Source organism: Carcharodon carcharias, chromosome 25 (genome assembly GCF_017639515.1).
Source record: "Carcharodon carcharias isolate sCarCar2 chromosome 25, sCarCar2.pri, whole genome shotgun sequence".
NCBI classification, from domain to species: domain Eukaryota; kingdom Metazoa; phylum Chordata; class Chondrichthyes; order Lamniformes; family Lamnidae; genus Carcharodon; species Carcharodon carcharias.
The window spans coordinates 34,431,329-34,575,507 of NC_054491.1; the positions used below are offsets into that span (position 1 = coordinate 34,431,329).

General features: G+C 43.9%; 2 protein-coding genes across 4 annotated transcripts in view; both read right to left on the bottom strand.

The window, feature by feature from the left end:
- Positions 1 to 880: 880 nt before the first annotated feature.
- Positions 881 to 87,306, bottom strand: LOC121269669 (high affinity cGMP-specific 3',5'-cyclic phosphodiesterase 9A). Its single transcript, XM_041174462.1, has 18 exons — positions 87,238 to 87,306; positions 78,110 to 78,180; positions 77,401 to 77,478; positions 68,596 to 68,639; positions 60,717 to 60,771; positions 59,986 to 60,056; positions 53,492 to 53,573; positions 52,650 to 52,731; positions 28,474 to 28,548; positions 27,033 to 27,119; positions 23,013 to 23,117; positions 21,287 to 21,369; positions 17,156 to 17,312; positions 13,802 to 13,915; positions 13,146 to 13,250; positions 9,685 to 9,813; positions 6,702 to 6,797; positions 881 to 950 (listed from the first exon to the last, which is right to left on the bottom strand). The coding sequence occupies exons 2-18, from the start codon at positions 78,175 to 78,177 to the stop codon at positions 903 to 905; spliced, it is 1,479 nt and encodes a 492-aa protein (XP_041030396.1). The 5' UTR covers positions 78,178 to 78,180; positions 87,238 to 87,306; the 3' UTR covers positions 881 to 902.
- A 36,345-nt stretch (positions 87,307 to 123,651) lies between these two features.
- The window catches only part of slc37a2 (solute carrier family 37 member 2), a 272,775-nt gene continuing 252,247 nt past the window's right edge, over positions 123,652 to 144,179 (bottom strand). For 2 of the 3 annotated variants that reach the window (XM_041174633.1, XM_041174632.1), the window contains 7 exons: positions 142,105 to 142,190; positions 139,806 to 139,854; positions 138,310 to 138,383; positions 138,013 to 138,091; positions 133,944 to 134,035; positions 127,190 to 127,254; positions 123,652 to 124,015 (listed from right to left, as the gene is read on the bottom strand). In XM_041174633.1, the coding sequence (XP_041030567.1) occupies positions 124,000 to 124,015; positions 127,190 to 127,254; positions 133,944 to 134,035; positions 138,013 to 138,091; positions 138,310 to 138,383; positions 139,806 to 139,854; positions 142,105 to 142,190 (461 nt within the window). In that variant the 3' untranslated portion in view covers positions 123,652 to 123,999. The remainder of the gene's footprint in view (positions 124,016 to 127,189; positions 127,255 to 133,943; positions 134,036 to 138,012; positions 138,092 to 138,309; positions 138,384 to 139,805; positions 139,855 to 142,104; positions 142,191 to 144,179) is intronic. The other variant, XM_041174634.1, reaches the window with a different exon arrangement.

Here is a 144,179-nt window from a genome sequence, read left to right on the forward strand (position 1 = left end):
AATCAAACAGGCTGCTTTGTCCTGGATGGTGTTAAGCTTCTGGAGTGTTGTCGGAGCTGCACTCATCCAGGCAAGTGGAGAATATTCCATCACACTCCTGACTTGTGCCTTGTAGATGATGGACAGTCTTTGGAGAGTCAAGACATGAGTTACTCACCTAAGAATTCCTAGCCTCTAACCTGTTCTTATAGCCAGAGTATTCATATGGCTAGGCCAGTTCAGTTTCTGGTCAATGGTAACCCCCAGAATGTCGATAGTGGGGGATTCAGCACTGGTAATGCCATTGAATTCAGCATACTTTATACTTGAAAAGGAAAATTTGTAGGGTTATGAGGAAGAAGCGGGGGAGTGGGATGAATTGGATAGTTCTTTCACAAAATATTTACACAAACTGTGTGATGCAATATGTTGCACATTGTCCTTTCACATCTATGATTCAGATATATTTTCCTTTAGCATCACTTTCAGCTCTCTTACTACATATGTTCAACTTCAGCTGATGTTGACAGCAATTTCTAGTCATTATTCTGTCACTATCATCATTAATAATCCCCATTGGTGCTATTTCTCCTTTTGATGTTACCTCCACCTTGCCGATAGTTGTTATGTCACTCCTTCTCATTTACTGCTGCTTTCAGCCAACTTAACGGGCCAACCTCTGTTGACCATTCTTAGCTCAACCTCTTGTCTATCTTTCAATGTTCCCATAATATCAATGTTGATTATATTCTCATTGGCTATCTAATAATTCTAGTTGAAAAGCAATTTCAAATGCTTTAAGATAGAAACATTTAAAATCCTTTAATATTTTCTCATCCATATTTGGTTTCTGGTTGTTTTGTATCACAACTCCAAGACTGTTGAAAGAGTGAGAGTTCTTCAAAACCTACTTACTCAGAAAATTATTTCTTCTTCCATCCAAGGGGGATATTTTCTGTTTTCTTCCTCAACTTGTAAAGTTAAAAAAAAAAATTATTGTGGACAATGTGGTGTTGCAATGCTTCTTGAACACTGGAGTTTAAAATTAATTAAAAGATCAAATTTTTTATTATAGCCCTCATCTTAAAGAGTATCTATAGTGGGCTGGAAAATGCCCCACAATAATGAACTCCGGGTCAGAATCCCTGGGACCCCTTCTGCCGCTCTAAGCATGGGAATCTTGATGTGACACTGGCCTCTGCGCCATCAGAGAATCTAAGCTTTAGGTGGAGTCAGCTAGTGGTAACATTTCTGCCAGGCAGCCAGCCCCACCAGAATGGGCACATCTTAGATGACTACTTGATGGGTGAGGAGGGGTCAGAGGAGGATGTTTCACATCTGCTTGGGTTTGGCAAATTGGCATGACTGGCTTTTTGTTGGAAGCTTGACCTCTTGATAAGAGCCCAATTTCTACTCCACTCAGTTTAATGCTTGTCTTTATTTTATTAGACAAAGTTACAGTAAAACCTCATCCCTTCAGAAAGAGAGAACAATAGAAAACATGAGTGAGGCCAACGCAGAATGTCATGGATGGAGGGAGTGAGCTTGAAGAGGCAACCCACAGAGTTTTTCATCCTAGACTCAATTCAAGTGGTGGTGACAAGTGGGGAAAATGGACTTTCACATATGCAAAGGGTGGAATAGAAGGAGAAAGAAAAATGGATAGCAAGATCTCTCTGGGGGTTCCCAGTAGTCAGTCAATTGTGTTATTGATAGAAGTTTAGGAAAAGATCCGCCAAAGTTTCCCGTAGCCTCATGAGACCATACAGGAGAAAAGAGTTTACCAGGAGAGGACATTGAATTATAAAGGGATTTGTCAATCTTCATTAATACATGATGGACACACTATTAATAGTGTGATTTTAGAGGTTAAAAACTGAGGAACAAACTGACATAGAGACGACAGATTAGGGGATGTTGGGATATAAATAAGGCATAATTTATGTTTTTAGGAAAGTGCTGATGGATGGTTGCTATAGGAACAAAGCACTTCCAGGTGCACAGTGTGTACATTCCATTCATTGATGCAATAACAGAGCTATTTGATGAACTAACAATGAGGATTGAAGTCCGTGGTTCTGATTTCTCAAAGGAGTTTAGTGAAGTGTAGTATAAGGTGTGTATGGGGTGGTCAGATAGAGGTAGTATCATTGTATTTTTAGTCAGCTGCATCCTACTTGTAGGATGGACTGGAATCACTGGTCTTCATCTACACCCAACTCTCACTGCTGGCTCCAAGCACCACATCCTGGCACACCATCTCAGCTGATGGGCAAAATGTAGTGAGGGGAGAACTAGTGAACATGATATCACCCGGGCAGACGTTGTTCTTGACAAAGGGCGGAAGGATTCCATGCGGCTCAAATGACCATCATGTCCTGCACCATATTATGTGGACTATGGTTGTTGGTATACCAGCAACGGATAAAATAGCAAGGGGAGGAGGGTCCCTTCAAGCCTTGGTTAGCAACCCTCCTAGGAGGGGGAAACTCTGAATCCAAACCGACAGTTTGGAAACCTCACTGCCGCTGCCTTAGACTGCTGGGCCATGATAGATGAGCTCCAGGCTTAAAGGGTAGGGCCAGTCAATGCAAACTATTCCCCACCTTAAAGCTCCACTGCATAGCCAGGAAGGAAAAAATAAGTCCACCCCGACTGCAACTCAGCAAGAAAGTTCTGTAGTGATGGGAAAGGGGTGAAAACTGCCAGTGCAAGATGACACTGGCAGCTGCAGTTCCAATCCTGCATACAGGTGGCTCAGAATACTGTACATTTTGATGATGACCTAGAGGTGAAATCATCACCTGGTTGTACCCTGAGTGACCAAGCAGCCTTTTTGATAGGCAACACTGCTTGCTCCTGAATTGGAGAGGGGCTTAGAAAAGCTGGCCTAGACAAATGCTCAACTCTCAACCATCCAGTTGGCTTGCCACAGTCAACAGGCATCTCTTAATGCAGCCAAACTGCAACAGAGAAGAAACTGCAAATTCCTAACCTCACTTCAAAAGGTGAGAAAAGAAAAAAAGCATGCAGCACCCTTCAACGTAAACTGAGGAACATCCATAACGACTGGTGGATCGTACTTGTGGGAAAAAGTCAACTACACGCTGATACTGAAGCTTTTATGAAGCACTAAAATGAAGAGCGTCGATGGCAAGTCACCACTTACTGACAAGGAACCAGTCCTGGATCGCTGGTCGAAGCATTTTGAAACACTCCTCAGCATCAAGTGCACAGTGTATGATACTGCCATCAACCATCAAAGAAGAACTGGATGACAGCCCAACTCTAGAAGACACATGACCACCATAAATTAGATGGAGAGCAACAAAGTCCCCGGAGTTGATGGAATTCCACCTGAAGCCTTGAACCATGGTGGCCTATATACTAAGCTCCATGAGCTTTTCATGGCCTGCTGGGATCAAGGCAGGATTCCACAGGTTCTTCCAGATGCCATTATAATCACCTTGTACAAAAACAAAAGAGAAAAGTCAGACTGCTCCAACTACTGTGGGATCATCCTCCTTTCTGTTGCTGGGAAGATCCTGGCTTGAATACTTATGAACAGGCTTGTGCCTACCATCATGGAAGAAAACCTTCCAGAGAGCCAGTGTGGTTTCAGAGCAAACAGGGGCACCACAAACAAATACAAGAAAAGTATCGTGAGCAAAGCAAAAGGCTTGTGTGTCACTTTTGTAGACCTCACCAAGGCATTCAACACCGTGAGTAGAGATGGACTTTGGAAAATCCTTGAAAAGCTTGGATGCCCACCCAAGTTCCTGGCCATGGTGAAACAGTTTTACGAAAATCAATATGGACAAGTCAAACAACCTCTCGAGTCCCTTCCAAATCTCCACTGGTGTGAAGCAGTGTGGATGTGTGCTGGTCCTAACCTTATCCACCACCTTCTTCAGCATGATGCTGCAGCAAGCAATAGAAGACTTTGAGAAGGGAGTTTACATACACTTCGAGGCAGATGGAGGTCTTTTCAACCTCAAGCATCTTCAGGCTCACACACAGACACAAGAAAAATTCATCCATTGACTTCTTTTTGCTGATGACTGCGCTCTCCTGACCTACAGTCAGTTAGGCCTGCAACGTATAACAACACATTTTTCCGAGGTGGCACAACTCTTCAGATTAAAAATCAGTCTTAAGAAAACTGAAGTCTTGCACCAGCCTTCACCCCAAGAAGAATATAGACCACCAAGCACTGTCATCGAGGGAACTGAGCTGAATGTCATCAAGCAATTTACCAATTTGGGGATTTTGTTTGATGCCGCCATGGACAAGGAAGTGGACAAAAGACTTTCAAAAACAAACAGCACATTAAACAGACTCTACAAACAAGTGTGGAGTAACCACAGCCTCAGAGCACAGACCAGACTCAAAGTGTACAAAGGCATAATCCTCACCACTCTTCTGTGTGACGCTGAGTCTTGGGTCCTATACTACCGTCTTGTACACCTTCTATCATCAGTGCTACCTCCGCAGCATCTTCAAGATCTGCTGGCAGGACCACATCACAAACATTGAAGTCCTAGAAACAGCCAACATCACCAGCATCAAGGCCATCCTTCTACAAAGTCAAGTGCGTTGGGCGTCTCACATTGCCCAGATGGTCGCCTGCCCAAGACTGTGTTGTACAGAGGGCTGACCATTGGTAAATGGAACAGAGGATCCTCGTGCAAACATTTCCACAGCTCCCTGAAGTCCTTCTCTGTATGCTACATTGACCATCACAAATGGGAAGCACAGGCCATTGATCATGATGCCCAAAGATGCCACATTGGGAGTGCTACAGATGCTTTGGGACTGAGTGAAGAGCTAGTATGAAAGAGTAAAGGAGAAGAAGGATAGATCCAATTGCCCCCAGCAGTGATTACACCTTCACTTGCTCTTGCTGTGGGAGAATCTGCCAGTCATGGATAGGGCTGACTAGCCACCAGTGGGCCTGCAACCAATGAGAAGAAAAACACACCTTCCAAAAAATCTTCATCTGTGAAGAAATGCCAAGAGCATAAGGGTTTGGCACATATAGGGTTAATGTGGAACTGAGTATGGTACCACCCACACAGTGATGTAAGAGAGCACATGGCCCACACCCAGGGTCAGTCTACTGTTGGACAGAGCTGTGTGTACCAGCAAGCAAGGAGACAGCTCCTAGCTTGAACCCTTAGTCAATAAAGACTTACAGTTAACCTACAAATGACTGCAATGATTTCTTCAGACCTACCAAACTGTAACCAACACCCTACAACATAAATATCACAAAATAGACTTGTTAGCAAAATTAAAACCTATTGGATTAAAGGGGCAGTGGCTATATGAATATGAAATTGGCTAAGTGGTAGAAAGCAGTGGTGAACAGTTGTTTTTCAGACAGGAGGCTCGTGAACAGTGGTGTTCCCCAGAGGTTAGAGTTGGGACCACTGCTCTCTTCAAAATATGTATATTATATATGGCATAATTTCAAAGTATGCAGAAATCAGAAATCCAGGAAACAGTGAGGAGAATAGTAACAGGTTTCAGGAGGATGTAGACAGACAGATAACATGGAAAACACATGGCAAATGCAATTGGACACACACATGGTAAATGCAACTGAACACAAAGAAATGATTCAATTCAGTTGAAGGAATAAGGAAAGACAAATTAAATGATACAATGTTAAAGGGAGGGCAGAAACAGCAAGACCTGGGGGGGTGTACGCACACAAGAAGATAGCAGGACAAGTTAAAAAGGCTGTTAAAAAGGTATGTGGGATCCATGGCTTTATAAATTGAGGTATAGAGTACAAAAGCAAGGAAGTTATGCTAATTAGGCATGAGGTGGAGTAGTGTGTCCAATCCTGGGCACCACTGTTAAGAGAGGATGTCAAGGTCTTGGGGAGGGTGCAGAGGAGACTCCCTGAAGACCCTTTCTGTGTGCCACATTGACCATCACCAGTAGGAAATGCAGGTCGTGGAATTGTACTAGGGATGATAGGCTTTAGTTACATGGAAAAACTAGAGAAACTGAGATTGTTCTCCAAAGAGCAAAGAAAGTTAATTGGCGATTTAAATGTTCAAAATCATGAAGGATTTCGATAGAGTAAATAAGGAAAAACTGCTTCTAGCGGCAGAAATGCCAATACCCAAAGGATACAGATTTAAGGTAATTGGCAAAAAAGAAGAGGCAACTTGGGAAAAAAACAATTATACTCAGTGAGTCCTTATGATCTGGAATGCACTGTCTGAAGGAATAGTAGAAGCAGCTTAGGTAGTAACTTTGAAAAGGAAATTGGATGAATGCTTGAAGGGGAGAAATCTGCAAGATCTGCAAGGCTATGGAGAAAAAACAGGGATGTAATTGTATAGCTCATTCAAAAGCCATAACAGGCACAATGGGCCAAATGGCACCCTTCTCTGCTGTATCATTCAAAGATTCCATGTTTGACAGTATCTGGTGACACTTCAAAAGTAGTTAATTGGCTTTCACATTCTGAGATGCCCTGAGGATGTAAAACAGGCTATATAATTGGAAGTCTTTCTTTTATGGAAAAAGCACTTTAGTTGGTCAGTGTCACCAATGCAATTTACAAGGGGGATTATTTCCCAGTTCCAAAGTGAAATTAAAACTATTATTTACATATGACGGCTGAGACAGGGCAACAAGCCATTTGAAGAGCTCAGATTGTAGGAAATTGCAATAACTACAGATTACTGACTGGATGCATTTACCTCATTCATTGCATCATCAATCTGTTTCAGCTCTTCGTAACGATCCCTAGAATCTCGCAGAGGCTGTACCATAGCTTCTTCAATCTGTGGGAATAACTAACAGCAAATATGTAATGATCATACAACTCCATTTTCAGTACAAGAGTGGCATGGTGGTCCTGTAATAATAATATGGTCAGGCACAAATTTCATGTGATGTATTATCCGCAGGGCAAACATTTAAGGTAATGAGTTTTAGGGAAATGTTTGTTTCTTGCATTCCCCCCACATTATATAGTCAGACATAGCAAACGTGAGATGGAGGATAAGACTTCCTTTACATTGCCTCCAAAATATGCCTTAGATCGAATATTAAAGGAGCACAACTTATTGTATCATTTCCCCTCCATCCCACATGACAAGAAAAAAAACTTTTGTGACCTCAGAATGTTTCAAAGTGCTTTCTGCCCATTGAAGTACTTTGTAATGCTCAGTGGCATCCCTAACTTTAATTGCCCCATCATTGGTGGCTGTACCTAGGCCATTAGCTCTGAAATTCCATCCCTAAAGCATTCCAACTCTCTTTCTTCCCCTTTAAAGTCTTTGGACATCTTCCCTAAGATCACCTTACGTGGTTTGAAGCCTATTTTTGCTTTACGATGCTCTTGTGAAGCACATTGGACATTCTATTATGTTAAAGGTACTTATATTATTGTTGTAGACTAACAGATCAATCAAATTATACATAGCAAGGGCCAATAATTGACTAAATAATTGTTTTAGTGCTGTTAGTAGGGGAATAAATGTTGGGCAGAGCATCAGGGGAATTTCCCTGCTTTTCTTCAAATCGTGCCATTGGATCTTTAATGTCCGCTCATTGGATACAGCCTTTGCTTAACATCTCAACTGAAAGCAACTCCGCGGTGCAGCTCTCCCTCAGCACTCTGCGGTGCAGCTCTCCCTCAGCACTCCACTGAAATCAGATCAGGTTTTGTGCTCAAATATCCAGGACTTGAACCACAATCGTATGATTAAAAAGTCAAGTGTACTATTGAACCAACCATAATACTTTTGATGTCTCTGAGTGGGGAGTCAAACTAATTGGTAATTTTGTGCAGTGAAACCCCAAGATTTAGGTTACAATCACCCAGTCTCTTTCACCTACAGCCCTTACATCCAGCAGCGGCAGGGTAGCAACTAAAGATGGTGATGACACATCCACCACGCTATCCAGCCTGCTAAGAGCAGAACTGTGACTATTTCTGAATCAAGGGAGCTTCTCTTGATCTCCTACCATAACTTCAGCAGAAAATTGACCTTATCTTCAAGGCTCTTTCTAGTCTTATGGTGAGAATTTGAGAGATCTCTCGTGGAAAAGTCTAGTTGTATACATAAAAGAAAGTGGCAGAGTGGGATAACAATCAGATTTGCCCAGGTTTGATTTATTGCTTGGCTTCTTGGATGTTTTGAGGGAAATAGGGGTGGTAGATTTTCTTCTGATGCTGAGTGGACTTCTGACATCAGCTACTTTGTTCATTTCAACATGAAAAATTCATAAACTAATTCAACCAATAGGCTTGAACATGTGTGTTTGGAATTAATGCAGGGGTGTCTTGATTTAGTGCTGTAATTTAACTGAAGATTGGCAAAATTCCCCCTGTGACACAAATGACTAAAAGCAGCCAGGCAGCTTCACCATGGATGTTACTAAATCCTATGGGAGATGGAAGCCTTTTAAAAATTCTACCCTGGAGTAATCTTTGATTTGATCAACCTTAGAGCAGGAGTGCAGTTCCCTGTGGATGTGGAACCTGGGCTCAAATTCAGCTCAGACTGATCGGACATCCTAAGTGATTTCAGTCCAGTTTCTGGTAGGCATGAGCCCACAACTAAAGCTAACTCTGATAAAGTGGCAATCTTAGTAGAGGCCACAGAATGAGTCATCTGAGAAACATACAAACTGGTACAGCTCTACCTTGCCCCAAAATACTTAGTAGCCAAAATAAATAGTCATCCAGTTCCCAGCCCTAACACTCCTCACCTTCACCTGATGAAAAGGATGAACACAAAAGCCATTAAACATAAAAACATTGGAACTGGAGTCAGCCATAAGGCCCCTTGAGCCTCCCCGCCAGTCAATAAGATCATGACTGATCTTTGACCTCAATTTCACCTTCCTGCTCAATCACAATATCCCTTATACAATAGCAAAATTCTGCGAATGCTGGTAATCGGAAATATAAACATAAAATGCTGGAAATGCTCAGCAGGTCAGGTAGCATCTGCAGCAAGAGAAACAGAGCTAGCATTTCAGGGTTCTGATGAAAGACCAGAAATGTTAACTTTGTTTCTCTCTCTACAGATGTTGCCAGACCTATTGAATATTTTCAGCATTTTGTGTTATTACTCCATAACCCCTGATTATCCTAGGGTTAAAAAATCTATGTTAGCCTTGAAAATACTCATTGATTGACCATCCATAGCCCCAGGGGTAGAGAATTCCAAAGACTCACATCCCTGACTGAAGAAATTCTTCCTCTCCTTATCCTGAGACTATGCCCCATAGTTCTAAAATCTCCAGACAGGGGAAACAACCTCTCAGCATTTACTCTGTCAAGCCCCCTCAGAATCTTAAATGTTACAATAAGATTACCTCTCATTCTTACAAACTCCATGACCGTAGACCCATTTTACTCAACCGCTCATCACAAGACAGCCCTTTCGCCTCAGGAATCAATCCGGTGAACCTTTGCTGCACCTCTCCAAGGCAAGTAATAAAGATAAAGAGACCTAAACTGTGCACAGTACTCCAGCTGTGATTTCACCAAAGCTCTATACAATTGTAGCAAGACCTCCTTACTCTTGCACTCCAGCCCCCTTACAAAAAAGCCCAAAATGCCATTTGCTTTCTGTGCCTGCATTGAAGAAAGGAAGAGATCTCTGATTTAGTTCTAAGATCAAAAGAGGAATTTTATTAATGGTACTGTATTAATTCTTAACTTACTTTCATCAGTGTTTCAAATGTTGGTATCAGAACAAACTTGATGAATCCAATCTGAGCTGTGGGCTTAGTAACTTTATCTCGATCCATGAATGGGGCTACTGGAAGGCCTTCAGATTTCTCCCTGTCACTCTGCAATTAAACACAGGTTAACCTTTGTTAAAGACGTATGTCTAGAACGAAAAGTATTTTTATTACTCTGTTTATAAAGAGGGGGGCATTTTAAGGATGAGCCTCAAGTCAACCCAAAGCCAACTAAATTCAACCCTAAAACCAACCAAACTCTAACCCAATGTGACCGGTAACCAAATCAATCTGAACTCATATCTCAATTTGAACCGCAGAATCACAGTAACTTTACAGTGCAGAAGGAGGTCATTCGGCCTACTGAGTCTGAACTGGCTCTCTGAAAGAGCATTCTACCTAGTCCCACTCCCCAGCCTTATCCCCGTAACCTTGTATATTCTTTCTTTTCAGATAGATTCTCTTTTGAATATCTCGATTGAACCTGCCTTCACCACCCTCTTAGGAAGTTCATTCCAGACTCCAACCACCCTCTGGGTGAAAAAAATTCTTCCTTATATCACCTTTTGCCAATTATTTTGAATCTCTGTCCTCTAGCTCTTGATGTCCTCTTGAGTCGGAACAGTTTGTCACTATTTAGCCTCAGGATCTTGAATACCTCTATCAAACCTCCTTTCAGCCTTGTTTTCTCTGAGGAAAACAGTCCCAACCTCTCCAATCTATCCTCATAGCTACAGTTCTTTATCCCTGGGATCATTCTTCTGAATCTCCTCTGTACTCTCTCCAATATCTTCACATCCTTTCTCAAATATGGCACCAGAACTGGACACAGTACTCCAGATGAGGCCTAATTAATATTGTAATCAAATTCAACATGACCTCCTTACTCTTGTACTTAATGCCCCCTTTTTATAAAACCTAAGATACTATATGCTTTATTAACTGCTTTCTCAATATGCCCTACCATCTTCAATGACTTATATTCATATACACCAACCTCTGTCTGTTCCTGTACCTACTTTAGCATTTCTCCTTTTATTTTATACGGTCCATATTCTTCCTGCCAAAATGAATCACCTCACACTTCTCTGCATTGAACCTCATCTGTCACTTGCTTGCCCAATCCATTAACTTGTCTATGTCCTTTAGAAATTCAAGACTACCCTCATCACAGTTGACAGTAGTCTCTAAACTTCGTATCATCTGCAAATTTTGAAATCATGCCGGCATACCACAATCTAGGTCATTAATATGACTCAGGAAGAGCAAGGATCCCAACACTGACCCCTGGGGAACTCCACTACAATCCTTCCTCCAATCTGAAAAACAACCATTTATCGCTACTCTCTGTTTCCTGTCACTCAGCCAATTCCTTCCCCAAGTGCCTCCTTTCCCTTTTATTCCATGAGCTAGAATTTTGTTCACAAGTCTATTGTGTGACACTGTACCAAGTTAATTTTTTGAAAATCCATATACACCACACTAGCAGCATTGCCCTTGTCAACCTTTTCTGTCACCCACTCAAAAAAACTCCAGCAAGTTGGTTAAACATAATTTTCCCTTAATGAATCCATGCTGGCTTTCCTTACTTATCCTGCACTTGCCTAAGTGACTATTGATTTTGTCCTGAACTATAGTTTCCAGAAGTTTCCCTGCCACGAAAGTCAAACTAGCTGGTCTATAGTTGTCGGCTTTATCCTTGCACCCATTTTTGAACAAAGATGTAACATTCCCAATTCTCCAGGTCTCTGGTACTGCCCCTGTGTCTAACTAAGACTGGAAGATTATCACTAGTGCCTCTGCAATTTCCACCCTCACTTCCCTCAGTACCCTTGGATGCATCTCATCCGGTTCTGGTACCTTATCTATTTTAAATAAAGATAGCCTTTCCAATGCCTACCTCCTCCTTCTTAATTGTAAATTGTTCAGGTGTACTAGTTACCTCCTATGACGACTTAAATCTTATCCCAAAACTTAGCTGAAACTCTAACGTAGACTCTAATATAAGCAAAACTGAAGCTCTTGTACAGACTTCATTTGGGCTCAGAGCCAAATCTGAACTTGAACTTGAAGTCAAAATATTAACTTCCCCTTGAACTCTAACCAAAGTTTCAAACCAATCTGAAAAACCAACTCAACTAGGTTTGGTCATTGTAAGGAGGTAGAGGTGCCAAAAACGGTCCAAATAAGGGGTAACAAGAATGTTTTCAAACAATGAGCTGGATTTTTAATTGTGCTGGGTTCCCCCACTCCCAGCAAAAAAAAAAGGCAGAGGTGATCTTGCCTCCACTCCAGTGGGTTGCCCTTTAGGGATCTATTGGCTGTCAGGCTGTTAATTGGCATAAAGCAGGACTTCTACCCGATCTCTGAGAGCTGCCAGAGAATCAAATGGCTGACGGCTGTCAGCTCTCTGGTCCCAGTCGTCCCAGCACATCCAGTCCACAACCATAAGGGGCCAGAGCTGGAGTTTAAGGTAAGTTGGGGGAATTCTCACTGGGGCCAGACCCTGATGAGGGGTGGTGAAGGGTATGGGGAGATCAGGGTAGACAGGCCAGAGGGATGGGAACCAGGGTGGGGAACACCTTGATGTTGGTGGGGGAGGGCGCACTCTGATAGGTCCAGAGGTCCTGTTAAGGAGGCAATCCCTCCCCCTTACCCACCCCCAACTCGCAGAGTGAAAACTGCTGGAAGAGACGCTTGGCGTGGGCCTTTCCTGCTGCTGGTAAAATTGTGGCAGGGTGAGCAAATAGGCAGCAGGCACAGTACTCATGGCATTTTTATGGGCCCTCCCCACCTGCCAACTGCCACCCAGGTGTGTGGGTGCATAAAATCCAGCCCAATGAAGCTTCAACACACAGTTAGAAATCATCTTACCAAAAGGAATTGTGGCAGACAGAGAGAAATAATTATTCAAATTTTAAAAGGATGTGGATTTAGGTTTAGATGAATTAGAATGTGAGGAAGTTCATACGAAGCATAAGCATCAGTATGAATCAGTTGTGTCAAATGGCTGGTTTCTGTTCTATAATTTCGGGTTAATTCTATGAAGACTAAATGTGGAGAAGCTGATTATGCTCATCCAATATAAGAGTCAGAGGATACGTACACATTAGGAATGTACTTTACAGAGTAGCCATTTTACATCAGTTTATGGAATGGGCTGACACTGAGTTTACTGAATATTGGCTTGATTGAAGTATTTGAAAAGACATTGATAGTTTACTTATTTAACACATAGTAGAGATCCTTGACACCAAGGCACCCCTGAAATGACTCAGCCAACATGGTAAGACCAGATGGATTTCAAAACAATTTTGTAACAGACATTTAAATGAATTATTTTATTTGAAGAATGTAAAGTGTTTAAAACAAAATGCCAGAGAGTGTAATAAAAACTACAGTTTTACTACCGTTTGCAACCATTACTTTGTGTCTTTCACCTGTGTAAAGTATTCTTCAAGCAAGCAGTCAACCCAAGGATCTGCCACTTCTGTTGGCCGCACTTCATTGGAAATATCACAGCATTTGATAAGAAGCATTTTCAGCTTGGAAAAAGAAGGAACAATGCTTTTTTAAGTGAGTTCATACATTTCTGCTTTGGCACAATCTGAGACCATTATTAGCCTTCAACAGTCTTTCCTTTCTGCCAACTTTCAGCTTTCCAAACTTGCCTTAGGTCTTGGCACCAGGAGCACAGTATTTTAAAGTTATACTCAATATACTCAATTTTTCCCTTTATAACAGGGCCAATATCAATAATTAAGCCATATTTTTACAAGCATCCAACTGTGGCCTACTTTTGCTGCTCAAGTATTGAGCATTGGGAAGGCCAATGATAAGGAAAATCGTAGCATAAAAATTTCCTCCACCAGCTCCAATATCACAGCCTCCAACATCAGAAAAGGAAGAGATTCCATTCCAAATAGACCCTGGCAGAAATTCATGACAGCATATTCTAGTGCTATCAATATTTCACCTAATCTGCAGCACTGACTGACTCTGGGACTATACTAAGGGAGGCTACACTTGTAGACAGTAACTCTTAACTTGCACTCAAAAATGGTCATTCATTAATCTGAATGTTTGTTTTACTTACACTTATTTTGTGTTCTTCATTCAAGAAGTCAAAGGTGGCTACTTTTGGTTTGAATGAATCCAGTATCTCTCCATGTCGAGCCATGTCTGTTGCTAGGATGAGTGTAATAATTCCCTTTTGGAAAGGCAGGAGAATGGTCAGAAAGTGTTAGAAAACATAAGTCTGGCCTTTCTCAACTGTGATCGTGTCATAATGAAGAGCCTCTGATGCAATAAGTTATTAATGGGCAGGAACATTTGTATATAAAACCAGGAGTAGGGCACTCAACCCTTCAAGCTTACTGTACCATTAATTAGACCACATCTGATCTGTGCCTCAACTCCATTTATATGTCTTTCATCCATCCTTCGGTAACCTTCTAGCAAAACTCTCTCCCAATCCTGACAGCTCCAACTAACACAGTTATTTCAGAACGAGTTCCCAGTTTCCACTATTCCTGTTTATGATATGCTTTCTGAATTAACTCCTAGATCACAGAATCATAGTGAAAAAGAGGCCCTTCGGCCCATCAAGTCTGCACCGACACGTGAGAAACACCTGACCTACCTACCTAATCCTATTTACCAGTACTTGGCCCATAGCCTTGAATGTTATGACGTGCCAAGTGCTCATCCAGGTACTTTTTAAAGGATGTGAGGCAACTCACCTCCACCACCCTCCCAAGCAGTGCATTCCAGACTGCCACCACCCTCTGGGTAAAAAAGTTTTTCCTCACATTCCCCCTAAACCTCCTGCCCCTCACCTTGAACTTATGCCCCCTTGTGACTGACCCTTCAACTAAGGTGAACAACTGCTCCCTATCCAACCTGTCCATGCCCCTCATAATCTTGTACACCTTGATCAGGTCGCCCGCTCAGTCTTCTCTGCTCCAACGAAAGCAATCCAAGTCTATCCAACCTCTCTTCATAACTTAAATGTTTCATCCCAGGCAACATCTTGGTGAATCTCCTCTGCACCCCCTCCAGTGCAATCACATCCTTCCTTTAATGTGGCGACCAGAACTGCACACAGTACTCCAGCTATGGCCTCACCAAGGTTCTATACAACTCCAACATGACCTCCCTACCTCTGTAATCTATGCCTTGATATGCCTTTTTCACCACCCCACTAACAGGCCCCTCCACCTTCAGAGATCTATGGACACACACACATCCCTTTGTTCCTCAGAACTTCCTAGTGTCATGCCGTTCATTGAATACTTCCTTGTCAAATTACTCCTTCCAAAGTGTATCATCTCACACTTTTCAGGGTTAAATTCCATATGCCACTTATCTGCCCATTTGACCATCCCGTCTATATCTTCCTGTAGCCCAAGACACTCAACCTCACTGTTAACCACCCGGCCAATCTTTGTGTCATCCACAAACTTACTAATTCTGCCCCCCACATAGTCATCTATGTCGTTTATATAAATGACATATAATAGGGGACCCACCACAGATCCCTGTGGCACACCACTGGGCACTGGCTTCCAGTCACTAAAGCATCCTTCTGTCACCACCCACTGCCTCCTACAACTAAGCCAATTTTGAATCCACCTTATCAAATTATCCTGTATCCCATGTGCATTTGCCTTCTTTAAAAGTCTCCCATGTGGGACCTTATCAAAGGCTTTGCTGAAATCCATATAAACTACACCAACGGCACTACCCTCATCTACACACCTGGTCACCTCCTCAAAAAGTTCAATCAAATTAGATGGTCTGGCTTTAACAGTAGGCCTAGGACTCTAGCTTGGTTTGGCTTGCCACGGTCTGAGTGTAACTGTGCAAATCAAAGCATATCTTAGACCAAGTTGAGCTTTGCTCAGATTGCTTGGTTCAGTAGTACAACACTTGGCTCTGAGTCTGAATGCCGTAGGTTCAAAATTTCAGGTGAAATGCTGAGGGAATGCTACATTGTTGTGCTGATGTCTTTCAGATGAAATGTTAAACTGAGGCCTGATTTGGCTATTTGTGTAGGTGCGAAGGATCCTGTTTCACTTTTGCAGAGAAGCACCAGGGGTTCTTTCAGAATTCTGGTCAGCGTTCCTCCCTCAATTAAAACCATCAAAAATTCATTCATCCCATTGTTGCTTGTGGAGAAATTAGGTGCCACACTTGCTTACAAAGTGGTAATAATCACACTTCAAAAGCAATTGATTAGCTGTAAAATGCTTGGAGTTATCCTGAGATTATCAAATTCAATGCAAGGCTTCTCTTTTCAAATTGACAGAAACAGGACACCAAAGTGCTCTGCAATATACTGATCGATACCAGGATAACACATTGTGCCAGACCACGTTATCACACAGAATCACAGGATCTTTACAGTGCAGAAGGCGGCCATTAGGACCTTCGAATCTGCACTGGCTCTATGAAAGAGCATTTTACCTAGTCCCACACCCCTGCCTCATTCTCATAACTTTGCACATTCTCTCTTTTCAGATAGCAATCCAATTCCCTTTTGAATACCTCAATACATCACCCTCTCAGACTTATCTAGAACAATTGTGCAGTATCCGCCTGATCTAGAACTAATCATTACATTATTTGGCATCGCACTTACCTAGAACATGGCAAAACCTAGCATACTGCATTACAGTATGCAGCATCACACAATATTTTAAACCAAACAATATTTAGACAATACATTATACAACATTCCATCCAATTACTTTTTAAAGTTGAGCAACTATGTAAAAAGGCCAAGGCCTAGAGTGTAGCAAATGAGCATATTTGAAAAAGGTAAACAAAGACAGGATAAACCAAACCAAAACAAAAACAGAATTACCTGGAAAAACTCAGCAGGTCTGGCAGCATCGGCGGAGAAGAAAAGAGTTGACGTTTCGAGTCCTCATGACCCTTCGTTCTGTCGAAGGGTCATGAGGACTCGAAACGTCAACTCTTTTCTTCTCCGCCGATGCTGCCAGACCTGCTGAGTTTTTCCAGGTAATTCTGTTTTTGTTTTGGATTTCCAGCATCCGCAGTTTTTTTGTTTTTTTAAACCAAACCAAACTTGGATTTGATAAAGAGTGAGAGTATGCTGCACCAGATCTCACTGAACTAGAGCATGTGTGTTATTTTACATAGTATCATAAACAACACAGGTATCGGGAACATTCATTTAAAAAGCAGTAATGAATTCAAGTAACCAATGAATGTTCAGCAACTAAATAATGAAAAAGTCATGAAGTAAATTACAGATGCGTGGAAACACATTGAATGAAACTAGATAAAATTATGTAAAGAAAAATAACTGGAAATGTGAGTTTGGTTAGAAGGACTTTCAAGAAGTGAGCTCATCTGTTGCCTTCAGATGTTGGTGGGGATGCAGTAAATTTCCAGTAGATCATTAAACGCTATGACCACTGACCTTTCTAATCTGTTTAAAGACCTCCGGATCCACATTAGCGAAGATATTGCATTCTGGCTGAGAGAGAATCTGGAAGGCGACGGCACAGTGATGATTCTCCAGAGGGGAAATGTCATTGTATCGGACAGCAAGCTCAGTGCGGGCATTAATTTGGTATCTGAACAACATTTGGAAAGCAGACACCTCACTCAAGGCTTCACAATCTGATCTAGGTTATGTCTCAAACATAGTCTAAACAATCCTAAATTCCAGAGTGAACATTTAAAATGCATCTGATTTGTATCTTTGATTTGGTATCCCCAAATATATTCACAATGTGGAACACAGTGTTCAATCCACACAATGCCTCTGCGTAATACACTGCACAATTCATGTAGCTCGCCATGTAGGTGTGAAGAGAAAAGCCAAGACTATAGAGCAGAGCAGCAATTTGTGTAAAAATCCAGCAGATTGTATCAGGTAGGGACAGAGAGTTTAACTATGATAATAGGACAATAAACAAAGGTCACAATGAAGAAAAATGGCAAAAAAAGTTAAAATTAAATGTGCAAAGCATTTGTAACTTTTTTAAAATATCCATTCATGGTATGTGGGCTTTGCTGGCTTGGCCAGCGTTTATTGCCCATCCCTAATTGAGAGTCACATGTGGGGCCAGACCAGGTAAGGATGGCAGATTTCCTTCCCTAAAGGACATTAGTAAACCAACTGGACTTTTATGACAATTGGCAATGGTTTCATGGTTATCATCAGACTTTTAATTACGGATTTTTAAAGTTGAATTCAAATTAAAATCAAACAATACACTATGCCACCGCCTCCCCCATAGATAGATAGATGAATACATAGATAGATGAATTAATGGCACAAATAGAGATAAGTGGGTTTGATCTAGTAGCCATTTCTGAGTTGTGGTTGCAAGGTGATCAAAGTTGGGAACTAAATAATCCAGGATAATTGACTTATAGAAAAGCTGGGCAGAACAGAAAAGGGGATGAGGTAGCTGTGATAATAAAGGATAACAAAGGGTGAAAGGATCTGAGCTCAGAAAATCAGTATGTAGAAGCAGTGTAGCTGGAGCTAAGAAATAAATAAGCATCCAAAACTCCGGTGGGATTAGTTTATATGCTCTCTAAAAGTAATCATAATGTTGGACAGACTGTAATTCAGGAAATTAGAGGAGCATGTAACAAGGGCAAGCAATAATCCTGGGGGGCATTAATCTTCATATAAATTGGGCAAACTAAATTAACAAAAGTGCTCAGAGAAAGAGTTCATGGCATGTATTTGAGACAATTTTCTAGAGAAAAATGTTCTAGAAAACAAGATATTTTAGATCTAAGATTGTGTAATGAAGGCAGGGTTAATACTGATATTATATTAAAGAATCCCCTGGAGAAGGATGATCATAATATGATAAGCTTTCATATTAAGATTGAGAGTAATGTGGTTAAGTCCAAAACTAGGGCCTTAAATTTAAACAATGTCAGTTATGAGCAGTCAATTGGCTGACGTAGATTAGGAAATTAGATTAAAAGCTATGACAGTAAATAAGCAATTAAATAATTTCAGTAAAATAATTCATCATTCTCAACAAATATATATTCCTTTCAGGAGTAAAAACTCCACTGGAAAAGTAGGACAGTGACAGCTGATTAGAGAAATTTAAAAAAGAGCATTACAATTTTGGCAAAGAGTGGGTTTTAAAATTAGCAAAGGAAAGCCAGGAAAGAGAAAATAGGATGATAGCAAATTAGCAAGAATATTAAAACAAATTTAAGGGCTTTTACAAGTATGAAAAAAGGAAGATATTAGTGAAGATAGCTGTAAACAAATATTTTGTATCTGTCTTCACAGCAAAAGACACAAAGAACACACCAGAATGTGTGGGGAAGCAAAATTCTAGTGAGAATAAGGAACTTAAAAATAATTAATATTACTAATGAAAAAGTACTGGAGAAATTAATGGGACTAAAAGCTTAAAAACCTACATTCTAGTGTTTTAAATGAGGTAACTGTAGAGAACATAGATGCAGTGGTTTAGATCTTCCAGAATTTGCTACATTCTGAAGAAAACAGAGAACTATATGCCAGTTAACCTGACATGAGTAATAGGGAAAATGCCAGAAACTATTATTAAGGACCTGGTAACCGGGCATTAAGAAAATCACAATATGATTAGGCAAATTCCAAATGGTTTTATGAAAAGGATATCATATTTCACAAATCTATTAGCGTTTTTTGAAGTTGTAATCAGTAGGGTAGATAAGGAGGAATCAGTAGATGTAATATATTTGGATTTTGAGAGGGAGTTGATAGGGAGACAAGATTAGGACTCATGGGATTGGGGTTAATATATTAGCATGGATTGAGGGTTAGTTAATGGACGGACACAGAATAAGAATTAACAGGATATTTTCAGGCTGGTAGGGAGTAACTCGTGGAATGCTGCAAGGATCAGTGCTTGGGCCTCATCTATTTATAATCTATGTCAACAACTTATCTGAGGCGGCCAAGTGCATTATATCTAAGTTTGCTGATGATACAAAGCTCAGTGGGAAAGTAAGCTATGAGAAGAATGCAAATAAGCTACATATGATTAAGCAAAAAAGAGTATAATGTGGAGAAATGTGAAATCATCCACTTTGGTAGGAAGAATGGAAAAACAGAAGATTTCTTAAAAGATAAGATGCTAGTTGGTATTCGTATGTAGATAATGTTGGTAAGCAAAGGGTTTTGGGTGTCCTTGTACACAAATCACAAAGTTAACATCCAGGTACAGCAAGCAATTAGGAAGGTAAATGGTATGTTAGCCTTTACTGCACGGGGGTTGGAGTATTAGAGTAAGGAAATCTTGCTGCAATTATGTCAGGCTTTTGAGAGGTCACACCAGAAGCAGTGTATAGTTTTGGTCTCCTTATCCAAGATTGATTCCTGGGATGAGTTGGCTATCCTATGAAGGGAGATTGAGTTTTGGAAGAATGAGAGATGATCTCACTTAAATATATAAAATTCTTAGAGTGCTTGACAGGGTAGATGCTGAGCAGCTGTTTCCCCTGGCTGGAGAGTCTAGGACTAGAGTTCATAGTCTCAGGATAAGGGCACGCCACTTTGGATTGAGATGAGGAGACATTTCTTCCCTTTAAAGGTTGTGAATCTTTGGAACTTCCTATCTCCAGAGGCTGTGGGTGCTCAGTTGTTCAGTATATTCAAGACTGGGATTGATAGATTTTTGGGCTCTAAAGAAATCAGAAGATATGGGGATACGGCGAGAAAGTGGAGTAGATGCAATGTTCAGCCATGACACTATTGAATAGCACTGCAGATTCGAGGACCCACTCCTGTTCATTTTTCTTACGCTCTTTTGATAACACTGTGCGGCACACACAGCGCCCTGCGTGACGCGGCGCGCGGCACACACAGCGCCCGGCGTGACGCGGCGCGCGGCACACACAGCGCCCGGCGTGACGCGGCGCGCGGCACACACAGCGCCCGGCGTGACGCGGCGCGCGGCACACACAGCGCCCGGCGTGACGCGGCGCGCGGCACACACAGCGCCCGGCGTGACGCGGCGCGCGGCACACACAGCGGCCGGCGTGACGCGGCGCGCGGCACACACAGCGGCCGGCGTGACGCGGCGCGCGGCACACACAGCGGCCGGCGTGACGCGGCGCGCGGCACACACAGCGGCCGGCGTGACGCGGCGCGCGGCACACACAGCGGCCGGCGTGACGCGGCGCGCGGCACACACAGCGGCCGGCGTGACGCGGCGCGCGGCACACACAGCGGCCGGCGTGACGCGGCGCGCGGCACACACAGCGCCCTGCGTGACGCGGCGCGCGGCACACACAGCGCCCGGCGTGACGCGGCGCGCGGCACACACAGCGGCCGGCGTGACGCGGCGCGCGGCACACACAGCGGCCGGCGTGACGCGGCGCGCGGCACACACAGCGGCCGGCGTGACGCGGCGCGCGGCACACACAGCGGCCGGCGTGACACACTGTGCAGTACACGGGGAGCTCCCTGCATAACACATTACTCGAGCTGTACAGTTTTCCTCATGTTAACAAGCAAATGCTAGACATCAATCTGCAGGCCAGTAGTTACAGATTGTTATTTTACAATCATACTCACGCATTGTTATATCCAGGGTGATCCAGGTCATGGCAGATAGCTCCAGTCATTAAGATCACCAAATCTGTCAGAGTGAGTTTCTCCTGTTCATGTACAACGAAAACAAGGTGATTCAGTTAATATTGAAAATTAGGAGCTCATTTTTTTCAACTCTGGAGGCTGGGTCCAATTCCAGCTCAGACACAGGGTTTGAAGGTTCCCTCTTTCTCAACATACTTAGAAGGGCATATACCATGAATTGATGTGGTGGTTTAAGTTGTTGGTACAATCAAAGCACAAGCCGCAACACTGGTACAAAAGAACATGCATCCATTGGACACATGCGCCATTCAACACATGCACCACTGATTATATGAGCCATTGGGCACACCTCCATTCAGCATGCATACAATTGGGGCACAGGCACCACTATGCACACAGGCAGACATGCACAGCTACTCAAAAGCTGTTTTTGTGACTGGCCGGGATTCTGCTGTCGGGGTTGCGGCGGGCCAGCCAAAGGTCCATTGATTTACAGCAGGATCCTGCAGACCGCTCTGATATTGGGAAAGGTCCATGTATGTCAACACAGGCAGATAAGCTAAGGGCCACCCATAGCTCGAATCTAGCTCGCCTGCGTGATTTGTTTCTGCCACATTTTAAAAGTAACTGAGTAAAAAGAAATGTAATTTCCTGACCACTAAATAATTCTGATCTCTAATCAGAAAGATGCAGCAATTATTCTTGGTGGCTTAAACAGCTACCTGTTGGTGTTTGTCACCAATGCCACCCTTGGAACACCACCTCATAATATATGACTTTATCTTCCGGTACAATCTTGCTTATATTAATATATTGCCTCCAGAAGCAGAACCATGACTATCTGGTTGTGTCCAACCCACTTCTGAGCAACATTGGAAATGGTCGCTAGGGCACCCACATTGCCAATCAAGGCCAGTCTGAAGTCTGATGCAGGTGCAACCCTCTGCTCTTCCTTTGTCTTCTATTATTCTAGGTGTTGCTTCTTTGAAGCTCAACAATAATGCACATTGTTAGACAGGATATAGAGTTTGTTGAACCAAAAATGCAGAGCTGCTTTGCTTCCAGCTGCTGAACACACTATATGCCAACGTCCATATCTGTTGGACCACAGTTAGTTTTATTTCTTGAGCCACTGCTCTCCACCTTATGTGGAGTTCAGACTGGAGCTTAACAAATTGAACTGTAGAAATGTCATAATAAAATTACTTAGGATTTACAGCACAGAAACAGGCCATTCAGCTCAAATGATCTGTGCTGGTGCTCATGCTGCACATGAGCCTCCCGCCAACTAACCCTGTCACCATGTCCCTCTATTCCTTTATCCTGCAGATATTTATCTATCTTCCCCTTAAATGCATTAACGTTATTTGCCTCCACCACTCCTTTTGGTAGCAAGTTCCATGTTCTTACCATTCTTTGGGTGAAGAAATTTCTCCTGAATTCCTTACTGTATTCATTGGTAACTATAAGCCAATAATTTGTTTGTCTTACTCAACCATGTCCACTACTTCACTTGAGCTTGGTAATGAAAAGGCTATTTCCCAAGTTAAGTTTAAAACTCCCATTACAAGTGCAAATATATACAAAGGGGGCCATATTCACCAAAGTTAGCCCTTACTCCTGAGCTTGTGACCAGGAGAGAGGGAATGCAATCACAGGGTGTAGTCATGATAGTATTCAATCTAGGCTTCAATTTTTCACCCACCTGAAGGTTGCACAGATGGATCATACCATACATCATCTGGGTCACACAGAAACAGTGTCGGAAATTGTGGAAAGGATTATTCCGGTAGTTCTCCTGAATGCTGAGCTGGAAGAACAACATTAAAAAGAGGTCCAATTACTACAAGTGGGAACAATTTTTGTCAATATTTCACCTGTCCTCTAAATCTAGATCTTTTGCTGGAGATATGGCTCCACAGGCATTGGTGCTCTGGCACCTCATCTAAATGGTCATCCTGCAGTCTAGACTTCTGAGTCTAGACTGTTAGCAAGGGTTTGTAAGAAAGGGAGGTAAAGGAGAAAGATAAAGAGAAAGAAAGAAAGAGGCGTTAGTGGTGATCTTTCAGGAATTACTGGAGTCAGGGAGGGTCCCAGAGGACCTGAAAATCGCTAATGTAACCCCACTGTTTAAGAAGGGAGTGAGGGAAAAGACGGGAAATTATAGGGCAATTAACCTGACCTCGGTTGTTGGTAAGATTTAGAGTCCATTATTAAGGATGAGATTTCAGAATACTTGGAAGTGCACGGTAAAATAGGGCAAAGTCAGCATGGTTTCATCAAGGGGAGGTCATGCCTGATAAATCTGTTAGAATTCTTTGAGGAGTTAACGAGTAGGTTAGACAAAGGAGAGCCAATGGATGTTATCTACTTGGACTTCCAGAAGGCCTTTGACAAGGTGCCGCACAGGAGGTACTCAGTAAGATAAGAGCCCAAGGTGTTAGAGGCAAGGTACTAACATGGATAGAAGATTGGCTGTCTGGCAGGAGGCAGAGAGTGGGGAAAAGGTGATCCTTCTCAGGATGGTGGCCGGTGACTAGTGGAGTTCTGCAGGGGTCAGTGTTGGGACCACAACTTTTCACTTTATACATTAATGATCTAGATGAAGGAACTGAGGGCATCCTGGCTAAGTTTGTAGATGATACAAAGATACGTGGAGGGACAGGTAGTATTGAGGAGGTGGGGAGGCGGCAGAAGGATTTAGACAGGTTAGGAGAATGGGCAAAGAAGTGGCAGATGGAATACAACGTGGGGAAGTGTGAGTTCATGCACTTTGGTAGGAAGAATTGAGGCATAGACTATTTTCTAAATGGGGAGAGAATTCAGAAATCTGGAGTGCAAAGGGACTTGGGAGTCCTAGTCCAGGATTCTCTTAAGGTTAACTTGCAGGTTGAGTTGGTAGTTAGGAAGGCAAATGCAATGTTGGCATTTATTTCGAGAGGACTAGAATATAAAAGCAGGGATGTGCTGTTGAGGCTTTATAAAGCTTTGGTCAGACCACATTTAGAATATTGTGAGCAATTTTGGGCCCTGTATTTCAGGAAGGATGTGCTGGAGAGGGTCCAGAGGAGGTTCACAAGAATGATCCCAGGAATGAAAGGCTTAACATATGAGGAACGTTTGAGGTCTCTGGGTCTATACTCGATGGAGTTTAGAAGGATGAGGGGGGCGGAATCTGATTGAAACTTACAGAATACTGAAAGACCTGGATAGAGTGGATGTGGGGAAGATGTTTCCATTAGTAGGAGAGACTAGGACCTGAGGGCACAGCTTCAGAGTAAAGGGAAGACCTTTTAGAACAGAGTTGAGGAGAAACTTCTTTAGCCAAAGAGTGGTGAATCTATGGAATTCATTGCCACAGAAGGCTGTGGAGGCCAGGTCATTGAGTGTATTTAAGACCGAGATAGATAGGTTCTTGATTGGTAAGGTTACAGGGAGAAGGCGGGAGAATGGGGTTGAGAAACTTATCAGCCATGATTGAATGGCAGAGCAGACTCGATGGGCCGAATGGCCTAATTTCTGCTGCTATGTCTTATGGTCTTATAAAGAATTTAGGGTGGGTTTGTTGGAGAGAGGCACTAATCATGGCCAACAAAGCAATTAAACAAAGAGAAAGGGATGCACAGCTACATATGGACACTACAAAGAATGTGTTGGGTGAAAAAGCCATGACCTAAAAAGAGATGCAGAGATAAGCAGATGAAGAGACAAACACATGAAAGAAACAGGTCAGTGGGAAACGTAGGCACAGCTTGTCTTACTGATCTGTCAGGAGCATCTGTCTGAAATACCTTCTCAGTTTAGTTCATCAAACATTGCGCGGTGAAGCCTGTTTATAATGGACATTTGCCATTGACTTCAACTATGCAGTTGACAGCCTGAATGATCCAGAACTGTCACTAGACGGTCAATACAGAGATGGGGCCTTCTGGTGTGGGTTGAGCTTTAAGACTAGTCAGCTTCCTTGACAGGTTAAATAGTAAATGCAATGCCCAGTGTGGTACTGAGAAAAATTCCCAACCCGCCCCTGGCAGGAAGGATATACTGACTTTCTAACAGAGGCTGGGATTTCTGTGAAAAGCAACAGGGAATTCAGGAATGTGCCAGACATGGAAAAGTGCAGCTTAGTGCCTCAAGCGAAGAACGATGCCTCTGACAATTCAGCTCTCCCTCAGTGTTGCACCAAATATCAGTCCAGATGGCAGCTTAGGTCCTAGGTTAGGCCTTGAACCCACACTGACTGACTCAGAGGTGAGAGCACTATTGACAGAGCAAAGCTGACCCCTGAAGGAGAAATGAAGCAACTAAAACCAGTTTTGTCTCCCTGAGATTCGATGCTAATTTGTTGTAAAATCCCAGAATGTGGCCAATGCTGGTTCTTTAACTAAAGAGAACTGTTATTTAAAAGTGGGATTGTTGGGATGCATGCAGCAAGCCTCGTCAGGCACTTATACATTCAAATATATCATAATGACCAAAGAACTGAGGGGTTCGGGGTTGGGGGTGGTGGGGTGTGTGGGCAGGGGGACGAGAAGCAATTCATTTATGCAGTCAGTTGTGGTGATCTGGAATGCACTGCCTGAAAGGGGTGATGAGAAAAGATTCAACAGTAAATTTCAAAATGGAATTGGAAATGTATTTGAAAAGGAAAGATTTTCAGGACTGTGGAGAAGGAGAAGACGAGTGGGACTAATTGAATAGTTCCATCAAAGAGCATGATGGACTGAATGGCTTCCTGTTGTGCTGTATCATTCTATAATTACCCCTATTTAAAATATTCAGTATTGAGGATGAGAATGTGAAAGTACAATCCAAGGAGAAGTTGTAGGTTAATTTTGCTTTAAACTGTACTACACTTGTAACGGAGTTAAGTGACACTCAGTGATGTATTCATGTATGGGGACCTTCTGGGTCAATGAATGTTAGAGCCGCTTGACTCTGTGGGCTCTGTGAAAAGCATCAGTGTTGGTTAGAAGATTATAAAAAATCTACAAGGGTATCTCCTTGAGAAATCTACAATATCTCTAAACAAACTTGGATAAACTGTTTCACCCCTTGGCAGCCTACATAACACAGATTGACCTTCAGTTTCACAGCGAATCTCCTGAAAGCCACTTCCTATAGCCTACAAAATGGTTTAGATGTTGATAAAGTTCCTTCTACTCTGAGTGGCTAATGATTCAAGTCTAGTGTGAAGGGAGCACCCCCTACTGTTCCAGTATGACATTTCTCCATTTCCTACATCAGTTGTATTGATGTGGCTGTCAGTTAGTTCCAAAATTCAAACACACCAGGGGCTGGTTTAAGATTTCATCTCATTTCACGTAGTCCCCCTCATAACCAACAGAACACCCGAAACATTAGCAATATGTTGGTCACGGAAATGAAAGACCAGCACATAGCCCAGTTTCCCTATTAGGAACATCATGAACTTCTCTAAACCACCCTATCAGCTTGTGTCTCATCAAAACATACTGAATGGAGTTTGAGTTCTGTGCACTGGTACGGATCTCTTCCAGCCCTTCAATCCTGTCAATGCAGGCGGGCAGCGTAACCATGTTCTCTGCTTACATTGTTCCATCGACGCAGAGTAATAATTAACTTTGTATGCAAGTTTTAATTATTGGAATGGGGAGACTTTTGTTAACTTTCATGAGTCTCTGGACCACCACCTGTTCCAAGCTGTGATATTGACCATCCTTTGCCTCAAGAGCAGCAAACTTACCAGCCAGCGTTTCAGTACGATGGGGTTCATGTTAAACTCTTCCACCAGTCCCAGATCATGGTACATGTACTCCAGACAGCTAAGCATCTGCCAGTGACGATAAAACAGTTACTCCAGGTTTGAACATGCTGTGTGCTAAATATGATGTGCTATCACTATTTATATTAAATTTTTCCACACCTGACATTTCAGTGGAGACATTCACCAATTTAAAGTTAAAACACCAATCAAAGGAATGACACACAAACACTTTTGTACGGCATACCCAGAAGTCGTCCTGCTGGTCAATCATTCTACCAATTTACCATATTAGGTTGTCTTCTGACAGTAATGGTCCTATTGGACATGGTCCTCTATTGCGCAGGTACTGAGGGGAGGGACACTAAAAGTATCCTTGGATTTCTCCTAGTTACCTTCGGCAGTACGGTGTAGAAACTGAGAGGAAAATAGCTTCCACCATCAGTAGGATTGCCAACTCTCCAGGATATAGAGACTAATCTCCAGGACCCTGCTGTGAACAACCCGGGAGAAAAATCACTGGGGCAATTGAGTAATAGAAGACTCTATTAGTTTCCCAATTGGCGTGCGAGGGTGGTGCGATGCGAGTATGGACATGTTGAGTGACCAATGGCAGAATTGCAGGCTTGTAGGCAGGTCATGTGATGACCTTTCCAGGAAAATGTCCAGAGTTGGTAACATTAACCATTAGGCATGTACAGCACGTCCACCACTGATCTCTCAGCCCAGCATTGTACTTTTTTCTCAAATTGTATCATACAGGCAACATTGTAATGTCCATGTAGGATTTACATGCCAGAGTTATGAGGAAAGATTGGAGAGACTTTAGTTCGAGTTGTTTCAGATGTGATCATTTGGGACTTAATAAGGTTGTAAATATGACAGAAAGGGTTAATTACTGCTTTACTTTAAAATAACAGTGGGAGCAGGACAAAGGGACGCTGGTTCAAGTGAAAGGTAACTTCAGACTGATAGCAAAAGGTTTTTCCTATACAGAGTGGACTCCAAGGGAGTAGTGGTGCTAAAAGCCATGGAATAATTCATGAAACAATGCAGAATTACAGGATTTTTCTGGGTGGATGTGTTACGATGGTCCGTATGGTCTTCATCATCCATAGGTATCTTGTGATAGGTGATCATTCCTATTACTGAAACTGCAATATAAAAATGAGGCCATTTTGGCACAACAGAAACTGACACAGTTACTGTTTCACAACATAAATATGAGCATTGGACAGAGGACCGAAAATCTCCTGAATGTGATAGTTTAGAGCTATTAATCTGCCCCTTCTTTTCTCTCCTTTAGGATGACAGAGTCTCTGTAATAAAGTGACTATCACTGAGCTTTTTCATTTTAACTCATTGATCTGTGCCCAGTACATCGGCGACCAGTAGTGCCCCAAAAAAGGCAGTTTCACAGTACCTCATTGTACTCCCAGTGCCAGACATCAAAGGTTGGCTTCTTCAGTGCTTCAATGGTCTCCTGGGATAGTGTGTACTGTCAAGACAGTGAACAGGTATCTCATTTAGAAAAGCAATAAGGATAAAACACGGCCAATAATCAATTTCTCCCACAAGGCCTAGGAACGTGGCAATGCCTGTCGGTGTTTTATTGTACATTCGCTCATCAAGGTGAAGGGAACACACATCTGGGAAATAGAATATTTGCCATATCGGGTCCAGCTTAAGGGGGATCACTATCTACATCGAAGAAAGCAAACTACATTCTAGCCTTTTGCACATTCCCCACTCCCTTCGCTCCACCATTGGTGGCCATATCCTTAGCCGACTAGTGTCCAAGCTCTGGAATTCCCTAGTCTGATTTTTTTTTTAAAAAACACATCTCCATCTCTCACTTTTATTTTAAAATGCTTCAGAAAACCTACTGCTTAACCAAATATCTCCTTATGTAGCCCAGTGCCAAATGTTAAATACTGTTTTGAAACACCATATTACTCTATATAAGTTCAAGTTGTGCTCTAGGAGGATTTTAGTACTGGAAGAAGCTACGGAGATAGGGACAGACAAAGCATGGAGGGATTTAAAAGCAAGGATGAACATTTTAAAATTGGGACATTGCTGAAATGGGAGCCAATGTAGATCCGAGTGCACAGAGCTGATGAGTGAATGGGACTTTGTGCAAATTAGTATACAGGCAGCAAAGTTTTTTATGAGCTTGGAATATGGGTGGGGGGGTGGTAGATTTGATTAGATTCATTTGTAAAATCTGTTGCTTCAGGTAAAAAGTTACTTTTCTGTGTTGTGTGTTGTACAGCTGAGCTCCCACAAGGTGGCACATCAATGTTGTGTTTCAACTTCCACATTGCAAATTCTGGGGTAGGATTCTCACCCCAATATGGGAGCTGAAACAAAGGTGGATGGGCATGTAATTTTGCACCATTGGCCAGCATGGCATTTCCCCCAGAGGCCAGATTGGGAGTGGAATGCTTCTTGCCTGCCAGTTATCAGAGGCTGATCACTTCCACCCACCCCACCCCCATCCCATACCTGGCTACAGCTACGTCCGTAGACTTCCCTGTGACCTGGCAGCTGGGGCCATTTATAATTTCGTATTTTTTTTTTTTAAAGTTGCTGAGAGGGCACATCAAGATGGAGGTGCCTTCTCTCTCTCTCTTACCTGCAACAGCAGCCCCTTCTGTGCTGGAGGGTCTTCTGTGAGGAATCCAGTTTAGAGAGCCTGTTCACTGTCATTGGATGGCAAGTGTGCCCTTTGGCCCCTATTAACCAATCAACCCAAAATCACTCTGGGGTGACTGCTCCCAAAAGTGTGGAGTTGGGGCCCACAATTGACTTTGGTGCTGACCCAAAATGCAAAAGCCTGTTCCTGGTCTTTGAAACAGACTTGCCACCTTTACACGTCCCACAAAAGTCAAGAAAAATAACATTGACTTTCTCATTCACCGAGACTTGGACAAAGAGACAGAGACATTAAAGATTCCAAATATAGGTGAGAGAAAGACCGAGGCTGCTTTCTTAAATTGAGACTGTAGTTATATTACTGGTATCATTTTAAACTGGTGGAAATTCATTTCATGTGGGATTCAGTGTTCCACCAGAGAATTATACATTTCATGTGGGATGGCACATTTCACGGGGGATACTATACGTGCAGAGAATTCAAGTTGGTCACTACAGAAGTGCAAAGTAATTGAGACATTGGAAACAAAAACAAAAATACCTGGAAAAACTCAGCAGGTCTGACAGCATCTACGGAGAGGAATACAGTTAACGTTTCGAGTCTGTATGACACTTCAACTGAACTAAGGAAAAACAGAAAAGAGGTGAAATATAAGCTGGTTTTAAGGGTGAGGGGGGGAGGGGTGGGTGGGGGGGACAGGCGGAGCTGGATAGAGGGCCAGTGATAGGTGTAGTTCCTCTGACATGTCTTCCTCCTTCCCTAACCGAGGTTTTCCACCCACGGTCGTTGACAGGGCCCTCAACCGTGTCCGGCCCATCTCCCGCGCATCCGCCCTGACACCTTCCTCTCCCTCCCAGAAACATGATAGGGTCCCCTTTGTCCTCACTTATCACCCCACCAGCCTCCGCATTCAAAGGATCATCCTCCGCCATTTCCGCCAACTCCAGCATGATGCCACCACCAAACACATCTTCCCTTCACCTCCTGGCAGCATTCTGCAGGGATCATTCTCTCCGGGACACCCTGGTCCACTCCTCCATCACCCGTACACCTCAACCCCCTCCCACGGCACCTTCCCATGCAGCCGCAGAAGGTGCAACACCTGCCCCTTTACTTCCCCCCTCCTCACCGTCCAAGGCCCCAAATACTCCCTTCAAGTGAAGCAGCATTTCACTTGTACTTCCCTCAAATTAGTCTACTGCATTCGCTGCTCCCAATGCGGTTTCCTCAACATTGGAGAGACCAAACGCAGACTGGGTGACCCCTTTGCATAACACACCCTTCGGTCTATCCGCAAGCATGACCCAGACCTCCCTGTCGCTTGCCATTTCAACACTCCACCCTGCTCTCATGCCCGTCCTTGGCCTGCTGCAATGTTCCAGTGAAGCTCAACACAAACTGGAGGAACAGCACCTCATCTTCCGACTAGGCACTTTACAGCCTTCCGGACTGAATATGGAGTTCAACAGCTTTAGATCATGAACTCTCTCCTCTATCCCCGCCCCTTTCTGATCCCCCCCTTTTCCAATAATTTATATATACATATTTCTTTTCCCACCTATTTCCATTATTTTGAAATGCATTTCCATCCATTGTTTTATCTCTACCTTTTAGCCCATTTCGATCCCTTCCCCCCACCCCACCCCCACTAGGGCTATCTGTACCTTGCTCATCCTGCTTTCTACCCTTAATGGATTTTGAATGAGTTAAAATCTCATCCATTATGCCATCAGCAGATGATGCCAATAGATGAAACACAAAACAACCCTGGTTTCCTCCAGTCCGTTATTCAATACATCATCAGTTTTGTAAATCCTTACAAGTGGCCAGGTTTAATCTGGTGAGAGGGTCGGAGTCCCAGTGAGAAAGGGAACATTGACTAATAAAATCCAGTAGATTTAGATTCATCTCACTGCCAGCTGCAGACAAGGCAGATTACAAAAGCCAGCTCCCCAACAGGGCAGCATACTAGTGATAATATAAGATTTGAGGGTTTTTTTGGAAAAAAAATGTTTATTCACACATCCCACTCGAGACTGGACCACATAGTCTAGGCTGACACTTCAATGCAGCACTTATGAAGTGCAAGAGTATTGAGGAATCGGAGCTGCTGTCTTTCCAAAGAGATATTCAACCGTGATCCTTTCTGCTCTCTCAAGAGAGATGCAAAAGTTTCTAAGGCTTTTTTTTTGAAGAAGAGTAGAGGAATTCTTCCAATGTCCTGGCCAACATTTGTTCCCCAACTAACACCCAAAACAAATTATCTGGTTATTTATTTCATTGCTGTTTGTGAGCTCCTACTGTGTACAAATTGACGTTACCTGCAAAGCAGCAGTGACTACACTTCAAAGGTACTTAATTTCCATTAAGTGCTTTGGGATATCCTGAGGCCACAAAAATAACGCAAGTAACAGAGAGGGTAGATAAGGGTAGAGCAGTTGTTGTGCATATGGATGTTCATGAGATATTTTACAAGGTATCAGTTAGTAGATTTGTTAGGAAAGTTGATGTCCATGAAATTAAAGGGACACAAAATTGGCTAAGGGATAAAAGGCAAAGTATAGTGAACAGTTATCAGACAGGAGAAAAGTGTGCAGTAGTGTTTCCCCAGGGTCAATGTTGAGACCACTGCCCCTTATGATATATAGCCATGACTTAGAATTGGGTGTGTAGGAGGCGGTGGTGTAGTGATATTGTCACTGGACTAGTAATCCAGAGATGCAGGGTAATGTTCTGGGACCTGGGTTGAATTGAATAAAAACCTAGAATTAAAAGTCTAATGATGACCATGAAACTATTGTCAAAAATGCCCCTTTAAGGAAGGAAATCTTCCGTCCTTACCTGGACTGGCCTACATATGACTCTAGACCCACATATAGTGTGGTTGATTCTTAAACGCCCTCAAATGGCCTAGCAAGCCACTCATAGCAAACTGCTAAAAAGTCTCAAAAGGAATGGCCCTAATAGGACTGTTGTGTGTATCTACACCACATGGATTGCAGCGGTTCAAGAAGGCAGCTCACCACCACCTTCTCAAGGGCAATTAGGCATGGGCAATAAATGCTGGCCTAGACCACATCCCTTGAATGAATTTTAAAAAAATTATGGGATGTGGGCATCGCTGGCTAGGCCAGCAGCTATTGAAGCAGCTGAAGATGTTTGGGCCTAGGATGCCACCCTAGATTCACCACCACCTTCTCAAGGGCAGTTAGAGATGGGGCAATAAATACTGGTCTAGCCAGCGATACCCACATCACATGAACGAATAGAAAAAAAATACAGGGCGTAATTTCAAAGCCCACAGATGAGACAAAATTCAGAAATATAATGAACAATGAGGATAGTCAGAGATGTTAGGAGGACACAGTGAGACTGGTGAAATGAGCAGAAACATGACAGATGAAATTTAATGCAGAGTTGTGGGAATTTTGGTAGGAAGAATGAGGAAGGGAAATATAAACTAAATTGTATAATTAATGGTTGCATGAACCGAGGCTATGGGAATCTTTGAAGGTGGCAGTACAAGCTAAGAAGGCTGTTAAAATACTAATTATTATGGCCTTATTAACAGGCACATGGGGTACAAAAGCAAGAAAGCTATGTTAAACCACAACTGAAGTAATGTGAATAATTCAGGGAACCACTTAACGGAAGATGTCAAGGCCTTAGACAGGGTGTAGAGGATATTTACTAGAATGGTACCAAGAATCAGGAACTTCAGTTATGTGGAAGGACATTTTTTAATTAGAAAAAGGGATTGTGAGGAATACTCTCCACTTGCCTACATCAGTGCACCTCCAACAAAACTGAAGAATCTCGACACCATCCAGGACAAAGCAGCCCGCTTGATTGGAACCACATCCACCATGTTCAATATTCACTCCCACCAACACACAGTGGCAGAAGTGTGTAGCATCTACAAGAGGCACTGCAGCAACTCATCAAGGCTCCTTCAATATCACCTTCCAAACCTGTGACCTCTAATGCCTCAAAGGACAAGGGCAGCAGATGCATGGGAACACCACCATTTGCAAGTTTCTCTCCAAGTCACACACCATCCTGACTTGGAAATAGATCGCTGTTCCTTCACTGTCCCTGGGTCAAAATCCTGGAACTCCCTACATCACATAGACTGCAATGATTCAAGAAGACAGGTCATTACCACCTTCAAGGGCAATTAGAGATGGGTAATAAATGCTGGCGTAGCCATTGACACTCACTTCCCATGAATGAATAATAAAATGAGTAGAGATGCTGTGGTTGTTCTCCTTAGAGCAGAGACATTTAAGGGGAGGTTTGATGTAAGTGATCAAAATCAAAGAAGGTTCTGATAGAACAGATAGGGAGAAAATGTTTCCATTAATAGAAGGGACGGTAACCAGAGGACACAGATTCAAGGCAATTGACAAAGGAACTAGAAAGCGACATGAAAATATTTTTTCATTTGTTCATGGGATAAGGGTGCTGTTGGCAAGGCCAGCAATTATTGCCTATCTCTTTATGTAGCAAATTGTAGTGATTTGGAATGCACTATCTGAAAGGAGAGAGAGAGGAAATTCAATAGTTACTTCCAAAAGTGAATTATGTAAGTAGGTGAAGGGAAAAATAAATTATAGGGTTATGGAGAAATAGTTGGGGAGTTGGAACTAATCTCCTTTCAGATAGTGCATTCCAAATCACTACAATTTGCTGCATAAAGAGATAGGCAATAATTGCTGGCCTTGCCAACAGCATCCTTATCCCATGAACAAATGAAAAAATATTTTCATGTCGCTTTCTAGTTCCTTTGTCAATTGCCTTGAATCTGTGTCCTCTGGTTACCGTCCCTTCTATTAATGGAAACATTTTCTCCCTATCTGTTCTATCAGAACCTTCTTTGATTTTGATCACCTACATCAAACCTCCCCTTAAATGTCTCTACTCTACCAGAGGGCCAGAACAGGCATGATGGGCTGAATGGCATTCTTCTCTCATGTATCATTGTACAAAAGGTGCGATATAAATGCAGATTTTTTTTACTTCCTTTGTACGTGCTTCATGAAGCCATTGTATATTTTGATGATTTGGTGCTTGTGGAAGGAGTACACACGTAGATTTTGAATCCCTGGAGAGGTTGTAATATGAACAATGGAGGTTTAAGGAGCAATTTGCTTAATATTAGTCACTGATTTAGAGCTTCTTTTGGATTGGAGGACTTGGAACTGCTGCCTGTTTGTGGTTTTGCTTGTTAGGAGCAAACACCAATGAATGTGGACTGGGAACAATTTTGAGATTAGAATTCTATGATGCAGTGAAGCAATGTCCTGTAATTAGAAAGATTTAAATGGCTTCCCAATGGTTCAGTGGTAATTTCACTTGGTACCTGTACTGAACCATAGATATCAGGATGGACTAGTGTTCAGTTCCTGATTAGCACTAAATTATCTGTTATTAGCTGGGGAACCCAGGAGATAATATAATTGACTTCAGTGTCCTGGACCTTCAAGGGACATCTCAGCTGGGTCCTGCTCCCATTCCATACAAAGAGGTGAAAGTAACTGCCCTCAAGATCAAAGGACCATTTGACTGGCTGTGGCATCAAGGAGCCCTAACAAAATTGAAATCAATGGATATCAGAGGAAAACTCTCCACTGGTTGAAGTTATAACTAACACAAAGGAAGATGGTTGTGGTTGTTGGAGACCGTAATCTCAGCCCCATGCAGGATTTCACTGCAGGGGTTCCTCAGGGCCATGTCCTAGGCTTACCCATCTTCAGCTGCTTCATTAATGATCTTCCCTCCATCATAAGGTCAGAAGTGGGAATGTTCACAAATGCAGTGTTCAGTACCATTCATGACACCTCAAATACTGAAGTAGTTCCTATCCACATGCAGCAATTCCTGGGAAACATTGAGGCTTGGTCTGATAAATGACAAGTAACATTCACCCCACACACGTGCCAGGCAATGACCATCTCCAGCAGGAGAGAATCCAGCCATCTCCCCTTGACATTCAATGACACTACCATCGCTGAATCCCCCACTGTCAATATCCTGGAGGTTACCATTGACCAGGAACTGAACTGGACCAGCCATATAAATACTGTGGCTACAAGACCAGGTCAGAAGCTGCAAATTCTGCAGAGAGTAACTCACCTCCTGACTCCCCAAAGCCTGTCCACCATCTACAAGGCTCAAGTCAGGAGTGTGATGGAATACTCTCCACTTGCCTGGACGAGTGCAGCTCCAACAACACTCAAGAAGCTTGACATCATCCAGGACAAAGCAGCCTACTTGATTGGCCCCTCATCCACTCTCTCCAAAACTGATACACAATGGCAGTTGTGTATATCATAAGATCAGAAGGGGGGATGTTCGTTGATGATTGCACAATGTTCAGCACCATTCACGACTCCTCAACACTGAAGTGGTCCATGTCCAAATGCAGCAAGACCTGGACAGTATCCAGGCTTGGGCTGACAGGCGCCACCAAAGTGCCAGGTAATGACCATCTCCAAGAAAAGACAACCTAACCATTGCCCCTTGACATTCAATGGCATTACCATCACTGAATTCCCCACTTCAACATCCTGAGGTTACGATTGACCAGAAATTGAACTGGACTAGCCGTATAAATACTGTGCCTACAAGAGCAGGTCAGAGGCTAGGAATCCTGCGGCAAGTAACTCATCTCCTGACTCCCCAAAGCCTGTCCACCATCTACAAGGCACAAGTCAGGAGTGTGATGGAATACTCCCCACTTGCCTGGATGAGTGCAGCTGCCACGACACTCAAGAAGCTTGACACCATCCAGGACAAAGCACTCCATTTGTTTGGAACCCCATCCACCACCTTCAACATTCACTCTCTCCACCACTGACACACAGTGGCAGCTGTGTGCATCAGCTCCTTAGGCAGCATCTTCCAAACCCACAACCTCTACTACTTAGAAGTACAAGAGTAACAGATGCATGGAAACACCACCACCTGCAAGATCCCATCCCCCTGACTTGGAAATATATTGCCGTTCCTTCAGTGCTACTTGGTCAAAATCCTGAAACTCCCACCCGAACAACATTGTGGGTGTGCCTACACCACATGGACTGCAGCAATTCAAGCAGCTCACCACCACCTTCTCAAGGGCAGTTAGGGAAGGACAACAAATGCCGGCCTTGACAATGAACCCCCACATCCCATGAAAGAATAAAATAAATCCCTGCTAGATGTCTATGGGTAGAGTTGTGATGCCATCCACAGTCAAATAACCCGCTGAAGATCAATGTCTAGGCTCATAGAGAGAGTGTGTTGAAGAGTCACACGGACTCGAAATGTTAACTGTGTTACTCTCCGCAGATGCTGCCAGACCTGCTGAGTTCTTCCAGGTATTTTTGTTTTCTCAGAGAGTTGTTACTTCATACTGATTGCTGGTACCAAAGGAAAGCAGATCCAACCATAAGGCAAGGGAGGAAACAAGGTGAGAAAGTTTAGAAAGGAAGGAAAACGCAGGAACTCCTGGTTTAATTCCTTGGACCGTCCTGGAGTTCATTTAACTTGAAGCATTCTACCGACTGGCACTAATTGTTTTCCCGTAGACCAACAGACAAAGGGTAATGTCAAACAAACTCAAAAGGTGGTTGCTATTGTATATTCATTGAATGTTTTCTCTGTCAAGTTCAGGTGCTGAATGCTGATAAACAGATGAGTAGTTTAAGAGTGTGAGAGACTTGCAAGGTTCAGAAAACAAGTGCAGAAATTTTCACCCAGTGTGTGTGCCTGACATGCTCGAGTGTGAAATAGCGCGTGATGGCATCAGGTGAGCATCCCGACGTCATCGTGAACTCGCGCGGTATTTTCGGTGGGTGCCCGCGAGTGCTGGAGCTGTGCCCGCCATTAATTAAGAGGCCAGTTAAGGCTGTTAAGGAAATTGACGCCAACATTTCGTTGGCTGTGTGATTTTGTGCACGTCACACTAGCTGACAATTTCAGAAACCTCATCCATGGGCAAGATAAAAGGGGTCAGCAACATTGCCAGTAAGAGTAGCGTGGACTTTGGTAGATAGTTTGCTGCTGGTGATTTATTGGTATATGGCAGCTTCATCTCTGTTCAGGACTTTATTGTTAGCATTTCCAGGCTTCATTTCAGGACTCCTTGGTGTCTCCAAGGACCCCAGAGGATTCAGACCGTGTTCACCCTTCCAGGTATCAGACAGCCTTCTGTTACCCTGGCAATGGGGATTGTGGTCTCCGTTGGAGGCACCTCCTCTGTGGAGGAAGAGAGGGGCAGAAGGGAGAGGAGGCCAGGCCCAGCTTCCAGGGGAGCGACATATGGGAGGAGAGGCACAGGCACAGGGGGTGCAGGGCCAGCTGGCAGTCCAACGTGGAAGTGGCCACAGAAGACGCCACTATTCTGCTGCCAGGGTTTACAGGCAGTGATGCAGCTACCTCAATATGTCTGAGGTGCAATGCAAAAGGAGGCTCCACCTCTCCAGGGAGACTGTGACCTCCATCTGTCAGATGATTGGGCCTGAGATCAGCTCTGATTGTGTGGGTGGACACCCGATGCCAGTGGCTCTGAAGGTCGCAGTGGCCCTCAGCTTCTATGCCTCTGGCTTGTTCCAGGGGTCAGTGAGGGATCCAAGTGGAGTCTCTCAATCAGCTGTCCACAGTTGCGTCGAACAGGTGACAGAAGATTTGTTCAGGCAGGTACTGACTTTCTTTCATTTCCGTACAGACAAGACCATCCAGGCTGATTGAGCCAGAGGCTTTGCAATGATTGCTGGGTTCCCATCGACTGGGTCCAGGGTGCCATCGACTGTACACACGTGGCCATCAAGGCGCCAGAGGGTCAAATGAGTGCCTTCGTCAACAGGAAGGGCTTCCACTCCAAGAACGTGCAGATAGTGTGTGATCACAGGATGCTGATTCTACAAGTCTGTGCAAGGTACCCTGGTAGCTCCCATGACGCATACATCCTGAGACACTCCCAGGTGCCAAGCTCTTCAGTGCTTCAGGCTGACGGGATCAATGGCTGCTGGGTTACAGGGTCTATCCATTGCAAAGATAGCTTTTGATGCCTCTCTGCCACCCAAGAACAGAGGCAGAGCAGCATTACAATTGGAGTCATGCCTCCACAAGGGCGGTGGTAGAGAAGATCATAGGTTTTCTGTAGACTTGCTTCTGATGCCTGGACCTTTCAGGGGGAGCACTACAATACCCCCCAGAGTGGGTGTCACTGATAATGGTTGCATGCTGTGCTCTCCACAATCTGGCACTGGCAAGGGGGGACCCACTGGAGGAATAGGAAGTTGACGCAGCTGCACAGGCCATGGACGATGAATCCATGTGAGTCAGAAGAGGAGCACAGCGAGGAGAACACTGAGGGTGTGGAGGCAGACCTCAGTAACCTCCAGGGAGGCTGGGACACCAGGGATGCCTTGATCCAACTCTCCTTCAGCTAGGCTGCCAAATAAGCCCTACCACCTCATGCCAGGGCTGCTGCCTCCATCCCAGATGTCTGAAATGGCCCTTTCCTTTGATTCCAAAGTCCTCACAGTGCCTGTGCAATAAAGTTTCAAGCCACCCAAGTCCAGCATTTCACACTGCTGTACCCTGCACCAAATTAAATAAAAAAGTTGAATGATGCTCAGGCCATTACGACAAAAGAAAATTTATCTCATGTTGACAGTCAAAAAAAATTAACAGAACCCTGTCTGGTCTTCAAATCCAGACCAATTAAAATAAACAAAACATTGCACAACAGAAAGTCATCCAGGACCAGTCCCTCTTGTACTCATGGTGCCTTAAACTTACATTTGAAAGTGCTACATCTTGGTGACGACCACCACCCCCCCACCCTCACTGGCACCAGCATTGCAGGCTGACTCTGCTGTCCTGTTGGCCTTCATGACCTTGGCGGTTGTCCTCTGGCCAGTGGAGCCTGTGCTGGCCCTGCCTGGCATCTCCCGAGTCACTGCAGCCTTATCAGATGCCATGGTCACTGGCAGAGGGGCGGCGGAGCTGCTGCTGTCATCCAGAGCGCCTTGAGAGGAGCTCACAGAGACGACAGGCAGCTCATGTGCCAATGCAAGGTCGCTCTGGACCTCTCTGCTCACCATTGATGGACAGGCACCTAGCTGGGATACTGGTACCACATCCATCTCCCACACAGATACTGACCACTGAGGTCAGTGTCTGTATGAGGGCTTGCAGATCTGACTGCAACCCCAGGAACCCCTGATCCTATTCCTGGAGCTGCCTCTTCATGAGAGTCTGTCAATGGAGGAAGCAGTGCGCTCAGCCATGAGGGTCAACGAAGTGCTCAAGCTCCGCATGGACTCCTCCATAACGGAGACCATGACACATGTACCCTCGTGGATTGCCATCAGATCACCCCGCACATCTCATTGAACATCCAGCATCTGCTGTCTAATTAATGACTCCAGAAGCCCATCATCAGCCTTCGAATGAGCATCATCCTGGTCTCTAACAGTCCTCTGACTGCCAACTGCCTGTTCCTGTACTTCAAGTAAGTGTGAAGTGTCCTCGCTGCTGTGCACCAACATTCTAGCCGACAATCTAATGCCTATTGAGGTGCTGATATCTGCGCTGGTGCCTCATTCAGAGAGTGGGTATGATGCAGGTGCATATGGAGACTGGCGGTCCTCTAGCATCAGCGGTGGGTCTTTAGGGTCCTGCGATTGGGTGCGTGGTGGCAAACCTAAGGGAGAACAATGACATGTCATTAGTTTAAGCCATCACACTGTCACTGTGCAGGCCAGGCACCCTGGTGAGACAATGGAGCTCAGCATCATGGTGCCATCGTCTTTCAATGATCAATTGGGACGCCAGTTTTGAGCCTCCCATCAATGATGAGACTACACAAGAATGTTTGCACCATCCGAAACTCTCACCTCTGTGCACTGCACTCTTACCTTAGTCTGACGCCCTGGCCTATCAGCGGCCGAGTGACCAAGCTGCATGCTGGGTCTCTAGCTCAAGGGCTCATATCTGGTTAGGATTAGGAGGTTTGGGGAGCCTCCGCCTGTCTGCAATCTTTCAATGCTGTTGTGGACCGACTTCTCCTGAAAGGACAGAAGAGCATTGATGGAATACTCCCCAATTGCCTGGATGTGTGCAGCTCCCACAACACTCAAGAAACTTGACACCATCCAGGACAAAGCAGCCCACTTGATTGGCACCCATTCCACAAACATTCATTCCCTCCACCACTGACGCACAGTAGCAGCAGTGTGTACCATCTACAAGATGCACTGCAGGAATTCACCAAGGCTCCTTCGACAGCACCTTCCAAATCAAAACCACTACCATCTAGAAGGACAAGGACAGCAGACACATGGAAACACCACTACCTGGAAGTTCCCCCGTAAGCCACTCAGCATCCTTACTTGGAAATGTATTGCTGCTCCTTCACTGTCGCTGGGTCAAAATCCTGGAACTCCCTTCCTAATAGCACTGTGGGTGTACCTACACCACATGGACTGCAATGGTTCAAGAAGGCAGCTCACCACCACCTTCTCAAGGGCAACTAGGGATGGGCAATAAATGCTGGCCCAGCCAGCGACACCCACATTCCGTGAATGGATAAAAAAAAAGTCCACTATCTGCAGCGCCATTGCAGCCTGGTCAACCTCACTTGAGGAACACCTTGCAGGGCACATCCAAGTTGTGGCCTTCGAGCCGCAAGGCACTCAGGCCAAGCAGCCAGGGCTCACCCCCTTGGCCAGCTCCGGCGTCATTGACAATTGGCACTCAGACTCTAACACCGCTGAACTCCACAGGGGGATGGCCAGCCCGCAACACTTCACACTGATCCATGCCAACATGGTACTCACCCTTCCTGAGCGCAGCAGACCGTTAAACCTCTCGCACACTGGACCCACGTACACCGCACATCATGGCTGCTGACCAGCACTGCCACCTCCTCCCAAGCTCTATTTTGTGAGGTGCGGTGGCCTCCTCCTTCCATCCCTGGGGACAAGGGTGTCCCTCCTGGTAGCCACCTCCTCCGGGAGGACCGCGAGGCACTCATCAGGAAAACGGTGGGCCAAGTGCACACCCGACCTGCACTCCCTTCTGGCGTCTGCAGCCTCATATACATCCATAATCTTTACTCTCCTGCTGACAACACCAAAGATGTCTTCATCATCGCAGCCTTCCAGGGCCTGACTGTGCAGGTTTTAAACCAGCCCCGCCCCTGCCCGCCCCTTCCTGACCATTGGGGAGCTGCCGTTCACGCTGGGCAGGCCTTAATTGGCCCTGCTAGTGTGAAATTGTGGTTGGGAGCCGATTGCAGGCGGCAGACTATTTCCCAGCCACTCCTGCCCGTCGACCTCAAAATACTGGTCCAAAAGTTCACATAGCTACCTATTACGTTTCAATTAGATCAATCCCTCCTTTGTGCTTCTTTCTCATCCATACTTTTCTCAGGAACAATAGTTGAAATAAGGGCCTTTACGGAACTTTTTGTGGATGGGAAGAAACGACTTCTTCCTTTGACTCCAAAGCTTAATCCGTTCCGTGGGATCAGACCTTCCCTTCCATTCAAAGAGCTCTCACTGGGGTTGGGGATTGGACTATCCCTCTGCTCGGGGATCAGGACCACCTCCGCCCTCCCACCAGCCAACCGTCCCAGTAGCAGCTGCAGGCTTCCTATCTGAGGCTGCAGCGAAGGCCTGCTCCTTACCAGGGCAGGAATCCTGAACTGCCAGGTTACCTGAGTAAAACCCCACCTGCACCTCCCTAAATAACTCGCCTGTCAAGATCTAGGCAACTCTCTCACACACTAACACACTGGTGTCCCAATTTATGTTAAGCCCAAAATAAAAGTAGGAAAATAGTAGAGTTAGAAAGTAGAGTTAGAGAAGAAAGGCTAGAGTTCTCAGCTTTGCTGTTGATAAAACTTCACTGTATTCCTTAGTTATCTCAGTAACTAATGCCACCCCTTCATGTGTGACGCGGATAGGCAACAGAAAATTAATTATATTTGTCTTTGGGGCCCCACATTTCCTTATTCCTTCATGGCATGTGGATGTTGCTGGCAAGGCCAGTATTTATTACCCATCCCTAATTGTCCTTTCACTGAGTTGCTTGCTGGCCATTGAGAAGGCAGTTAAGAATCTATCACATTGCTGTGGGTCTGGAGTCACGTGTAGACCAGGTAAAGGTGGCAGATTTTGTTCCCTAAAGCTCATTAGTGATGATAGCAATGATAGTTGTCATGGTCACCTTACTGAGGCTAGATTTATATTCCAGATTTATTTATTAATTGAATTTAAGTTGAGGATTTGAACCCATACCCCCAGAGCATTAGCCTAGGCCTCAGGATTACTGGTCCAGTGACATTATGCCACCATCTTTTCATGGGGTTTACCAGAGAGCCATGCAGACCAAGAAAGACCCATAATTTTTGCCTAGTTTTGTGCAAGTTAGTTTATTTCAATGGGAAAGCAATTGAGGCAATTAAATTGGCTTTAACAGCCTTAAACTAGAATGAATACAATCTATGAAGATTTCAGCTATGTCCTTAGCTCAACAATAAAAGATAGGGAACAGGGACCCGCTTTGGTTTAAAAGGCCCTGCTACACCCAATTTTTGCTCCCGGGAGTGGGTTAGAACCAGGACCCTCAACCCAAAAGTGGTCTGATCCAACCTACCCCAAAGAACTCACAACAAGGGACCAAATTAAAAGCATGTGACAGGCCAGGGCACGAGAGGGGGGCAGCAGGGGGCGGCCGAGGGCGACGGGGGGGGCGGCAGGGGGCGGCCGAGGGCGACGGGGGGGGGGGGGGGGCGGCAGGGGGCGGCCGAGGGCGACGGGGGGGGGGGGCGGCAGGGGGCGGCCGAGGGCGACGGGGGGGGGGGGGCGGCAGGGGGCGGCCGAGGGCGACGGGGGGGGGGGGGCGGCAGGGGGCGGCCGAGGGCGACGGGGGGGGGGGGCGGCAGGGGGCGGCCGAGGGCGACGGGGGGGGGGCGGCAGGGGGCGGCCGAGGGCGACGGGGGGGGGGGGGCGGCAGGGGGCGGCCGAGGGCGACGGGGGGGGGGGCGGCAGGGGGCGGCCGAGGGCGACGGGGGGGGGGCGGCAGGGGGCGGCCGAGGGCGACGGGGGGGGCGGCAGGGGGCGGCCGAGGGCGACGGGGGGGGCGGCAGGGGGCGGCCGAGGGCGACGGGGGGGGCGGCAGGGGGCGGCCGAGGGTGACGGGGGGGGCGGCAGGGGGCGGCCGAGGGCGACGGGGGGGGCGGCAGGGGGCGGCCGAGGGCGACGGGGGGGGCGGCAGGGGGCGGCCGAGGGCGACGGGGGGGGGCGGCAGGGGGCGGCCGAGGGCGACGGGGGGGGCGGCAGGGGGCGGCCGAGGGCGACGGGGGGGGCAGCAGGGGGCGGCCGAGGGCGACAGGGGAGGGAGGGGGCGGCCGAGGGCGACAGGGGAGGGAGGGGGGCGGCCGAGGGCGACAGAGAAGGGAGGGGGCGGTCGAGGGCGACAGAGAAGGGAGGGGGCGGTCGAGGGCGACAGAGAAGGGAGGGGGCGGTCGAGGGCGACAGAGAAGGGAGGGGGCGGTCGAGGGCGACAGAGAAGGGAGGGGGCGGTCGAGGGCGACAGAGAAGGGAGGGGGCGGTCGAGGGCGACAGAGAAGGGAGGGGGCGGTCGAGGGCGACAGAGAAGGGAGGGGGCGGTCGAGGGCGACAGAGAAGGGAGGGGGCGGTCGAGGGCGACAGAGAAGGGAGGGGGGCGGTCGAGGGCGACAGAGAAGGGAGGGGGCGGTCGAGGGCGACAGAGAAGGGAGGGGGCGGTCGAGGGCGACAGAGAAGGGAGGGGGCGGTCGAGGGCGACAGAAAAGGGAGGGGGCGGTCGAGGGAGACAGAGAAGGGAGGGGGCGGTCGAGGGAGACAGAGAAGGGAGGGGGCGGTCGAGGGAGACAGAAAGGGGAGGGGGCGGTCGAGGGAGACAGAGAAGGGGAGGGGGCGGTCGAGGGAGACAGAGAAGGGGAGGGGGCGGTCGAGGGAGACAGAGAAGGGGAGGGGGCGGTCGAGGGAGACAGAGAAGGGGAGGGGGCGGTCGAGGGAGACAGAGAAGGGGAGGGGGCGGTCGAGGGAGACAGAGAAGGGGAGGGGGCGGTCGAGGGAGACAGAGAAGGGGGCGGGAGAGGGAGAGGGAGACAGAGAAGGGGGCGGGAGAGGGAGACAGAGAAGGGGGGAAGGGAGACAGAGATGGGGGAGTCAAAGACGGGGGAAGTGAGAGAGAGAGAGAGAGAGAGAGAGAGAGAGAGGCAAAGATGGGGAAAGAAATTGAAACAAGTATTCCACCCAAAGAAATGGTCAACAATTTGAGCAATAATTTACCAAGATAATGCATTAAATTATGTTCAAGAAATAGTAACAAGTTTCTGGAGAAAGAATAACGAAACAGTTGATGAGATTGCGATCTACCTAAATGAATCATTTTATTTTAGCCTTTCCCTACTTCAACATTGTGAGCTAACACAGAAATGTGGAGGAAGGGGCATTGACCTCAAATACATATTCCTGGTGTTAGTGAATGCATGAATAACATTGGACAATTAGGTAAACACGAATATAAATTTCAATTAAAAGCTGCTTTTAAATTCAAAATGATACTATATCATCGTTTGATGTTCTGTAAGGCCCTAACAACAAATATCTCGGTAAGAATTCTTCAGATCTGTAAATAAACGCCCACTTCATCTAAACCAAATGTACAATGTGCACTGCTGCGATTCTACTTTTTAATTGAGCTCTGTGTGCCATGTGTACGTCAATTAGAATTTGTTTCTTCATTATTTAGCTCAATAATAAATTTTTAAACAGGATGTATTTGAAAATTAATCTAAAAATGAGGAATAAGGTATGATGATAGAGAAGCAGTGGCAGATATTTAAGGAGATATTTCATAACTCTCAACAAATATATATTCCATTGAGGAAGAAATATTCTACCAGAAGGATAACTAATGAAGTTACGGATGATATCAAACTAATAGAAAAGTTGTACAGTGTCGAAGGTTGGTTGGTATCTCAGAAGATTCGGGAAATTTTAGAAGCCTGAAAGAGATGACTAAAAGAAAAGGAGAACTAGCAAGAAATATAAAAAACTGGCAGTAACAGTTTCTACAAGTTTATAAAAAGGAAAAGAGTAGCTAAAGTGAGCATTGGTCACTTAGAGGGCAAAACTGGCAAATTAGTAATGGGAAAGGAGGAAGTAGTGGTGCAAACTTTTTGTATCCATCTTAACAGTTGAAGACATAGGAAATGTCCCAAGAAAGTACAAAATATAGAGGCAAAAGGGAAGGAAAAGCATAAAGAATCACAATTGTTAGACAAAAAGTAATTGGAATACAAATGGAACTTAAGGCTGTCTAGTTCCCCGGACCTGGTGGCCAGCTTCCAAAGGTTTTAAAAGAAACGGCTGCAGAGACAATGGACGCGCTCATTGTAATCTTCCATAATTTCCTAGATTTTGCAAAGGTCCCGGTGGATTGGAAAACCACAAGTGTTCAAGAAAGGAGGGAGGTAAAGTAGGAAACCATAGTCCAGTTAGTCTAACTTCTATCATTGCCAAAAATGCTAGAACCCATTATTGAAGAGGTAGCAGCAGGACATTTGGAAAATCGTGATACAAGTACAGTGTCTCAAATCCGGATGTCCAACAACCAGAGTTGTCTGAAAACTGGACATTTTTAGAATATGCCATCAATTTTAATTGAGTGAAAGAAAAATAACTTACCAGGACAATACAGCTAGGCGCTGTAATGGCGCGGTGCAGCAGCGGGCTGGTTATCTACTTTTCTACTTGCAGGCCCCTCAAGCTGTTCCCAAACTTTGAGTGACCATTGACCTCACCCAACCCAGTTTGGTTTGAACTACCCATGGCCTGAACCGCTTGACCCAAAATCCAGCAAGATGTGAAATCTGGCATGGCCTCTGTCCCAAGGTTACTGTACAATCAGGCAGAGTCAACATGGTTTTGTGAAAGGTCGGATGAAGTCAATTTGGTTTTGAGGTTCTTTGAGGATGTAACAAGAAGAGTGGATTAAGGGGAACCCAGTAGATGTAGTGTATTTGGATTTCCAAAAGGCATTTGATAAGGTTCCACATAAAAGTTTACTACACAAGATAAGAGCTCATGGTGTTGGGAGTGATATATCAACATGGATAGAGGGTTGGCCTCAACTACTTACAATCTATATTAATGACTTAGATGAAGACAAATTTGCTGATGATATGGAGATAGGTGGGAAATGAAGTTGTGAGGAGGCTCCAAAGAGTTGCAAAAGGGCTGTAGAAAGTGAGTGGGCAAAAATTTGGCAAATGGAGTAAAATATGGGAAAAGGTGAGGCTGTCCACTTTGGCAGGAAGAATAGAAAAGCAGAATATTATTTAAATGAAGAAATACTGTAGAGTGCTGCAACACAGAGGGACCTGGATGTCCTTGTACTTGAATCACAAAAAGTCAACATGCAGGTACAGCAAGTAATTAGGAAAGCAAAGCGAACATTAGCCTTCATTGCAAGTGGCATTGGATGGAGTACGAAAATAAGGGAGTCTTTTTACAGCTGTACAGGACATTTGATGAGACCACACCTAGAATATGTTTACAGTTTTGGTCACCTTACTTAAGGAGGGCCATACTTGCATTGAAAGCAGTTCAGAGAAGATTCACAACAAAGATATATCCCAGTGAGGGAGAAGGATTCTAGGAAGGGGATAACAACCATGGTTAACCACGGAAGTTAAGGATAGTATCAAAGTGAAAGAAAAAACATACAATATGGCAAAGATTAGTGGTAAGCCAGAGGATTGGGAAAGTTTTAAAAACCAACAGAAGTTGACCAAAAAAATAAAGAGGGAGAAAATAAATTTTGAGGGTAAACTAGCAAGTAATATAAAAATGGACAGTAAGAGTTTCTTTATATATATAAAAAGGAAGAGAGAGGCCAAAGTCAATATAGGCCCCTTAGATAGTGAGGCTGGGGAAATAATAATGGGGAACCAGGAAATGGCAGAGGAGTTGAATAAATTCTTTGCATCAGTCTTCACGGTAGAAGACACTAACAGCATTCCAAAAATACTAAATAATCAAGGGACAAAAGTGGGGAGGAAATAAATACAATAACTAAGACTAGAGGAAAAGTACTAGAGGCTAAAGGCCGATAGGTCTCCTGGACCTGATGGGTTGCATCCCAGGATATTAAAGGAAATAGCTGCAGAGATAGCGAATGCATTCATAGTAATCTTCCAAGAATTCTTAGGTTCTGGAAAAGTCCCAGAGGATTAGAAAACACCCTTATTCAAAAAGGGAGGGAGACGAAAAGCAGCTAACTACATGCCAGTTAGCTTAACATCTATCATTGGGAAAATGTTAGAGTCTAATATAAAGGATGTAATAGCAGAGCATTTAAAACTGCATAATATAACCAAGCAGAGTTGGCATGACTTCAAGAAGGGGAAATCATGCCTGACAAATTTATTAGAATTCTTTGAGGAAGTAGCAAGCAGGATAGATAGAGGGAACGAATAAATGTATTTGGATTTCCAAAAGGCATTTGATAAGGTACCGCACATAAGGCTACATAATAAGATAAGAGCCCATGGTGTTGTTGTAGTACATTAGCATGGATAGAGGATTGGCTAACTAATAGAAAACAGAGAGTTAGGATATGGGGGAGGGGGGGCATTTTCAGGATCGCAACCTGTAACTAGCGGAGTGCCACAGGGATCAGTTCTGTGGCCACAATTATTTACAATATATGCTAATGACTTGGTAGAAGGAAATGAATGTACTATCGCCGAATTTGCGGATGGTACAAAAATAGATGGGAAGGCAAATGGTGTGGATGACACAAAGAATCTACAGAGGGACATAGACAGGTTAAGTGAATGGGCAAAAACTTGGTGGATGGAATATAATGTGGGAAAATGTGAGGTTATGCACTTTGGCAGGAAGAATAGAGGAGCTGAATATTATTTAAATGGAGAAAGACTGAAGAAAGCTGCAGCACAGAGGGATTTGGGCGTCCTCTTGCATGAATCTCAAAAAGCTAACATACAAGTTCAGCAGGTAATGGGGAAGGCAAATGGAATGTTGGCCTTTATTTTAAAGGGAATGGAGTGTAAAAATAGGGAAATCTTGCTAAAATTATACAAGGCACCAGTTAGACCACACCTAGAATACTGTGAACAGCTTTGGTCCCCTTATCTAAGGAAAGATGTTCTGGCATTTGAGGCAATCCAGAGAAGGTTCACTAGGTTGATTCTGGGTATGGAGGGATTTTCTAATGAAGAGACGGTGAATAGATTGGGGCATGTATTCATTGGAGTTTAGAAGAATGAGACATATTAAACATATAGGGGAGAATTTTCTCCCTGTCAGGCGGGCTGAATGGGAGTGGACGCAGGCATGCATGCAGCTGATTGCTGACTGTGATTGGCTGCACGCTGCCGTTTTACATGGGTGTACCAGTTAAGGCCCACCCAGCGTGACGCGCACCCAGAAGCGCTGAGCACTCCCTGTGCGGGCAAGAGGAGGGAGAGTTGGGGCCTGCACTCTTTTGTGCACGCAGAAATCTCTCTGAGGCAGCTCCATGCCTCAGGGAGATTATTTCAATTTTTCAGAAGCAAAGTAAAGAAAAAAAAAATATTCAGACATGTCCCCTCATGTATCAGTGTCACATGAGCTGGTGCATGTCAAGCAATTTTAATAAAAAATTTTATTACATTTATAAACCCTTCATGAAACCTCATCCTGCCTGTGGACGAGGTTCCATGAAAAATGCAAAGGCCGCCTGGGCTCATCGCCTGCCCTCCCCCCCACCCCCAACCTTAAGGTTGGATGGGCAGCCCTGTTAATTATTTCAATTGCTATTTAAATGGCCTTAATAGGCCTTTGACAATCTGGTGGACACGCAGCCGACTTCGGTGCGCGCCCACCGAACTGAAGATTGGAATGACACGCTGTGACATCAGGACACACGCCTGACGTCATCACTCATTTTATGCGTTGGCGAGCAGGGCCTGCCCCCACACACCGACCAGAAGATTCAGGCCATAAGATTCTTAGGCTTGACAGGGTAGATGCTGAGAGGTTGTTTCCCTTTATGGAAGAGTCTAGGACCAGAGGACATAATCTCAGGGTAAAAGGTCGTCCAATTAAGACAGAGATGAGGAGGAATTTCTTCTCTCACAGGGATGTTAATTTGTGGAATTCTTTACCACAGAGGGCTGTAGAGGCTGGGTCATTACATATATTCAAGGCTGAGATAGACAGATTTTTAATCAGTAAGGGAATCGAGGGTTATGGGGAAAAGGCAAGAAAATGGACATGAGGATTAGCAGATCAGCCACGATCTCATTGATTCACGGATCAAACTCAGTGGCCGAATGGCCTACTTCTGCTCTTACGTCTTAAGATCTATTCTTTATGTTCTTATTGAATCCATGAACAATTGTGGATTGTTAGATTATTAATTATTAATTTAGCTTAAGTGGGTGTTTACTTACAGATCTGAAGAATTCTTACCATTAATTCTTACCATTCATCTTCAACAATCCATGAGGAGAAATTCCTTTACTCAGAGGGTTGTGAATCTTTGGAATTCTCTACCCCAAATGGCCATGGAAGCTCAGTCATCGAGTATGCTTAAGGTAGAGATTGATAGATTTCTGATTAACAATAACGTAAACTGTTATAGGGATAGTGTAGGTAAAAGGCATTGAAGTGTTCGATCAGCCATGAACATATTGAATGGTGGAGCAGGCTTGATGGGCTGATTGGCCTTCTGTTCCTATGTTCATAAGAACAGGAGACAGCGAGGCACACTTTCACAATGGGGTAGCACATTTTTCACACACTGTAGAATATGCATTTTAATTTTTTTCTCCTATCTGGCTGTGACCCGTTAATTACAATAAGTATATATCCAAGTGATGGACTGGGTGTCCCGTATGTAAAATAGTTTCCTTTTGCAAGTAGATACTATCAATTCTTTGGATGAAATGTTAAAACTAGGCCCCATCTGCGTTCTTGGGTAGATATAAAAGATCTCATGGAGCTATTTTGCAGAAGAGCAGGGGAGTTATCCACAGTGACCAGGCCAATATGTACCCCTTAATCAACATCACAAAAGAGATTATTTGGTCATTACCAAATTGCTGTTTGTGGGAGTTTGCTGTGCCCATATTGGCTGCTGTGTTTCCTACATTACTTTTTGAACTACAGTCACTGTCATACTTAATTGGCTTTAAAGCATCTTGAGACATCCAATGGTTGTGAAAAGTGCTATATAAATGCAAGTCTTTAATATCCAGTATATTCCTATTGTTGCTTCTGAGACCATTATACCCTAGTTAAGAGATGCATGGGTCATCAATATGTTCTGTCATAAACAGAAGTAACAGGTTCAAAACAATTGTATGGTGAGCACAAAAGGGTAGAATGTAAAAAATCACAACCTGCAGCCTATAAGTATTAGTATTACAGTTTCTCTACAAAAGATACACATGCAGACATAGTATAATTACTGATGTGGCAAATTTCTTCCTTCAACTTTACTATTAAGGAAGATGACAAATGCAGGTCAGATGCTTCTCCACAGGAGAGTAATGTGGTATCAGTTAAGTTAATGTTACACCCACTTGAAATCCTCATGGCTAACTGCCTCAAAAGGTCTGTCTGTCCTCCCTTTTGGCCATGGAATGGTGCATGGAAAATGTAGAGAATGACCAATGGAGTCTACTTATTGGATCAACTTCTGATTTCAATAAAAAGAGGCTGACTGATCAGTAACTTGGCTCTGAGCTAGTTTCAATAGTCCATAGAGTATCTCACAATGACATTTAGTTCATGTGGGTGGGATAACAGTTGATGTCAGATTTGTGTCTGTCAACAGGAAGAGTGTATAAACTGTGAAAACCAGATTAAATCTGTTTACCAAGTGAAATTTGAGACCACACTTGCTGAGCTACACAATGAGTTTGTTTGTTTGACAAATGGGTCCTAAGTCATCCATGTAATTATTTTTTATTGGCACTCTTAACAAAACTACTCCTAGGAACATTGTTCAACTTTACAATCACCAATGATAAAGAGTAATTGCAATGTCAACTCAATGGTAATGATAGTGCAAGGCTGTTGGGGTGCATGGCCCACATTCCTCACCCGGATATGCAGTCTCCGTAACCTTATCACAGGAGCCTCTACTGCACTAAAATGGCCAAAGCAAATCATCACTAAGCCTTGGTTTGTTCCTCAGGCATTAGTGGCCAGTCTAAATACATCAATTATTTTGTACTTAGCAATGCAATACCCAAACTAGGAAGGTCCACATAAAGCCATACCAATCGTAGGGACATGTAGACCTATCACTAGACACTGGGAGTCCTCCCACTCAGTTCCAGGTAACTCTGTATGACAATTCCTTAATGGGTTGCAGAAAATTTAGTACCATTCTGCGCTTATAATTTATGGGATTTTAGCCGGTTAATCTGCAGCAATATTGCAGCTAGCTAAGCTTTGACTACTGCCAACCTGTGCCTATACCCTTTGGACTTCAGTGAGCTGGGAGGGTATTGAGATTTCTGAGTAGTTTGAGGCTAATGATAGGTTTTATATAAGTCCAGACATCAAGTTGACCAAAAGTGAGCATGATTTTCGCATCTCAACACAGCATCCTGATTTGCATTCTGCCCACCTCCCACACAAAACAATTCAACCTCTTCAGTCTCCCTTTCACTGTCCTGACTCCACCAAAGTCACCTTCTCTCTCATATGACTCAATCTGATCTTCCCTCACCTAGGTCTACATTTTCCTCTACTCCTTCCAGCCAGCAGAAGTTAGCAATGATATTATCAATGAGCATTGTTGGTTATTCTCACTCTTATCCTATAACACATGGCTCCATCTTATTAGATTTAATTTAGTTGGGTAGTTACCTTGGGATATTTTGGGATATCACGTTGCAGAGTCAGCTTTATAGGCTCCTCCACGATAGTGTGTTTGCAAGATGTATTTGATCTAACAAATAAAAAGCATTAAAATTAGGAGTGCACAGGTGCTCTTCTAGCCAGGTATCAGCTGTGTTTCAGTATCTGTATTCTTGCCTCTGAGTCAGAGGTTTTTGGATCAATCCTCACTTAAGATTTGAGCATATAATCTAGGCTGGCGCTGCAGTATAGTACCGAGGGAGTGCTGCACTATTGGAACAGAGGGTAGCATCTTTCAGGTAAGACTTTCAACCGAGGACATGTCTGCTCTCAGTGTTGGATGTTAAAGATTCCATGGCACTACTTAAAGAGGACTTTTCCCAAATTGATTTAATTTCCAGTGCATTGCTGCATTTGGTGTGGAGGTCTTGTGGTGCAATGGGTAGCGTCCCTGCCTCCAAGCCAGAGCTCCATGTTTGTCAGGACTCGATGACCACGGAAGGTGCGTTCATAATGTGACCAAACAGGTTAAGTACCACTCTGTAAATCCTTCTAATATGCCTATTGCAGGTGGTAAGAGTGGGAGAGTCTCCTGCTCAGCAATGGTTGATGCCGAGTGACACCCCTCAAGTTAAAGCTACTGGTGAAAGGCTGGCAACCTGTTCCAGTAAAAACTAGTCATGGAAACAGATGTAAGCTTGTGCTTCATCTGCCTCATGTGCCACTAGGCAAGGGAGAGAACCAAGGAAGGAAGGCTGCATTTGGTAATGCTACTGGCATTGCCTGTTTTATTGTAATTATTCATCTCACTGGATGAATGACAATACCCATTGATTACTTAGGTCTCTCACCTGTTTCCCAAAGACAATTCATCTTTAAGTGTCTTCAGGTCATTCTTACACTTCTCTATTTCCACCACCTTTAAACCTTCCACTAGAAACAAAAGGAAAGTAACAACAAGAAATCAAAGTGTAGCAAAAAGATTCTAAACTTATAATGTAGCCATAATCAGAGGCAAGATGATCTGAACTGCTCAACACTTTATGTCAATTCTTGTTGCATTCCAATGACTGAATTGGGTTCAGTTTAGATGCTATATTTTCCCCCCTCCCCTATGGTCTAATAAATGTAACAGTAATCTGAGTTGATTGAATAATACGTCAATGTTCTCTGATGGTCCCAGTAGTTTAGGAGAAAATGGATCTGAGTAGCCCTGTTGATCTTATGCTTGATCTCTCTGTAGGTGCAATTTGTTGGAGTAACCCGGACGTACCCCATAAATATTTTGTCTTTCAACCTCACTTCAGATTCCCAATTTTTTTTTTCTCTGTTATTGAATCTCATATTTCACTTGTGCACAAGTGGGTTTGAAAATGTGGGCTGTTTTGGACTAAAGCGGCACCATCTCACCCAAAGCGTCCTACCTCAAGATTCTAAAACCCTGATGGAAAAAGATGACCAAGAAATTCAAAAGCCAGGTTGCTGGTGATAGATCAGGCACTTTTCACACTAACTGGTGGCTGTGTTGTGGCCTAGGATAAAGGTGGTCATTATTGATAGGTTGCATTCTAGTTAAACATATCAGATCAGAACCTTTAATTTCAATGTACAAGTTGTAATTGAATTCTGTTTTTTTAATTGACGAATGAAGAGTTTGGCTGGGAGCTCTTAGTCCCATCCTGGAGCTGTACTCTCGTGACTATCCTATTTGATAACATTGTAAAATGGGGTGTAAAATGGGGTTTTATAGAGCAGGTTTGGTTGAAGTTGCTGGAATTATTAGTTCTTTCTCAGTCCAGCAGGACTTGCTGTTATTTATGGACTGGCTAAGGACTGTGATAACCATAGGAACAAGTGGGTCATTCAGCCCCTCAGGTTTTGCCATTCAATTAGATCATGTCTGATCTGTAACTCAACTTTGCATATTCTCCCTTTGTTCTGTAACCCTTAATACCCATGCCTAACAAAAATCTATCAATCCTTTGAAATTTCCGGTAGCTCTCTACTCCTCATCACATTTTTTGGAGGATAGAGTTTTAATGTCATTGGCAGGATGGAGTGTGTGAATTTGTATGGCTTCAACACAGAATGACCTTGCTCTAATTTACATCTCTTCCCAGCAGACTAAACTGTTTCACTTTAGCTATACCATCAAATTCTATCATCTTTTTAGACTTGCTCAGTCTTTCGGGAATGGTAAAGGTTGATTATATTTCTATGACAGTTTCTTCTCATCTCTCCCCTCTTCAATTAGTATCATTCTACAGATGTTGGTCACTCTCAAATATATCATCCAAGAATGTATTCCTTTAAATAGTCATTAGGAAGCACAGAACTTGACCATTGCTGAAAAAAAAAAGACATGCTGTTGAAGCTTCTCAGCTTGCACACGTCAGGACAGATTCATAAGAATGCCAATTCTAAAGGGAATGACAGTTTAAACTGCATGAGAAGAGAGTACGGATTGGTTGGTAAGTGGACTCTGATGGGTGAAGGCATTACCATGGAGAATGCACCAAAGAAGAGTTGACTGCCAAGCCTTTTTTTTTTAAATCAAACCAGGCAAGTTAATATTGATTGGTCAAGGCAATGCCATGAGGAATGAACCCGTGAATGGCTGTCCCCCAAGCTTTTGTTTAGTTGAAAATGGTACAATGGACATGCTCTTTCTGTTTGCAAAGGAAAGGGCCCTGTGCAAGAACACATGTAGCTTCCGATATGTGTAGGTGAGCTACACTGAGTCCGACTGATAATTTTAAATTGGTTGTCAGTGTAATTCTTAGCACAATCAGGATTGTTTAGCATGTGCTGTTCAATCACAGAATCACATCTAATGTGGACACTATGGCTGGAATTTTCCAGCCCCATTGGCATCGGGCATCATGGCAGGCTGGGGGGAAACAATAAAGCAAGAAATCGGTTTCATGCTGTCGTGAAACCAGTTTGTGATCATCTGCTCCACCCGTCAATGGTGGGCCATGTTTCCTGTCACCGCAAGTCAGGAACCTAAATTCAATACTTTAGGATCTCATTATAAGTTCTGCTTGCCAGAATCATCCCCCCTCCCCCTCCCCATGTGGGATCATCAGGCACGTTGAGTGTGTTTCACAAGTGTTCATAAGCGAAGTGCATCTGGCAAGCTGGACTTCACTCGGGACTTTGAGGTTTGTTTGCCTACCTTGCTTCTCTTTGATGACTACTTGCAGTCATCAGCTCCAGGCTTCGCAGGCAGCACCATGTCACTTTTAAGGGGGCTCACAGGCAGGTCTCTACCCATCTGACCAGCCATAAGATGGGACTGGCTTTTTAATGGCTGCAGGGCTAGGACTTGCTTGGGGTAGGGCATGGAATGGCTTCAGGCAATGGAAGAGGCTGCAAGGTGAGGTCTGGACTGGGGAAGGGGAGTATTCCAGGGTGTGTGTGGGGACACATGTTGATCTGTGCAAGTGGCTGAAAGGTGGTGAGGGCTGAGGAGGCAGTCTCCAGAGGAGATGAGGCCAGATGGAGATGTGAGGGTGTGTGTGAGAGAGTGAGTGGTGATGTCCCTTGAACTGGCAGTGAGTGAGATGCCAGTGAATGTGTGATGGCCTTCTGAGTTTGAGAGTTGAGTGATGAGATGGTTGCATTAACCTGGGGACACGAATGAGATCATTCATCCATTTTCTGCACTGGATGGCCAGCCTCTTGTGTGCAGCATTGGGACTGACCACCTCTGCCACCACCTCTGAAGTCAAAGTGATGAGACCGATGGGCCTCCTGCAGTCAGAGCTGGGGTAGAGGACATTGCAGCGGGCCTCCACAGTGTCCAGAAGTACCAGGGACATGTCACTGAATTGGGGGGGCTGCACTCTTCTTGGCATTTGCAACCATGTCTTCACCGGAGCAGTCTTGGGCTGTAAGCATCAAGAAGTGCGTGCGGCTGCAGGTTAAATATGGCAGCCTGCGTGAGGAAGCGGCGAGATGATGGTGTGGCGGGTAAAATCAGGGGCTGCCCGCCAGTGAGATGGCGTGTTTCCTGAGGCTGCATAACTAATGAGGCGGAAATGGGACCAGAGAAAACCCACCATTGCGGCCAGTGGGTAAAACAACATTTTTCATGCAACCTACCACACTTTGGGCAAATGTGGGACGATGCTGCCCTTTGTTTTGAGTTTTGGAAGCATGAATGGTTGGGTAAGATTAGGTACTGTTGCGAACAGCCAAAGGGATGTGCTGTTTGGCATCACAATGGCACTGAAATTCATATACCACAGTACTAATTTGTGTAATAGGCAGCATCCTGTTAGTGGAGAATACCACTCATGTTGCTACTGCATCATAGCAGCGTGAAACAACTAGTTTCACCTGTTGCTCAAATTTTTTGAGACACCTTATCCTTCCAGAGTAATCGGAGGAAGGCTGGCCACTTTTCAGGACCAAAGCTTTAGGCCCTTTCATGAGTTTGTGTGATGTACTGTCAGCGATGATCTGATCAGGGTAGCCATTATCCTGCAGGTTGGCTCTGACACCCCCTGTTTCAGCATCAAGCTTACATGGTGAGCAAATGGTTCGGTCGTATTTACAAGGTTGCCGATAAGACTGATCAAACAGCATGTGGAACTGTAAGAATCCTAACATGTATACTGACCAGTGAAGATAGGCTTGTGCTGGACAGAGTAGAGAACACATTGGCATGTTTTTCAACTAGAGCACCGAGGAATTTGACTGTTCAATTTCAAGTGTGAATTTGAGTGCAGGAAAGAGCCCATTAAGGTGTGTAAGGAAATTCTTGCATGCAGCTGCAGATTCAAATATAGCAAATGTATCATTTAAGCACCGGAAATATGCAAGGGGTAGGAGGTTTGGTGTCATTCCATCAAAGGCACATTTCTCGTGGAAACCGTCAAAGCTGTTTGCGAGAGCTGGGCCGAGGGGACCTCATGGCAACACCATCTATTTGGACGTACGTAATGTTGTTAAAACAGAATTCAACTGCATGAGTTGCTGAGTTCAGAAGTTCAATGAATACAGGTTCAGACAATGGTCGCATGTATAGATCGCCACATAGTGATGTGGCGTAAATGTCTGTGGCTTCCTTGAGCTGTATATTGGAGAATAGGCTAGCAATGTCAAACAAGCACATGGGCATGGCAGTGCTTTCGACAAGCAAGTCCTGTGTGATCTTTCAAAAGGTAAAGGTCTTTCATCATGTATGTGCATGACTTGCTCAAAACTGGTTGTAGCAACTTGCTCAGCCAACTGAACAATTCATGTTGTTCAGAACCATAAATAAGATAGGCGCAAAGGAACATCACTTTTGTGCATCTTGGGCAGCCCGTACATGCGCAGATGTAGTGAGCAATGAGGACAAATCTTATCATATATGCTACTGGGCAGCTTGTTACTCTTACACATGTCCAACAAGAGTTTTTGTCGTTTGCTTCTGAGCAGGGCTGTGCGGTTATGCTTAGCAGCAGGTCCTATGGATACAAATTTGGATTTTGTTGATATAGTCACGCTTGTTAAGGATGACTATTCCAGTCCTTTTGTCAGGTTAACAGACATGTACATCTGGGTTGGCCATGAGGCCTTGATTTGCCACCAGACATTGGGGAGAATTTTCTGGTCGGCGAGCAGGAATGGGGCCCACTTGCCGGCGGGTAAAATGACGTGCAGTGACATCCGGCGGGGGTCCTGATGTCACCGCGCGTCATTTAAATTTTCAGTTCAGCAGGCGCACAGCCGATTTGACTGCGTGCCCACCAATCTGTCAAAGGCCTATTAAGGCCTGTTTAAAACTAATCAAATCAATTAAATGAGCTGCCCATCCAATCTTAAGGTTGACGGGGCAGGCGAAGAACCCAGGCAGCCTTCGCGTTTTTCATGGAACCTCATCCACGAGCAAGATGAGGTTTCATGAAGTGTTTATAAATTAAATAAATTTTTTAATTAATGTTCCTTGACATGTCCCAGCTCATGAGACACTGTCACATGAGGGGACATGTCTTAAATATTTTCAATTCTTTATTTAAATGTTTGAACCTTAAACAAATCTCCCTGAGGCACCTCTGTGTCTCAGGGAGATTTCTGCACTCTTTCGCGCATGCGCCCACGTTAAATAGCAAGGGCGATCGGGGACGCTGATCGGGCTCGCGCTCGCTCCTGTCTGCCCCTGCCCAACCCCCCCAATGGGAGGGAAATTCAGCCCAATATGTGGGTTTGGACAGAGAATGTGCACCATTTGTCTATGACCCCCAATCCTGTTCTTGTCTCAATGTCTAGAGGCATGCAGGTTCCAGCAATGTTCACTACCTAGTGATCATTGCTTGGGAGCCCTGTCTGAGTTGGTCTCTTAGCCTAGATGCACTGAAAGCAACTGTTACACTGCTACTTTCACCCTTGATGACAGCAGTTAACTCAGCACAAACTGGAGGTCATAGCTGGGATCTTCCTAGACCATATGGCTCTGCTGACAGTGGAGTTAAGCTGATTTTTTAATCCTGAATTCTTAGGGACTGGTAAATGTGATCACCAATGTTTATAATTCCAATGTACCCATATCATCTGCCATTGATAATTAGTCACACTGCATGCAGCATATAACATTTGGACGCTAAACACTTTAAACACATGAAGGTTTGTTAAGCTCAATTTTATTTAGAGGTAAAGTCCTACCAAAAGAACGGAGCATCCTCCAGATGATCAACACCCAATTCAAACTGGTGCTTCAAATGAATCCTGGACAAAAACGGCAGTTCACAGTTGAGTGGCTTCTTTTTGTCAATTTGGGCCACTATAGGGAGACGATGGTGTAATAATCCAGAGACTCAGAGTACTACTCTGGGGACCTGGGTTTGAATCCCGCCATGGCAGATGATGGAATTTGAATTCAATAAAAAAATCTGGAATTAAAAGCTTAATGATGACCATGAAACAATTGTCGCTTGGTGTAAAATCCCATCTGGTTCACTAATGCCCTTTAGGGAAGGAAATCAGCCGTCCTTACCTGGTCTGGCCTACATGTGACTCCAGACACACAGCAATGTGGTTGATTCTTAAATGCCCTCTGAACTAGGACAACTAGGGATGGATAATAAATGCTGGCCTGGCCAGCAGCGCCCACATCCCATGAAAAAAATAATTTAAAAAAAACAAACACTGGAATGAACTCTTCAACCCAAAGCCAGTTTATTGTTCAGAAAAAGCCCATATCTATTGACATCTGATCCCTAGTGTTGCTACTGCAAATGTGTGAATCTTTGATCTAGGGTGTAGACCTATTCAATCCTTTGTCGCCGTTAGCACCAATAACATCTGTAATAGGCAATCAGAAGTAGTAAATGGAAAGTTCAAAATATCAACTTACATTCAACCCTCTTTTCCAATGCTGCCAACCTGCTTGAGATTTCAGTTTTCAGGTCATTGACTTTGAAAATTCTGCAAGAGAATCAAACCTTCAACAGTTACAGTACATTCAGTATATCTGATCACCTTTGTATTTGGACTTGTCCTGAACAGGGAATATTATTGCTCCAACACATCATGCAGTGGTAGGATGTAGGTTCCTCTGCTGTATTGGGTTCATTGAAGGCAGACACTGAATGGGAAGGAGGCTGTACACCCTCAAATACAGGGAAGGAAATTGGAGATCATCACCTTTTCTGTTCTTGGCCGTACCTTGGTCGCTCTCGATCTTAGCTATAGAATGTTAAATGGTCTATGAGGCTTAAGGAGAGGGGTAAGGACAATGAGTAGCAATATGAGCTTTGTACTTGAGCTTGGTGTTCCCTGAATAAAGATGAGGGGAAATCATACAACATCTTCATTGTTAATTGTTATCCATTGATCCCAGCTAAAAGTGCATAGGGGTGAACATCAGGTGAGTTCAGGGATAGGCTTGACTGTGATATCCCTCATGTTTGACTAGGTTTCCAACATCCACTGTCCTGGCTCATATATGATGGATGGCCATTTGAATGAAGTATCTTGGGGCTACCAGTTCCAATGGAGCTCCATCCCAGAATAAGTAACTACCCTCAGCAGCATAAAAGGAAAGAAAATGGTTGAAGTTTAAGTAAAGAATTAATGACAAATTACCTTGAAAACTGGTCAGCAACTTGGGTCAGAACATTCTGCAACAAGTCTTCTTCTTCTAGAGGTAGAAAGGTGATTGATGACAGACATTAGAATCCATGAGACCAATTATATCCACTTCCCTGAGAGTCCTCAATTTGCTTCACAACGAAGTGACCGAGGTTCGAACAACGATGCAATCCTCCAGAATCTGGCCCTGACATGGTGCGGAGGTGGGTGGGAAGGGGGTTGATGGTGGAGAATCTCACCCAATGACAGTATGAGCTGGAGATAACTCCTTGGGCACAATCCAGAAGATGCACCTGAAACTTCGCCCAAAATACCCATTTCACCAAAGGTACGCTCAAGGACCCTCCCAATTTCATTAAAATATGCCCAAAATAGAGGGGGTGTAAATCAATGTAAACAATCAGGACCCCAGAAAACGTGAACTCATAGTTCACCTGTGTGCCTTAAAGTTACAAGTTTCAACACCTTTCAGCAACATTCGTTCACATTAGTCAAAACTTATGTTTAAGAACCTGCAATCAGGGAACCTTTTCAGTTTTAATATACTAGTGTCATAACCATGTATTAAAAACACAAATAATGCACAGCAGGGCTCAGTGAGGGTTCTTATATGTAAAAGGATTAACAATTGCAATTAAATGATAAATTATTGCTTTGCCTGTCACAACATTGAGAGGACTCCCCCCACCCCCCTCCCTATTTGTGTTTGATAGTCAGAAGTGATACCAGCTTTGTTGGTGGAAACACTTCAAATGGAGGGTTTGAAGGATGTATTCAGTGTAAAAGGGTCAGGGAGACTTGGTCTTTAATCTGCTCTATCATTCAGTAAGATCATGACTGATTTTCTAACTCAATTCCACCTTCCTTTTTTAAAAAAAATTCGTTCATGGGATGTGGGCATTGCTGGCTAGACCAGCATTTATTGCCCATCCCTTGTTCAGAGGGCATTTAAGAGTTAATCACATTGCAGTGGATCTGGAGCCTTATGTAGGCCAGACCAGATAAGGATGGCAGATTTCCTTTCCTAAAGGACATTAGTAAACCAGATGGGTTTTTACAACAATGGTTTCATGGTCATCACTAGACTTTTTCTAGATTTTATCTGCCGTGGTGGCATTATTCTGGGTTTCTGGAATACTAGTCCAATGACAATACCACTATGCCAGTGCCTCCTGCCCAATTCCCATATCCTTTCATTAGCTTAATCTCTAAAGCGCCACATCTGCTTTAAATATACTCAATGATTGAGATAGAGAATTCCAAATATTCACAACCCTTTTGAGTGAAGAAATTTCACCGCATCAGTTATGTGCATAATTCACTTATGTCCAGAATTCCTAGGTCCTGTTAGTCATGTGATTGTTTTATGCTTATATTACATCTGTATCCTGGTAAAAATGCAATGGAAACTCCAGGCTTTCATGTTAGAATTTTTTTTATTCATTCATGGGATGTGGGTGTAGCTGGCTAGGCCAGAATTTATTCCCATACCCAATTTCCCTCGAGTAGGGGTGCCTTCTTAAACTGCTGTAGTCCATGTGGTGTAGGTGCACCCACAGTGCTAGCTGGGAGGGAGTTCCAGGATTTTGATTCAGCAACAGTGAAGGAACTGCGATATATTTCCAAGTCAGGATGGTGAGTGGCTTGGAGTGGGGGGGTGGGGGGGAGGCGGGGAGATCTCCATGTGTCTGCGATCCTTGTCCTTTTAGATGGTAGCTGTTGTGGGTTTGGAAGGTGCTGTCTAAAGAGCCTTGGAGAGTTGCTGCAGTGCATCTTGTAAATGGTACACACTGCTGCTACTGTGTGTCGGTGGTGGAGGGAGTGAATGTTTGTGGATGGAGGTGCCAATCAAGCAGGCTGCTTTGTCCTTAATGGCGTCAAGCTTCTTGAGTGGTGTTGGAGCTGCACTCATCCAGACAAATGGAGAATATTCCATCACACTCCTGACTTGTGCTTTGTAGATGGTGGACAGGCTTTGGTGAGTCAGGAGATGAGTTATTCGCCACAGGATTCTTAGCCTCTGACCTGCTCTTGTAGCCACACTATTTATATGGCCAGTACAGTTCAGTTTCTGGTCAATGGTAGCCCCAGGATGTTGATCGTGGAGGATTCAGGGATTGTAATGCCATTAAATGTGAAGGGGCAATGGTTAGATTCTTTTTTGTTGGAGATGGTCATTGCCTGACACTTGTGTGGCACAAATGTTACTTTCCACTTGTCAGCCCAAGCCTTGAAATTGTCCAGGTTTTGCTGCATTTTGACATGGACTGCTTCAGTATCTGAGGAGTCATGAATGGTGCTAAACATTATGCAATTATCAGCGAACCACCAACAAGCACAACCATCTTCCTTTGTTCTAGATATGGTTCCAACCAGCAGAGAGTTTTCCCCCAGGTTTCCATTGACTCCAGTTTTGCTGGGGCTCCTTAATGCTACACTCAGTCAAATACTGCCTTGATGTCAAGGGCAGTTATTCTCACCTCATTTCTGGAGTTCAGCTCTTTTATATATGTTTGGTTGTAATCATGCCAGGTTTGGTTGTAATCATGCCAGGTACTAAGATTTTTTTTTATTCATTCATGGGATGTGGGCTTCGTTGGCTGGGCCAGCATTCATTGCCCATTCCTAGTTGACCTTGAGAAGGTAGTGCTGAGCTGCCTTCTTGAACTGCTGTAGTCCATCTAGTGTAGATACACTCACAGTGCTGTTAGGAAGGAAGTTCCAGGATTTTGACCCAGCGACAGTGAAGGAGCAGTAATATATTTCCAAGTCAGGATGGTGAGTGATTTGCAGGGAACTTCCAGTTGGTGGTGTTCCCATCTATCAGCTCCTTTGTCCTTCTAGATGGTAATGATTGTGGGTTTGGAGGACCCTTGGTGATTTCCCAGTGTATCTTGTAGATGGTACACACTACTGCTACTGTGCGTTGGTGGTGGAGGGAGTGAATGTTTGTGGATGTGCTGCCAATCAAGCGGGCTGCTTTGTCCTGGATGGTGTCAAGCTTCTTGAGTGTTGTGAGAGCTGCACTCATCCAGGCAGGTGGGAAGTATTCCATCACATTCCTGACTTGTGCCTTGTAGTTGGTGGACAGGCTTTGGGGAATCAGGTGGTGAGTTACTCGCCGCAGGGATCCTAGCCTCTGACCTGCTCTTGTAGTCAGTGTTTCTATGGCTAGTCCAGTTCAATTTCTGGATCCCCAGCATCCAAGCAGAACCAGCATTAGTGAGCAGATTATTGCTAAGAAAATGCTGCTTGATAGCACTGTTGCTGACCCCTTCCATTACTTTACTGATGATCAAGAGTACACTAATGGGGTGGTATTTGGTCAGGTTGGATTGGTCCTGCTTTTTGTGTACATTTCCAGGCAAGTTTCCACATCGTCAGGTAGATGCCAGTGTTGTAGCTGTATTGGAACAGCTTGGAGAGGGCCATGGCACGTTCTAGCACAAGTCTTCAATAATATTGTTGGAATATTGCAGGGTCCATAGCATTTGCAATAACCAGTGCCTTCAGCCATTTCTTGATATCACATGGAGTGGATCAAATTGACTGAAGACTGGCATCTGTGATACTGGGAAATCTCTGGAGAAGGCCAAGATCGATCATCCACTTGGCACTTCTGGCTGAAGATTGTTGCAAATGCTTCAGCCTTATCTTTTGCACTGATATGCTGGGCTCCCCCATCATTGAGGATGGGGATACTTGTCAAGCTTCCTCCTCCAGTGAGTTGTTCAATTGCCCACCACCACTCATGACTGGATGAGGCAGGACTGCAGAGCATAAATCTGATCTGTTGGTTGCGGAATTGCTTGCCTCAATCTATTGCTTGCTGGTTGTGCTGTTTGGCACACAAGTAGCCCTGTGCTGTAGCTTCACCAGGTTGACACCTCCTTTTTAGATATGCCTGGTGCTGCTTCTGCCATGCCATCCTGCACTCTTCATTGAACCAAGGTTGATCCCCTGGCTTGGCGGTAATGCTAGAATGGAGGATATGCCAGGCCCGAGGTTACAGATTGTGGTTGAATACAATTCTGCTGCCGCTGATGGCCCACAGAGCCTCACGGATACCCAGTCTTGAGTTGCTAGATCTGGTCAAAATCTATCTGATTTAACACAGCAGTAGTGCCACACAATTGGGGGTATCCTCAATGTGAAGGCAGGTCTTCATCTCTTCAAGGACTGTGGTGGTGGACACTCCTACCAATACTGTCATGGACAGATGCATCTGCGGCAGGCAGGTTGGAAAGGATGAGGTCAAGTATGTTTTTCCCTCTTGTTGGTTGCCTCATCACCTACCACAGACCCAGTCTAGCAGCTATATCTTTTAGGAGCCATCCAAGCTTGGCTTGTAGTGGTGCTACTGAGCCACTCTTGGTGATGGACATTCAAGCCCCCCAGTCAGAGTACATTCTGTGCCTTTGCCACCTCCAAGTGGTGTTTAATGTGGACAAGAACTGATTCATCAGCTTGGAGGGTTGGGGAAGGAGGGGGTGGAGGGGTGGTGTTACGTAGTAATCATCAGGCGGTTTCCTTGCCCATGTTTTACTTGTTGCCATGAGACTTCACATGGTCCACAGTCAATGTCAAGGACTCCCAGGCCAACTCCCTTCTGATCGTATGCCACTGTGCCACCACCTTTGCTGGGTCTGTTCTGACCATGGGACAAGACATACCCAGGGATGGAGGCATCTGGGACATTATCTGCAAGGTATGTTTCCATGAGTATGATTATGTCAGGCTATTGCTGGACTAGTCTGAGAGGCAACTCTTCCAATTTTGGCACAAACCCCAGCTGTTAGTAAGGAGGGCTTTGCAGGGTTGACAGGGCTTAATTTGCTGTTGTTGTTTCTGGTGCCTAGGCCGATGCTGGATGGCCTGTTTGGTTTAATGCCTTGTTGACTTTCTAATGGTTTGATACAACTTAGTGGCTTGCTAGATCATTGCAGAGGGAGTTAAGAGTCAATCACATTGCTGTGGATCTGGAGTCACATGTTGGCCAGACCAGCTAAGGACAGCAGATTTCCTTCCTTAAAGGGGATTAGTGAACCAGATTGGTTATGACAATAGTTTCATGATGTTAGGAACTAGATATAGTTTTACATTATGTTTGTATGTGCGGGTGTTAGGAATAAGATATATCTTTATGTTTAACTGATACTTATTTATTTGTTTTAAGAAAGGTGAAACTTGAGTTTGGATTCATTTTAGAGATTTTTGTTGGGATGGAGCTGGGAAGTCTCTAGGCCCTGTTTGTATACATGCATTTTTAATGAGGTTTTACGACTCTTGAAGTGAGGAGCCAGGTTACCAATGGGTTATTAGTTTAGGGAAGTTAAAACAAACAGAAAAGGTAGGAAAAATCTGTGCTGTTGCCTCACAACAGGGAATCAGAGAGACCCCAAAGAGAGACAAAGGCATATTTCAGTTCAGTTAGTATGTGTATACCACAGAATGAAGACGTAAAGGGTCTAAGGCTCTTTCTAGCTGGGAATGATGCCAGACTGCTGAGGGAATGAGTTTAAGGAACTCATATGTATTGCTTTAAAGTTAGAGTAATAGTGAACTTAGAGCGAGTCTTCTGGATATCTCAAGGGAGATACCAATTGTGGAATATTCAGAAATATACTGGGGAAAAAAAAACCTCTTTTCAAGGCTCTAGTCTTGGTATGGAAATAGTTGTACCTCTTCACTGGAGAGTTTGGTCTGTAACGATATTGCTGGGATAAAAAAGATAGGGTATGTTTGAATAATTTTTTCCTTGGAGTCTGTGTCAAAATCTTTCTATTACACTAGAAAACAAAGGTTAACGTTTCTTGTTTAATAAATGTTTTACCTTAAGTCAACAGCAGACTCCTGTGAATCTGTTCCAGTAAGTACTCTCCATGTTTTAAAAAAAAAAATTTAAAACCTATGGCCCATCAAGCCAGGTTCCATTCTGGGATCTGACTTGACCAGTAATAACATCAGCTGGGATCATAACAATAGTAAGCATCAGACATCTTAATCCAATTTTTTTTTAATTGAATTTAAATTCCACCATCTACCATGGTGGGATTTGAACCTGCTTCCCCAGAGAATTACCTTGGATTACTAGTCCAGCGACAAGTCTGGACTAGACACCAGCTCCAACTCAGTAAAATCATCCACAAAGTTCCTCAAAGCAAACAAAGCAAAAAAGTAAAATATAATAAATGAGCAAAGATTGCTTGCTCAGTCTAACTCAGTTCTTCCAGAGATACATTGTCACTACACTACAAACTGCTAAGTGAAAGCTCTGTGGGCCAAATATGTCCACTTTTTAATTTAGTGATAATTAGCAGATCTCTTATGGCATTGATTTGGAGGATATACTTTTATTAAAGTATGTAGTTATTTAAAAAATTGATGAGTAAAGAGGTGTAGCGAAGGCACATTGTAAGTCCAATTTATTAATAATGCTCCTAAGATCTAGAATATTCTTCAAACTTCATCATCCTTGACCTCCTGCCCACATGCTCTCATTTTGTGCTCATATGTGACAGACTATGTCCCATCAGTGGAGAGAAACAAGGGGAGGTTTGTATCTCAAGCTTTGGACGCATCTTTGAATTGTAGCCGCATCAGTAAAATGTACCAGTGGCCAGTATAATGGGGCTTATAGCCCATAAGACATGGAGCAGGAGTAGCCCAAACACTCCTGTAAGGCTGTCCCATCATTCTACCTCGATTTCATTTTCCCACCTATCCCCATATCCCTCAATTTCTTTAATGTCCAAAAATCTTTTGATCCATGTCTATTCAATGACTGAACATCCACAACCCTCTGGGCAGGAAAATTCCAAAGATTCATAGTCCTCCCTGAAGAAATTTTTCATGTCAAGCCTAAATGATGACCCCTGATGTAGATGCTATGATCCGCAATTCTAGACTCTTCAGCCAGGGGACACAGCCTTATAGTGTCCACCCTATCAAACCCTCTAACAATTTCATACATTTCAATGAGATAACCTCTAATTCTTCTAAATTTCACAGAATATAGGCCCATACTACTCAATCGCTCCTCAAAGGACAATTCTTCCATCCCAAGAAACAATCTAGTAAGAAATATAGAGCTGGATTTTACTCTCCCTTTGTGGGTTTGAAGGTGAGGGCACAGGGAATCCCATGGGTGGCCTTCCCACCACCTACCCACAGCCACTAACCTGTCTGCACTTTTACGAGGTGCAGGGACAGAGTCGAGTGGCCTGCCCATCTTTGGGCCTAATGAAGCCCTTAAGTGGCCAATTAATAGGCACTTAAGGGCCTCATCCCACACATGCCGATATTTTAACCAGTGGTGGTGGGGGGAAGCCCACACAATGTGGGAAGCCCATCAGCTTTAGTTGTGTGGGCTGGTGTCAGGGAAGGTGGAGGGAGCCTCCCATCAGAGGTACCTCTCCAAAGATCATCCCCCGCCCTTTAACCCTGCCACCCAGCCCCTTGAACATGGTAACCCATCCCCCTCACCCTTGTCACCGAAGCCCCCGACACTGTACTTACCTGAGCTCCTTAGTCTGGTGGCGCTGCCTATAGTCCCAGCAGTGGCCACCACTCACAAATGGCACTTCTGGGAATACAGAGTTGACGGCCTGTCTGAACTTACTTTTGAAATAGGAGTGGAAGTCTTGTCTTAAAGCAATTAACATTGCTCCCAGCATTAACTTACTGCGAGGCAGCCATTGGGACTGTGGGCAGGCCTCCCCTCAAAATTTTAGCTGGGGGGCAGGGATGGATTCACAATGCCATGTAAAATCCAGCCTATATAGACCGCGTGGTAGATTTGGCATCAATTCCAAGCCGGTATCCATTATATATTTCAATAGATATAATCCATTGATGTAAAAGGAGTCAATACCTGTAAGTTGTCTAGCACTGAGAGTGACCACTCTGTAAGGAGAGCTGGAAAGAAAAGGAAAGAAATTAAACCAAGTGTTTGAGAGACAACTGTTCTGTTACAGTTAGCTGAAGTACATAAAATAAAGTAAATAAAGGCCAGCTGAGACTGAATAACCCTGAGCTTCCAGTCAGGATCACCACCTTGTTATGATCACATGCAAAATGATTCAATTTCCTGAGGTATAGCACACAAGAGGCCTGAATCTAAAGGTGTAGAGGTGACCCCATCCATTGATTAGGAAGCCAGAGGCAACTACGTCACGGCTGCCCCCACCTCCCTACCCTCTCCTTTATTTTTCCATAGGATGTAGCCATTGCTGGCAAAGCCAGCATTTGTTGCCCATCCCTCGTTGCGCTTGAGCTGACTGTCTTGCTAGGCTATGTCAGAGGGCAATTCAGAGTCAACCACAGTGCTGTGGGTCTGGGATCACATGTAGACCAGATCAGGTAAGGATGGGAGATTTCCTTCCCTAAAAGGCGTTAATGATTTTACAGTAAACAATGATAGCTTCATAGTGCCCATTACTGAGACTAACTTTACTTTGTAGGTTTAGTAATTGAATTTAAACTCCATAAACTGCTGTGGTGTGATTTAAACCCATGTTCCCAGAACATTTGCCTAGACCTATCTGGCTTACTAATCCAATGATGTTACCACTACGCCATCATTTCCCCAAGGCAAAGGTAATTTCAAACATAAAAGAACAACAAAAAACGTGGAATGGAAATTGAAGGGTATGAATTTTGTTTGCATGCCCACATCCCATGAAAGGGTACATTGTAAACTTGTTCCCGTTTTTATGTAACTGCCAGCAGTAGAATTGCGGCGCTTCTGGTGTGAGGGTCTAAATACAGAATGAGAAGTTTAAATGAGCAGTTACCATTATAAATATAGACATAGGAATTTTAATGAAAATACAAATTTATTTTATTTTTTTGATGGCTTCACATCTGAGAAAGGTAGCACTGATTCATTAACAGGGTAGTTGCTGAGGCGTAGGGTAAGTGACTCGTTATTGCTCACAGCTGCTTGGAGACCAACATTCCCATTGCCTCCAGGACTTATTATGCATAATTGACGCACTCAAACAATATCACACTATAAGCAAACCCTATATTCCATGTGGATTATCCCCTTCCTTCAACACAGCACTCTAGTGATTCAAAGGCTTACTGTAACAAGCACCACATGACTCTCTTAAGCAGCTGTGGAAAAAAATCAGAAAAAGCAATAATTTATGATAATTTGCAGTGCTCACTCCCGTAACCTTGTGTACCTGACTCCAAAATTCAGTCAAGGGAGGAAATCCCTGCAGGAACTAGACAGCAAAGTGACTCTAATTTGTTCAAAGGTAACTGATTAAAAGTCCACCTGGACACCTATCTTACTCAAACAGTCCAATTGCATTCCACAGATACAATTCCCATCATAACTAACAATACAGAAGGGGGCTGAATCTTCCGGCTGACATGGGGGTGGCTTAAAATGCCGCATGCTGACATCGTGCGAGCGTCCCGATGTCAGCGCGCGGCATTGTGATGTTTCAGTCGGCGGGTGCGCTATGCAGCGGGATGCGCGCCCGCCATTAATTAAAAGCCTCGTTAAGGCCATTAAGTCACCAATCGACCAGGATTTTGAGGGGCCCGTGTGAACTTCGACTCAGCGCATGGGCCAATGGACAGGCGGGTAAGTGATTTTTTTTTTTTTACAAACTTCATCCAGTGGCGGGATGAGGTTTGATATCGGATTTAAAAACGTTTAATGTGTGCACTTAATTTGTGTACTTCATTAACATGTCCCATCTCATGTGACATTTTCACATGAGGGGGATATGTTAATGAATTTTTTATTGTTCTATTTTTAATATTTGACAGCGATCTCGAGGCAGCACTTAGCCTCAGGGAGACGTGCGCTCTTGCGTGCGTATCGCAAAAGAGTGCACTCTGACAGTTGGGGAATCCCCACCCACACAGTGCATAGTGCTTCCCGTCAGGCGACACGCTGGGTGGGCCTTAGTTGGCCCGCCCACTTAAAATGGCGGTGGGGTCTGTTTCAGCAGCAACGATTGGCTGCCTGCCCGCCACCGAGTCAGTCGGGCCCGTCCACCCATCGAGGGCAAAATTTTGCCCTTGAAGTTACATAGGAACATAGGAGCAGAAGGAGGCCATTCGGCCCTTCGAGCCTGCTCCACCATTCAATAAGACCATGGCTGATCTGGTTGTGGTCTCAGCTCCACTTTCCTGTCTGCCCCCCATAACCCTGGACTCCCTTACCTAACAAAAACCTATCTAACTGCCTTGAATAAACTCAATGTCCCAGCTTCCACTACTTTCTGGGGGAAATAATTCCACACAGCAATGACCTTTTGGGAGAAAGAATTCTCATCACTGTGTTAAAAGGGAGCCCTCTTATTTTTAAGCTCTGTCCCCCATGTTCCAAAGAGTATTCAATAATTAACAATACAAAAACAATGTTCCAAAGAATAATCAATGATTTTGTTCGATATTTATCCCTATAACCTTAATGGTTGTGGTTGTTGGAGGTCAGTCATCTCAGCTCCAGGACATCACCGCAGGAGTTCCTCAGGGTAGTGTCCTTAGCCCAACTACCTTCAGCTACTTCACCAATGACCTTCCATCATAAAGTCAGGAGTGGGGATTTTAACTGATGATTGCACAACATTCAGCACCACTCGTGACTCCTCAGATACTATAGCAGTCCAAATGCAGCAAGACCTGGGCAATATCCAGGCTTGAGCTGACAAGTGGCATGTAACATTCGTGGCACACAAGTGCCAGACAATGACTATTTCCAATAAGAGAGAATCTAACCATTACCCTTTGACATTCAATGGCATTGCCATTACTGAAACCCCCATTGTCAACATCCTGGGGGTTGCCATTGGCCAGAATCTGAACTGGACTAGCCATATAAACACTGTGGCTACAAAAGCAGGTCACAGGCTTGGAATAGTGCAACAAGTAACTGACATCTTGACTCTCCAAAGCTTGTCCACCATCTACAAGGCACAAGTCAGGGGTGTGATGGAATACTCCCCACTTGCCTGGATGAGTGCAGCTCCCACAACACTCAAGAAGCTTAACACCGTTGAGGACAAAGCAGCCTACTTGATTGGCAGCACATCCACAAACATTCACTCCCTCCACTACCAACGCACAGTAGCAGCAGGGTGTACAATCTACAAGATACACTGAAGGAATTCACCAAGGCTCCTTCAACATCATCTTCCAAACCCACGACCACTACCATCTAGAAGGACAAGGGCAGCTGATAGATGGGAACACCACCACCTGCAAGTTACCCCCCAAGTCACTCACCATCCTGGCTTGCAAATATATCGCCATTGCTTTACTGTCGCTGGGTCAAAATCTTGGAATTCCCTCCCTAACAGCACTGTGGGTGTACCTACACAACATGGACTGCAGCGGTTCAAGAAGGCAGCTCACCACCACCTTCTCAAGGGCAATTAGACATGGGCAATAAATGCTGGCCCAGCCAGCAAAGCCCACATCCCATGAATGCATTAAAAAAAAACATTCCTGGCTGGCTACTTTACAATTGACTTGCCATGCTATTACCAATTACTCTATAGAAGAGAAAACTTTCTGCTGACTTCTAACTTTAATTGATGCACTTGGTACTTTACTCTGGTTCTCCACAAAGTCAGAGTTGAACAACTGGCTTGATTCAGTATAATCTAACACTTTCATAGTTGAAAGCTTTTACAATTTTCTTTGAGTCTCTCTTCATCATCTACACTAGAGGCCTTTGAAATCTGAGATCAACAAATTATTGCTAGACAAGTGTATAAAAAGGAATATGGAGCCCAGGTACGTCAAAGGTGTTAGGATATGATCTGCCGTAATCTCACTGAATAGCAGATAATGCTGAATGAGCCGAAAGGGCTATTGCTGTTCCTATGTTTCTAATAGCAACGACATCAATAGCAACAACGAGGCATTTCAGGACATCCTGTAAAAGGAACTATTTGAACACAAGTTCCCTTTCTTCTTCCAATGCCAAATATCTTATAATGTTGAACTCATTCCTTAATTGACTTCCTTGAATCCCATCACCCATTGACCTCACCCTGCCCAAATTTGTGTTAATGCCCTTTTGAAGATATGGGCCTAGGGATTCAGCTACACAGCACCTACCTGTATTTTTTTAGGCACTAAATAATATACTAGGCCTTGAATATAATGAACAGTAAGTGCATGCTTATTATGAACAGGAGGCGCATCACCTGCCATATTGATAAAGGCCAAGAAGTTGTCAAGCAGTCTGAAACAGGCATTAGGCCCTTTCCATATGCAAATAAGGACATAACATCTACTTGAGACCCTCAATGGAAGGCACTAATGAGAAGCAACCATAATGGTCCTACTTTGTGTCCATGTCCCTCCCTTCTCTCAAAAAAATCATCCCTTCAACCAAGTTTCTGTTTACCTGCCCTAACTTTGCTGCAACATGTGGGAGCTGCTAGGCATCAAGGTGATCCAGAGCGAACACATCTGTACCAGGCGTTTGCACCTCGAGGAACTTCGGGTCCGAGTTAAGGAGCTGCAGGCCGAGCTGCAGACATTGTGCCACAGCAGGGAGGGGGAAAAGTTATCTGGACACTTTGCTCCAGGAGGAGGTGTCACAACCCTCAGACTAGGTAATTCACATTTGGTCTGTGATCAGGGACATGAGGGTGTGACTGCAGGTGAAGCAGGTATGGGGGCCCAGGAGGTAGGGTTTGAGGAGCCTCAGCCTCTGCAACAGTCCAACAGTTACAAGGTTCTAGCAAGCTGTGTGGAACAGTGTGAGGACTACAGGGAGGATGAGCAAACTGACCACGGCACCATGGTACAGGGAGCTATTCAAGTGGGGGGTAGGAAATAAGAAGGTAGTAGTGGTAGGAGGCAGCATAATTAGGCAGATAGATACTGTTCTCTGCATCTGCCTACCTGGTGCCAGGGTTAAGGACATTCCCTCAGGACTGGAATGGAACTTGTAGTGGGAGGGGAGGGATCCAACTGTCGTCATCCACGTTGGTACCAACAACATTGATAGGACTCGAAAGGAGGTTCTGCTGGAAGAATTTGAATGGTTAGGAGCTAAATTAAAAAGTAGAACCTCCAAGGTAATAATCTCGGGATTATTACCTGAGCCACAGACAAACTGGCATAGGGTAAATAAAGTCATGGAGTTAAATGCATGGCTCAAAGGTTGATGTGGGAGGAATGGGTTTCAGTTCATGGTGCACTGGCATCAGTACTGGGGTAGACGGGAGCTATTCCGGTGGAATGGGCTTCACTTGAACAGTGCTGAGAGCAGTGCCCTGGCGAACTGAATAACTAGGACTATAGAGAGGGCTTTAAACTAAATAGTGGGTGGAGGGTTCTGGAAATGGGATATCTAGGCTTACGAAGCAAAAGGATATAGCAGCCTTGCAGGGCAGCTACTTAGGTAATGACATCCAGAGTGTGACAGAGTGTACAAACATAAAACAAAAGCAGCAAATAGGGTCATACCATAGAGGGAAACAAAATGGTAAAAAGCCAAAATTAATGGCCTTTTACTTAAATGCATGTGGTATTCGAAACAAAATAAATGAATTAATGGCACAAATAGAGGTTAATGGGTGTGATCTTATAGCCATAATGAAGACATGGTTACAAGGGGATCAAAGTTTGGAACTAAATATTTAGGGGTGTGTGACTTTTCGAAAGGACAGGCAGGAAGGAAAGGGTAGTGGGGTAGCTTTAAGTACAATAGTAAGAAAATATCTTGGACCGAAGGATGTGGAATCCATATGGGTGGAGGTAAGAAATAGCAAGGGGAAGATGACACTGGTGGGAGTAGTCAGGGAATAAATCAGGAGATAATGAGGGCATTTAATAAAGGTAGTACATTAATCGTGGGTGACTTTAATCTTCATATAGATTGGGAAAATAAAATTGGCAGAGGTAGCTACGAATAAGAATTCAGTGAGTGTGTATTCAGAACAGTTTGATAGGACAATACGTTGTGGATCCAACAAGAGACCATGCTATTTTGGATTGGGTAAAGTGTAATGGGGCAGGTTTAATAAATTATCTCAGAATAAAAGATACTCTAAGAAACAGTGACCTTAATATGGTAGAATTTAGCATTTAGTTTGGAGTGAGAAACTTGGGTTGGAAACAACTGTGCTAAACTTATATAAGGGTAATTACAAAGGAATGAGGGCAGAGTTGGCTGGAGTAGACTGGGGTAGGATTTTAACAGAAAAACAGTTGATGAACAATGGTAGATGTTTAAGAAAATAGTTCATGACTCACAACAAAGATACATCCCAGTGAGGAAGAAGGTCTGTAGGAAGGGAATAAATCAACCATGGTTAATCAAGGAAGTTAAGGATAGTATCAAAGTGAAAGAAAAACATACAATATGGCAAAGGTTAGTGGTAAGCCAGAGGATTGGGAAAGTTTTTAAAACCAACAAAAGATGACCAAAAAAATAATAAGGGTGGGGGGGGCGGGGAGAAATAAAACTTTAAGGGTAAACTAGCAAGTAATATAAGAACGGACAGTAAGAGCTTCTTTAAATATATAAAAAGGAAGTGAACATAGACCCCTTAGAGGATGAGGCTGGGGAAATAATAATGGGGAACCAGGAGATGGCAGAAGAGTTGAATAAATACTTTGCTTCAGTTCACAGTAGAAGACACTAATAGCATTCCAATACTAAATATACAAGGGGCAAAAGTGGGAAGGAAATAAATACAATAACTATCACTAGAGAAAAAGTACTAGGGAAACTAATGGGGCTAAAGGCTAATAAGTCCCCTGGACCCAATGGGTTGCATCCTAGGAAATTAAAGAAGTAACCAAAGAGATAATGGATGCATTGGTAGTAATGATCCAAGAATCCTTAGATTCTGGAATAGTCCCAGAGGATTGGAAAACTGCCAATGTAACACCCTTATTCAAAAAAGGGAGGGCGACAAAAAAATACTTGGATTTCCAAAGGTGTTTGATAAGGTACTGCACGTATGGCTACTTAAAAAGATGAGAGCCCAAGGTGTATATTGGCACGGATAGAGGATTGGCTAACTAATAGGAAGACAGAAAGTTGGGATAAGGGAGGCATTTTCAGGATGGCAACATGTAACTAGTGGAGTGCCACAGGGATCAGTGCTGAGGCCTCAATTATTTATAACATGTTTTAATGACTTAGATGAGGGAAGTGAATGTCTTATCTTCAAATTTGCAGATGGTACAAAAATAGGTGGAAGGCAAGTGGTGAGGATGATGTGAGTCTACAGAGGGATATAGACAGGTTAAGTGAATGGGCAAAAATTTGGCAGATGGGAATATAATGTGGGAAAACGTGAGGCTATGCACTTTGGCAGGAAGAATAGAGGAGCTGAATATTATTTAAATGGAGAAAGACTGCACAGAGGGATTTGGGAATCCCAAATAGCTAACATACAAGTTCAGCAGGTAATAAGGAAGGAAAATGGAATGTTGGCCTTTATTTCAAAGGGAATGGAGTACAAAAAGAGGGAAGTCTTGCTAAAAGTATATTAGATCACACCTGGAATATTGTGAACAGTTTTGGTCCCCTTATCCAAGGAAAGATATACTGGCATTGGAGGCAGTCCAGAGAAGGTTCACTAGGTTGATCCCGGGTATGGAGGGGTTTTCTTATGAGGAGAGGGTGAGTAGGTTGGAGTTAAGAATGAGAGGCAACCTTATTGAAACATAATATTCTTAGGGGGCTTGACAGGATAGATGCTAGGAGATTGTTTCCCCTTGTGGAAGGGTCTAGGACCAGAGGGCATCATCTCAGAGTAAGGGGTCACCCATTTAAAATAGAGATGAGGAGGAATTTCTTCTCTGAGGGTAGTTAATCTGTGGAATTCTTTACCGCAGAGGGCTATAGAAGCTGGGTATCTAAATATATTCAAGGCTGAGATAGACAGATTTTTAATCAGTAAAGGGAATCAAGAGTTATGGGGAAAAGGCAGGAAAGTGGAGTTGAGGATTAGCAGATCAGCCATGACCTCATTGAATGGAGGATCAAACTCGATGGGCCAAATAGCCTACTTCTGCTCCTATGTCTTATGGTGTCTTGCTGTAAAATGCCTTTGAAGGATTGGCAAAGTTAATGGTTGCTGTTGCTTCTTATTCTCTATTCTATTAACATGTTTATTTAAGAAAGTTATGCAGGTAACTCTCCGGATACTGCTTTTATAGAATTGCATCCAGCTCAATAGCTGGGTACAGTGCCAGCTGATGACCTGGCCCATCTCAATTTGATTCTTACACTGTTCCAGAATGTTACTATGAGTTGCTCAATGAATGCAATTCAAATTCTGATATAATTACATAGCTCTCTTCATAAAATGTTTCCATTTTCTTGAGTGTTTTTGCAGCCACGGTTGTTAACATATTCAAAATCTTTCTATTAGAGATGTGTCACACATGACAACAAACATAGTGCTCAAATTGAAATGGTGACCAGGTCCTTACCTTCCCCATCGATGAAAATCATGTGTTACATTGTTGAACATACATGGAGTCTGTCCTACATTAGAACAGTTTCTGATTGACTTCAGCTATTTACTGAGGTAATAAGCTGGAGAAATTGTTATCCATGTACCTTGGTTCTAACAGTGTCTTGTCACAATATTGATTGTCCTCCATTGGTTTTCACCAGAGAAAAAAGAACTTGGGGCTAAACCTTATGCAAAAGCTCAGACAATCTTACCTTGGTGAGTTAGTTGGCATAGTTGGGTCTATGGATATAATAGCATTGTTTTGATCCATGAGCATAATCAAGGTGTTCCTAAATAACAAGACAAAATAGAGAAAGAGACAGGCTCTTCATTAATAGACCACATACACATTTGCTCGACTTGATGGACTGGTTTTCCAAGTCTGCACAACCAACAGAAGTCCTCACCCATCTGTGTATAATGTGAAAATCGCCAGCACCTCGCACTTGATTTTCCATATGGGCAAAACATAGTGGGCTTTGTATGCAAGATTCTCCAATACAGGCAGCTAGTGGTTAAAGCTCCATCTTACTTACAACAGTGACTACACTTCATTGGCTGTAAAGAGCCTTGGGGCAGACATAAATCCTGAAAGATGCTATAAAAATTAAATCTTTTTTCCCTGTCAGAATAATGCCAGCTAACTCAAGAATTAGAGTCTATAGTTGCAGTGAATAAATTAGTACATATTTAAACTGTTGTTCCCTGTCTGTGAGATAAGCATGATCGCCCTCTGTTTTCTGTTTAATTGACTGCATAAACCTATTTAAAATAAGGTAATGCCTTCATCACAAATGGATTTCATTAAAATGAGTTAAAATTTAACTTAAAGATAAAGATATCATCACTGATAGAACATAGCAATTCTAACCCCAATGGCTCTCGTTTGATTCAATGTAATAGTTGATTACTCTCACTGACCTGGTGAGCCCAACAGTTGTACATAGCAACTCTTTAATGTCACTGGGTCTGCAGTGTCTGCTGAACATCACCTGCAAACAAGGGAGAGTATTACAGTTCAGTTAAAGCCATGAAATAAATGGCAGGGAATGGGGCATGAAAAGCATTTACTGCCCTTCGGCCAACTCCCAACCCAATGTGTGAAATGCAATGCATGAAATGCCTCTCAATCCCTCCATTAGTAAATTCATGTCCCAGTGTGATACTAAGCCATACAGGTTAATTACAGCTCTGTGCTAAACTAGATTTCTTCAGTTCCAATTGTAGCTCAGGTGCTACCTTAGTGCAATTCTTAGGATCATTAGGAATAGGACTAGTCCATTCAATTCTTTGATCTTGCTCTACCACTTAACTAGATCACAACTGTTCTTCAAATCAACATCATTTATTCACCTTTGATCCATACTCATCAATATTGCTACCTAGCAAAATCCATCTCAGTTTTGAAGGTTCCATCACCCACAGTCTTTTGGAGAAGAGGTTTCCAGATCTTGACCACCTTTTGTGTGGAGGTATGTTTCCTAATTTGCTTCCAAGCCGAACTCTAATTTTAAGTTTAAGTTTATTCTTGGATCACCCATCAGAGGAAATAGTTTCTCTGTTTCCACCCTAAAATCCTTCAAACATTTTAAACGCCTTGATCAGATCACTCCTCAATCCCCTTCAGTCAATGACATACAAGCCAAGTTTATCACACCTGACTGCATAATTTAACTTTTTAACCGCCAGTATAATTCTGGTTGCTTCAGCAACTCTAGACTAGAAGATAGACAGGTTAGCCATGGTTCCTCCTATTCGTTACCAGAAACAGTCAGGAGGGTTCCATATGTGTCTGCTGGGAGTGGCCTTGTAAGGCAGCCTGGTCACATGCGTAACTATGCAATTTGAATGAGGTATCAGAGGGCTGAAGATGGTTGATGAGAAGAAATCAGCTCCCAAGAAGGAAGCCAAGAAAGCCTTAAAGAAACTGGTAGCAAAGGGTGGCAAGAGCGGCAGAGGTTGAGGAAGGAAAGTTAATCCATCTACATCTATAAAGTGATGAAGCAGGTTCACCCCGACACTGGTATCTCGTCCAAGGCCATGAGCATCATGAACAATGTTTGAGTGCATCGCGGGTGAGGCTTCCCAACTGGCCCATTACAACAAGCGCAGCACCATCAGCTCCCGGGAGATTCAGACCGCCATGCACCTGCTGCTGCCCAGGGAACTGGTCAAGCACGCCGTGTCGGAAGGAACAAAGGTGGTGACCAAGTACACCAGCTCCAAGTAAAACCTCTCAATGGACTGAAAACACATACAGTCTAACTGTACCACAGCAAGAGGTAGCAGCTTCAGGATAAAGGAGGAAAGAAATGCCAGTCCAAAACCATGAAACACAGATCCTTTACTCATTCTGCTCCAAACTGGCCAATAAACAAGTGACATATGCAAGAATGTAAGGACATAAATAAATAAGGGCATAAAGGCCCTTCAAGCCTGGCCTGCTAATCAATACAATTTTGGCTGATCTTCAGCTTCAACTCCACTTTCCCATAATATCCATAGCCCTCTTTGGGACAGAATTCCAAAGATCCACAAGCCTTTGAGTGAAGGAAGTTCCTTGAACTTATCTCCCTTTTTAAACATAAGAATAACATAAAGCTGTCAGCCAGTCCTCTGGCTCTACTTCCCTTTATATAGTACCTTTGCTATCCTTTTCATAGCTTCTTTTCAGTATGTTATGACACAGCAGTTGGTAAAGGTTGAGCTGTTTAAATCCCAGAGGGAAACTTGAACAACTGTCATAACTTACATTTTCAATTGATATGTCTGAGATGCAGCTCTGAATTCAGAAATAAGACCACCAAGCCTAAAGAGGTTTTTTTTAAATATAAAACTAAACATTTATTAATTTAACAAATTAAACACAGACACATCTATAAGTTACTACCATAATAACTTTTAAACAAATCTGAATTAATCACTCCCAGGTAAATCTTCAGCAAGGCAACAATAACCCATAGACTTTAAACAGACACCGGGCAAAGCACATTTGACCCTACGAATTCAAAATGAGGTTCCTTGCAATTTGGTTCCTTTGCAGACACAGTTGTAGGCTTACAGGCTGGTTAGATCTTAAATGCCTCTGCCTTACACACACAAATTCCTTTCTGTTTATACCTAGCTTTTCCTTTGAATATAAATTTTCCATTGTATCCTAAGCTTTTAATGTCACATCTTCCAACAATAACATTTTCATCCCACTAATTTTATTGATAATACAAACACATTTCTTGGCTTCTCCCAGCTAGGTGCAAGGTTTCACCCATTCTTTTGAATGGTTTATTTAAAAATGCAAATTGCCCCCTTGACACCTACATTTCTAAACTTCTCCACGTTTCTCTAATTACCGTTTCAATCCCACTTCTTTCTATACATCAAAACACCCAGACTTTAATCCAATCAAGACACACACAGACACACACCCTACTACAATTCTATTTAAAAAATAATTTCCAATAACATTATAGGCATTCATATCTCTTCATGACAATTATGTGTGTGGAAGCAATTTATCCATGTCAGTGGTTTTATCCTCTCTTAAGTTTGACTATTTTATCAAATATCTCCCCTTTATCTGGAATATCAAGACGAAGTTAATTCACTACTGGGCCACGAGCAATTTGTTAACTCTGCTGCTCTCAAGTTTTTGACTGAATTGACACCAGAGCAATCCTTGGTGGCTGTTTGGTTAAAACCAACACCTGGTGTGGTCCTGAACCATACAACCTAGAAGGACCCTGATTTGATCATTTGAATGTGCTTTACTTAACCAACAGCAACAAGGCCAACAGCAAGGATTCTGCAATCAATTCTAGACAGGATTGTTTCTCCTTATTGCTGTCTAGCAATTGTTGCTGGGCAGTATTTCTAAGTTGACTTTGGATGAAGACGAACAGGCTCAGTTGTGCTTCCCTTCAAGGTTAGAGAGCTTGAAAATACTTGCTGCCTATAGGCTTGTGTTTTTAAAGAATGTTCTCTTAACTAAGGAGCTAGAGGATAACCTGTGTCCATGGAATCGTGCCTCAAGGTGAATTGTGCCGGTGTAAAAGAATTTCTCATCATCCCCCCTCTGATTCTTTTGTCAGTTATGTTAAATCTCTGTCCTCTAGTAATTGAGCTTCCTGTCAGTGGAAATAAATTGTCTCTACCGACTATCAAAACCCTTCATCATTTTGGAAACCGCTATTAAATTTTCCCTCAAGTGTCTCGGCTCTAATGAGAACAATCCCAGCTTCTCTAGTCTCTCCAAATAACTGAAGTCCTTGAATATTGCTGAAAAGAGAGGCATGTTGCTAAAGCTTTTTGTCTTGCACTCATCAGGCAAACACAAGGCAGCCAAATTTCAAAGAATCACAACATTTTATACTACAGGAGAAAAGGATGCTGATTTATTGGCAAGTGAACCGAAACCCCTTATCCCTTGTACCATTCTAGTAAATCCAACCCGAATCGTCTGCAAGACCTTAATAAGCTTCCTAAAGGGTGGTGCTCAGAATTGAGCACACATTCCCAGAGTGATTTATAAAGATTTAGTGTAACTTCTTTGACTGTGTACTCTATTCCTCTATTTATAAAGCACAGGATCCTGTATAGATTATCACCCTGTACTGCTAGCATTTGAATCCCAACATCTCTTTCTCCCTTCCAAAATATATCAATTTACACTTGTGTTAAATTTAATCTACCATTTGTCTTCCCATTTCATCAGTCTATGTCCTCTTGAAGTCTATCAATATCCTACTCATTGCTTACAATATTTCCAAGTTTTGTGATATTTGCACACTTCAAAATTAGGCCCTCTATACCCAAGTACACATCATTAAAATCTTTCAAAAAAGAACAATGTCCTAATATCAACCCTTGGTGGACAATATTCTACACTTCCCTCCAAATTGATAAACAATTGTTCACCAATTTTTAGCCAATTCAGTATCCATGCAGTCACTAAAATAACAACAAAAAAACTGCGGATGCTGGAAATCCAAAACAAAAACAGAATTACCTGGAAAAACTCAGGTCTGGCAGCATTGGCGGAGAAGAAAGAGTTGACGTTTCGAGTCCTCATGACCCTTCAACAGAACTGAGTGAATCCAAGGAAGGGGTGAAATATAAGCTGGTTTAAGCTGTGGAGGGGGGTGGCGTTGGGTGGGGGGAGAGAAGTGGAGGGGGTTGGTGTGGTTGTAGGGACAAACAAGCAGTGATAGAAGCAGATCATCAAAAGATGTCACAGACAACAGAACAAAAGAACACATAGGTGTTAAAGTTGGTGATATTATCTAAACAAATGTGCTAATTAAGAATGGATGGTAGGGCACTCAAGGTATAGCTCTAGTGGGGGTAGGGGGAGCATAAAAGATTTAAAAATATTTAAAAATAATGGAAATAGGTGAGAAAAGAAAAATCTATATAATTTATTGGAAAAAACAAAAGAAAGGGGGAAGAAACCGAAAGGGGGCGGGGATGGAGGAGGGAGCTCAAGATCTAAAGTTGTTGAATTCAATATTCAGTCCGGAAGGCTGTAAAGTGCCTAGTCAGAAGATGAGGTGTTGTTCCTCCAGTTTGCGTTGGTCTTCACTGGAACAATGCAGCAAGCCAAGGACAGACATGTGGGCAAGAGAGCAGGGTGGAGTGTTAAAATGGCAAGCGACAGGGAGGTTTGGGTCATTCTTGCAGACAGACCGCAGGTGTTCTGCAAAGCGGTCGCCCAATTTACGTTTGGTCTCTCCAATGTAGAGGAGACCACATTGGGAGCAATAAATGCAGTAGACTAAGTTGGGGGAAATGCAAGTGAAATGCTGCTTCACTTGAAAGGAGTGTTTGGGCCCTTGGACGGTGAGGAGAGTGGAAGTGAAGGGGCAGGTGTTACATCTTTTGCGTGGGCATGGGGTGGTGCCATAGGAGGGGACGATGGAGTAGGGGGTGATGGAGGAGTGGACCAGGATGTCCCCGAGGGAATGATCCCTACGGAATGCCGATGGGGGGGGTGGTGAAGGGAAGATGTGTTTGGTGGTGGCATCATGCTGGAGTTGGCGGAAACGGTGGAGGATGATCCTTTGAATGCGGAGGCTGGTGGGGTGATAAGTGAGGACAAGGGGGACCCTATCATGTTTCTGGGAGGGAGGAGAAGGCGTGAGGGCAGATGCGCGGGAAATGGGCCAGACACGGATGAGGGCCCTGTCAACGACCGTGGGTGGAAAACCTCGGTTAAGGAAGAAGGAGGACATGTCAGAGGAACTGTTTTTGAAGGTAGCATCAGGAAGCGGGGTCTGAGGAGCTGTAGTCGAGGTAGCTGTGGAAGTCGGTAGGTTTGTAATGGATATTGGTGGACAGTCTATCTCCAGAGATTGAGACAGAGAGGTCAAGGAAGGGAAGGGAAGTGTCAGAGATGGACTATGTGAAAACGATGGAGGGATGGAGATTGGAAGCAAAATTAATAAATTTTTCCAAGTCCCGACGAGAGCATGAAGCAGCACCGAAGTAATCATCGATGTACCGGAGAAAGAGTTGTGGAAGGGGGCCGGCGTAGGACTGGAACAATGTCCACCAATATCCATTACAAACCTACCGACTCCCACAGTTACCTCGACTACAGCTCCTCACACCCCACTTCCTGTAAGGACTCCATCCCATTCTCTCAGTTCCTTCGCCTCCGTCGCATCTGTTCCAATGATGCTACCTTCAAAAACAGTTCCTCTGACATGTCCTCCTTCTTCATTAACCGAGGTTTTCCACCCACGGTCGTTGACAGGGCCCTCAACCGTGTCCGGCCCATCTCCCGCGCATCCGCCCTCACACCTTCTCCTCCCTCCCAGAAACATGATAGGGTCCCCCTTGTCCTCACTTATCGCCGCACCAGCCTATGCATTCAAAGGATCATCCTCCGCCATTTCCAGCATGATGCCACCACCAAGCACATCTTCCCTTCACCCCCCCAATCGGCATTCCGTAGGGATCGTTCCCTCCGGGACACCCTGGTCCACTCCTCCATCACCCCCTACTCCTCAACCCCCTCCTATGGCACCACCCCATGCCCACGCAAAAGATGTAACACCTACCCCTTCACTTCCTCCCTCCTCACCGTCCAAGGGCCCAAACACTCCTTTCAAGGTGAAGCAGCATTTCACTTGCATTTCCCCCAACTTAGTCTACTGCATTCGTTGCTCCCAATGTGGTCTCCTCTACATTGGAGAGACCAAACGTAAATTGGGCGACCGCTTTGCTGAACACCTGCAGTCTGTCCACAAGAATGACCCAAACCTCCCTGTCGCTTGCCATTTTAACACTCCACCCTGCTCTCTTGCCCACATGTCTGTCCTTGGCTTGCTGCATTGTTCCAGTGAAGCCCAACGCAAACTGGAGGAACAACACCTCATCTTCTGTCTAGGCACTTTACAGCCTTCCGGACTGAATATTGAATTCAACAACTTTAGGTCTTGAGCTCCCTCCTCCATCCCCACCCCCTTTCGGTTTCTTCCCCCTTCCTTTTGTTTTTTCCAATATAGATTTTTCTTTTCCCACCTATTTCCATTATTTTAAAATATTTTTAAATCTTTTATGCTCCCCCCACCCCACTACAGCTATACCTTGTGTGCCCTACCATCCATTCTTAATTAGCACATTTGTTTAGATAATATCACCAACTTTAACACCTATGTGTTCTTTTGTTCTGTTGTCTGTGACATCTTTTGATGATCTGCTTCTATCACTGCTTGTTTGTCCCTACAACCACACCAACCCCCTCCACTTCTCTCCCCCCACCCAAACCCCAGCTTATATTTCACCCCTTCCTTGGATTCACTCAGTTCTGTTGAAGGGTCATGAGGACTCGAAACGTCAACTCTTTTCTTCTCCGCCAATGCTGCCAGACCTGCTGAGTTTTTCCAGGTAATTGTTTTTTGTTTTCCATGCAGTCACTGCTCCTTGAATTCCATGAACTCCAATTTTGCTAACAGGTCCATTCTATGGCTCATTATCAAAGATCTTTTGAAAACCTGTGTACACATCAACTACACTACCCTCATAACCACTTCAAAGATCAAGTTTGTCAGACAAGGTAAACTTGCCTTAAACAAATCCATGCCTAGTGTCATTAATTAGCCCATGTTTTTCCAAGTGATAATTAATTTTGTCCTGGATCACGGTCTCTTGATGTTTCTCCACTACCAGTGGTTGTCTGGCCTGCAGTTACCATATTTATCCCACTTCCTTTTATAAATAGGGGTGCAACATTTACAACCCTCCTGTCTCCTGGCATCACTTGCATATATGTAAGTGGCCAAAGCCTTCGCTATTTCCAACCTCCCCCCAACAACCTAAAATGCATCCTGGGTGACTTTTCTATCTTGAATTCTATTATCCTATCAAATTTCTCTACCTCCTCCCCCTTTAAGATGGCACAGAGAGCATCCTCTTCTTTTGTGCAGACAGATGCAGTGTACTCATTCAGTGCCTCAGCCGTGGATCTGTCTCCAATAGATTATCTCTTTCTTGGTCCTCATTTGGCTCCATCCTTCCTTTGACTACTCTTTTACTCTTTATCATCTAATTTGTCTTTCTTCTCTGCCTGATCTCCCTTCTTCTAATTACTCTTTACTAATGCAGTTCATTTCTTTCAGTCCTCTATGCACCTTGTTACTGTTCTCTGATGCTTCATCCTAGTTTTCTTCCCTATGCCAGATTATTTTTTACTATTTTTAACAATTCTTTCATGGGCTATGGACGTCAGTGGCAAGGCAATGCCCATACCCAATTGACCTGGAGAAGGTGGTGGTGAACCACCTTCTTGAACCACACACTGCAGTTAATCTGGTGCAGGTACACCCACAGCGCTGTTAGGAACCTCTTCTTGAGGACAATTGGCATAACCCTGTTCAGGTGCAAACCACTCACCTTGGGGAGGGGGTGGGGCTTCCCTTCTATCCCAAAACTGTTTTAATGCCCACTGAAATCTGAAATCCTCCTTCCTACTCCATTTTTTCAGCCTTGCATTAACCTGTTCTGTCATGTTGTTGCTATACTCACCAACACACAACTCTGGGAACAATCAGAGATGACCGATTTTGACTCGAGTCTTCTATAGTTACTGAAACTTTATCTAAAGGACCTCAACACTTTCTTATGTCATGGTTCCAATGTGGACCACAACTTCTGACTGATACCCCTTTGCCCACAGGAACTGTATCTAATTTGTGACATCTTTTACCATAACACCAGGAAAGTGAGATTCACTAGCGTTTGCAGAAACACCTTCTGGCTATCAAAACCTCACACACCATCTGCATTTTCACATTTTGTTGTGCCTCCTGCAGCATGGATTAGTTCTAGACTGCATGCCCCGGAGATGTCGTATTGAAACCCAGTTTGCGAGGGCCACAGAGAACTCTTGTACAACCTGCCTCTTCTTCGTACCATGCCTGAGTGGTCACCCACTTGCTCCGCTCAGTAACTTTCTGTGGATGTGAGGCAACCTGGACCATGTGATCCAAGACACTGTCAGGTTTCTGGTTGACCCAGACGCTCCTTGAATTAGGAGCCTTCACGACAAGGTATCCTGGAGTTTTCACATGGCACAGGTGTGTCGAGAACAGGTCTTTGCTGCCCAATCATTCACTTGAAGTTGATACATTTGCCTTCTTAAACACAATTTGCATATTGTTATAGCCACACAAAAAGTTACAATGTGTCTGACAATGTTGTGCCGTCCCAATTAACAAGAGATCAAATAAATTTGTCATTCACATGCCAGTGTAAATCACACTGCTAATGCTCCTATATGATTTGGATCTCAAATGAATCACACCTCAGTATGAACCTCACATCAATATGAATATCACCACAATGCAAACTTCACATATTAACCTTACACCAGCAAGAATTATGTCTCATTATAAATCTCACCTATAAAATCGCACCTCAATCATAAATCTCAAATCTCAGCAAAAGTATGAACTGCGCCTCAATGTGAATTGCTGCTCACCACCAATCACCACTTTCAGAAGATTGGAGAAAACAACAGAAAATTCTTTTTTGGAAAAAAAAATCTTTACCTTGTGAGAAATGCTGTCTTTCTGCAAGTAGATAACCTTTGGGACATAGGCAGAGGAGGAGGCTGATCCCATTTCCTGCCGACTGGGTGTGGAGGAGGATTGCACCCGGGAGCTGGAGATGAGACCAGGGCTGCTATTCCTGGGCTCTGTTCCCTTCACTGTCACAGCTCCTTCTGTGGCCTGAGAAACTCAAGCAGGTGCAACTGAAATGCAAAAGCCTGAAAGGCAGGAATCTGAAGATGTTTGTCCACTATCAACCAATCTATCCCCAGCTGGGTGCCGTTGCCTTGGCAAACCAAATGATTCCAGCTGATTACACAAGCAGCCGTTAACCCTGTCTTGAAATTCCTCTCACCATGAGTGCAGTTAATTACTTGCCTCATTAGGAACTGACCAAATTTAGAAAGTGCAATTGAAAAGAAAAAGCTGATGGAAACTAGGAGGGAATTAGAAGCATATTCTCAGCAGGGCTTCTCATTCACCGCCTCATTTAGCGATTTGTCCTAAAGTTGCTGGATTTTATAAGGGGCGGCAGCGCTAGATTACAGACCGAGTTGGAAAGGCAAGAGGTGAAATCACATTGTTCGGACTGTGCTACTGCTCATATCTGCTTTTGATCATTTATTCTGTCTCCCACTCTTTATTTCCCTCCCTTACCTTACGGAAGTCCCTGATACTTAGGTACAGTTCCACAGGAGCCATTGTCTCTCTCTGATGTATCACCCAAGTGGCCATCTTAATGTGTGAGCTTGTACAGCATATGCCATTGAAAGCTATTTGACTGTGGAGGGCATCACAGCATTCTCTCTCATACCTGTTCATGCTAGCCATCCACACATGTCCACTTTTCGGCGGGTGTCACTGCTTAAGAATAAAGAACAGCAGCCCTGCCTGAGGTTTCCTTCAATCGCTGATGCTGAGGTCAATTGCAGTGCTGTCCCAGTTGAGGTGCGCTGTTAGTTGTGGCTCAGTTGGTAGTATTTCTCATTTCTGAATTAAAAGGATATGGGTTCAAGTCCCACTCCAGAGAATTGAGTGTATAATCCAGTGTGGTACTGAGGGATTTTTTTTTTGATGAGACATTAATCCGAGGACCTATCTGCCCCATCAGGTGGATGTAAAAGCCCCCTTGGCAATGTTGGAAGAAGAACAAGAGTTCACTCTGGTGCCCTGGCCAATATATATCCATCAGATTATCTTCTCATCATCACATTCCTGATTGTGAGATCCTACTTCGTGCATATTGGATACCATGTTTCCTACATTACAACAATGACTACAGTTCAAAATAACTTGGTTGGCTGAAAAGTGTTTTGCGATGTCCTGAGGTTCTGAAAAGCACTATATAAATGCAAGTCTTATCTTTCCTTTAGGAGCCATCTCCAAACACACCAGGGATACAACCTTGGACCTTCCTGGTGTGACTCAGGATTCCACTACACCAAAAGATTATACTATCGCTTACCTCCTCTCAAGCAAGGCAGACTACATTTACTTCACAGCCAGGAAGAAATAGGGAACTCACCTGTGTCCCCAGGTTCAGGTCATCTGCCAACAAAACCCTTCATCCATGCTTTTGTTACCTCTAGGCTAGTTTATTCCAACGCTCTCCTGGCTGGCCTTCCACCTTCCATAAACTTCAACTGATCTAAAACTCTGCAGTCGGACTCTGAACTCGGTACATCAGCCAGTACAATAAGCATCGGCTCATGGGGTAGGGAGTGGGAGACAACTTTAACTTAACCTTTAACGTGTGATGATTTCACCCTTCACTGGCCTTAAACGTTCTCTGTGACAAAAGCATTTCATTTGATAACGACCCCCTCTGTTAAGCAATTTCTTCAAACCTCTCTCCTCACTCTCAATAACAATTTTAAATTGATAACTTCTCATCAGCATCTCCCGAACTAGAGGAAATTGTTGTTCCCTGCTCACTTTATCAAAACTCTTCATCATTTTAAAAATCTTCACTAAATCTCTCTTTAGCCTTCTCTGCTCCAGGAATGATAATCCTGGTATCTTACATCTCTCCTCGTCCTTTACAAGTAAAATTTTCCTATCTCTGGCATCATCCTGGTGAAACTACGCTATACTCTCATTATGGCTTTAGTATACTTTCTATATTGGATATACAAATTGCACACCGGGCTTTAATTGTGACCCTCGCCAATGTTTTGTTTAGATTTCCTTCAGATGTGCTGTGCCTGTTAGGCATCCAAATGGGCCACCTCAGAGGAAGATCAGTCCTAAGGTCTGGTTAGTTCAGTGGGTAATTAAACTATGCAATTTGGTACGGATCCAGTCAGAATAACCGAGTCCCGGCTGAGGCTGGCAGCTGAAGGCTGGGGGGAAAGGCACAGCTTACCTCTTGGCTCCTTGGCTTAGAAAATGGCCATGTGGATGAAATATTAGACTAGCAAGGTGCCCATGGAATTGTGCCCTCTCATAACGTAAAATCTTCATAAAAGGAGGGAAGACTTAAAACTTTTGTTTAACACATCCTTAGCAATATCATGAGATCTTCCAATCTGAGTAATAGCTCTCACTTCCTTGGTGGAGCGAAGTGTGTAAATAGTTCACTCCCACTTCCCTTGAGCACGTCCACTAGAGTGAACTATGATGAATGCAATGCTATTTTTTGTGCTGTTGATTGATGTCCACTTGGCAATGGACTGAAAACACCTGAAACTCAGTCTCAGAATGAAGCTGCAGGTTACTCTATCAGTCTGAGCTAGGTACAAGATTCCAGGCAACTCTTAGTAAAGGAGATAAAAACAAAAAAACTGCGGATGCTGGAAATCCAAAACAAAAACAGAATTACCTGGAAAAACTCAGCAGGTCTGGCAGCCTCGGCGGAGAAGAAAAGAGTTGACGTTTCGAGTCCTCATGACCCTTCGACAGAACTTGCGTTCGAGTCCAAGAAAGAGTTGAAATAAGATTTCCTTCAGATGTGCTGTGCCTGTTAGGCATCCAAATGGGCCACCTCAGAGGAAGATCAGTCCTAAGGTCTGGTTAGCTCAGTGGGTAATATTTCAACTCTTTCTTGGACTCGAACGCAAGTTCTGTCGAAGGGTCATGAGGACTCGAAACGTCAACTCTTTTCTTCTCCGCCGATGCTGCCAGACCTGCTGAGTTTTTCCAGGTAATTCTGTTTTTGTCTTAGTAAAGGAAATAGCTTTGCCATGTGTTCGTTATCAACTCATTCTAGTTTAAAAGCAGAAATGAAGCAAAAAAAAAGTAATAATTTGCAAAGCTCTGTACTGTTTACGTTCATTATGGTTTTTGATGCCCATAAACTGATATTATAAGGTGCCAATCAGATATTTTTGCAAGTCAGTTGCTGAGTGCCCTTCATCTACTGAGGCCCCAATGAGAGCGTCATCACCCACTACTTCACCAATCCCCTGGGCAGCACTTGCAGTGAAGGAGATGGAATTTGTCTATATTTAGATTATGATGCACCCTGTGTCTTGACATGTTGGCCTCCAAGGAAACCAATGCTAATTGACAATATTAATGATGCTGAATGAATGGCTTCATATATTTCATTTTCCTCTAATCGAATCTTGAGTTCCTTCCTGTGTGGATTTCTTAAGCACACAGTCATAACACATATAAATGAATGTTTTAATTAACCACAGCAAGTTTTCTTACTCAACCTTGTTAATTAACCCACTTGGAAAGCTGAGGCATTAAATACAGAAATACATGTTCATCATCTCAACTTCCTTAGTGAACCCACAGGCTGAATGGAACACTGTGCTGGCTCTGTGAGCAGGTTCAGAAGAGGTTCTATGTGCAAACACACTTTGCTTTTGATACAGGAGTTTTGACTTGGCTTTCAACTTAGCCAGGGTATCATTTTCAGCAATTTTTTAATACCAAATAATACGTGCTTTACTCCAGAAACAAACTGTGGGAAGACCTTTAAGATATAAGGATCTGTATGACTACATTTTTGACAGTTATACTCCAGCCACTGTGGCAAATCACAAATCAAAGTGCATATTTTTCATCTGCATTGTAGACCAGCACTGCACAAATGAGGGAAGTCTTGTGGCCCAGTGGATAATGTAACTGTCTCGGAGCCAGAAGATCCAGGTTTGAGTTCCACCCCAGCACTTGGTGGCTAATGAAGGTGCCTTCATAACATAGCCAAACAGATTGAGAATCAACCTGCAAATAATTCCAACACATGCTAATGGCAGGCAGTAAGAGCAGGAGATTCCTGGTCAGCAATGTGATGGAAAGACATTGGAGCCTCTACCATCACTATCCATAGTTCCAGACTACAACATGCATGTAAAAGTGCATGTTTCCACAGCAACTTAGACTCCCTGAGTGAACTGTAACAAACCACCACCACTAAAGAAATAACAGGGTCATAGCTGATCCAATGTTTGCTTCGTGGTTTGATTTGCCATGGTGACTACAAGACAATGCTATTTACAAAAAAAGGTGACACATCCTCAGAAATAAATGACTCATCAAGTATTTTATCAAGGACTGGAATTCCAAATTTCAATTGCAAATTTCAGGATTCCCTGTACATGGGGGTAGAACCATAGAATCATAGAAAAATTACAGTGCAGAAAGAGGCCATTCAGCCCACTGTGTCTGCGCTGGCCAAAAAGAGAAAAAAGAAACTAGCCTCTCATGTTAATCCCAATTTCCAGCGCCCGGTCCGTAGCCTTGCAGGTTACAGCACTTCAGGTGCAGATCCAGGTACCTTTTAAATGGGTTGAGCATTTCAGCCTCAACCACCAATTTAGGCAGTGAATTCCAGAAACCCACCACCCTCTAGGCGAAAATGTTTTTCCTCATGTCTCCACTAATCCTTCTACCAATCACCTTAAATCTATGCCCCCTGGTAATTGACCCCTCAGCTAGGGGAAGCAAGTCTTTCCTGTCTACCCTATCTAGGCCCCTCATAATTTTGTACACTTCAATTAGGTCACCCCTTAGCCTCCTCTGTTCTAAGGAAAACAACCCTAGCCTATCCAATCTCTCCTCATAGCTGCAATTTTCAATACCTGGCAAAATTCTTGTAAATCTCCTCCGCAATCTCTCCAGAGCAATTTTGTTCTTCCTGTAACGTGGGGTGGGGATACATAGGTAACATTGGAGAGTAGTTCTGCTGTGTGGAAACACAGCAGGAAGGGAAACAGGGATGAACTTTGGAATTTGGTTTAATTGATGACTCTTGAGGCCCAGCAGTCTTCAGAGCCCCATGTAAGGCAACACATGTAGGGATGTTCTTTGGTCTGGGAGCACGTGATGGGGAGATGGTGGGATCTGTTATTCTGGAGCACTTGAGAAGGAACTAGAGTCTGGAGCACTGAAGGGAACCTTGAAAGGTTTGAGAATTGGCAGGGGTAGAGGAATTCTATGGTCTGATAGCATTGGGAGAGGCTGTGTTTATATACTAGCAATGGGCAGAGGAAGTATCAGAGTTTAGGAAGTAGAACATTTCTGAAACAATCTTTCTTTAGCACAATTTTCACTAATTGGAGTGTTTATATTCAACATCAACAAAACACAAATGATAATCAAAATATTTCCTTTTCTTGAAGAAAAAATCAAGAATTCATTCGGTTATTTTGGAAAAAGAAATATAAGAACCAAATTAGACTGGATAAGGACATTCTCTTTCTCTGGTTGGCTTCTTGTCTCTGTCTCCCAACTCTAAAAACTGAACAGTTGACGAAATCTTCAACTTTACCTAAAAAAATTAACTTTGAAGATTTTTTCGGGTCATTTGCAAAATCCTTCCATACCCGTTGTGGTAATCTTGCCACATCTTCTGGCTGAAGTTTATGGATGCATGATGGGAAATTCTATACATGGTCAGACTCAACTGTGGCTTAGTTGGTTAGTCTTGGCTCTGAGGCACAAGGTTCTGGGTTCAAGTCCCATTCCAGGACTTGAGCATAAAAATCAAGACTAACACTTCAGTCCAGTACTGAAGGTGTGCTGCACAGTGAGAGGTGCTGCCTTTTGGATGTGATGTTAAATTGAGGCCCCATCTCTTTGTTCTGGTGAAAGTAAAAGACTCCATGACACTATTTTGAAGAAGAGCAGGGTAATTCTCCCTGGTGCTCTGGCCGATATTTATCCCTCAATTCAACATCACAAAAACAGGCAATTTGGTTATTATCACATTAATGTTTGTGGGAGTTTGCTGTGTGCACAATTGACTACTCTGCTCCTTACATTACAAAAGTGACTGCACTTCAAAAGTACTTTATTGGCGTCAAGTGCTTTGAGATGTCCAGTGATCATGAAAAGCGCTTTATAAATGCAAGTTTTTTTTGTCTTTCTATGTCATCTCCCTGAAGATGTTGATCAAAATATCAATTTCAGTCCCAGGTTTTTCAGAGAGGGTGAAACATGTATTGCCCATCCCTAATTGCCCTTGAGAAGGTGACAGTGAGCGCCTTCTTGAATCGCTGCAGTTGTTGTGGTGTAGGTACCTCTGCAATGCAGTTAGGGAAGAAGTTCCAGGATTTTGAAATAATGATAGTGAAGGCATGGCGATATAGTTCCAGGTCAAGATGATGTATGATTTAGAGGGGCACTTGGAGATGGTGGTGTTCCTATGTGCCTGCTGCATATGTTCTTCTAGATGTTACAGGTTGCGCATTAACTTTACTGCAGTAAGACAGCCTAAGTCGATTCACAAGAGTTATCACACAAAACTTGACACCGAGGCATGTTGTAGGGTGGCTGAGTTACACTATTAATTGTAGAGTTGATCAGCAGCCACTTCTTGGGTGGAAACTTTAAGTTTATTTACAATATATTCAGCAGCAACTACATGTGTGCTTTCAACTCCAACTCTAACTCTACCCTGACTGCTGAGGTAGCCCATGCTACTCTCCTATTGGTTACTACAGATTATGTGATCTTGCCTAACAAGAATTATTCTTAAATGTACACTACACACTAAATAAAACCACAATTACTACATTCCTCCACTTTTAACTCGGCTATACATATTACATTTACAAGTACATATTTTTCAAGAAAACATATTCACACTGGGTAAGGACTTTACAAGTTCAGTCTTTCAGGTGGTTTCCTGATCCGTGTGGAATATCGCAGCTCCACAACTTCAGATTCTTTATCAGGAACCTCCTTTTCCAGAGTTGCCTGAACATCAGGTGCTTTGGTGGGAACTTGCAGTTCTCTATCCTCAACTCTTACAGGAACATCAGACATGTCAGCCCTGGTCTGAGTATCCTCAACAGGAAATGCAGACCTGGTCATGATCACTGGTGGAACCAAATATCAATGGTTTGTCTCTCTCTTCCTTAAATGGTCCACATGTTTATGGATGATCTAGCCTTCCACCTCCCCATGGTAAGACAGAGGTCCAGTCACTGCACTTATTTCACCTGGTCACCACTTTGGTCCTTCTCCGAAGATTTTCACGTATACCGGCTCTCCCACAGTAAATTTCCTCTCACGACTATGCAAGCCACGTCTGGTTTTCTGGCTTATCTGGCTCCTTTCTACTTTTCCCTCTAAATTCAGCATTATTAAGCTCAATCTCGTCCTGAGACGGTGTTTCAACAATAACTCCGCAGGTGTGACATCTGTTGTTGTGTGAGAGGTAGTCCTGTAATGAAAAAGAAAATGTGCTAGCTTGGTTGCCAAGGAATCACCAGTTAGTTTTTTCATGCCTGCCTTGAACGTTTGAACTCCTTTTCTGCCAATCCATTTGACGAAGGGTGATATGGTGCAGTTTTCACATGAGTGATACCATTGAGGCTGCTAAACTGTTGAAACTCAGCACTCGTAAATGCCATACCGTTATCGGAAACAACTACTCTTATAGTCCATGAATGGGAAAACACTGACATAATTTCTCAATTGTGCCGCTGATGTTGGTGACTTCACCTCATATATGTCCAAACATTTTGAATGGGCATTGACAATGAGCAGAAACATTGTTCCCAAGAAAGGCCCAATTTGGTCAATTTGGTCAGGATCTACCTGGCCACTCCTATGAGTGTAACAGAGCTGTCGCTGGCAACTTTTGCAGTTGCTGACATTGCACATAGTGCTTTACTAAACTCTGTATTTCACAATCCATCCCAGGCCACCATAGATAGCTGCGTGCTATGGTCTTCATTCGGGAAATTACTGGGTGGGCACCGTGTAGTTCAATTAAAAGTGGCTCCCTTCCCTTTGGAGGAACTATCACTCGTGCTCCCCACAATAAGATGCCATCCTGGCTGGTTATTTCATGTCTTCTGTCGAAGTATAGTTTAGTTTAGTTGAAGTACGGTTTCATTTCGTCCGATGCATGCTCCTGTGACCAACCATGTAGCACTTGTTCTCGTACTTGAGATAGGACTGGGTCCCAACTAGTCTGTCAGCACAAACCAGCTAGGAATCTAAGAAATTTAATAGTAAAACAAGATCCTGTGGAACTGGGAGGTGCTCATCATTTTCTTGTAAAGGCAAACGACTAAGGGTGTTGCCATTTGCGATTTGATTACCATGTCCATGTACGAAAGTGTATTCATGCGCTGCCAGAATTAAGGCCCATCATTGTATTCTTGCTGAGGCTATGGGTGGTATAGCCTTATCCTCACTGAACAATTCTGGCACTGATTTGTGGTCTAAAACAATTGTAAAATGGTGGCCTTTAGTCCTGGCAAAATTTCTTGACATCAAAGATGATGGACAGGCCTTTTTTTTCCTATCTGTGAGTATCTCTTTTCCGCTATGGTGAACGTTCTTGATATGTAACCTATTGGCTGTTCCATGCCGCCATCCATCTGACGAGAGAGCACTGCTCCCATTCCGTAGGGAGATGAGTCATATGTCAGCACCAATTCTTTCGTCAGGTCATAATGTGTTAATAGACTGGACAAGTACAACAATTGTTTCACCTTTTATGAAAACTTCTTTCTGGGGCACATCCCAAGACCAACATTGGTTCTTTTTGAGTAGAGAATGCAGGGGGGCCAGCACTGAAGACAAATTGGGTAAGAATTGCCCATAATAGTTGATCATCCCTAAGAATAATTTGAGATCTGAGGCGTTCTTTGGCGCAGGTGCCTCTCTTATGGTTCTCACTTTATCCTCAGCCAGGTGAAGGCCCGATGAATCTATCTAGTGACCCAAATAGATTACCTCCCTCACTTGGAATGTGCACTTTTCTTTTTTTTAATTGCACTCCAGCTTGTAAGAAATGTTTTAAGACTTCTTCTAAGTTTGCCAAATGCTCTTTTTCAGTGAATCATCATCTAAATAGCCTGGAGCAGTCCCTGCAGTAAGCTTTCCATTGTTCTATGAAAGATGGCACAAACAGAGGAGACACCAAAAGGCAAAAGTGTATATTGGTACAACCCTTTGTTGTGACAAATTCTGGGAGGCATTATCGAGTTGTTGCTAAGCATGACTCGTGTCAAGCTTTGTGTATGTTGTCCCTCCTGCCAGCTTGGCATACAGGTTCGAATAGGGAATGGGGTACCCTGTCTAGCTTAGCTATTTTATTAACTGTCAGCTTGTGGCATCTACAAATTCAGCACTTTGGTCAAGTTTAAGGATGGGGACTATGGGTGCTGCCCATTCTGAGAACTGAACAGGTTTTATTAGGCCCAGTTTCTCTAGTCTGTTCAGTTAAATATCAACTTTTTCTCACAGGGTATATGGCACCGGTCTCACCTTCATGAAGCAAGGGGTTGCTTCCAGATCCACATAAATCTTGGCCTGCAGGCCCTGGATTTTCCTCAGTTAATCCTTAAAGAGGGTGGTGTAATTTCTAAGTAGCTCTTGTAGCCCACTTACTCTCAACTGGAAAATTTCAGCCCATTCTAACTTAATCTTGTAACCCGTAATCTTGTTCGCTTGGAAAAAGAACGTGAGGCGTTCTATGTATTGAGACTAATCATCTGTGGCTGGTTCAAAAGCATCAATTCTCCCAAACTGTAGCATTTTGAGAGAAGATAACTTCAGTTCTAACAGAGCTTGCTACTTACAATCACTGGGTGAGGTACAGTGCCGATTTCTTTTTAACTTGATTTCTTCTGTTCAATCCTGTTTTATCTTTATCACCAGTTTGTTGTAAGGGTGACCAAGTTGTTCTATTAATGATAGAGTTGATCAGCAGACACTTCTTGGGTGGAAATTTTAAGTTTATTTACAATATATTCAGCAGCAACTACATGTGTGCTTTCAATTCCAACTCTAACTCTACACTGACTGCTGAGGTAGCCCACGCTACTCTCCTAACGGTTACTACAGATCATGTGATCTTGACGAACAAGTATTTTTCTTAAAGGTACATTACACACTAAATAAAACCATAATTAATGGAGAGGCGCAGAAAATTATGTCAGATGACAAAGAGGTTTTGATTTTGTTTTGAGTATCTTAAAGGGAGAGAGGGACAGATAGAGAGGCAGAAAGATTTAGAGAGGGAATTCTAGAGCTTAGGGCCTTGGAAGCTGAAGGCACAGCCACCAATGGCAGAATGAAGGAGATCTGGGATGCATATAGAGCAGCACAGATTTGAGGGCTACAGGGCTGGAGGAGATTACGGAGATCAGGAGGGGCAAGGGCATCGAGGAAATTGAAAACAAGGATGTTAATTAACATTTCAGATCATCAGTCATCAATTCAGATAATCAGATTGCTGGCTTGAAACGTTAATTATAAAAAAATACGAACATACGAACAAGGAGAAGTAGGTAATTCAGCCCCTCGAGCTTGCTCCGCCATTTAATAAGATCATGGCTGATCTGATAGTAACCTCAAATCTGCATCCTGCCTACCCCCATAACTGATCACCCCCTTGCTTACCAAGAATCTATCCACCTATGCCTTAAAAATATTCAAAGATTCTGCTTCCACCATCTTTTCAGGAAGAGAGTTCCAAAGACTCTCAACCCTCTGAGAGAAAAAATTTTGCGTCAACTCCGTTTTAAATGGGTGACTCCTTATTTTTAAACAATGACCTCTAGTTCTAGATTCTCCCACATGAGGAAATATCCTCTCCACCTCCATCCTGTCAAGGCCCCTTAGGATCTTATGTTTCAATCAAATTGCATCTTACTCTTCTAAATTCCAGCAGATACAAGTCTACCCTGTCTAACCTTTCCTTATAAGACAACCCACCCATTCCTGGTATTAGTCTGGTAAACCTTCTCTGAACTGCTTCGATCACATTTACATCCTTCCTTAAATAAGGTGACCAATACTGGACACAGTACTCCAGATGTGGTCTTACTAGTGTCCTGTATAACTGAAGCATAACCTCCTTACTTCTGTATTCAATTCCCCTCACAATAAATTATAACATTTTATCAGCTTTCCTAATGACTTGTTGTACCTGCAGACTAGCCTCTTGTAATTCAAGCACTAAGACACCCAGATGTCTCTGCAGCTTGGAGCTCTGCAATCTCTCACTATTTAGATAATATGCTTTTCTTTTATTCTTCCTGCCAAAGTGGACAATTTCACATTTCCCACATAATACTCCATTTGCCAGATCTTTGCCCATCTATATCTATATCTTTTTGTAGTCTCCTTTTGTCCTCTTTGCAACTTATTTTCCTACCTATCTTTGTGCCATCAGAAAATTTGGCAACCATCCTGTCCATCATTTCATCCAAGTCATTTATATAAATTGTAAACAGCTGAGGTCCCAGCACTGATCCCTGTGGCACACCAATCATTACATCTTGCCAACATGAAAAAGACCCATTTATGCCTACTCTCTGCTTCCTGTTAGCCAGCCAATCATTTATCCATGCCAATATGGTCTTCTTCTTCTTAGGCAGTCCCTCAGGGTTGAGGATGACTTGCTTGCACACTAAAAGTGAGTTCTCAGGAGACTGAAGACTCCAATGTGTGACCTACAGTCTCTGTCACAGGCGGGGCAGACAGTGGTAGGGGGAATATGTGGGTAGGTTGCCCAGGTTTCCATGGTCCATTCACTGTCGACGTTTGGGTTCCGCTAGCCCTTGGTGATGAGACTCGAGATGTTCAGCTCCTTCCCAGATGCTTTCCCTCCACTTCAGGAGGTCTTGGACAAGGGATTCCCAGATGCTGGTGCAGATGTTGTCCTTTATCAAGGAGGCTTTGAGGGTGTCTTGAAGTGTTTCCTCACCCCCCTGGGGTTTGCTTGCTGTGCCGAAGCTCTAAGTAGAGCGCTTGTTTCAGGAGTCTCGTGTCAGACGTTCAGACTATGTGGCCTGCCCAGCAGAGCTGATCAAGCGTGGTCAATGCTTTGATGCCTGGGGATGTTGGCCTGAACGGGAGCACTAATGTTGGTGTGCCTATCCTGCCAGTGGATTTGCAGGATCCTGCTGAGGCAGCGCTGGTGGTACTTCTCCAGAGTTTTGAGGTGCCTGCTGTACATTGTTCACGTCTCTGTGCCATATAGCAGGGCGGGTATCACTACCACTCTGTAGACCATGAGCTTGGCGCTGGGATTGAGATATTGGTCTTCAAACACTCTCTTCCTCAGGTAGCTGAAGGCTGCGCTGGCACACTGAAGGTGGTGTTGAATCATTGTTGATGTCTGCCCTCATTGACGGTCGGCTCCCAAGGTTTGGAAAGTGCTCCACATTGTTCAAGGCCTCATCATGGATTTTGATAACCGGGGGGAAGTGCCATGTGGAGGGGGCAGTTTGGTGGAGGACCTTTGTCTTACGGATGGTTTAGTGTAAGGCCCATGCTCTCGTATAGCTCGGTGAAGGTGTTGAGAATGGCTTGGAGCTCAGCCTCTGAGTGTGTGCAGACTCGAGCATCATCTGCATCCTGTAGTTTAATGACAGAGGATGGGACGTCCTTGGATCTGGCCTGCAGGCATTGAAGGTTGAATAGGTTCCCACTTGTTCTGTAGTTTACCTCCACTCCAGCGGGGAGCTTGCTGAGGGTGAGATGGAGCAAGGAAGATCGAGAAGAGCATTGATGCTATGACATAGCCTTGCTTGACCCCGGTCCAAACATGGATTGGGTCTGTGGTTGATCTGTTAGGCAGGATCATGTCTTACATGTTATCGTGGAGCAGGCGGAGGATGGTGACAAACATTTTGGGGGCAGCCAAAATGGAGGAGGATGTTCCATTATCCTTCGGAGTTGACAGTGATGAAGGCTTTTGTGAGGTCAAAGGTGGCCATGTACGAGGATTGGTGCTGTACCCAGCATTTCTCTTGCAGTTGCCGCGCGGTGAAAATAATGTCCGTTGTGCCCCTTAGTACGCGGAATCTGCATAGCGACTCTGGGAGGAGCTTTTCAGCCGCAGGGAGAAGGCGATTAAGGAGGATTCTTGCGATGACCTTCCTTGCGGCTGACAACAGGGAGATTCCTCTATAGTTACCACAGTCGGACTTGTCACCTTTCTCGAAGATGGTCATGATTATGGTGTCTCTGAGATCTCCTGGCATGCTCTCCTCCTTCCAGAAAAGGGAGATGAGGCCATGTATTCGCGTCCTTAGTGCTTCTCCACCATGCTTTAGTGCTTCAGCAGGGATATCATCCACTCCCGATGCCTTGTTGTTCTTTAGCTGTCGAATGGCCTTTTCTACCTCGTGCCGGGTTGGGGTTGTGCTGAGATGTTGGTGGGTAGCCTGTTGGGGGATGGAGTCGAGGACACTCGTGTTGAATACAGAGTCTCTATTAAGAAGATCTTCGAAGTGCTCCTTCCAGCGGGCACTGGCTGCCTCTCTGTCCTTGATGAGCACCTCTCTGTTCTTCCAGCAGTGGAGTGGGGTCTTGGGTAGTCTTGACCGCGCTAAAGAAACCTCACATGTCATGGTTGTCGGCTCACTGTTGGATCTTCCGCGCTTCCTCCACCCACCATCTGCTCTTTAGGTCATGGGTTTTTTGCTGGGCCTCAGCCTTCAGCCGTCTGTAGAGCTGCTTACTTGCTCCCGAGTTGGGTTTGCTGTTCCAGGTTTAGAAATGACTTGCACTTGCGGCTTATCAGCTCCTGGATCTCTTGGTCATTCTTATCGAACCAGTCTTGGTGCTTCCTGGTCAAGTGACCAAGTGTCTCTTTGCAGGTGCTGATGATGGAGGCCTTGAGGGCAGACCAGGCGCTGTGGACACTCTGTGTGTCTGGGTCACTGGGAGTCACCATGTTGGCAGTGAGGCACTGGCTGAATAGGGCTCTCTTATCAGGGCTCTTGAGTGCCTCAGTGCTGATTTTCCTGCAGCATTGTTTGTTTCCATTGCTGCTTTGGGGCTACATTGATGTTGATGACAGAGTGAATTATGCGGTGGTCCATCCAGCAGTCATCAGCTCCTGTCAAGGTGTGGGTGATACACTCGTCCTTATGGTCCCTCGCTCGGACAATGATGTAGTCGAGCAGGTGCCAGTGCTTGGAGCGAGAGTGTTGCCATGAGGCCTTGTACTTGTCTCTCTGATGGAACAAGGTATTGGTTATGATAAGGCTGTGTTCTAGGCATTTTGTCAGGGGTAGGGCACCATTGGTGTTGGATATCCCTACCCAGTCTCTGCTGATTAAATCTCCCCCGAGGTCTGTGTCCTTCCCAACTCTGGAGTTGAAGTCGCTAAGGAGGATCAGCTTATTGCCCACATGGAGTCAGGCTAGGGATTGTTCGAGTCTGTAGTAAAATTCATCTTTGGACTCGTCTGTAGCACTCAGTGTTGGTGCGTATACGCCGAGGACTGTAGTGCATTGGATCTGGACTAGGGTGAATCGAAGGGTCATGAGGCACTAGTTTATCCCGCAAGGGGTGTCTTTGAGACAGTCAACTAGTTTATTTTTAATGGTGAAGCCAATCCCATGGAAGTGGTGATCTTTTACTGGTATAACTTTCCAGAAGATGTAACTGTCACCTTGTTCCTTGAGCTGACCTTCCCCAGCCCACCAGGTCTCACTCAGGGCGGTGATGTCAATGTCGAAATGTCTGAGCTCCGGGGCAACCACAGCAGTACACCATTCCGATCTGTCGGTGCTGGGGGTGTCAGTGAAGGTGCCAATGATCCACGTTCCAAACTTCATTTTAAGGGGGTGGAAGATGCCTGTGTAAGAGTTCTCCTAACATGGGGTGGCCGAGCACACCAGCTACCACACGGGCTTGACAGAGCAAAGGGGTCCGAGATGACTAGAGACCAGGCTCCGCTGTGTGGGCCTAGGAAATACCGTCACACGCGCACGCGCACACGCGATCTCTCTCTGTCACACGCACGCGCGCACACGCGATCTCTCTGTCACACGCGTGATCTCTCTGTTACACGCGCGCGCACACGCGATCTCTCTGTCACACGCATGCGCACACACGCGATCTCTCTGTCACACGCGCGCACACACACGCGATCTCTCTCTGTCACGCGCACGCACACGCGATCTCTGTCACACGCGATCTCTCGCACACACACACACAATCACTCTCTCTCGCACACACACACACACACAATCACTCTCTCTCGCACACACACACACACACACAATCACTCTTGCACACACACACACACACACACAATCACTCTCTCTCGCACACACACACACACAATCACTCTCTCTCGCACACACACACACACAATCACTCTCTCTCGCACACACACACACAATCACTCTCTCTTGCGCACACACACACACACAATCACTCTCTCTCGTGCACACACACACAATTACTCTCTCTCGCACACACACATACACATTCACTCTCTCGCACATACACACACACACACATTCACTCTCTCGCACACACACACACACAATCACTCTCTCTTGCGCACACACACACACACAATCACTCTCTCTCGCACACACACACACACAATCACTCTCTCTCGCACACACACACACACACACACATTCACTCTCTCGCACACACACACACACATTCACTCTCTCTCGCACACACACACATTCACTCTCTCTCGCACACACACACATTCACTCTCTCTCGCACACACACACATTCACTCTCTCTCACACACACACACACACATTCACTCTCTCTCACACACACACACACACACATTCACTCTCTCTCACACACACACACACATTCACTCTCTCTCGCACACACACACACATTCACTCTCTCTCACACACATTCACTCTCTCTCACACACACACACACATTCACTCTCTCTCACACACACACACACATTCACTCTCTCTCACACACACACACACACACACATTCACTCTCTCTCGCACACACACACACACACACACACACACACACACACATTCACTCTCGCACACACACACACACATTCACTCTCTCTCTCACACACACACACACACATTCACTCTCTCTCTCACACACACACACACAGTCACTCTCTCTCTCACACACACACACACATTCACTCTCTCTCTCACACACACACACACATTCACTCTCTCTCACACACACACACACACACACATTCACTCTCTCACACACACACACACACACACACATTCACTCTCTCTCACACACACACACACACATTCACTCCCTCTCACACACACACACACACATTCACTCCCTCTCACACACACACACTCACTCTCTCTCACACACACACACACATTCACTCTCTCTCACACACACACACACATTCACTCTCTCTCACACACACACACACACACACATTCACTCTCTCTCACACACACACACACACACATTCACTCTCTCACACACACACACACATTCACTCTCACACACACACACACATTCACTCTCACACACACACACACATTCACTCTCTCTCACACACACACACACATTCACTCTCTCTCACACACACACACATTCACTCTCTCTCACACACACACATTCACTCTCTCTCACACACACACATTCACTCTCTCTCACACACACATTCACTCTCTCACACACACACACACATTCACTCTCTCTCACACACACACACACACATTCACTCTCTCTCACACACACACACTCACTCTCTCTCACACACACACACACATTCACTCTCTCTCACACACACACACATTCACTCTCTCTCACACACACACACATTCACTCTCTCTCACGCACACAAACATTCACTCTCTCTCACACACACACACATTCACTCTCTCTCACACACACACACATTCACTCTCTCTCACACACACACACACATTCACTCTCTCTCACACACACACACACATTCACTCTCTCTCACACACACACACATTCACTCTCTCTCACACACACAAGCACTCTCTCACTTACGGAAGTGCAGACAGAGAGGGAATGGGTGTCAGTCAGAAGAAAAGTGTCTGGGAGATAGTGAGGAACTCCCCAGGGTGCATCTCGCTCGAGAACCGTTTTTCTGTGTTGGAAAACAGTGAGAGTGATGGTTCCTCTGGGGAGTACAGCCATGCTCATGGCACTGTGAGTGGCTCAGCTCCACGGTGGGGGGAGGAAGAAGAGGGGAAGAGCAATAGTGGTAGGACACTTGATAGTAAGGGGAACAGACAGGCATTTCTGTGGCCGTAGACGTGACTCCAGGATGGTATGTTACCTCCCAGATGCCAGGGTCAAGGATGTCACTGAACAGCTGCAGGGCATTCTAAAAGGGGGAGGGCAAACAGACAGAGATCGTTGTACATAATGGTACCAACAACATAGGCAGAAAGAAGAATGAGGTCCTGCAAGTAGGATTTAGGGAGCAGATTAAAAAACAGGAGCTCAAAGGAAGTAATCCCTGGATTACTTCTGGTGTCATGCGCTAGTGAGTATAGAAATAGGAGGTTAGTCCAGATGAATGCATGGCTGGGGAGATGGTGCAGGAGGGAGGGCTTTAGATTTCTGGGACATTGGGACCATTTCTGGGGGTGGTAGGATCTGTACAAGGTGGACGGATTGCACATGAACTGGAATGGGACCAACATCCTTGTGGGGAGGTTTGCTAGTGCTGTTGGGGAGGGTTTAAACTAACTTGGCAGGGGGGTGGGATCCTGAGAGGAGGGTCAGCAGGGGTAGATGCATAGCCAAAATTAGAAGAGGGAGCAAGTGAGTCTGGAAGGCATAGAAATTATAGGCCAGTTAAGGCATAAGTGAGTTTGGCAAAGTTGGATGGTATTTATTTTAACGCAAGGAGTCTGATGAATAAGGCAGATGAGTTGAGGGCACAAATTAATACGTGGAAGTATGATGTCATTGCTGTCACAGAGAGAGGGGCAGGATTGGAAGCTCAATATTCCAGGATATAGGGTGTTCAAGTGATACAGGGAAGGAGGTAAAAGAGGAGGGAGAATCGCAATATTTATCAAGGAATAAATTACAGGAGTAAGGAGGGATGACATCTTAGAAGGCTCCTCAAATGAAGCCACAACTGAAAAACAAGAAAGGAGTAATCACATTGCTGGGAGTGTACTATAGGCCCCCAAACAGTCAGAGAGAAATAGAAGAGCAAATATTTAGGCAAATTTCTGAGAAGTATAAAAATAATAGGGTAGTAATAGTGGGGGATTTCAACATCCCTAGCATTAACTGTGTTAGTCATAGTGTGATATGTTTAGAGGGAGCAGGATTCTGAAAATGCATCCAGAAGAGCTTCTTAAGCCAGTACGTAGAAGGTCCTGAAAGAGAGGGGGCGGTCCTGGACTTAATTTTAGGGAATGAAGCTGGGCAAGTGGTAGAGGTATTGGTGGGGGAACATTTTGCAGATAGTGATCATAACTTAGTTAGATTCAAGGTTGTTATGGAAAAGGACAAGGATGGGCCAGAAATCAGAGTTCTAAATTGAGGGAAGGCTGATTTTAAGAAGTTCAGATATGATTTGGCTAGAGCGGACTGGGAGCAGTGGCTTTTAGATAAATCTGTGTCAGAACAGTGGGACTCATTCAAGAAGGAAATAGGGAGAGTACAGGGCCAACATATTCCAGTAAAGACAAAGAGCGGGACCAACAGATCCAGGGAACCCTGGATGTCGAGGGTATACAGGATTGGATAAAGAGAAAAAGGGAGGCTTATGGCAGATACCGAGGGCTCAAAACAGCGGAAGCCCTAGAGGAGTAAAGAATGTGTAGGGGGGAACTTAGAAAGGAAATTAGGAGAGCAAAAAGGGGGCATGAAAAATACATTGGCAGGTAAAATAAAGGAAAATCCAAGGTTATTTTACAAGGACATTCAGAGTAAAAGGATAACTAGGGAAAGAGTAGGGCCCGTTAAGGACCGTAGTGTAATTTGTGTGTGGAGCCGGAAGATGTAGGTGGGGTTCTAAATAAATTGTGTTGGTGTTCACAAGTGAGAGGGACGATGCAGGTATGGAAATCCGGCAGAAGAATTGTGATATAATTAAAGAAATTAGCATAGAAAGGGAAGAGGTTCTAAGTGGTCTGGCATCCCTCTCTATTGTGCTAATACCATCATTAACTAACAGAGCCACCCCTCCGCCTTTTCCTAACTCCCTGTCCTTCCTAAATGTCATGTACCCTTTAATATTCAGGTCCCAATTGATGTCCTCCTGCAGCCATGTCTCTGTAATGGTTATCTAATCCTTGTGCGCTCTCTGTACATCTATCTTGTTTCAAATATTTCATGCATTCAGGTACAGAGCCTTCAGTTTTATCCTTTTATTCTTTTTATAACCACTAGTCTCACCTGTTAAGTCACTGCTAGTTTTGTACTCTCTATCTCTTCCTGTCACAGTCTGTTTTTCATTTTGCGTAATAATACCTGTCTCTCTTGCCTTGTCTCTACTCTTTGTTTTATCACATCTCCCAAATTTGTATCCTTGCTCCCACTATTTAGTTTAAAACTCTCTCTACTTCCCTAGTTATAGGCTCACAAGAACACCAATCCCAGCACGGTTCAGGTGTAAACGTCCCAACAATACAGACCCCTCTTTCCCCAGTACTGGTGCCAGTGCCCCATGAACTGGAACCTCATTAGACTTTAATTCTAGATTTTAAGATTGGATTTGAACCCTGGTCCTCAGAGCATTACCCTGGGTCTCTGGATTACTAGCCCAGCGACAATACCACTATGCCATTGCTTCCCAATAGCTTTTGGCACTGCTAGTGAACTTTATAATACTAATAAAACAAATAATATCAGTTACTGGTTTACCTGCTCCTTCTGCTGCACCAAAATGGAAATCAAATACTGGAGGCTAGAAACGAGTAGAAGAAAAAAAAAACATTCTCCCCGGCCTTCACCGAACTCCCCACTCAACACACTTTACTCCCTGCAGTAAATCGTGCCTAAAGCAACTCTTTCCCCCAGTGCACTGAATTCACACCTTGAACCAAATTCCCAAGTATACTCACTCAGTCTCTGTCTCACTTAGGCTGAAATCTCTCCTCACTGACTGTGCGCCTCTTACTGACATTTGAGAGAATAGAAATACTATCAATTGGTAAAAGGCTTCCTGTAAAACTTGAAATACTTCTGTAGATTTAACTTTTTAATTATATTAAAAACATTATTGGCAGATGAAGAAACTTTTAAATTGTTCATTAAACTAATGTTCATTAGTTTAATCCTGTTTTTGTTCATTGATATACACTGTAGACTGGGGATTCTAGACTGATTGTTTTCATTAGTCTGTAGAAGTTCCTCAATTGAAGTTCCACATCTGTTTTTCTTGTTTTTGATGTGTGCTTTCCCTAGTTCTTGATTTGAGATTTGCTGTTGCTCTAATTTAAACTAAAGAGTGGTGAAAGGCACCATAGCTGCACACGACATGAAAAACGAAGGATTTCCCAATGTTTTGCTCAGGACGAGTCAAAGGCTTCATTGCTTAATGCAGTGTAACAGGCAACTTTTTAATCAGAGCCTCTGAGTTATGATAATTGAATAAATCAAATGGCAATTTTATGAGAGAATAGGAAGGATGTATTGTAATAGCAACAAGAAATGTGGAGCATGGATTCAGCAAGCTGGTGCCATTGAGGAGGGGGCTGGTGTTATGATGAAACCTGAGAGGTTTGTTGCTTAACAGAAGGTTGAGGCCTGAATTAACACTTCATGGGCTGAATTTTGCTGTCGGCGAGCAGGGGGAGGGACCCTCTCACCTACACTTAAAATGACGCGGGATGACATCGGTGGGGGGGAAGCCCCCAACGTCACCCCGCCCCATTTAAATTTTCAGGAAGGCGGGCCCGCAACAAAATCAGCTGTGGGCCCTCCGACCTGTCAATGGCCAATTGAGGCCATTGACAGGATCATTAAAATAATTAAAGGACCTGCCCATCCAGCCTTAAGGCTGGTGGACAGGCCAGGAGCCCCGGCGGGCAATAGAAAAAACATGAAACCTCAACCACCGGCGGGAAGAGGTTTTATGTAGGGATTTATAAAGTTTAATAAAGTTTTAGTGTGAATTATGAACATGTCCCAACTCATTGTCACATGAGGGGGACATATTAAGGATTTTTTTTTCTATTTTTAATGTTTTTAGAACTGACAGTGATCTCCCTGAGGCAGCACTTAGCCTCAGGGAGATGTACGCTCTTTCCTGCGCATGCGTGAGAGAACGCACTCTCACTTTTGGGGAATCTACCCCCCCAGCCCCCCCCCCCCACCGCCCACACAGGGAGGCATAGCGCTTCCCGCCGGCTGTCACACTGGGCGGGCCTTAATTGGTCCGCCCACATAAAATGGCGGTGGGGCCCACTTCTCCCGCCAGAGGCTGGGTCAGTCCCGCTCGCTCGACAGGCAGAAAATTCTGCCACATAATTTGAAAATCTCCATTATGTAAAGGAAAATAATAATAGATTATTTCCACTGGCTAACAAGACGCTAAAAGGAGGGAGCAAATTTTTTTTAAAAATCACAAAATTGACTGAATAGGAATGTGTCCACAGGAAGGTTAAGAGTATGAAATTCTTTTCCAGAAAGCATTGTTGAAGGTGATTACATAAATTATTTTGAAAGCGAATGAAATAGTTACTTGAAGAAAAAGAGGAAAAGAGATGAGGTCAGGGAATGGGATTAGATTACACGATTAACTCATTTGGAAAAAGACATTCACGCAGACTAATCTGGCCAAATATCCTGGTTAATAACAGAAAATCTCAAAGACCAGAATAGGCCATAAGTCTCTCTCGCCCCACTTCTGTTGTATTAGATGATTCTAATAGTATGTGTGTCTTAAGACACTTATCCAATTTGACTTTGAAGAGGTTTAATTTACTTAGACCTACTGTCTCATTAGTTAGATATTCCAAAAACTGTAACATTCAATAATTTTGTAAGTATTGCTGACATTTTGGGGCTTTAATTCTATGACAAATTCTAATGCCTCTCTACTGTCTCCCAGCTGAGTGGGGCTGCTTTCACCTGGTTCTGGTAGCCAGAATATCACTTGTAATGACTTCTTTTCCCACTCCCATACTGTTAGCTCTGGTATCCCCTCAGAATCTACCATTGGCCTCCTCATCTACATGCTGCTTCTCACGGTCATCATCCAAAATCATGGAGTTAGCTTTCACACGTACACTGACGACACCCAGCTCCACCTCAGTACCATCCCTCGGAACTCCTCCACCGTTGCTAAATGATCAGACGGCTAGTCCAACATCCGGTACTGGATGAACAGAAATTTCCTCCAATATTGCGAAAACTGAAGCCATTGCTTCATGTCCCTACTACAAGATCTGTTCCTTAACTGCTGACACCATCTCACTGCCTGGCAGCTGTCTGAGGCTGACAGACTTTCTGCAACCTTGTTGTCATATTTGACCCAGAGATGAAATTCCAACCACATCCGGCAGCATCACTAAGCCCTTCTGTTCCCACGTCTGTAAATAGCCCAACTCTACCCATCTCAGCTCATCTGCTACTAAAACCCTCATCTGTGCCTTTGTTATCTCCGGACCTGACAATTCTGATGCACTCCTGGCCTGCGTCCCCAATTATACCCTCTGTAAATTTGCTGTCTTCCAAAACTCTGCTGCTCACTTTCATTCTCACATTGAGTCCTTTCAACCTGTCCTATATTGAAGCAATGCCTCGATTTTAAAATTTTCATCATCATTTTCAAATCCCTCCATGACCTCACCCGTCCCTATTTCTGTAATCAACTCTGCTCCCACAACCCTCTAATTCTGGCCTCTTGAATGTCGCCAATTTTAACTGCTGCATCATTGATGCCTGTACCTTCAGCTGCCAAGGCCCTAATGTCTGACATTCCCTCCCTAACCCTCTCTGTCTCTCAACTTCTCTTTCCTCCATTAAGATGCTTCTTTAGACCTACCTCCTTGATCAAACTTTCATCCATCTGCCCAAATTTCATCTTATTGTCTCAGTGTCCAATTTCGCTTTATAACGTTCCTATGTCACACATGGGGATGTTTGATGTTAAACATGCTATACAAATACAAGCTGCTGCTGAGTATGCATGTATTTGCATGGACATTGTAAATTAACAATTCAATTAAGCTTTAATAGCAATCATGTAGCATTTATTAAGCCTGGAATGATTGGATGATGAAAGAGAAGATGTGAGAGGAATTGCATGCAACAGTGGTGGGTATAATGAAAGGGTAGTTCCATGAGGGTTTGGGGCTGTTCTTCTGTGAAAGGTGAGTGTGGTTCTCTAAGACATAGAAGAAAATCTGAGAGCAGTTTTGAGTATTTTAGAGGTAAGGGTATCAAGCGATATGGAGCCAAGCTGGGTAATTCAGGTTGAAGTACAGATCATCCATCATCCAACTGAATGGTAGAGCAGGCCCAAGGACCTGAACCACCTTGTCTTGTTCCTACATCCACAGAAACAGTAATAGTTCAACAGGATGTGGTGGCAGCGGAAGATGAGTGTCAGGGTACTAGAGCATTTGGAGGAGGGACTTAAACATAGTGACCAATTGACTAAGTGAGGGAAATGCTGTCAGAAGAAGAGACAAGGAGGGTGAGCGCAGCTCTAGTCAGAAGTGCAAAACAGCCAATTTTTCATGACATCAGTTTTTAATTTCCATTGACTAGATTTTTAATTTCAAACCTAGTTAAAGTGACAGTGAGACTAGGAAACGAGTCCCCAAAAAGAGCTTGAGCTATCATTCTGTAAACTTCAGTGGACAGAAGACTGGGAGTGGAAAAAAACTCAGTTGCCGGTTCAGTATGAACCTGTATCACACTCCTGGCAAAAAATCATTTCACCTCCACATTCTGAAAAGCACTTGCCAAGCAATAGCTTGGGGAAACCGATTATTTAAGATATAGCTGATGATCTAGTTTCAGTTTTGACAGGTCAGTGGTCCAGAAGCTCCCATAATCTCTCCTCTTCTTCTAACTTCACTCCCTCCTTTTAGCATGGAAACCATATTACTCCTAGACTACAGTGTGTCACCCTAAATGCAAAAAAAATCTAAACTGACGTTCCAGTGCAGTACTAGGGGGGAGCTGAGCTATGTGAGGTACCATCTTTCAGAGTTATTAAACCAAGGCCCTGTCTGCCCTCTCTGATGGATGTGAAAGATCCCATGGCACGATTTGGAAGAGCAGAAGATTTATCCTTGGCGTCCTGGCCAATGCTTATTCTTCAATCAATATTATTAAAACAGATTATTTGGTCAGTGTCACATTGCTATTAGTGGGGGCTTGCTGCATATAAATTGGCTGCCACATTTCCTACATTGCAATAGTCATGAAAGATACATACGAACATAGGAATTAGGAGCAGGAATAGGCCACTTGGCCCCTCGAGCCTGCTCCGCCATTCAATTCTATCATGGCTGATCTGAATGTAACCTTAACCCCACATTCCTGCCTACCCTCAATAACCTTTCACCCCCTTGTTTATCAAGAATCTATCTAGCTCTGCCTTAAAAATATTTAAAGACTCTGCTTCCACTGCCTTTTGAGGAAGAGACTCACTAACCTCTGAGAGAAAAAGATTCTCTTCATCTCTGTCTTAAATGAGGGACCCCTTATTTTTAAACAGTGATCCCTAGTTATAGATTCTCCCACAAGAGGAAACATTCTTTGCACATTCACCCTGTTAAGATCCTTCAGGATCTTAAAGGTTTCAATTAAGTCGCCCCTTACTCTTCTAAATTCCACTGGATGGAAGCCTAACCTGTCTAGTCTTTTCTCATAAGGCAACCCACCCATTCCTGTTATTAGTCTAGTAAACCTTCTCTGAACTGCTGCTAATGCAGTTACATCTTTCTTAAAATGAGGAGACCAGTTCTGTACACAATACTCCAGATGTGGTCTCACCGACGCCCTGTACAACTGAAGCACAGCATAACCTCCTTATGGTTGTAATCAATTCTCCTCACAATAAATGATAACATTCTTTCCTAATTACCTGCTGTACCTGCAAAGTAACCTTTTGTGATTCATGCACTTGGACACCCAGATCCTTCTGAATCTCAGAGCTCTGCAATCTCTCACCATTTAGGTAATATAATCTTCCTTTTTATTCTTCCTGCCAAAATGAATGATTTCACATTTTCCCACATTATATTCCATTTGCCAGATCTTTGCCCACTGTCACTTTGTAGCCTCCTTACATCTTCTTCACAATTTACTTTCCTACCTATCTTTGTGTCATCAGTAAATTTAGCAACCATTCCTTCGGTCCCTTCATCCAAGTCATTTACATAAATTGTAAAAAGTTGAGGCCTCAGCACTGACCCCTGTGGCGCACCATTCTTCACATCCTGCCAACCAGAAAAAAGACCCATTTATTCCAACTCTCTGCTTCCTGTTAGCTAGCCAATCTTCTATCCATGCCAATAGGTTACCCCCTACACCATTTTTATTTTCTGCAATACCCTTCAATATGACACTTTATCAAACGCCTTCCGGGAATCTAAGTATAGTACATCCACCGGTCCCCCTTTATCCACAGTGCATGTGAACGCCAATAAAATTGGTTAAACTTAATTTCACTTTTACAAAACCATGTTGACTCTGCCTGATTGCCTTGAATTTGTCTAAGTGCCCTGCTATAACATCTTTAATAATAGCTTCTAACATTTTCCCTAAGACAGACATTAGACTAACTGGCCTATAGGCCTGGATTTTTCCTATGGCAAGCGGGCTGGGTGGGAGTGGACGCGAAGCCAATCGCCGCCCGCAATTGGCTGCGTGCCGCCATTTTATGCGGCTGGGCCAATTAAGGCCCGCTCATCGTAATGCGCAGCCGGTAGCGCCCAGCGTTACTTGTGGGGGGGAAGGAAGAGTCAGGGCCTGCGCTCCACACGAAAGAGCGCAGCAATCTCCATGAGGCATGGAGCGCCTCAGAAAGATTGAATGGAAATGAAAAAAATTAAATAATCGATTTAAAAATTAATTCAAACATGTCCCCACATATGACTGTGTCACATGAGTTGGGACATGTTTGTAAAGGCAGGAAAATTTTAATTGTTTTATAAAAGCTTCAGGAAACCTCACCCTGCCTGTGGATGAGGTTTCCTGAAAAACTCAAAGGCCACTTGGGCTTTTTGCCTGCTCATTAACCTTGAGGTTGGACGGGCAGCATTCTTAAATACTTTAATTAATTAATGGCCTTAATAGGCCCTTAACATTTTGGCGGGCGCGCAGCCGACTCCAGCGATGGTGCACGATGATGTTGGGATGGGCGCCCGACATTATCGTGCATCATTTTACACGTCGGCATGTCGGGCCTGTCCCTGCTCGCCAGACCGGAAGATTCAGCCCATAGTTTCCTGCTTTCTGTCTCCCTCCCTTTTTAAATTAAGGAGTAATATTTGCTATTTTCCAATCTAATGGAACCTTAACAAATCTAGGGAATTTTGGAAAATTAAAACCAGTGCATCAACTATCTCACTAGCCACTTCTCTCAAGACCTTAGGGTGAAGTCCATCTGGATTTGTCAGCCCACAGCCCCAACTATTTGCTCAATACCACTTCCCTGGTGATTGTAATTTCCCTGAGTTCCTCCCTCCCTTACATTTCCTGATTTACAGCTATTTCCGGGATGTTACTTGTGTCCTCTATAGTGAAGACTAAAGCAAAATACCTGTTTAATTCGTCCGCTATATCCCTGCTTTCCATTATTGATTCTCCAGACGCATTCTCTATAGGACCAATGCTCATTGTGTTAATTCTTTTCTTATTTAAGTATCTATTGAAAGTCTTACATGCATCTTTATATTACTAGCTAGCTTTCTCTTGTACTCTAATTTTTCCCTCATTAATCTTTTTGTCATTCTTTGCTGTTCTTTATATTCTTTACAATTTTCTGACCTGCCGTCCATCTTTGTGTAATTATGTTTTTTCTTTAAGTTTGTTACTGTCTTTAACTTGTTTAGTTAATCACGGATGATGGAATTTTTCTTTCTCATTGGAATATATATATTGTGTATTCTGAAATATCCCTTTAAATTTCTGCCACTGAACTTCTATTGACATGTCCTTAACCTTATTTGCCAGTTCACTTTAGCTAGCTCTGCTTTCATGCCCTCATATAATTGCCCTTATTTAGGTTTTAAATACTAGCCTTGGAAGCATTCATTTCTCCCTCAAAATGAATGTAAAAGTCAATCACATTATGATCGCTGCTACCTGGGGTTGCCTTCACCAGAAGGTTATCAATTAATCCTACCTTGTTGCTACTACATAAATGAAATTATTCTACTTCTAATGTGACTCTCACTGTGACTCTGTTTTTCCTTATTGACCTCCTTGTTTTCAGAATAGAACATTCAAGGCAGGAAAAGGCAAGTCAAGGCAGCTCCAACCAGAGCCCAATCATATTGTTTGCTCTTGGGTGTTTTTCTTCCAACTGGCGTTCCGTTCCTCCAGCCGGTTTTGTTTCGGTCACGCTGTTCTCTGCTGCAGCATTGTGTATTGTGCAGGACATTATGCCATAATTGACAGCATGGTGACATTGAGAGCAATCAAAGAAAGTAGAGATGCAAAGTGCATCAGCTGGTACTCTGCAGGTGGTGTTTTCAGCCAGTGCCCCTCTCTCTCTCCCCGTAGGAGAAAAACTTGGATCCTATGCTACCAGCACAAGAACTTGCATTTATATTGCGCCTTCAACATAGCAAAACATCCCACGGTTCTTCACTGGAGCATCAAAACACAGGGGTCGGGATTTTATGCTCTAGGAGTGGGCGCGTAGCTGACCCAAACTCATGTGAATTCCCACAAGAAAACGCGTTCCGTCGTCATTGCACTGTCGCACCATGTTACGGGGGGCAGAGGTGCGCCTGCCGACAATTAAATGGGCAATTAAGCCCATTAAAAATGCAATTGTATCAAATTTTAGGCGGTCTGAGCAATTTAGCATTCGGCGCACGGATCACATGGTCAGACTGCCAGACTGTTTTTAATTGAAACTCAATCCAGGGTGGGATAAAAGTCAATCAGAGCCATGGCAATAAGGGTAGGCAGGAATTTAGGTGGGAGTTGCTTGCAGGTGGTTTTCTGGCAGTTCATTGCAATTCCTGTGTTTTCTGAAGGACTCTTTGGCTTACAAGCTTTCTTAGAGACTTTCTGTCGTGTGCACCCTTTGGGGCACTATCCTGTGCCATCTGTATTCCAGCAAATGGGGATTGTCTGCTCTACTGGAGGGACTTCCTCCTCTGAAGGGGAGGAGAGGGCCAGGAGGGAGAGGAGGCCTGGTGTCCACAGGTAACATACCAGACAGTGACTGTAGGAAGAAAGGCACAGTCAGAGGGGTTGCAGGGCCAGCAGGAAGTGCAAGGCAGAAAGGTCCGCAGAAGCCTCTATTATCCTGCAGCCAAAGTCCACAGGCAGTGCTCCAGCCACCTGGACATCTCGGAGGTCCAGTGCTGAAGGAGGCTCCGGCTCTCTTGGGAAACTGTCACCGCCGTATGCCAGATGTTTGGCCTAGAATTTGTCTCAAACTGTGTAGGTGGCCACCATATGCCAGTGGCTCTTAAGGTGACAGTGGCTCTGAGCTTTATCGCCTCTGGTTCTTTCCAAGAGTCAGTGGGTGATCGATGTGGTGTTTCTCAACCTGCTACCCATAGCTGCGCCAAGCTGGTCACGGACACTCTATTCAGTCGGGTCATGAACTTCATTTCGGACTGAAGCCAGCCAGGCTGAGGGAGCCAGAGGCTAAGCTGCAATTGCTGGGTTCACTCCGCATCCAGGGTGCCATAGATTACACTCATGGGGCCAAAAAGGCACCAGCAGGTGAGCTGGGTGTTTTCATCAACAGAAAGGGCTTGATTGTTTGCGACCACAAGAGACAGATTTTGTAGGTCTTCACCAGGTGCCCTGGGGGGAGGTGTAACTCTTTCGAGTACAAACACGTTTCCATCTGTTCCTATTCAGATGAAGTTACATTATTTCATAGTTTGCCATTGTGAGATTTGAATCTTTGATAATCTTTTAAATGAAAACCAAATCAACAAAATTGGGATAAATCAGGCACAGCCCCTAATTCAGATCAGCTGTAAAACCAAGGACAAAAATTTAAAGGAAACTTACAAACTTTAAATCAAAATGTGATTAAAGGGGTCAACAAGACACCCCAGTCCCCGCGGTGCCCACCGAGCACGGAAGGCCTCGAGCGTGTCAGCAGACACCGCGTGCTCCCTCTCCAGGGACATCCGGCAGCGAACATAGCCGCGGAAGAGGGACAAACAATCGGGCGGGACTCCCCCGTCGATCGCCCACTGCCTGGACCTGTTAATGGCCAACTTGGCCAGGCCCAGGAGCAGGTTCACGAGGAGGTCCTCCTCCTTCCTGGCCCCCTTCCGCACCGGGTGTCCATAGATCAGGAGCGTGGGGCTGAAGTGCAAGCAAAACATCAATAAAAGGTTTTTCAAATAACTAAAAAGGGAGGCAGCCTACAACACCCTATGTATACATGGTCCACGGACTCCACAAGACCGCAAAAAGGGCATGTGTCCTGAGAGTCCGTGAACCCAGTATGTAACTCTTTCGAGTATAAACCCATTTCCATCTGTTTCAGATGAAGTTACATTGTTTTCATAGTTTGCCATTGTGAGATTTGAACTCTTGATACTCTTTTGAGTAAACCTGTTTCCATCTGTTTCAGATGAAGTTACATTGTTTTATAGTTTGCCATTGTGAGATTTGAACTCTTGATCTTGGGGTTACAAACCCAGTACCATAACCACTTGGCTATTTAGGCCAAGCCTGGGGGGAGGTGTAATGGAAGTCATGTCTCTGCAATAAGGGCTGTAATTGAGAGGATCATTGGCCTGGTCAAGATAAGGTTCCACTGCCTGGACTGATCGGGGGAGGGGCCACTGCAACATCCTTCAAAGCAGTCCTCGCTTATTGTCATTGTACAGAATGCAGCACACAATCTGGATCTATCAAGGAGGGACTCATTGGAGGGTGAAGACAGCAAGGCAGCTCCCCAGGTCACAGAGGATGACTCAACTGATGAATCTGATGAGGAGCCAGAGGAGGCCAGGGTGAGCACATTGCTGCAAAAGTAAGGAATTTTCTGGGAGGCAGGGAGTCTGCAGAGACCTTAATTCTCTGTTCGTTCAACTAAGCATCCAAGGCATGGCTTGAAAGTGAGTCAACCAAATGGTAGGTTGGAGCATTAAGGAAGAAATAATGGGAGCTTGTCAGAAAAGCATGGCAATAATCATGGGAGATTTTAATCTACATATAAACTGGAAAATTCAGATGGGCAAAGGTAGCCTTGTTGAGTTCATAGAATGTTTCCGGGACAGTTCCTTATAACAGCATGTTCCGGAGCCAACCAGAGAGCAGGCTATATTAGACTTGGTATTATGCAACAAGATAGGATTAATTAATGATCTCACAGTGAAGGCACCCCCAGTTAGCAGTGACCATAGTATGACTGAATTTTATATTCAGTTTGAGCGAGAGAGGAGTGGATCTGAGACTATGTTTTTAAACTTAAATAAGGGAAATTATGAGGGCATGAAAGCAGAGTTGGCTAAAGAGAATTGGCAAATTAGGTTAAGGGATAGGTCAATAGAGATGCAGTGGCAAACATTTAAAGGGATATTTCAGAACACACAGAATAGAAAAAGTAAGAAAAAGTCCAAGGGGCGGACATATCATCCATAGTTAACTAGAAAGGTTAAGATAGTATTAAACTTAAAGAAAAAGCAGATACTTGTGCAAAGATAGATGGAAGGTCAGAACATTGGACAGAATATAAGGAGCAGCAAGGAGGGAAAAATTAGAGTACAAGAGAAAGCTAACCAGAAATATAAAAACAGATAGTAAGAATTTCTATAAATATATAAAAAAGAAAGAAGTTAACAAAGTGAGCATTGGTCCTATAGAAAGTGAATCTGGAGAATTGATAATGGAAACCAAGGAAATGGCAAATGAATTGAACTGGTATTTTGCATCAGTCTTCACTATAGAGAATACAAGTAAAATCCCAGAAGCAGCTATAAATCATGAAATGGAAGGCAGGGGTGAATTCAGGAAAATTACAATCACTAGAGAAGAAGTGGTACTGAGTAAATTGTTAGAGCTGTGGGCTGACAAATGCCCAGGTCCTGATGGACTTCATCCTAGGGTCTGAAAAGGAGTGACTAGTGAGATAGTGAATAGTGAGATTGGTTTTAATTTTCCAAAACTCCTTAGATTCAGGGAACGTCCCATTCAATTGAAAGATAGCAATTATTATTCAATAGCAACCCCATTATTCAAAAATGGAAGGAGACAGAAAGTGGAAAACTACGGTCAGTTAGTGAAACATCTGTCATAGGGAAAATGTTAGAAGCTATTATTAAAGAAGCCAAAGCAGGGCACTTGGATAAGTTCAAGTTAATCGAGCAGAGTCAACATGGCTTCATGAAAGGGAAATCATGTTTAACCAACTTATTGGAGTTCTTTGAGGAAATAACATATGCTGTAGATAAAGGGGAACCAGTGGATGTACTGTACTTAGATTTCCAGAAAGCATTTGATAAAGTGCCATATAGAACCATAGAAAATTTACAGACAGAAGGAGGCCATGCAGCCCATCTTGTCCATGCCAGCCCGAGGACACCCAGGTGCCCTTTCTAATCCCACCTTCCTGCAGCTTAATGCACTTTAGGTGCAGATCCAGGTACTTTTTAAAAAGAGTTTAAAGTTTCTGCCTCCACCACCAACTTGGGCAGCGAATTCCAGACACCCACTACCCTCTGCATAAAAAAGTTCTTCCTCATGTCCCTCCTACACCTTCTGCCACTTATCTTGAATCTATGTTCCCTGGTTCTAGAATTCTCCATCAAGGGAAACAATTTTATCCTGTTCACTATCTATGCCCCTCATAATTTTGTACACCTCAATCAAGTCACCTCTCAGCCCTCTTTGTTCCAGGGAAAATAACCCCAACCTATCCAATCTCTCCTCGTAGCTACATTTTTCTAACCCTGGCAACATCAAAGGTTACGATGTGAAATAAAAGCTCATGGTATAGGTAACATATTGGCATGAATAGAAAATTGGCTGGCTAACAGGAAGCAGAGAGTAGGCATAAATGGGTCGTCTTCAGGCTGGCAAGTGGTGTGCCACAGGGATCAGTGCTGTGGCCTCAACGTTTTACAATTTATATAAATGACTTGAAAGGATGGAAGGGATGATTGCCAAAATTTCTGATGACACAAAGTAGGAAAGTAAGTTGTGAGGAAGACAATAGGAGGCTACAAAAAGGTATAGATAAGTTGGGTGAGTGGGCAAAGATCTGGCAAATGGAGTATTATGTAGGAACATGTGAAATTGTCCATTTTGGTAGGAAGAATAAAAGAGAAGCATATTACCTAAATGGTGAGAGTTTGAAGGGCTCTGAAATGCAGAGGGATTTGGGTGTCTTAGTGCATGAATCACAACAAAAGGCTAGTGTACAGGTACAGCAAATAATTAGTAAAGCCAAAAGGATGCATCATTTATTGTGAGGGGAATTGAATTCAAAAGTAGGGAGGTTATGCTTCAGATATACAGAGCACTAGTGAGACCACATCTGGAGTTCTGTGTACAGTATAGGTCACCTCATTTAAGGATGGATGTAAATGTGTTGGAAGCAGTTCACAGAAGGTTTACCAGACTAATACCTGGAATGGGCAGGTTGTCTTATGAAGAAAGATTGGACAGACTAGGCTTGTACCCGCTGGAGTTTAGAAGAGTAAGAGGCGACTTGATTGAAACATATGAGATCCTGAGGTGTCTTGACAGGGTGGATGTGGAGAGGAAGACTCCTCCTGCACCGTAACAATTTCTGCAATTCGATGGTTTGTCCCATTTGTATTTCCTCAATCTGGAGGTTTTGATGGATTTGTTTTTAGTGCTGTTGTCTCATTGGTCCCAATCAGGACACAGAGATCTGTTAGCATTAGAAATTTGAGACGTAGACAAATGTCTTTCAAATAAGATATTAAACTGTCTACCCCCTCAGTTAGATGTCAAAGATCCCACATCACTATTAGAAGAATAGCAGAGTTCTCCCTGATGCTCTGGATCAATATTTATCCCCAAACCAACACCACTAAAACACATCATCTGTATTTGTTATCTCAGTGTACCATGTGCAAATTGGCCCCTTCATTTCTTAACATTACAATGATGACATTTCAAAATTCATTGGTTGTGAAACCCCAAAATCACAAAAGGCAAAACATATATGCAAGTTATTTCTTTTAGTGAGGTGTTCTCAAGTAATTTAATCATAAACAGAATCACAGCTGACTCTAACCCTTACAACTGATTATTGCCCAGAAAGACTGACTGGAAAGGAACCATTTGGAGGAAACCTGGTTGGCTTTGTTTTTTTTTTTGCATCTTGGACATTGGTGAGACCACATCTCAAATATTGCGTGCAGTTTTGGTCTCCTTCTTTAAGGAAGGATGTAAATGCATTGGAGGCAGCTCAGAGGTGGTTTATTGGATTGATACCTGGAATGAGTGGGTTGTCTTATGAGGAAAGGTTGGACAGACTGAGCTTGTCTCCACTGGAGTTTAGAAGAGTGAGGGGACATGATCAAAGTATATAAGATCCTGAAGAGTGGTGACAAGATGGACATGGAAAGGATGTTCCCACTTGTAGGCCAGTCCAGAATTAGGGGGCACTGTTTTAAAATTAGGGTCACCCTTATTTTTAGGGCAGATGAGCAAAGATCTTTTCTGAGGGTTGTGCAACTTTGGAACACTCTGCCTCAGAAGGGGTCGTTAAATTTTCTTAAGGCAGAGGTAGGTAGATTCTTGTTGGCATGGGAATCAAAGGTTATTGGGGGTAGATGGGAACGTGGAATCTGAAATGCAAACCGATTAGCCATGATCTTGTTGAATGGCAGAGGAGCGCCAAGGGGCTGAATAGCCTGCTCCGCATGTTCGTATTTACTAGAAAATCAGAGGCTGCTCAGGAATGTAGGAGGTACAAAGTTACAGCACAAGAGGAGGCCATTTGGCCCATCATGTCTATCAGCTCTTTGATACAACAATCCAAAACTAATTGCATGATCCTGCTCTTTCCTTAAAAACTACCAGAGCGAGAGAGCAAGTGCAAAAGAGAGTGAGAGTATAACAACAGTGAGCAATTCTTACGTCCCAATGATGACGTGATAATGTTATGCACAAATTGCACTTACCAGATATAATGCAGCAAAAATTTGTAGCTAATTGAATTTAATTACAGTGGGCTGTCTGAATCCATTATTTATTAGTTTACTCCTGATGTCTTGTAAGCATGGTCAGTGGGATACTTCAGGACGGCAAATTACTTCATTGGCTATGAAGGATCTTGGAATGCTCTAAGCATTATATAAATACAAATTTTTTTAGATGAAGGGACTCGTAGTAACAGAAGGACTGGTACTTGACCTACTTCACTGCTCTGTAATTCCAGTTGTGGCCTCCTCACTCTCCATCGACCAGTGCTGGGCCATCACACTCAGCTGATGAGGTAGGGAGGATCTTTTAGTTTAGTTTAATGCTGAACGAATAGTGTGTCAAATGCAACATGGTGAAAAGCACAATTCTTCACTCTCCTCCCCTCCTGTGAAGGTGTTGACTCTGTAGGTAGAATGTCAGGCATGTAGGGCAGTCCCTCACTCAAGTAGCCATTCATCAGCCAGGCAATGGGTGTCAGTAGGCATCACATGAAAGCCAGATCATATCCTCAGTTGCTGGCTACAACATGTTGACCTTTCCAGTCCATCTCACTGGGTGGCAGTAAAGCAGGAGTTTCACAAGATTTCTCTTCCCTCACTCAATGATTTTCACAACTCTAGCTTTATTCCAACTGAAGTCAACTAAATTCAGTTTTGATCCCTGGTCCAGGCTGAGACAACTTTCAAAAGAAAAAATACTGATGCTGGGAATCTGAAAGGAACAGAAGATGCTGGAAATGTTCGGCCAATCTGGCAGCATCTCTGAAGCAAGAAACCCGGTTAACATTTTTGTCAGAACGTTCAGACCCATAACGTCATTGCTTTGTTTCTCTTTCCACAGATGCTGTCGAACCTGCAGAGCATTGCCAGCATTTGCTGTTTTTATATCTTGGTCTGTATAGCTCAGTTCCACAACAGATGGGAGTGTTACCAACCAGAGGGAGAGATAAGTGTCTTGAAAAACTCTCACTTACAATTTGCTGGTCTGTGCACACATGACAGTATGTATCTTTAATTACTCATTAATGTGATGGTCACTGGCTAGGCCATCATTTATTGCTCGAAGGTGGTAGTGAGTTATACCTAAACTGCTGCAGTTCATGTGGTGTAGGTACACCCACAGTGCTGTTATAGGGCGAGTTCCAGGATTTTGACCCAGTGACAGTGAAGGAACGGCGATACAGTTCCAAGTCAGGATGGTGAGTGGCTTGGAAGAAACTTCCAGGTGGTGGTGTTCCCATGTGTCTGCTGCGCTTGTCCTTCTAGATGTTAGCAGTTGTGGGTTTGGAAGGTACTTAGGAGGCTTGATGAGTTCCTGCAGTGCATCTTATAGATGGTGTACACTGCTTCCACTGCTCGTTGGTAGGGTAGGGGTTGCTGGTAGTGGCAACTTCAGAATCAGCTTCCAGCAGGCTGTCAGAAGGCAGTGCAGTAAAGTCGGCGGAGAAGAAAAGAGTTGACGTTTCGAGTCCTCATGACCCTTCGATAGAAGGGTCATGAGGACTCAAAACGTCAACTCTTTTCTTCTCCACCGATGCTGCCAGACCTGCTGAGTTTCTCCAGGTAATTCTGTTTTTGTTTTGGATTTCCAGCATCCGCAGTTTTTTTGTTTTTATATTAGTGCAGTAAAGTCACTGTCTAGAGAGTGGATGACAAGGGGAGGTATTAACTGCTCCATCACAGGGCTTGCACATGAAGTTTCTTTTCCCTATTTAAAGTAATGGGAATCCAATTAGGATATGAGAGTGGTTGACAGCACTACCCTTTCTCAACACAACTTTTGCACCAAAGAGGTCGTCTGTCTGTCAAACAGAGCTAATTAAACTGGTTCAGGCCATAGCACAAAAGAGGGAGAAATGAAAGACACTAAGTAAAAAGAATAATAAAATAAAGGAAAGCAAATCAAAAGCTTGGTTTGCTTTTTGAAGCTGATTATTAGAAAAATTGTACTGAGAAACAAAAAAGATTATCTAAAGTGTGTGTGTATTTTAAACAAATAAAAGACACTACATCAGGCTTAGACTCCATCAATAAAACCCTGTTCACCATAAATTGAAAGGCAATCTTCAATAGCAAAGGGGCTAAACTGTATCAAAAAGGCCAGTCTGACTTTAATCTCTTTGTGATGTCAGTCTCTGGGAGGGATACCAGAGATTAAAAAGACTTCATTCTTTTCACTACATTGGATCTTGGTGTTTTGCTTCCACACATCGATGGAGTTAGGTACCAAGCTTTGAAGCCAAAGCAGAATTAATCCACGAACTGAAAAATTTCCCAGTCTCTTTAAGAATTTCTCAGTGGAGAGTGTTCTCGATCAGAACTCCTTAAACCTACAGCACACAAAAGGGGAAGAAGTGTTAGAGATCTGATGTGGCCTGGTGCTAAACTAGGCAGATTTTCAACTTTAGTGTTTTTCAGATAAAACAGTACGACTGTACACGTTCTCCTTTCTTCCCTGTTCCTCCTGAAAGTGATGTGTTTTGCTGAGTCACAGGTTCCATCAGCTCCCTGGATTCATGTTTAGGTGAACATCAATAGTTCAACTGTCTGAGGCAATGAGTGGGAGCAACAGAGCCAGGCCCCATTCAGTCCTCACCCCAGCAACGACACAGGAGCATTTCCAACACAACTCTCAGCACATCTCTCAGGTGAAATTCTAATGTAACAGGCAAACATCTGGAGTGACTTGGACTCTGAATACACTTTAGGTCATACTCTCTTCATCCAGCAAAACTACAAAAAATCCATTTAAAAAATAATAAAGAGTACCAGGGGCTACAAAAGGTTAAACTATACATAGGGTTTGCATAAAATAAGCCTGTATTCCCTCAGGTATAAACGATTAAGGGGTTGAAGTGTTTAAAAGGTGATTAAAGGATTTGATAGAGCAAACCTATTTCCTCTGGCGGAATTGTCCAGAACAAAAAATAGGGACCAAAACCTTAAAGTTAGAGCTAAGCTGTTCAGGGGTAATGTCAGGAAACACTTCGTCACGAAAAATAAAGGTAGTGGAACAATTTTCCCCCCTCCAAAAGCTGTCGAGGTGAGGGATCAATCAGAAGTTTCAAATCAGTGGGAGATCTGTTAGGGAAGATCATTAAGGGATGTGGAACCAAGGAAGGTGAAATTTCACAGATGATTTAACTGAATGGTGAAGCAGACTCGAGGCTGAATGCTTTACTCCTATCTAATGCTAGCTTTCTTCCACTAATAAAGTGTAATATGCCCCTGGACAGCAGAGGGAGCCTTTGAGTTAGTGTTTTCATGTTGAACTCAAGAACCAATACATGCTGGCAAAATAACAAAATGGGTCATGAGGACTCGAAACGTCAACTCTTTTCTTCTCCGCCGATGCTGCCAGACCTGCTGAATTTTTCCAGGTAATTCTGTTTTTGTTTTTGTTTGGGACATTACCTGACTGACAATGATTCACATGTCAACCCTCAATTCATACACAAAAGGGACACAAAACATTCCACCCAGTCTGTGCCAGCCAAAGTCTGCTATCCAGAACACAGAGGATGTGCGTGGGGGCATTTTAATGCTAAACATCAAAACATATTTAAAAAGCACAGATAGTACATCAGAGTCCCAAATTTCAGAAGCACCATAAACTGTATGATTTCCTTCACAAAAACACAACTTCAGACACTGGCTGCATCACCACCAGATTTTTTTTTTTAATTCGCTAACAGGATGTAGGTATTGCTAGCTAGGTCAGCATTTATTGCCCATCCCCAATTGCATAAAATAAGCTTGTTCAGAGGGCATTTGAGGGTCAACCACAATGTGGGTCTGGAGTCACACGTAGGCCAGACCAGGTGAGGAGAGCAGATTTCCTTCCCAAAAAAAGAGGACATTAGTGAACCAGTTGGGTTTTTACAACAATCAGCAATGGTTTTGTGGTCAGGCTGAATTCTAGATTTGTTTTAATGAATTCAAATTCCACCATCTGTCATGGTGGGATTTGAACCTGGGTCTGCAGAGCATTAACCTGGGTCTCTGGAATACTAGTCTAGGGACAATAGCACTATGCTACTGCCTCCCCATTTCTATACTGAAGCTTTTCATCTTGCTCTCATCAGGACAAACACAAGAATGCCAAATTTCAAACAATCACAATTCATACTACAGGAAAAATAGTGCGTTGATTGGTTGGCAAGAGACTGATTGGACGAGACGTTGCCATGGTAAAAAACAACAGCGAACTATGGGCTCCCCAAGTTCCCAGCTAGTTCAAGACACAGGGCTTGAACATATTTCTTTTGTTTGCAGAGAACAGGTCCCTGAATATGTATGTCACTTCTAGCAAGTGTAACTGAGCCACATTATGAACACAACTGATCATCTTAAATTGGTTGTTAGTGTAGCTATTAGCACACTAGGATTGTTCAGCAAGAGCTGCCCAATCACAGAGTCACATCCAACAGTAGTCCTGATGAGTGCAAGATAGAAAACTTCAGCAACTGCTTCTTTTAGCAGTTATCTGTCTCTACTTTTCAGATATTGCCATGTCAAAGTGCCTGTGATCAGCTCTCATGCGACGGGAGCTACCAAGTCTCCGACTGTCCTGGAATCTCTAGGAATAAAATAGTCATTTCCAAGACACTGCTCATTTCCACTGGAGTTTAGAAGATTAAGAGATGGCTTGATTGTTGTGTAGAAGATCCTGAATGGTCTTGACAAGGTGGATGTGGAAAGGAGGTTTCCTCTTGTGGATGAGTCCAGAACTAGGGGGCACTGTTTTAAAATTAGGGGTCGCCCTTATAGAACAGTGGAGGAGAAATCTTTTTCTGAGGGCTGTGCGACTTTGGAACTCTGCCTCAGAAGCCAGCGGAAGCAGGGTCATTAAATTTTTTAGGGCAGAGGTGGATAGCCTTTAACAAAAGGGAATCAATGAGTAGATGGGAATGTGGAACTTGAAATACACATAGATCAGCCATGATCTCATCGAATGGTGGAGCAGGCTTGAGGGGCTGAATGACTTACTTCTGCTTCATATGTACATATGTTTGTATGCTGTGAGCAACCACTGGGGCACAAAAAGGGTTCTCTTTTAACTATTAGTTACAAAATTCTTGGAAATTGGTGGAAAATGGCTGTTTGGTGGAAAGACCATTGACTTTCTCCAACTGTCACCAGGCTCTGCCACTGCTGCTCTGATCCAGCTATGAAGAGAAAGGAGGGGTGGGACCACCAGGCTGCCTGTGTGACTCTCTCAACCCTTTGTATTAGGCCTGACTCTGCTCAATTCCTCCCCATAGTTCTGTACCTCTGATTACGAAAGGAGGAAGAGGGAAAGAGGAAGAGGAGGAGGAGCTTACTACCACCAGAACCCTCAATGCATCCATCTTCAAGTCTCTCCATCAGTACTAAAGAGGAAAAACAGTCTAGATTGTGGAATTAGTGCAATAAATTATTCCTTTTAAGCACTCAAGGTACAATATATGACACACTGGTTCTCAGTCCCCACACAGCAGTTCAACGAGATCTCATTCACTTACCCTCTTAATCTCATTGGGTACCCACACCAGCCTCGGATCTCCTTGTACACTAATCTGCTCAATAACTGTAAACAAAAAGCAAAAAAAAAGATTAATACTAAAAAATTTTGTTCCAAAGTTTCCAACCCAAGTAAAATCCAAAAACAAACTGCATTTATTCTGAAAAGATTGTTGGTTTGAATATCGAGTTACTGCCACCAGTGGTGCGCTCATGTCATTTACAGTGGGACATCACCACCAATGTCACCCTTGTTCTGAAGGGTCATATTGTACTTAAAATATTAACTCCATTTCTCTCTCCACAGATGCTGCCAGACCTGCAGAGCTTTTCCAGCATCTTCTGATTTTGATCACCAATATGAGAGAGTAAACCAATGGACAAAACGGAGGCTGCTGCCTCTTGTAAATAGTTTCAACTGCCTTCCCGTCAGTTTTACTTCAAACTGGTTCTATTTTGTCCACATTAAAATGGGAGCTGGCGGGAGAGAAAATATTCAGGATTTTCCCCATGTAGCAATAAGCAAATCATTAAAGCAATTAGAACAGGGGAATCTAGTAAGGGAAGAATAGTTAGAACAGTGAGGTAGAAAAAAGGGAGTCTCAATTTATCATCCACATTTCTCCTAAGCTTGCAAAAAATAAAGGGGTCTTTGGGTAGAACCAAGAGAGGAGAATCCAGAGCGTGGGCAAGGGTTTTCTTACTAAATTGTGGTTTTACTCCCTCTTTTTTTTAATTTGTTCATGGAATGTGGACAGTGTTGGCTATGCCAGCATTTATTCCCCATCACTAACTGCCCTTGTTCAGAGAGCACTTAAAGACTCATCCACATTGCTGTGGGTCTGGAGTCACATGCCGGCCAGACCAGGTAAAGACAGATTTCCTTCCCTAAAAAGAACATTAGAGAACCAGATGGGTTTTTTTTTACAACAGTTGGCAATGGTTTTGTGCTGAGACTTTTAATTCCAGATTTTCAATGAATTCACCATCTGCCCATTCAAACCCAGATCCCCAGAGCATTACCCTAGGTCTCTGGAATAATAGTCCAGTGACAAAGCACTATGCCACCATCTCAGTAAGGCATCAGCTCCAATCAGCTCCCAGGCACCAATTGGCACTTATCCCTCCTTGTGTGAAGGCGACCCTTCAAATAAAACTCACCTTATAACTCAGAGATAAAAACAAAAAAACTGTGGATGCTGGAAATCCAAAAAAAAAACAAAAACAGAATTACCTGGAAAAACTCAGCAGGTCTGGCAGCATCGGCGGAGAAGAAAAGAGTTGACGTTTCGAGTCCTCATGACCCTTCGACAGAACTTGAGTTCGAGTCCAAGAAAGAGTTGAAATATAAGCTGGTTTAAGGTGTGTGTGTGGGGGGCGGAGAGATAGAGAGAGAGAGAGAGAGAGGTGGAGGGGGGTGGGTGTGGTTGTAGGGACAAACAAGCAGTGATAGAAGCAGATCATCAAAAGATGTCAACAACAATAGTACAAAAGAACACATAGGTGTTAAAGTTAAAGTTGGTGATATTATCTAAACGAATGTGCTAATTACGAATGGATGGTAGGGCACTCAAGGTATAGCTCTAGTGGGGGTGTTTTTTTTTTAAAAATAATGGAAATAGGTGGTAAAAGGAAAATCTTTATAATTTATTGGAAAAAAAAGGAAGGGGGAAACAGAAAGGGGGAGGGGATGGGGGAGGGAGCTCACGACCTAAAGTTGTTGAATTCAATATTCAGTCCGGAAGTGCCTAGTCAGAAGATGAGGTGTTCTTCCTCCAGTTTGCATTGGGCTTCACTGGAACAATGCAGCAAGCCAAGGACAGACATGTGGGCAAGAGAGCAGGGTGGAGTGTTAAAATGGCAAGCGACAGGGAGGTTTGGGTCATTCTTGCGGACAGACCGCAGGTGTTCTGCAAAGCAGTCGCCCAGTTTACGTTTGGTCTCTCCAATGTAGAGGAGACCACATTGGGAGCAATGAATGCAGTAGACTAAGTTGGGGGAAATGCAAGTGAAATGCTGCTTCACTTGAAAGGAGTGTTTGGGTCCTTGGACGGTGAGGAGAGAGAAGTGAAGGGGCAGGTGTTGCATCTTTTGCGTGGGCATGGGGTGGTGCCATAGGAGGGGGTTGAGGAGTAGGGGGTGATGGAGGAGTGGACCAGGGTGTCCCGGAGGGAGCGATCCCTACGGAATGCTGATAGGGGGGGTGAAGGGAAGATGTGTTTGGTGGTGGCATCATGCTGGAGTTGGCGGAAATGGCGGAGGATGATCCTTTGAATGCGGAGGCTGGTGGGGTGATAAGTGAGGACAAGGGGGACCCTATCATGTTTCTGGGAGGGAGGAGAAGGCGTGAGGGCGGATGCGCGGGAGATGGGCCGGACACGGTTGAGGGCCCTGTCAACGACTGTGGGTGGAAAACCTCGGTTAATGAAGAAGGAGGACATGTCAGAGGAACTGTTTTTGAAGGTAGCATCATCGGAACAGATGCGACGGAGGCGAAGGAACTGAGAGAATGGGATGGAGTCCTTACAGGAAGCGGGGTGTGACGAGCTGTAGTCGAGATAGCTGTGGGAGTCGGTGGGTTTGTAATGGATATTGGTGGACAGTCTATCACCAGAGATTGTGACAGAGAGGTCAAGGAAGGGAAGGGAAGTGTCAGAGATGGACCACGTGAAAATGATGGAGGGGTGGAGATTGGAAGCAAAATTAATAAATTTTTCCAAGTCCTGACGAGAGCATGAAGCGGCACCGAAGTAATCATCGATGTACCGGAGAAAGAGTTGTGGAAGGGGGCCGGAGTAGGACTGGAACAAGGAATGTTCCACATACCCCATAAAGAGACAGGCATAGCTGGGGCCCATGCGGGTACCCATAGCCACACCTTTTATTTGGAGGAAATGAGAGGAGTTGAAGGAGAAATTGTTCAGCGTGAGAACAAGTTCAGCCAGACGGAGGAGAGTAGTGGTGGATGTTTTTTTGTTTTTATCTCTGTGTTTAATTGACTGCCACTGCTCTTCAAGAAATACCTACCTCCTTGAAGAAGTTCTGTTCTTTTCTGCGACAAGATTTCCGTTCCTCTCTTTTGCCCTGCTCACCTTCCTTGCTTTCCATTTCCCTCCTGGTGTTTGACAAGGTGTTTACTAAAACCCGCTTTCACAGCCATATCTCCTTTCTCAGTGACTGTCTCCATCTCTGACTTACCCCACGTGGATTTCAACTGAAATTCCACCCCTCACGTTTCGAACCCACCCAGGATTACAGATATCTCCGGGACATAAAACGTTTCTCGGACTGCTGTTCCCGTCACATTCTGAAATCCACACTCAGAGCCATGCACCGCCATATGAACACACTCGACCTCTCCCTCCAGCAGCACCACCGCACCCTTTTTCAAAGCTGCGCGTGCCCCCAGTTTCATTTTATCCTTCGGCTCATCCAACGCCTAAACAAGAAACTTGGTCTCTTTCTCTCAAGTGCTAAGGAACGCAAGCTCCAACAACTCATCGACACCAACACCCATCTAGAACCCTCCACCCCTGCCTGTCCCTCCGTCCCCACCCTTTCTTCCAATCCCAACCCCAGCCGTGTATTCACTATACCGCTTGACCTTCCCCTCTCCGATGCTGAACGTTCAGTGCTCAGCAAAGGACTTAGTTTCATACCCTTACGCCCTCACCTCAATGAATTTCGGGCTTGGCATGATGCTGAACTCTTCTTCCGCCGTCTTCCTCTCCGGTCTCACTTCTTTGGGCAGGAGTCCTCTCCCAGTTCAATAGATCCTTTTACCCATCTCCAATATTCTCCCTCCACCTGGACCCCTCCCTCTGGATTCTTACCTTCTCTTGATCTTTTCATTGACAACTGTCGGCGCGACATTAGTCGTCTCAATTTCTCTGCTCCTCTCACCCATTCTAACCTGTCTCTCTCTGAACTTACTGCACTCCATTCTCTCAGGTCCAATCCTGACATTGTCATCAATACCGATGATAAGGGTGGTGCTGTTGTTGTCTGGCGCACTGACCTCTACCTCGCGGAGACTGAGCGTCAACCCGCAGACACTTCCTCCTACCTCTCCCTGGACCATGACCCCACCACTGAACATCAAGCCATTGTTTCCAGGACTGTCACTGACCTCATCTCCTCTGGGGATCTCCCTCCCACAGCTTCCAACCTGATAGTCGCCCAACCTCGGACGGCCCGCTTCTATCTCCTACCCAAAATCCACAAACAGAACTGCTGGTAGACCGATCGTCTCAGCTTGCTCCTGCCCCACAGAACTCATTTCTCATTATCTTGACTCCCTTCTCTCTCCCCTTGTCCAGTCCCTTCCCACCTACATCCGTGATTCTTCTGACACCTTACGTCACATCAACAATTTCCAGTTCCCTGGCCCCAACCGCTTCCTCTTCACCATGGACATCCAATCCCTCTACACCTCCATCCCCCACCAGGATGGTCTGAGGGCCCTTAGCTTCTTCCTCGAACAGAGGCCCAAACAATCCCCATTCACCACTACTCTCTTCCGTCTGGCTGAACTTGTTCTCACGCTGAACAATCTCTCCTTCAACTCCTCTCACTTCCTCCAAATAAAAGGTGTGGCTATGGGTACCCGCATGGGCCCCAGCTATGCCTGTCTCTTTATGGGGTATGTGGAACATTCCTTGTTCCAGTCCTACTCCGGCCCCCTTCCACAACTCTTTCTCCGGTACATCGATGATTACTTCGGTGCTGCTTCATGCTCTCGTCGGGACTTGGAAAAATTTATTAATTTTGCTTCCAATCTCCACCCCTCCATCATTTTCACGTGGTCCATCTCTGACACTTCCCTTCCCTTCCTTGACCTCTCTGTCACAATCTCTGGTGATAGACTGTCCACCAATATCCATTACAAACCCACCGACTCCCACAGCTATCTCGACTACAGCTCGTCACACCCCGCTTCCTGTAAGGACTCCAACCCATTCTCTCAGTTCCTTCGCCTCCGTCGCATCTGTTCCGATGATGCTACCTTCAAAAACAGTTCCTCTGACATGTCCTCCTTCTTCATTAACCGAGGTTTTCCACCCACGGTCGTTGACAGGGCCCTCAACCGTGTCCGGCCCATCTCCCGCGCATCCGCCTTCACGCCTTCTCCTCCCTCCCAGAAACATGATAGGGTCCCCCTTGTCCTCACTTATCACCCCACCAGCCTCCGCATTCAAAGGATGATTCTCCGCCATTTCCGCCAACTCCAGCATGATGCCACCACCAAACACATCTTCCCTTCACCCCCCCTATCGGCATTCCGTAGGGATCGCTCCCTCCGGGACACCCTGGTCCACTCCTCCATCACCCCCTACTCCTCAACCCCCTCCTATGGCACCACCCCATGCCCATGCAAAAGATGCAACACCTGCCCCTTCACTTCCTCTCTCCTCACTGTCCAAGGACCCAAACACTCCTTTCAAGGGAAGCAGCATTTCACTTGCATTTCCCCCAAATTAGTCTACTGCATTCGTTGCTCCCAATGTGGTCTTCTCTACATTGGAGAGACCAAACGTAAACTGGGCGACTGCTTTGCAGAACACCTGCGGTCTGTCTGCAAGAATGACCCAAACCTCCCTGTCGCTTGCCATTTTAACACTCCACCCTGCTCTCTTGCCCATATGTCTGTCCTTGGCTTGCTGCATTGTTCCAGTGAAGCCCAACACAAACTGGAGGAACAACACCTCATCTTCCGACTAGGCACTTTACAGCCTTCCGGACTGAATATTGAATTCAACAACTTTAGGTCGTGAGCTCCCTCCCCCTTTCTGTTTCCCCCTTCCTTTTTTTTCCAATAAATTATAAAGATTTTCCTTTTCCCACCTATTTCCATTATTTTAAAAAAAAAACACCCCCACTAGAGCTATACCTTGAGTGCCCTACCATCCATTCTTAATTAGCACATTCGTTTAGATAATATCACCAACTTTAACACTTATGTCTTCTTTTGTACTATTGTTGTTGACATCTTTTGATGATCTGCTTCTATCACTGCTTGTTTGTCCCTACAACCACACCCCCCCCCTTCCACCTCTCTCTCTCTCTCTCTCTCTCTCTCTCTCTCCGCCCCCAACACACACACCTTAAACCAGCTTATATTTCAACTCTTTCTTGGACTCGAACTCAAGTTCTGTCGAAGGGTCATGAGGACTCGAAACGTCAACTCTTTTCTTCTCCGCCGATGCTGCCAGACCTGCTGAGTTTTTCCAGGTAATTCTGTTTTTGTTTTTTTTTTCACCTTATAACTCCCTTGGGTATGAGGCTGAACTTTACATGGTGCAATGCTCAGATCTGTACAATGGCAACCCATACCCACCAGTGTGTAGCACATTGAACTGGCATTCAGACATTTCCTCTCAATATAATACCATTGACAAAAGGGAATGGAATCATGGTCAACCACTATCCAAACCACTCTGTAAAGTGCAAGTTTTAACCATACATTTGTTACCCTTTAGATTAAGTCATGCCCTCCATAGACATCTTATAATCAAAGAACAATTACAAAAGGAGGGGAATTGAACCACACAGCGGAATTAATTCCCATCTGTCCTAAATTGGATTATCTTGTTTAGCAAGGCAATGGGAAGGTATAAATAACCCGTGTATCGAGCAAGAGCACAAAGGGAGGTGTAATAGAGGGAGGTGTGAAGAGCAAAAGAGGATTACGGAAAACTTAAAACAAAGAGTTTTTCCTAATTGAGAAAGGAGGCTATGGAATACTGAGTGACATACCAGACAGGCCAAAATATCAGATACAATCAACATGTAAAAGACACTATTCCAGTCAGTGAGGACTCCAGCCAGCAATGGACCCAATGCAGCACCTAGAATATAACAGCAAAAAAGGATCAACATCATCATCCTTCATTCTCAGCTGCACCTCAGAGCGTGACCATAAGATATGGGAGCAGAAATAGCCATTCAGCCCATCGAGTCTGCTCCGCCATTCAATATCATGGCTGATCTGATAATCCTCACCTACACTTTCCTGCCTTTTTCCCCGTAACCCTTGATTCCCTGACTGATTAAAAACCTGTCTCAGTTTTGAATGTACTTAACGACACAGCCTCTATGATAAATAATTCCACAGGTTCACTACCCTCAGAAGAAATTCCTCATGTGTCTTATTTTGGCAACCCCTCACTCAGATTATGCCCTCTGGCCCTAGACTTTCCTACAAGGGGAAACCACCTCTCAGGATCTACCCTGTCAAGCCCCCTAAGAATCTTATATGTTTCAATAAATGTCACCTCTCATTCTTATAAACTATAATGAACACAGGCCCAACCTACTCAACCTCTCTTCAAGAAAATCCCTCAAACCAGGGATCAACCTAGTGAATCTTCTCTGGATTGTCAGGGGGCCAAAATTGTTCACAGTATTCTAGGTGTGGTCTAAGTAGTGCTATACCTGATCTCTCTGGCACTCTACTAGTTACAGGTTGCCATCCTAAAAATGCCCCCCCGTATCCCAATTGCGTCTTCTATTAGTTAGCCAATCCTCTATCCATGCTAATATACTGACACCATGGGCTCTTATCTTAAGCAACTTTATCAAACATCTTTTGGAAATCCAAAATATTACATCTACTGGTTCCCCTTTATCTATCCTGCTTGCTATTTCCTCAAAGAATTCTAATAAATTTGTCAGGCTTGCTTTCCCCTTCATGAAATCACGCTGATTCTACTTGATTATATTATGCATTTCTAAATGCTCTGCTATTACATCCTTTACAATAGACTAACATTTTCCCAATGACAGATGTTAAGCTAACTGGCATATAGTTACCTGTTTTTTTTGGTCTCCCTCCTTTTTTGAATAAGGGGAGTTACACTGGCAGTTTTCCAATCCCCTGGGACTTTTCCAGAATCTAAGGATTCTTGGAAGATTACTATCAGTGCATCCACTATCTCTGTAGCTACTTCCTTTAATATCCTAGGATGCAACCCATCAGGTCCAGGGGACTTATCAGCCTTTAGCCCCATTAGTTTCCCTAGTACTTTTTTCTAGTGATTATTTATTGTATTTATTTCTTCTCTCTTGTTCTCTCCCCCCCACACCCCACTTTTGCCCCTTGATTATTTAGTATTCTTGGAATGCTATTAGTGTCTTCTACCGTGAAGGCTGATCAAAAGTATTTATTCACCTCCTTCACCATTTCCTGGTTCCCTATTATTATTTCCCCAGCCTCATTCACTAAGGGGCTGAATGTTCACTTTGGCCTCTCTTCCTTTTTATATAAAGGAGCTCTTACAGTCAGTTTTTACATTGCTTGCTAGTTTACCCTCAAAGTTTATTTTCTCCCTCTATTATTTTTTGGTTTTTAAAACTTTCCCAATCCTCTGGTTAACCACTAATCTTTGCCACATTGTATGTTTTTTTCTTTCAATTTGATACTATCCTTAACTTCCTTGGTTAACCACACAGTTGATTTATCCCCTTGCCTGAATCCTCCTTCCTCACTGGGATCTCTCTCTTTGTTGAGAGTCATAAACTATTTTCTTAAATATCTGTCATTGCTCAACAGCATTGTTCTTGACATTCTTTGAAACATTGAGAGGAAATAATAAAAGGTAGTTCTTTATCAAAAGGCAAAAATTAACAATGCTCAGGAAAATTTAGGGTTTATTAAACCATTCAAGATCTTCAGTACTAGGGAAAGCCAAAAATATTAATTTAAATTTTTAATTGTATATTTTTTACTTCTCATTTCATCCACAGCCCAGCTCTCGCCGCATTAAACCTTGATTGCATTTGCTGTTGATCATGGAACAATTTCACTTGTTGATAATTTCATTTGTTAACTTCATTGCTTAGCCAACTCTTTTCTTTTAAAAAAAACAGACTCAACTGGAATGCCCGTGCGTCATAACAGAATGAATTGCATTCGATGTGAGGAAATTCAGTGCTAAGAATGAAACTAATTTCATCTCCCAATATGGCCTAGACTAAAATGCAATGCAAATCTCTCCCCCTACTGCCTCATGAATCCCTTAAGGTCATCAAAAGGTATTATTCCATAGATGGGGTCCTACTTCTGCTCCTATTTCATATGTTCATAGATCACCACAACTCCGACAACTTGCATTTAAAAATGCAGAAAAATGCCCAACAGGCACAAGGAAAACAGATGCTCGGACATACGGAGCATTAGCAGTGTGACTAAAAGCTTGGTCAATCACACAGGAACTGAACAGAGTTCTGATGAAAAGGTCACGGACCTGAAATGTTAGCTCTGCTTCTCTCTCTCCAGATGGTGCCAGACCTGGAGTGTTTCCAGCATTGTCTGTTTTTATTGCAGATTTCCAGCATGCATAGTATTTTATTTCTGCACAGCAGAGCATTCCCTGCTCTCTCAATGTGACATTTTCATTTTCCACAATACGCAAGCTGAGAGTAACATTTTATACTGTGTACCTGTGTCCACTGGGAATTGGGTCAAATGTCCCAAACTCAAAGAGACTGTTGCAACAGGTAAAAGGAGGGAAGAGACTTATTCCCATTCCTGGTGGCATTTATACCTGGGTTCCAGCAGTCCTTGCCCCGTCTCAACACAGCTACTTTCCCCACTGGCCGGTGGGCTACTCCTAAAGGAGACCTATTGCCTGGTTTCTAGACTTGCAAACACCGACGTCACAGGTCTGTCCACCAACTTACCAACACAGTCTAATCAATTTAACTTTATTAAGTCTACCATATTCCCAAAGTTTTTTTAAAAATAAAAGGCACCCATGTTGTCCTGTATCCTCACCACCACTACCCACACCCCACCCTGTATGCTCACCATGTGCTCACCAACCCCCACCCCAGACCTAGAAACATCATGGAAAGAATCTTCAGCTCAGCAAGCAGGGGACGGGTCCTGCTCGCCAAGGTATAAAATGACACACGGTGGCGTCGGGCTTAGGTCCTGATGTCACCGTGCATCATTTAGACTTCATTGGGCAGAAGGGCGTGCCCGAACTGTCAAAGGCCTATTAAGGCCATTTAAATATCAATTAAACTAATTGCCCGTCCAACCTTAAGGTTGACAGGGCAGGCAAAGAGCCCAGGCGGCCTTCGCATTTTTCATGGAACCTCATCCATGGGCGGGATGAGGTTTCATGAATGTTTTTAAAGTGTTTTAAAAGTTTTCAATAAAATTAATGGACATGTCCCAGCTCATGTGAAACTGTCACATGTCATAAAAGTTTTTCTTACCTTTAATTAATGTTTCATAAGTGAAAGTAATCTCCCTGAGGCACACGAAAGAGTGCACTCCCGACTCAGGGAACATCACCCCCACCCAGGGAGTGCTCAGCACTTCCGGGTGCACCTCACACTGGGCGGGCCTTAATTAGCCATAAAATGGCATAACGGCGGGAAAAGTTCTACCCTGTCTGGAAATTTTCCTCATTAAACTGTGGCTCACCTCAAGTTACACTTACTTACAACAATTCAGTTTCACGGCTATTTAAAAAATGCTACCAGCCAATGTAAATACAACTTTACCCAAATAGCAGATTATAAATGGTCCAATTATAAAATAATATCCTATAAAACATGAGCAACGTCACAGGGTATCTGCCAGTACAGACTAGATTGAAGAGAAAATACACTGAATCCTGGAAGAGTACAGCTCCTTAAAAACAAAGGCTTAAAGCTTGCGATTTAATCATTCATTAATTTGATTAACCAAAAATATATGTCAGTTGGCTCTCGTCTTAATTAATCTAACCAGGCAATAAATAGGTCACACTTGTAGCTCATTAAAATCCTTCATTAGTTAGCCGAGTTAACACTTTGTATGTGACAGACTCACCAATTGAGCCTGTTCCATCGATGATTGCGGTGACAGTTGATAATGCTTTAGCGTTCCCTTTAAGGGACTTGTGTGTTCCCTGGAGATAAAGTCACAAACTTAAGTATTTTATGTAGTTCCCTTTGTCCACTTATGCACAACTGCTGTCCAATATTTTTTAATAACGTCTTTTCTTTTCGAAAAGAAGGAATCCTTAACTAACCAAGGGAATTCAGCCAAATAAATTTCAAGAGTTAATGAGATGTAGATCTTTACCCTACTCTTCCCCACCCTCCCAAAGAATGTAAGGTGACTGACCAGATCAGCTGCTACTGCTGTTGTGATCAGTGCATATGGTCCATTCACTAGCGCACCACAGAAAATTAGCATTCCTGTTGGAGTAAAAAAAGAGTAATGCTTTTATTTACATAGCACCTTTCACTACACGGGGAAAAGTGCTTACAACCTTTGTTCAAAAGTACTTTTGAAGTGTAGTCACTATTGTAATATCAGAAGCCAATTTGCACATGGCAACCTCACACAAACAGCAATGGGATAAAATGACCAGATAATTTGTATTAGTGATGTTGACTGAGGATAAAAACTGGCCAGGACACTGGGGGATAACTCCTGTGCTCTCTCGAAAATTGTGCCGTGGGTTTTTAAATCCAAGAACAAATGGGGCCCAAAGGGCCACACCTTGGATAAAGTGGCACTCTCCCAGTACTGCACCGACAGCAATAGTCTAAATTATATTCTGGAGAGGCCTGGAGGAAGGACTCCTGTCCACTGGGCTATGGCCAACTTGCATTTCAGCAAATGAGATAGATGGTCTCTTGAATCCATTTTGGTCTCTATTGCCAAAACACTTCAAACAGTTTATCATAGCACAATCTCAAAAGAAAGACAAATTTCCTCCAAAGTCACCAGAAGACAAGCAACTAAATTTTCTTCTTTTCATCAGGACAGATTGTAGCTTTTCTTCAGCCTCAAAAAAGGGAAATAGATACCTCATTAACATTATATTTAAAAAATAAACAGAAGAGAATACAAAAGCTAAGTGCACAAGTTCAACTGTGACAGTAAGACCAGGGGGATCAAGTTCAACCTGAGAAACAAAATTAGGACTGATGTCAGGATATTTCACATCAAAGAGAGATTAACACATGGAATGGATTTCTGGGTCATGTAGTTCAGGAAGAAGCCCTATAATCGTCAAACGTTTAAAGCAACTAACTTGGCAAGTACCAGGCCAGCAGGTCGAGGGTCAACTTCACCTCAGAGACCCAAGGTCAGGGCATTATAACTCCTAGATCTCATTTAAATACATCAAGCCCATCCCCCACATCAATGAGCAGAGTCTGTCAGGAGGCCGCAGCCTGGGATCCATGGGAAATGTTTTAACCAGGCAGGTCACAGTCAAAAGGGAAAAGCAAAACTAAAGAAGGAATTCATGAGAAACTCCTTGACCTAGAAAAGGAAACGCTCAACCATGAATGGCTGTGGCAAATAGCAGTTACATTTAAAAGGAAGCTAGGGAAGACCATGAGGGAGAAAGCATTAAGGATATGGTGATGAGGTTTCTTTGGGGCACTTTGCTGGACTCTTGGCTTATGCTTGGAAGATGACTGTTCATTGGAGGTACTGAAGTTGGCCTGTACCCCAATATGAGTCAGCCCCTTCAGGAGAGGAGAGAGAACTGGAAAGAAATATTCAGCAACATTCCATTTCTGAAACTACCAGTCCTAAAATTATGACAGAAAACAAAATTTAAGCAGCAGCAAAATGACTTCACGTAATCCCAAATGACTTACCTATAATCGTTGCCAATCCATTTTTCCCAATGTAGTTATAAAGGAACAGCTGAATGGAGAGAGAGAAAACTCAACAATGGTTGTAAAAAGATTCACGTGACTGTTTAAGGTCATTTTTCTATCAAAAGAAGAGGACGAGAGCTAGAAACTGCTATTGAAAAGCACAGGCTACAAATTCCATGTTGGTCCTCCTGGAGCACATCACAAAGCTGCACAGTGCCAAACTCATCATTTCTCATCCATCAAGATGGGAAAATCAGTTGCCAGTGGGCGAATGCACATTTCCAGTACATTCCAGGAGCACAGAAGCAGAATTTTGACCACTTACCCCACCTCAACCCCTCTAGTCAAATTCTTTCTTTCATTTGCTGAATTTTTAACCCCCTCCCCAACTTCTGATATAGCTGGAGGATAATATTATGATTGGGAAGTGGTAAAGACAAGGGCAGCTCAAAGAATCCAAATATCCAAGCTCCCAATGTAGAAGGCTTTTTACTCCTACAGTGCCCCCATGCTACTAATTATTCTTGGCAAGAGACATTCTCCCAAACTTCTGCCAGTGTGCGTGTGTGCACGCGTGCGTGTGTTTCCACTGTTGGAAAGTTAGTCCAGTTCCTACCTTTTGCTCAACGCAAAACCAACCAGAGACAGCAAGGCCAGAACACAGGACTGTACAATGGCTGGATAACCCTTCATTTCACTTTGTGATGCAAATTTCCAAATCACCCACTCAAAACATCATGGCTGGAGTTTTTAAAAAGTCCCCCTCCCCCCAAAAGGGACAGGTGGGGTGTTAAAATGTTAAAAACACGAATTCCCAACCAACTCTCCTCCTAACTCATCTTCTCCCGGTTTTAATAGAGATGGGACAGCCAATCCACTCGTAGGAGGTCAACTGACAAGTTACTCTCCACATGGCTCAAGATCTCCCTCAACCCCAGCTTCCGATCTTCCCCATCTCAGGTGTAAAAAGACCAAAAAAAAAATGATAATCAGTTCCTTCCCACTAAATTCATCAGAGCCTCCAAGAAACCCATTCTTCCAGATTTCCCACCTCAAACCAGATCCCACCTTCCTTTCCCAGCTCAGGGAAAGGATCCAGTCCCATGATAGAATTTTTAAAAAAAAAATCACTTTTTTCAAACAGTCTATCGAAAGTTCATCGACCTGAAACCTTAACTCAATTTCTCTCCATAGATGCTGCCCAACTTGAGTATTTCTAGCTTTCTGTTTTCATTTCAGATTTCCAACATCTGAAGTGTTTTGTCTTTGTACTACTTCTGGTGACTGGCTGAAAATTTCCAAATTGTGAAAACAGTCTGTTTAAGAAAAAAAAAAATCAAGGCTATTGAGAGTCCATGGTCACAGCAGAAGTCCAGAAGGTCTGAAATCTTGCTCCACCTTTTTCCAGATTAGTACAATTGAGATTGGCAGGTCAGAATATAGCTTTATATTTACCCAAAGCCACAAAGACTTTTCCCCTCTCCATCCAAGATCTCCATAGGAGAGAAAGTCCAGGTGCATCTGACGTTAATAATGCACACTCAAACATCCTTTCAATAACACTGACAGTTTGCCTTTTCCAATTTCTATCCAGGCAGTATTGCCAGTCATCCTGAATCTGTGCGCAGGGCTTTGCAGGTGCATATATGAGGCCATATGGCTTCTCAGCACATTTGCTAGGTGTTTGACTTCTCAGCACACTTGCTAGGTGTTTGACGTCCCAGCACACTTGCTAGGTGTTTGACGTCCCAGCACACTTGCTAGGTGTTTGACGTCCCAGCACACTTGCTAGGTGTTTGACGTCCCAGCACACTTGCTAGGTGTTTGACGTCCCAGCACACTTGCTAGGTGTTTGACGTCCCAGCACACTTGCTAGGTGTTTGACGTCCCAGCACACTTGCTAGGTGTTTGACGTCCCAGCACACTTGCTAGGTGTTTGACGTCCCAGCACACTTGCTAGGTGTTTGACGTCCCAGCACACTTGCTAGGTGTTTGACGTCCCAGCACACTTGCTAGGTGTTTGACGTCCCAGCACAAAGAGGAGCCAAGGTGATGAACCTGGAACTCCTATTCAATGGTTGCACCCTAGGAGGGGTTAGTTGTTGTTACAAATTCATGAGCTACAATGTGGATCACATTTGTATAACCCCTGGGACACACTTGCATACAGAAGGATAGTGGTCCTTCAGACCAATAAGTTCTTGTGGCTACATCATCGCTGTCAGATTGGTCAAAACAATTGTTCTATTATAACTCCAATGTTATTGCATACCCTCATCTGCTGTACCATCCTTACCATAGGAGCAGCAACAATTAGCATAATCCAGCAAGTGGTGGCCCTCCCACCAGTGTAATCGGAGATGATCCCAGCCAGAATCCCACCTTCACAGACAAAAGGAAACAGTGAATAATCTGCCCAGTAACAAAGTTACCACATATAAAAACTGACCACACCTTAACCTGACGATCAAAATGAAGCATCTAACTGCCCAGGGAGCACTAGGGAAAATGCTAGAGCCATCACAAGGAATTGTAAAGTTTTGTTTTTAAACTGATGAGTGCTTTTTAAGGAGACTTATTTTTAAAAAAAGTGATGTGGGATGCCCAAGGGGAAGGATTGATAAGCCTGCAAACATGCAAATGGTGGGCACTTTTAATAAAAAGTAATGCTGGCAAAAGCTATCGGATCCTGAAGCAGTTGAAAGTGACATGGATAAAAAAAGTCTTTGAGGCTAGTTAGTTAGGGACACAGATTTAAAGGTCTTGAGCAAGATATACAGTGGGAATGTGAGGAAAAACTTTAAAAAAAAACGTGAGTGGTGATGACCTGGAACTCCCGAATGGGGAATGGGCACTTGAAGCAAATAAACCTACACAGCCATATGGATCCAGTGAGTGGGATTGGCTGGACTGCTCTGCAGAGAGCTAGCATAGATTTATGGGATGAATAGCCTCCTTCGGTGCTGTAAATAGAGTCATTTATGACTCAAGGGTCTTATAGGATATATCCTAGGATCTGAAAGCGATCAGATGAAATGATAAGTCAGGGTTCAGTCTAGTGTAGGTGTGTGCCAGAGTGCCCAGTGTAATACTCACTAAAAGGAGACAGAGCTAATCCAGGTAAATCAAAGGTCAGTTTAATGTCAGTTCTAGGGAAAATTTCAAGGGAGTATCAAAGGAGCTTGATAAGATGATGAAACAGGTTTAAAAAAAAAAAATGACAGATGGAATTCAAGTGTGAAGAGGCACATTTTGATTTTAAAAAAAACACAACAACTCTTGGAATAGAAAAAAAAAACAAAAACAGAATTACCTGGAAAAACTCAGCAGGTCTGGCAGCATCGGCGGAGAAGAAAAGAGTTGACGTTTCGAGTCCTCATGACCCTTCGACAGAACTTGCATTCGAGTCCAAGAAAGAGTTGAAATATAAGCTGGTTTAAGGTGTGTGTGTGGGGGGCGGAGAGATAGAGAGACAAAGAGGTGGAGGGAGGTGTGGGGGTGTGTGGTTGTAGGGACAAACAAGCAGTGATAGAAGCAAAAACAGAATTACCTGGAAAAACTCAGCAGGTCTGGCAGCATCGGCGGAGAAGAAAAGAGTTGACGTTTCGAGTCCTCATGACCCTTCGACAGAACTTGCGTTCGAGTCCAAGAAAGAGTCAAGTTCTGTCGAAGGGTCATGAGGACTCGAAACGTCAACTCTTTTCTTCTCCGCCGATGCTGCCAGACCTGCTGAGTTTTTCCAGGTAATTCTGTTTTTGTTTTGGATTTCCAGCATCCGCAGTTTTTTTGTTTTTATCTCAGTGATAGAAGCAGATCATCAAAAGATGTCAACGACAATAGTACAATAGAACACATAGGTGTTAAAATTAAAGTTGGTGATATTATCTAAACGAATGTGCTAATTAAGAATGGATGGTAGGGCACTCAAGGTATAGCTCTAGTGGGGTTTTTTTTAATATATAATGGAAATAGGTGGGAAAAGGAAAATCTTTATAATTTATTGGAAAAAAAAAGGGAAGGGGGAAACAGAAAAGGGGTGGGGATGGGGGAGGGAGCTTACGACCTAAAGTTGTTGAATTCAATATTCAGTCCAGAAGGCTGTAAAGTCCCTAGTCGGAAGATGAGGTGTTGTTCCTCCAGTTTGCGTTGGGCTTCACTGGAACAATGCAGCAAGCCAAGGACAGACATGTGGGCAAGAGAGCAGGGTGGAGTGTTGAAATGGCAAGCGACAGGGAGGTTTGGGTCATTCTTGCGGACAGACCGCAGGTGTTCTGCAAAGCGGTCGCCCAGTTTACGTTTGGTCTCTCCAATGTAGAGGAGACCACATTGGGAGCAACGGATGCAGTAGACTAAGTTGGGGGAAATGCAAGT

Bases quoted from the DNA above. Each gene is read 5' to 3' on its own strand.
- LOC121269669 (XM_041174462.1), bottom strand. From the start codon at position 78,177: ATGTTCAGCAGACACTGCAGACCCAGTGACATTAAAGAGTTGCTATGT. The intron at 60,057-60,716 runs GTAATTTGTCAT...ATTCTCTTGCAG, and splicing joins GTTGCTGACCAGTTTTCAAG to AATTTTCAAAGTCAATGACC. The intron at 17,313-21,286 runs GTGAGTATGATT...AATGTTGTTCAG, and splicing joins CACCCTGGATATAACAATGC to ATACCAAATTAATGCCCGCA.